We start from the raw sequence: 142,119 nt of genomic DNA, 5'->3' as shown, positions 1-142,119 counted from the left end.
AGCTGAGTTGGTGCCATGTGTACAAAGGATCATTGTAGGCAGGTGCTGCTGTCACCGGAGGGCAGGACAGGGAAGGGGACACGGGAACACGAGCTTTGGTGTGAGCATGGGCACCCATGCAAGGGCACCCATCTACCTGGGGAAAAAATCAGGCAACATGAAACATTTTGGGGTAGTGACAACACTTGTCAATCCAGCACTTTGCAAATGTATCAGAAAATTGTGCATGATGACTCTTTAAAGCCTCAGGTTTGGTGCTACTTTTATCATATCTCTAGCTCACTGAATGCATTTTCTTTAGAATTCATTGGTACCAAATTGCATGTAACATTACTCCACACAATTATAAATTTCAAGAAAAGACAACCTTTAAATTGATAATTGTCTGATTGTCAAAAACATGATGGTTTTTATCATTTTAGTCTCTCAAATTTAAAATTTACATCTTGAGTAATCCATGGGAATTGTTTGCAACTGTTCTAGACTAAGTAATGTTTGCTCAGAGTTAAATGAAGAATCATTTTCATTGACAAATAACCTTGTAGTCATTTCATAAGCATCATCTTTACTGCATTGTCCAAATTATTCGTAAAAATACTGATAATACTCATCCTGAAAGATACTGAACTGTACCAGAGACATCTTTCCTATATAGTAGACACTGATTGGTATCTCGGGGGGTACTCACTAATCATATAGAAGTTTTTTTTTAGATGATTCATACTGATCATATTTCCTTTGCTTATGAGAATTTCTTTAGTGTGTGAAACCTGTTTCGCCCTCCTACACCCCGTCTCCCATTGCTGACAGTGTCACTGAGGAAGTCAAATTACTTCTATTTCAGTCATTCTCAGATTAATCTGTGCAGATTTTACCTACCACTGAGTTGAGTTCTGCGTGCTTGCAAACAGATTCTTTGGTGGGTGATTCCAATGTTTCTTTCAAATACTAAAGCTGGGATTAGGGATCTAGTTTTCCCAACTCCTTCCTTTCCACGTTCTTAAGAGAGGTACCGCGTTTGCTCTTTTCCAGTCTTCTGAGGAAAATTTCTCTGTCCTCAAAAAGTTTTTTGAAGGAATCTCCTGTGGCTTTAGGATTGTTTCAGACAACTCCTAGAAACCAAAAGATAATATAAGAATCTGTGATTTACAGTACTCAAGAGAGTGTGTCTTAGCTGGTCCAGCCTCTGTGTCATCGCTGCTTCATTTGTTTCCAGTTTCTCCTGCTGAGGATTTTCCACTTCCTATTAACTCGTTAAACATTAATTGGGTTTACCCATAGCAGGAGCTTGTGGTTTAGTGAGCAGCAAAGGTGTTCTGACCTAGGAAATGAACAGCAAGGTTTTACAGTAATAGCTCCGCTGTTTTTTTGCAGTTTTTTTGCAGTACAGCAGAATAGTTTCCTCTTTGCAGCTTGGATCTGAGTTCATCTGGCTCTAGTTGGGGTTCACACAAATCTGTATGAGAGCACAGATGAGGGATGTTACATTAAGGGTATTCTTATCCATGAACGCTTCATTAGCAAAAACATGGTTTTTTTATATCTATTTCCTAGAACATTATTCATGGTAGATATAAGTTATTCTCTCGTGGATGTACTTGAAAAGAGTAAGACGGCTTAGTGCAACGATGAGCAGCAGGTCCCACAGCTGCCATATATTTCATCTGTAGCTGGATAATTTCTTACCATTTTTTTCTAAGTATTTTGATTACAACAGAATAGATTTATATTTATCACTAAAGCAGAAATCTTTCTTTCTGCTCTAAGCTAAGCAACACTACATGTTTGATCTTATTGTTTGAGCTTTATAAGTAATAATCATCTAACCAGACTAAAAATAGTGTCTACAATCAATGTTGCTATTAAATTGTCGGAAAAATAGAAGTCAATAACTAAAATAGGAATTACTTTACCTGAGCCCCAGCAAGCAGATCAGCAGCATTGCTTCAGTCCAGGTTGTTCTACAGAGCTTGAGAATGTTGTCTTACAGACCATGCCTTACAAGTGTTGTAAGTGGCATAACCAACCACATCCTTCTTTTCTTCTCTTTTTTTCTCTTTTTTTTTTTCCCTGTCTCAAGATACACTCTGTACTTACTTATATAGGCAAGTGAAGGTGGAAAAAGTGTAAAGATTTGAATCCTCCACTGTTTTCAGTCAGTAGTCAAAATAGGGTGGGGAGCAATTCGTCTCTGAAGTCAGGGGGTTCGGCGTGGCCTTTACCTGCTGTGATGCAGATGAGAGCTTTTGTGAGCTTGTGGTGGCTACCTCCAAATTTCCAATTATTCCTTGATCTGGGGAGCAGCTGGAAAGTGGGAAGTTGTAGGAAAGATTGTAATAAAAATAGGATTTCTTCCCCCAGTTTCTGCTCCATTTGCATACTGGAGATCAGTAGTCAAGTGCTCAGTGGCTTTTGAGAGATACAGCTACTTACACACACGCAGCTGTTAAACTATTTAAGGGGTATGTGCCAGTTTTAGCCAGTTCAGGTGTATGATTCATATCTTCAAGTTGGCAAACAAATGTTTATCTCTGGGAGGACTGAGGTGTATCAAGAAGCAACCTAGTGCCTTACATGTAAATTACACAGTAACCAAAATACACTTTTCTTGAGATGAGCTTCCAAGGCTTTCTGGAACCTCTCTGGCTGAAGTGTGAAACTCACTTGCTAGTGCTGACAGCCCCTCTCCTTACGTGTGGACACACTGCAACCCTTTTGTAGAAAAATACAGGAAAAAATACAGCTCTAAGTGACAGTTTTCAAGCTGCAACCTGGCTTTGGAGGTAATTTTGTCTTTCTATAGAAAAAGTAGCATCAGCTTCGTACCACAGGACTAGGAGAAGAAAAAAATCTGCAATTTTCTTCCTGTCTCATCTAAAAATGGGGTTTGGAAAAAAAAAAAAAAAGCAGAACCCTAAACAAAGTTTAGGTAAACCTCCTCAGAAAATGGTGAGGCAGAGGAAATGAAAGCAATATGATTCATAGCATTTGGGAAACACGTTCTGGAATTGGGAGGTTTCAAGGGCTTTTCAACTTCTGTCTTTTCAGAACTGTGGTCTAGCTCCAGCTCAGCAACAGACTGAAATAAATCTGGAGTCAGAGAAAGAAACCTAAGAGTGCAACTACATATTAGCAGAAAAGAAACACCCTACAATTCCGAGTGACTTTTGAACAAGTTATTCTGTGTCATGTTGCACCTGAAATGGTTGAAATGGGTTTGCTTCTTTAATCTTCTTGCCACAGGCATGCTCCAGACTTAGCTTAAAAATGAATTTTAATACTTTGTGCTGCCTTCACTCCCAGCACTAGATTCATTCCTTGTGACTCTATGAATTTCCCACTCAGTATCACTTGATGCATCAGACCTAGACAAAAAAATCAGCATTTCTGCACACATCAACCGCATGTTTGCTAAGCTGGCAATTTTTTTGTGATACATGTGGGTTCATTGCTCGTAGGTGAGCATGTAATTTGTTGGTGTGCACATAAATCTTCCTTTTTCAGGTTGGTCTTTTTGGCCTAAATGAGGACAACTTCCATCTAGAGGATATTTAATGAGAGCAAGTTGTGAATGACTCAGTCCCAGGCTGGCAGATACATTATTGGCTGAGAAATTTGGGCTTGTTTCTCCCCGTTCTTGGTGATTGCTTTTGAAGTTTCTCAGGTGCTATACATGAATATGCTCAGCAGGAATTACTTCAGTGAATCCTTTGTGCTTCAGTGCCTTATCACCCAGCACTGCTGCTTGATAAATGCTGTATTTTGGGCATTCAGGTGGCTGCATGGCTCTGAAGTTTTCAATGGGAAGGAGAAGGCCTTCAGGTTTTTAAGTAACCACTAAAATGTTCTGAGTGTATCTTTTTTGTGCTACCTAGAGACAAGAATCTTAACAACTTTATCTGTTTCCCAGTATTGTGTTCATTTAGCAAATAAATAGTGGCTGGAGGAGCCATAATCCAACCGAAAGGAAGTGTATGACCAAAAAATTCATAATGTTTATGGCAAAGATGAGTAGGGTTTTCTGGTTGGTTGATCGGTTGGTTGGTTGATTGGTTGGTTGGTTGATTTTTTAATGTTTGCTGAACTTTCTCTACTTTTTATCCTCTTGGTGCCATAAGTGCTGCTCTTGCTAAGTCAGGCACCAGCATTTGCTGTTTTCAAGGAATCAAAATCTCTTTCAGAGGAAACATGTTCATACAGTGCAAAACCACATTCATTTGCATTATACCAGCATGAATTCTTCTGCTCTTTTTAAGTGGAAAATATATCATAGCAGCTTTGAGGTCCAACTTTCACAAATGTCTAAATTACGTGTTTGCTTGTACTCAATGGCCAGAATGGAATGAGTTGGGCCTCAGACCTAGAATTAGGATGCTCAAATGTAAATTAATCAAAATTCAAAGGAAGGGTTCAGTGTATTTCCGGGCCATTCTGAATGAATGTGTTATTTGTTCTCCCAGACAGCTCTAAAATATCATCTCAGATAACAAGACTTAATCATCCAGAGTAAAATGAGTCAGGAAAAGACACTGCTCAACAGACAACTAGGAGATGAATAACAAACTGTCCTTGTGAAGAGTGCTGGGCGCAGTGGGGAATTAGAAAGCTGATGAACTTAGGGGGAATTAGAAACCTGAGTCTAAGTCTTTTATGCTGTGCTGTGAATGGTTTCTGATATTTTGGTGTGTTTTTCAAGGTTTCAAAGACTGCATGGCCATAGTGAGTTAAGCTAACAAGTCTTGTTCTAAGCAGGCTACCACAGCTTGCTACCCCAAAAGGAATTTGCTGCCTTCTTTTAAGAGGGGAGATCCTGGAGACTTTATCTAACTCCAGCGGAGCAGCAGAAAAGCCCTGGAAAGGAGAACTATGCCAAGAGCTCATGATGTTCTCACCTACCTGAAGATGTACTATGATGCTCTTTCTGTCTAAAGAACAAGTAAATAAAAGAACAAGCTTAGTTTTCATTGGTGGCTTAAAAATAGTTGTTTGTACTTGGGTTGGAGTACAGTGTTTCGTTTATCTGGAAACCTTCCACTTCAGACTAGTGCTCTTTGGGTTGCTCAGTACCTCTTCCTCATCTTCATAAGCAGTCAAAGCCTGACAAACAGTGAGCTATCTTAACTGTGCAGCTGGGAGCTTTGAATAGCTAAGGTGTTGTGTTTATTCTCATGAAGCCAGTTTTTTGAGTTCAGGAGACTGCAAAACTTAAAACCAGAAAACCTGGGAACTGCTGTATTTTATCGGGAACAGCTGCACTCAGCGTCCTCAAGGTGAGGCAAAGACTTAAAGGCAGCCCAGATGGAGCAAATATAGTATAGTATAGTTTTTTTGGAGCTGGCCAGCTATGAGGGTAGACTTATTTTTACAATTGAGAAACCTTACAAAGGCTTGTCAGGGTTGTGTGATGAGAGGAAAGGAACTGGGCTGTCTGGTGAACAGCCAGTCTCACTCTTATGTAGCTGAGTGAGCAAAATCAGGGGAGTAACACTTTGAAGTGCAGAATATCTTCAGCTGTGTCTGACTCAGAAGTTCACCATCTGAACACCAAGCATGCAGGATGCCATCTCCTTAGTGACTTCAGATACCCACAGTCTACAGCTGATGTTCTAATTTTCCACAGTTCAGTTTGGTCTTCCACAGCCAAAAAGGCCAGTTAGACATGGACAGTGCCAGTGAGGACATGTTCTTCATGGCCAGTCCATTCCTCCTCTAGGCAGGGTCAGAATAGCTTGTGTGTGGCCAAAAGCAGTTCTGGTTGTGGGCTTAGCAATAGGCTATAAATTTTTCTTGGGTTTTTGTAGGAAGGAGCAGCCAGTCAAGCTGCAAGTTCAGCTTTAGTGAAACTGTGTAAGAATAGACACAGAGCTTCCTGCACCCATGAGCTTTGCAGTCTGCCCTCCAAGGTTCACAGCACACCGATCTGTGCCAGCTGGCAGATCAGGGGGCTCTGTGGTTGTTCAGCAGAGCTGGGCTGGTGCTGGTGAAGATACCATGTTCACTGAGCCGTGGCACTGCCAGGGGAAATGGTAGGTGTGCACAAAGCCAAGGCTTCAAATGAAACCACCGGTTAATTTCACAATCAACCAGTAGAAGGAACTAATGGTTAGGAGTGGTGTGGATATAAACCCAGCACCTGTGCAGAAGACCACACAGCTCCTAGCAGGCCTCCTGAGCACTCAGGCTTCTGCGGGAGCAGTTAAACAGGCTATTTATCTGCTCTGCCTCACCACTCCAGTGCCAGTGTGTGGTTATTGCACACTATTCTTTTTCCTGACACAGGCAGTGATCAGATCAGTCATGTAATGCTCACCCATCTTCACCATATAAACTCTGATAAGTGATGTTATCTAGATTTTCTCCCATAGAAAACATTTTCTTCTCAGCCTTTACAGTGCAGTAGGTAATGAAACACAAAACAAAAATTATTTCCTTTGCATTTTCATTCCACCATGTATTACCTGAGCACTGTAGACTGGACCATCAGTACAAGTTACCAGCCATCACTGCAGGCTGGCACAGAGGGATGCCAGTGAAGGAAAGGAGCAGCAGCTGCAGGGCACTCTTGCGCCTTGCACAGTCATTCCTATACTTCCCACAGACAGCCCGGCACCAGGGGTAGGAGCTGCCTCCTCTGCAGGGTTTATGCTCTCTTGATGCTACTACTCTGAAAGACTCAGTTCTGTTGAATGACTTGGTCTGAAAAGGAGCTGACTTGTGTGTAATGAAACGACATTTTTTTTCCTTTTCCTTTAGCTTGTCCTCATCCACCCCTCCTCAGTGTAGGGACTGGCTTTTCTGAAAAGAAAGCCCTACTCACTCAAGCCTATGACTGCAATGGATAAGCGTCAAATGAAGATCACGGATTGGCTTAAAAGGAACATTTTCCAGACCTGAGATGTGCCCTGTTTCATTAATGCATGTCATCTTTGCACTCGGAGCCTTTCCAATTTTAGCTCATGTGCTGCCAAGCACATTTAGTTGTTTTAGGAGTAGTGCACCAATAAGGCGCATCTCAGAGCATGTCTCAAGGATTGCAGAGAAGTTCTGGCCCCTCGCAGCATAACCAAAATGGTTTCTGTCCCAGGGATAAGGCTGTTGGAGCTGCCAGCTGAGGATCGTTTCTCACACTGATTTTGTCTCACCTGGGCGATGGCAGTTACCGCACCCATGGCTCTCCTGTTTGCCTGGCTTGCTTTTCCCTGTGGTTTCTGCAGACAATGGCATTCCTCCACCACAGCCCAAGTGTACTGCTAGGGTGTGCATGTCGATGTCTCCAGCCTGTGTCCCCTAACACTGAGATGTGAGGGTGTGAGAACTGCTGTCAACATCGCTGCTGTCATAAGTGTCCAGACAGGTCCCACCAAAGTCCCAATTTGAACCACAGAGTGACTTATCATGGAGATGCAGTGAGTGTGGCTGAGAAATAGGGAAAAATGGTTCAAGAAAATGCTGGGAGGGATCCCCGCATCTACTTCAGCGTCACAGTTTTGAGTGGTGCTGGCGGAGGAACTGCTGCTCGACAGTGCCATCTTTGGGTAGTTCATGCCTATGTTGGGCAGGAGGCATCAGTGTGGAACTGGACTTTTCCTTTGTGGGGTGCTCTCTCCCCCGTGTGTATATCTGAAAAAACGTGCGTGTATGCATTTGCGTGCACATCACTATCACAATGACTTATTAACAGTTGTTACATTGCACATGTGGGTTACAGCATGAGCTTCATTTTCTTCTCATCTCTCCTAATCTGTCCTGGCTGAACACTTTTTATTTCAGTAAGATAGCCAGCCTTTGAGACCTTTGAGAGAGAGAACTTTGTTTTGTGCTGCTGAAGAAAATGTCCTTTTGTGAAGACGTGACTTTGTCTGTTCTCCTTTGGAAAGGGCAACTGAGCAAATTTCCTTATTTTTTCCACTGCAGAAGTGGTCTTTGCATTGAAGAGAATTGGCCATCCTTAAATCTGGCATCTGAAAAGAACAGTGATGGGGGTAAGTTCAATCAGTTATAGCTTGTTTCTCCTATGCATGTAGGCTATCTGCCCTTGCTATCAGCATATGATTAATATTTAAAATATAACCAATTTGTCTTGGTCTCAGGGTCTTGGATGCTGCAGAAGGTGGGGATGCTGCAATGTGCTGCCAGCCCAGCTTACTCCCCAGGGAGAAAAGCACTCTGGCTTGTTTCTCTGAGAGTGGAACTCATCCTCCTTTGTGCGCAGAGAGGTTGTGGTGTTTGAGCCTAATGGTGGTGAGATACTTAATTCCTTCTGATGTGTAATGTTAGTCTAGCTGAGTCAATATGGCTGGCTTTGTTCTGGCAGCCTGGCATGACCCAGTGTCTTCACACACAAGTTTGACTGAGTGACTTTGGAAATAAAAACTGCACTTCATTTGCATATAATCATACCACTTACACTGATAATCTTCTAGCTTTGCACTTCAAGTGTGAGTGCTAGACATTTATTTGAAATGCTGGAAAGTTCTCTTCCCTTTAGCAAAGGTGTATTCCTATAAATAGCTTGTAGAGAAAAGCCACATAACATAAACAGGCTCAAAAAAGCAATTTCCAGGAAAGTGAAAAACCTCAAAGAGATGAAAACCTTTCAAACGAACTACAGCTAGAGTGGTGGAAACTATCACATAATCAGTGCAAACTATTTTTGGTTTGGGTTTTTTTTTTTTTAAACAAAGAGAAAAGCTAAGATTTTAAAAAAAGCCTTAAGGGACAGAAGTTTTGCTTACTGAAATATCAGCCTGAGATGACAACTTCTGAATTTCAATGGACACTGTCTCCAAAAGATCCAGCAATTATTTGAAGCTCAGAGTGGTCCAGCCTGCCTGCAGACATAGGTAATGTGTGTGTGTGTGTGTGTGTGTGTGTGTCTGTCTGTGGCAGCCAGGATGCTCTGCACTTTAAAAATGCACTTTTATCACTTGGCATCCAGCTGGGGGTGTGCTGATCTGTGCCAGGGGAGGAAGCTGGACACCAGCATGGCTGTCCTCCAGGACGACTCTTGGCATATGTCACGTAGGGGTCTGTTGTGCTGGAGTGTCATGGGCATGGGGGCCTTGGAGGAGCCAGATAGAGGCCCTGAATGTGTGCTGGCTAGCCAGCTCTCTCCAGGATGCATTGCCTTCATTTCTTGTGCTAAAAATCAGGATTGTCCTAAGAGACTGAATGCCTCCCCTGTTTGGGGTAGGATGAAGGTGTGTGAGCAGCCTCTGCTAAAAAACCCATTGTGCTGTTATATTAGGCTGCTCTGAATAAACCCCATTTCTGCCTGTGTTGGGTGGGAAGAGTGATTGCTGAGACCAGGGTGGTTGTATAGGGATTGTATCGAGGTGGCCAAGAAATTTGTGAAGGTAGGTTATCGTGTGGGAATTAAATGGTAGGATTGCCTTGAAGTCTTGTGCTTTTGGACTCCTGCCTGACCCCAGGAAACACCTTACACACATGCACAAGTGTGACCCGTTTTGTTCCTGCAAACAGGGGCTTTGGCTGAGATGCTGGCCTTAGATTTCCTGGGCCAGAGGAAAATCATTTCACTGAGCATAAACGTCCACTCAGAGAGCATACAGGTAAACAATGACAACTGGCCAGATGAGAATTGGATATTTCTCCAATTCCACCCTAAATCTGCAGTATTCCTCAATCAGCAAGCCTTTACCACCCCAGATCACAGAGAGAGGGTCATCTCCCAGCGTGAAAGAGCCAGGGTTCCCTGCAGGTGTGTAGTGGGTTGATGCTGGCTGGATGCCAGGCCCCCAGCAAAGCCTCTCCCTCACTCCCCTCTGCAGCTGGACAGGGGAGAGAAAAAACAACAAAGGGTTGATGGGTTGAGGTGAGGACTGGGAGAGAGAGATCACTCACCAGATACCCTCAGGGGCAAAACAGGCTCAAATTAGTGATATTAACTGACTTTATTACTAACAAAACAGAGCGGGATAATGAGAAGTAAAATTAAACCTTAAAACCACCATTGCTCCACCCCTCCCTCCTTCCCAGATCTAATTCCTGCCCCCAGTGGTGCAAGGAGACAGGGAATGGGGGTTATGGTCAGTTCATCACCTGTGGCTTCTCCCACTGCTCAGGGAGAGGAGTCCCTCTCCTGCTGCACCATGGGGTCCCTCCCACTGGAGACAGCTCTCCATGAACTTCTCCAACGTGAGTCCATCTCATGAGCAACAGTTCCCTAGAAACTGCTGCAACATGAGTCCATCCCATGGGCAACAGTCCTCCCAAAACTGCTGCAGTGTGGGTCACTCTTCCACAGGCTCAGCCCTCCAAGGACAGGCTGCTCCAGCCTGGGAGCCGGGCCCCTCTTGCCACAGGCCTCCCACGGGGTCACAGCCTCCTCCAGGCATCCCCTGCTCCAGCGTGGGCTCCTACATAGGCTGCAGGTGGATCTCTGCATCCCTGAGGATCCCCATGGGCTGCAGGTGGATCTCTGCATCCCTGAGGATCCCCATGGGCTGCGGGTGGATCTCTGCATCACCGTGGATCTCTGCATCCCTGAGGATCCCCATGGGCTGCAGGTGGATCTCTGCATCCCTGAGGATCTCCATGGGCTGCGGGTGGATCTCTGCATCACCATGGAGCTCTGCATCCCTGAGGATCCCCATGGGCTGTGGGTGGATGTAGGGACTCAGGTGGGTTCGGACGGACGGTGACGAGAGATCTCTATAGTCTGATCTTGGAACATGCGGTTTATTGCAAAGGGCGTGGGTATAGGGGCACTGCTCAGAGCTGCAGCTGGCAGCTCTGAGCAGGCCCAAGAGAGCAAGAGAGTAAGCAGGTAAGAGAGAGAGAGAGCGAGAGCAAAGAGAGTGAAGAAGAAGTAGTAAGAGTGTGCGAAGAGTAAGAGAGGAGTGGAATGGAATGGAATACAATGCTGAAGTCCTGGTTACAATACAATAAATCATCTTCTGTACTGAATATTCTAATTGTCACTAACCAATCTAATACAAGATACAAATCCTATAGCATTTACATACAGCCTATAAGAGTTCTTATATTACCATAGAGTGTTACATCTTAACTTCTAAAAACTACTCTTTGGACCCCTTCTGCTGAGCTGGTAGGGTCTGCTCTGACCCTTGGACCTGCCTGCAAGCAGAGGGTATTGTTCAATCAAGAGGGGATTACCTTCAGTCGGCCATACCATTGTTTTCCAGTTGTTCAGTAACTAAGACTTGGTATTTCAAAAGTGGCTTTCATTTCGATGTTGCCTGTAGTTTTCATATTCCCAAAATCTTTTGTCAGGCAATCATATTTATAAGGCTTTCCTGTTTCATCTTCCCCAACAGGTGGATCTCTGCATCCCTGAGGATCCCCATGGGCTGCGGGTGAATCTCTGGATCCCTGAGGATCTCCATGGGCTATGGGTGGATCTCTGCATCCCCATGGACCTCCATGGGCTATGGGTGGATCTCTGCATCCCCGTGGACCTCCATGGGCTGTGGGTGGATCTCTGCATCCCCGTGGACCTCCATGGGCTGCAGGGGCACAGCTGCCTCACCATGGGCTGCACTTCGGGCTGCAGAGGAAACCCAGCTCTGGTGCTTGGAGCACCTCCTGCCCCCTTCTCCCCTGTCCTTGGTGTCTGCAGAGCTGTTCCTCTCACGTGTTCTCACCCCACTCTTCTCTGGCCACAATTACAACTGTACAATAACTTTTTTCTTTCTTCTCAAATCTGCTATCCCAGAGGTGTTACCACCATTTCTAACTGACCCGGTCTTGGCCAGAGGCACGTCTGTCTTTGGAGCTGCCAGGGATTGGCTCTGCCGAACATGGAGGAAACTTCCAGCAGCTGCCCACAGAGGCCACCCCTGTAGCCCCCACCCTGCCACCAAAGCTTGGCCATGCAAACCCAATACTTCAGCTGGTGAGAGACTCATAACCTGCCAGAGTCCAGTCCCAGCTCAGGCCTTTGCCTCTCCTCCAGAATGGGTGTGGGAGTGTTCCCAGGGCAGTCCCACTGCTCCCACAGGATGCAGCTGCGGTCTGCAGACTGCTGGGATGGAGCTCCAGAGCCCTGCTCAGGGCATTGCTGGAGAGGGCTCAGGGCCTCCTCTGGTGCTAGACAGCAGAGGGCAGCTGTAGCCTGGGGAATGCGTTCATCAGTCCCGTGTTAAACATAAAGGCACGATGTGGTCGCTTCAGCCCTGACAGAGCTATCCTGTTCTGCATGAGGTGTCGTGTCCCTCTCACCTCGCGCGGGGGTGGGTCAAAGCATCAGCTTTTGCAGCCAGCGGGAGGGGGCTCTGCCTTCATGCTGCCTCTTGTAGATCTCTAACAATGTACAGTCAAGAAATTGGTGGGAAAATAAAAGAGCTTTTGCATAGAAAGCTGTAGTATTTCCAGATAGTTGTGTAGGCTGTCCACTAACAGGGGCTAGAGGAATTCATTATGGTATAAAGAAAATGGCTGTAGTTTATGACTGTATGAACAGACTCTTTTAGAATTATATTTCCCTATATTATTATTAATGTAATGAAAAGTGCTCCTCTGTGTGTGGCCACCTAACTTAAGACTTACCTCTACATACAGTATGATTAGTTATTTCATGAATGAGAGAGACTACAAGATAGTGGAAGCAAAATGAATATTTCAAATGGTGTTGACAAGTTGTGTAAATGATTTGGAAAAAAAGGAATTCAAAAAGGCAGAAAGACATGCAAAATTTTACACATATTTAGAAATAGTTGTGAGCACAAATGTGAGATATGGGTGAGCTTGATATGCTGCAGATCTGAAAAAGGGGATCTGCAGCTTAGAATAGATTGTATATGGAGCGTGACTGGAAATGAAATAGAAGATTATGCTGTTGTAGGAAAAATGTCAATGTGATTGTGGGATATCAATTGTTTGAGCTTGTAGAAGAAATATATTCCGTCTTGGGTGCCTCTCAAGAAAGAAAGAAAGAAAGAGGAAGAAAGAAAGAAAGACCCAGCTCAATCCAAGAGAGAGCCAAGGAAATGGGTAAGCAGAGCAAGTTACATCTGAAGCACAGAAGTAGCTGAGGGTATTTAGAGCACAGATATTGGGGTGGGGAGGGCACAAATAGGTCTTCAAATACATAAATGGCAGCTATGAAGGGGAAGGCAATAAATAGTCTGCTATATCCACTGCAGACGGAAAAAGAAATAATGGCTTTACACTCCACTTGGAAATACTCTGCCTGGAACTTCAAATAAACCCTTCTAATGCTGAAGATAGATGAAACTAGAAATACCCCTTCCTGTGAGTTGTTATGCAAAGCAGGTTAGACAAAATTCTGCCAGCTATAACATGGGAATGTTGAGCTAGCCTTTAGTTAGATGGTCTCTTCCAGCCTTTTCCACAAGTCTGTGCTCTCTGTCAGTCTGTGCAGAAGACTGAAGTGATTATAAACCATCTTGGATAATGTGACAGCTCCGTGTGTTACTGCTGAGGGGGGCAGAGAAGTGTGCTTGCACACTTGGAGTACAGATCAATGTAATCCCAGAGTGGTACAAACTCCTCCCTTGGCATGAGTCCTCCTCATTCTCTACAAGTGGACCGTTGCCCTTTACCAAGTGGTAGAACCCTAAATTGCTTTATTCCACACCCACTTTAGCACAGGCTTGTTCCCTGATCTCACGAGTGGCTACAGGTGACTGAAGTCAAGAACTTCCCCATACATCACTGCACTCTATAAAAAGAAATCCAGCAAGAGAGAGCAACAAAAAATGGGGAAAAGAAAAAAGAGATGTGAAAAGAATTAATGTCATTTTCTTCAGATACTTCTTTGCCAAATATCATCTGGAGGCCAGAGTAAGCTGTGCTGAAGCAGTCCTTTCTGGGTTATTGGCTTATCACCAGGGGTGAAAAAATGTCTATGAGAATTGTTCTTTTTTTAGATTAGCCCTCTGAAGCAGAATGGAAATTCAACATTTCTTGGTTATGGTTAGACCCTGCTTCCCATCCCTTCTCCCATGATAGTGAGCAGAGTGAGAGCATGAGCACAAAGGCATTTCAGAGGAGCTGAATACATTTCAAATGCATCAAAACTGACGCTACTGCAGTTTGCTTCACACTCATGTTTCCTTCCCACCTCCGTTTCATTTATTCCCAACTTGGGTTTCCCTCTTCCCCCAAATCCCTTTTGGCTTTGAGGTGAGCTGAAGTCTCCCAGGCTACCTGCACAAACAACTGTGGGAGGAAAGAAAGTAGCTAAAGGAGGATAAGGAAAAACATTTAGGAAATAAGTTTTTAGGTTATTTTTCTCTTCCAAATGTGTTAGACATACTGTAAATGAGTAATTTTAAATGTCTTTGTAGACATCCAAGCAAAGGTGTAAGTTCCCAGGGACTCCTTTGGGTAGACCAGCAGAAATCTGCCTCAAATACCTTTTCCTTCTAAGGTGCCCTTCTTCCCTTCCTCTCCCAGGCATGCTGGAGTTAGTTTCAGACAGAGGTGAGGTTCCCCTTTAGTGGTTTGACACTTTGTTCAACCCGGCAGTGTAACAGCACAACTTGGGCCTTTTGGAGAGCAATCTTCAGCTTTGGCAGCTCTGGCTGTGTGCAGATGTTTTCCATTCAGAGCAGTAGGCAGCTCAGGATTTACCTGGTGGGCACTGGCTGCACTTTGGCCCCTTTTGCTCTGCCTGGTGTGATGCTGCACCAAGCTCTAGCAGGTGCAGGGACGTGCTGACTATGCTGCAGAAGCCAGATGTGGATAGAGTGGTTCATTTAACGTGTTTCTGTGTGCTCATGGAAAGCAGAAATGTCCCTGGTGGGCCATTTTACATAAAGAAACATTCTCTGGTTTGGGAGGTTCCTGAACTACAGGCTGCAGTAGCCTGGGAAAGTATCCAGTGGTTTTCCAGCCTGGCACAGGAAGGATGGTGTTCCAGCTTTGCAGTGTAGGTCCAGGGCCCTGCAAACCCAGAGTTGCCTGGGCTCAGGTGCTGTAGACAGCCAGCACTGCAGCAGGGGGACAGGGACAGCATGGGCTCTGCTGGATTTCTGCTTCCTATCAGCCTGAGCACAACTGGAAAAAACCCTTGTGGGGAGGTGACCTGTAGGGTGAGAGGCTGATTTCTATGCAAGGCTCTTCCTCATGAGAAGGCAGTGAGTTCATGCACTTGCAGTCTTTCTCTGGCTGCCCACAACCAGGAGCTCTATGCTGAGAGGGGGGCCCAGGAGCTCACAGAAGTTGCTAATATGGTGTGGCAGAGTTGAATCTGAACCAAAGGAAGAAGTTCTGGCTACCAGTGAGAGAAGATGATTGAGTTCAAAAGACCCAGAGTGAAATTTCTTCAGACACTTGAAAAGGCAGCTTAGCACAGAGATTAATCACTATATTAAAAAAAAAAAAAAAAAAAAAAAAAAAGCCTACTTTTAGTCTGAAAGTCCCATGTGGAGAATATTAGTAAATCTTCAAGTTCATGCAGAACATCTTAGAATTGGGAGTTCAAGAAAAAGCAGTTTATTTAAAAAAAAAAATCTATAGTCAACTACCCATGCTCTCTGCTCAGAAATATTAGTCATGGGGAATTCCTAATTTCTCTGGTTTTACAAGCTTAATGCATCGGGAAATAATTGTGTTTTATTTTCCCTGACTGCATGCTGCAGACACTGCCATGTCTGCTGTGTTTCTCCTAGATGTGTGCATGCTTTCTGTTCCTCTTATGTCACACCATACTTTTTGTCACCAGCAAGGGGGAAAAGGCAGAAAAAGGAGTTATTTTCTCTTTATTCTGACTGATGCATTATTTAATTTTCCACTGGAGACTGAGGTTTGTGTCCACAATATTTCTCTTCAAACCAGGATTTTAGAAGTTATAAAGGATCACTCATGGAGACTTGTTCTTTAACCATTGCCTTAAAATGAAACCTCAGATATTTTTTCTTTTTTTTGTGACAACTTTCTGGTTGATTGAACTTCCCTAAGTTGCTGAAATCTATGGTTTTTTGCTCTTATATGGGTCATTTATTGAGCCAGATGTGCTGGAAACAAACCATTTAGTGGCTTAGTCTTTGCTGATCAGAGGCAGGCTAGAGAAGCAAAAGGTCAGAGGAAGAAGGTTGAAAGGTGGTTCCTCCTGCATTTTGCAGGTTGGTGGTTGGTAATTCGTCAGTGGAAGTTGGTGATAAAATAGGTTAGTGAGGGATGCTGTGCAGAAGCAGGGACTTTGCCCTGCTGGGTGTTTCACTCCCCCATAGACTGGTTGGAGGGACAGACCTTGAATAATCACTGCTCCATGTGAGGAAGAGGATTGCTGGTTGGGGTCTATTAGCCACTTGCCTTCCTCTCTCGGCTGCTTTTTTTCTCTTCGGCTGAGGGCTGTTTTGTCAAGCTGTGACAGTGAAGGGACTTTGCTGAGCCCCAGAACACTCTGAATTGCCAGCGCCCGCTTGAGCAGAGGGTGATTAATGGTCTTGTGAAACCACACTGACCCTGCACTGAGAGAGGTTAGACTGGTCTGTGTTGTCACTGGGAAGGTGGGTGAGGTTGCACCAGAATAAGCTGTAAATGCTTTAGAGAAAACCAGTGGATCGTCATCAAACCAAGGCCCCAACCACCTATATCAGCATTGCTTAGAAACATCTTTAATAACACAAGGGTGAACACAGGCCTGAGGAAGAGCTCTGGCACTTCCTGCCCTTACTTGTTAATTCACCCTGTAGAGAAGAGAAAGCATATTTTTACCTTGCATGCCAAAATGCTGCTGTTTGCCAGGCCTGCTGCTTATCCTTCACGATGTCCCTGCCTCGCAGCAGTGCCACAATCTGCAGCATCAGGAGAGCATCTGGTGGATGGGCAGCAAAACCTGCTGCAGGAAGAAAGGGGCTTGCACAGCTCAAGTTCACTGGTGAAAAGAAATGTCCTCGTGTTGTGGTTTCAACTTCTGCCTTGGCAGGTTCAGGCTGTCAGCATGCTCACACCTCCATGATGACAGCTGGGGCTGTAGGTGCACAGAGCAGCCTGGAAAGATCCTGACTTTGGTGGTCCTGTTTGTAATAAATATATTCTGACCATTTCATCTTGGCCTTAGGTTAGGAATGGTTATTCTTAAAAAAGGAAAGGGAGCGTGAGACAGTGCCAAAGAGACAGATAAAAGTTGTGTGCTTCTTGCAGAAAAGTATTTTTTAAGCTTTTGTTTGTTTGCTTGCTTTTAGTGGTTTTTTGGCTTTCTATCAGATAAATTTTGCTGTAGTTGATAACACACCAAAAATGCCTTGGGCAGGGATGACTGATCCATGCTGGGGCAGGATGCTTAGCACTGGTCAGGATAACTCAGTAGCAGCAACCAGTTGTGACCACCAAAATCTGCCTCTGAGTGCTGCAAAAGCTGAGCTGCTTCTGGGATACTTAAAGAGGATGATGATGACAATAAAAGGGGAAAAAAATCCCCCAGACCTGGAAAGGGTGAGTCCAAATGGTTGATGGAAATAGCCATAGTTTTCTAAGGAACCTCTTGTTTCCCTGTTTAGTGGCTCTATCTCTGCATACCCAAGAATTTGTCATGAGTCACCTTTTCCATAGCCAGTAGGTAGATTAGTTTTCTTACTGTTGAGATTTTTTTGGTTTTGTTTTGTGTTGTTTTGGGTTTTGTTTGTTAGGTGAGCTTTTTGGGTTTTTTTTCTTTTCTTTCTCTTTCTTTCTCTTGCATTTATGGAAATTCTTGTGGTGCACATGCTTCCTCACTGGGAACTGCAGGCTGGGTTGGAAATATCACAGGGCTACGGAATTAAACTGGCCCTGCAGATGTGGGAACTTCCCTTCCTCCTCCACGGTAGCCTGTCCTCTTTCATTGCCTCATCCTGCTCATGTCCAGCTTTTCCCAGGGGAGGGGGAAGCCACTGTGTCTGCAGCTGGTGGCAGAGGAGGAAGGGTGGTTTTGCTGAGCAACCGGATCCTGTGTGATGGTTTGTTGGTAAGTCCAGCTTCTGGCATGTTGTGGTGACATTGGGTGACCCTGGCAAGCACCGGATTTTGATGAAACAGAACAACCTGAGGAAGGAAAGCCTCTGAAAGATAAAACTGCTGCACAGTTCACTCTCTAGAACGTGTCATTACTGAAACAGCAATTTCTAACACTTGGTTTTCCTCTGGACCATGTTCCCCATTTCTCTCCTCTGAGAGCAATATAAGGCAAAAAGACAGTTTCCAGTTGCAGCAGGATCCTGAGACTGGCTGGGCGTGAAAAGTGGCACTGGGTTGGGTGATCCCCATGACAGAGTCTGGAGGAGGAATGGGAGGTAAATGCACACCTGGAGCCAAGGGAGAGCATTTATTGCATCATGGATGGGTCTGAAAGAATACCAGAGCTTTCCTATGCATCCTTCCAGGGAGAAGAGGTTTGTGGGATGGGTCCAGTGCAGATTCAGGAATGAACCATGCAGGGGGAGAGGCCAGGCCAGTGCCTGTGCTGGGGCCAGGCCGTGCAGACCAGTACCATTAGAGCCAAAAGCAAGGAGCAAAGTGTGTGTGCTGCACGGGGGAGCTGCGTGTCTCCTGTGACCCCAGCGGAAACCTTTGCACTGTCAGGGCCTTTGCCAGCACTGGGGGGAAAGTCTGAATGGCACAAAAATCAGCTTTTGTGATTTCTTTCTTCTGTCTATGCCATTTGATGTGCTGTGCCTTTGTGCAGCTGGAAACTGAAGAACCTTCGCCAAACCCAGACGTGACTCACACTCTTTAACCTCTGCCTAACACAGCCCCATGCGAAAGCAGAAGGTCCCTCCTTGCATCACTTTTACCAGGAAAATAAAACTCTTAAAATGTTAAACAGGGAAATGTTTCAAGGGAAGCTAAAGTGAGAAGTGAGCATATGTGTTTATGAGGAAGAGGAAAGTGTTGAAATACACTAGTGAAAATAAGTCAGCCTGGCATTCACTGGCAAAAAAAAGCCCATGTGAATTGATTAAAAAAAAACCCCAAAGCAACCAGAAATGGGTTGGATTTCATAACTGGCTCCGGTATTTTCACTTGAAATCTGCTTCACAACGATCATGTAGATAAATTGTCATCAGAAGCACAGTCCAAACCTGGGCTGAGTCTTTAAATGCAAACTCTGGGAAACCTTTACCTTTTCGAAACGGAGTGCTTTTTCTGCTGTGCCTGCATCTTTGTGGGAGGCCTTTTCTCTCTCTCTCTCTCTCTTTTTTTTTTAATCTTTATTTTTTTTGAAAACCAGCAGGGAATGCTGACAGGTTAGGATCCCTGTCCCAGGCAAGCAGGTGGTGGGATCCACTTCCTTTTCACTGGGGGAGGGCAGTGGGTGTCCAGGTGGTTTTTCCCTGGGCAGCCCAGCAGGAGCTGAGCATCTGAAAGCAGGGGAGCTCATTGCAGGGCTTCCATTTCCTACATTGTGCTTTGCCTAGCAAGGGAGTTGGTAAAGCCTGTGCCTCTACTGAAACCTTCCTGCTGCGAGTGAAATAGATCTGAGGCCCCTGATGTGAGAACATAAGAATCTTAAAAAACAAACAAAAATCCCCACCAAAACCCAAATGTGTGTATCTGGAGCAGTTTTGTTGTATTTGAGCTGGGACCACTGCAGACCATCCATCCCCCAGGAGTCAGGAGGTGAGATCATCCCTTGCTGCTCTCAGCCTACTGAAAATATCATCTGCTCTTCCCAAAGGGGCAAAACTCACCATTTGAGTCCAACCAACTGGCAAAAGAAAGAATTCCAGCCATGTTATTAATTCCAGTCACTTACCTTTTATTATTGCCCAGTTTATTTCACCTTTAACGTTTCAAAGTTCTGTTTCTTTAAAAACAAAACAGAAGCCACACCCACTCCCTCTCTAAAATCACTGAAGCGCTGTGAATATAACCATGCGACTGGAGATGAAACCCTGGAACTGCAGTGGCAGAGAGCAAAGATCCAGTGGTGGTAAAGAGCCCTGCCTGGTGGGTGTGCTCCTCCCAGGCACAGAGCCTGCTCTGGCCCCTGGGCCAGGCAGCGGGGACAGGGAGCAGCCCCAAGGGCACTCCAGCCTGGCACGGTTAGTGCCCAGAACGTGACAGGAAGCAGCCTCGGAGCGGTAAAATGAAGGACTTAATTCTCCATGATTGCTTAGTTGTCAGTGGGGGAGGAGAAAGGTATTGGAGTATCAGCTGCATTCTTCCATTCAGCAGAATAATTAGCAAGGAAAGGAAGAGAGCAGCAGTAAAAGATGTTACTGTTAAATTAAAGTTTAAACAAGAATCCCTTCCTTCCTTCCTCAAGATCGCTCCTGGCTTTCTGCCTGCTCTGGCTGCTGAGCAAATGCCCGTTGCTGCCTTTCTGCCACAGAACCAGATCAGATCGGGCAGCTCCTTTCCTTCTGCCACCAAGGGCTCTTCTCAGGAAAAATTGTTAATAACCTTTGTGACAGGCAGAAGTGTAAATGTAAGCAAGTCACTAAATAAGTGATGCAGAGGAGCTGTGTGACCTGTGAGGGGTGTGCATGATGGTGTGGTGGAGACATGGTGTAGAGTCTCTGCTGTGGCGCTGAGAAAAGCTGGTCCTTTGGTCCCCAGTCAGTGCAATGTGACTTTTGGTGCTCCTGGAGCCTGTTTTTATATGGCAACATAGAGCAAGGGTTTAACAAGGGACTGTGGGCTGTGGTACCCACCAAGGGCAAGAGGCTTACAGAATTGCACTTGCAATTTTGAGGCTGATGGAAGTCAGGCTTGAAATATCCGTGCCAAATTTATACTGAACCAAAGCAGACTGGAGAGCCAAGGGCCAGAAAGGTAGAATTAGAGAGTGTTCACCTTGGTAGAAAAATGTTAGCAGGCAGAAATGGAATTCTGAAGTCAGTAAAGCAAAGCTGCTGGCAGACTGCTGCCAGGGTTTCTGATGGACAGGACTGCAGATGCGCAGCCTTTTAGCATGTTAAGGAATGAGGAGTGCATGGTGTCAGCCATGGTTCCCAGCTGGTGCATGCACTGCCACACGGGACAGCTCATCCCCTTAGATGTGGTGATGTCTCTGAGCCTTCATCCAGAAACTGAGAGATTGCTTCTACTTCAAGCTAACGATAATGAGCCACCCCAATTTTCACTTCCCCAGCAGTGTCCTCTTTTTCTGTCTTCGATAAAAATGGTTTTGAAGTATGTCACAGCTTTTTGGTAGCAGCTTTCACACTTTCCCCCCACACTTGACATTCAGTTGAACTCTCATTTTTCAGTCAGCCACCCTGGTTGGCAGCAGGGTTCGTTTAAATTGTGACAACAAAAGAAAATGGAAAACCCCAAGCAAGAAATCTGGTGTAAGATGTTAGCGGTCCTCTGCCAGCAACAACATGAAAGTCAGAGAGAGGTTTAGATGTGTACCTGCACTGTGTGTGTGTCCTGCCTGTGCAGCCACCTCCACTGCTGCAGCTGCTCTACTCGTGCTTCCACCTGGTTTTGTAACATGTCCATTTGGTGTTTTTGACAGGTATGACACTCGCTGCTTCCAGCTTTGTCATCAATTCATAGAATCATAGAATTAATATAATGTAGGAGATGCCCGTGCAAGATGTTTGTGCTGCCTGTGTCCTGCCTCTGCTGGGGGGCAGCATGGCCTGATGAGGGCAGGATGAAATCATGCAGGTTGGGAGATGCCTGCTCAGCCAGTCTGAGAGGTGGAGGTTCCAGCCCTTCTCACACCTGTGCCCTCATCACCTGGCAAGCACAATGCTGGTGTTGTCCAGACTTGGCTCCAGACAAATCTGGGAAATCTGAAAAACAGAGTGCATCTTATACTATGAAGGTTAAATTGCACATACTTGAAAGCTGGAGGATGTGGAGAGAGGTTTTTGCAGCAAGATAAAAGCAAGCCAGGCAAGGCCTGCACCGTCTGGATAGTTATGATCTGCCTTCCAGGCAGTGGTGGAACAATCAGTATCTTGTTGGCAAGTGCTTGGATTCCCCTTGTCTCCCAGAGCTTTCTGAGCCCACCAGAAACATCTCTATATCACTGCTGCCTCCTCATTGCACCCTTACCTCTTCTCTGTACGGGTGGGAGAGCTTGGCCAGGTGGGTCATGAATTTAGAGGACACTCTTTCTACTAAATCAGCCCAAAAGCTCTGGATGGGAAAAGCAAAAGACAATGAATAAACAGAATAGAATAAACCAGTTTTGTAGCTGGGGAGGTTGAGGGGGTTTCTTGGTCCTATTTCAGCAAGCACTCTTGAATCCCGGACTGCCCTGCCTGAGTGGGGGAGAACAGAAATTTCAGTCCTACATCAAAGGGATAGTTTTTCTAAGAGTGAAACATGCTGTGCTACCTCTTTGCCCTCAGTATACCAGCTGCTCCCGGGCAGCCATCAGGAATGGCGGTGTTGGTCCTGCTGGGGATGCTGCAGAGGTTGGCTGTGGCAGTGACACCATCCCTGCACTCCCTGCCCAGCACCATGTTGCATGTGCACAACCCAACTGTCTCCTGCACAGCCCCTCCAAGGCTCCCCCCCTCTAAACCTTGGTAAGCACCTGAGGGCTCACAGATGTGTGAGGTTTCTGTGGGGAGGAAGCTTGGCTGCCTCAGGCCAGGCATTCATGGTGTGTGTCTTTGGGCCAATGGCTGTCAGAGGAAGAGGCGTTACTAGAAGTTAGGTGGGTTAGCAGAATGTGCTCGGAAATGCTTTGTTTATAGGCTGTTTTGTATCTCCCCCACCCTTTTTATTAGCGGTTAGTGGAGTAGAAGTGTTTTTTTCTTGCCCATCTAAAACAACGGTTTTGTTTGTGCAGAGCTTTCACCTCTGAGGAGCACACATCCATGCTGGTGAGACTGGAGGTATGGAAAAAACACGCTGGCAATCAGGTTATCTCTCAAATCACTGTGTTCTCACCATATAAATCCTATACTGGGGAGGTAATCTCAAATATCTGTTGAGCTTTACTGGGGAACAATCCATCAAATCACAAAGGTGCATATGTTACACAGCGATACAGGAGAGCCATCAGCACACAGGGCTGGGGAAGTAGGGTGTGAGCCCTGCTGAGCAGGGCCAGGGCCCTGCCACCCCTTGAGCTGAGCCAGCAGCAGATAATCCATCTCTGCATGCACAGCACCCTTCATTGCTGCATTGATCTTTTCAAAGAAAATGAAAGTGCAGAAAAGGGGAGATAAACCAACCTCCTTAAAAGGTCTTTGCAGCCAGAGCCTCCCCTCCTTTCCCTCCCTCTTGCATAGTAAGCAAAGGAGACATTCTGCTTTCAGATTTTGGTGATTACAGTGCAGATATCCCCATTTCTACCTGAATCTCTGGCAAGTGTGCTGAGAAGCCTGCATCCCCTCAGGAAACTGTCAGGGCTTTGCTTACTATCCTGTCCTGCAAAACAGCCTCTGCCCTGGTGGATGGAGGGCTCTGCTCAACCACGGTCTGCAGCAGGGGCTCTCCTTGAGGGGCTTCCTCCTTTTGGAATTGCCTTGAATAGCAGAAGACACAAAGGCAGGGCTTGGTGTAGGAACTGTAAGGATGTTTTTGTGGCAGCACCGTCGAGCCTAGCACATACAGGTGGATGGCAGCCCAGGCTGGGGTCAGGAGGTGTGAGTGGAGGTGTGAGTGGAGGTGTGAGTGGAGGTCTGTGCGTGGTACATTCCAGCCCAGGGCATGTGGTCTGAGTCTATGTAGTGGTTTTAACTGCTTAGGTGTTTGTGGTAAGTGCATCACAGGGTGGGATGCGCGGCTCTGCCATAGAGAATCCCAGTCTCAGTTAGAGCTCACACCCTCTGCCCCTGGCTTGGACAACAGGGAGCCATCCCTCCTGAACAGACAGAAGAGCAGGTCCTCTGACACCCAACCTCCCACCTTTTCCATTTAACTCATTAAGAAACTGACTTCCATGCTAGTGACACAACTTTATTTATGTTGATTTCTTTGGAACAGCTTTGCTGCCACTTTCTTTAGACAGTGCTTTACATTATAAACTTGAATGAAGTCCTAATACAGAGTCCTTATTCTCACTGCCCTGCACCAACTCTCCTATTTAATTTTAATGCCATTTGACGTAAACATTTTTGATATAAGTTTTTCCCCAGTACAAGCAATTGCAATTTATTCTGACCTTGTATTGTAATGACCATTTTGTAACTGTTACATTGCTGTAAAGTTCTCTAAAGCAAGCTACATATGCCTTTGCTATGGGATTGTGCATTATTAGCAACTAAAAGTCAGTATGTTTGTGACTTATAGAAACACCATCCTTTCTTTTTCTGCATGGTTTCACCCTGATTTTTTTAAAATTTTTGATATTTGAAATAGCCTGTTTCTTTGTGACAACTGCACAAACACTGATCCGAGATGGGGATGAGGGACAAAACCCAATCCTTTACCATTGCCAGGAATTTTTGGCAGGGGAAATCAAACATTTTACACAAATTTGCATAAGGCAGAGAATTGTCAGCAACAATCTCGATCATTAGATTAGGATCTGGAATGCTGTGGTTGTCTGAATCAGAGCTGAATCATGCATCTGAATGTTTCCCATTAGTAGTATGTCCCTTCAACCCACTCTAATAAAAAGCAAGTGTGAAACCCTGCTAGTGAGTCCCAGTTGAACACAGCAAATATAAATTGTGTGCTGTATGTGTTTTGCATCAATGTGTTACATGTGGGAGCTGAATTTCAGCTTCTTCACTGGCTTCAGATTCGGACTTTGCTAGCTTGGAAGATGCTTCCTTAAATTCCTTGTTGACAAAGTAGTAACAAATGGCATCCAGGCAGCAGTTGGTGTTTGCGAGGATGGAGGCGAAGTGAACAAAGTTGCTAATGCTCTGTATTGCCGAGCAGTCGGAGCTGATGGAGTCCATTATGAAGCGGAGGAGATGCCCGAGGTAAAGAGGCAAAAAGCACACAATGAACACAGCCATGTTTGCAGACATGACGTAGACAGCCTTCCTGGTTAGCTTTTCATTGTGACAGTTTTCATTCCTCTTTCTCATGAGTTCTGCAATGGTTCGTACGGAGCAGTAACTTAAGATGACCAGCGGTATGAAAAACCCCGTAATAATGGTACACAGCGTGATCACCGAGGGCGTCACAGAAGATTTCTCAAAGCAAAAGTCATCTTGGCTTCGGTCCTCTAAGCTTTTAATGAGGGAAGTCTCACAGATGATGACTATCCAAAGAAATCCAGAGGCAAAAGCTGCCTTCAGAGGTGACCTCAGTGCCTTGGATCTCAAAGGATACTTGATTGCAAGATACCTATCAGCAGCTATGAAGGTGATGATACCGATGCTCATAAAGCGGTTCATGAAATAGCCACCTTCCAGAACCAGGCACCATGCATCTACCTTCAGGTGCTGGAACTGGGACAAAGTTTTAAATGGCAAAGTGAAGAGCAGCAAGCAGTCAGCCACAGCCAAGTTGACCATGTATACTCTGGTTTCTGTCCATTTGCTGAGTTTGCAACAGAACACCCACAGCACCAACACATTCAGCACAATGCCCAAAACCAAAACTGGGATGTAAACACACAGCTGGACAAGCGGAAATACTTCGTAGGCTGTGATATTGCAGCTGCTGTGGTTCATTTTGGGCGTATCAAAAGGTACAATTCCTGCAAAAGCAAATAAAGCCTTTTTCAAGGGAGGTTCTGGACTGAATCAGTGATTAATACTAATTGAGAGAGTTCAGGGCTTTACCAGCCATGAAAACCTGACAATTGAGATGGCTGTGCATGGCTGGGTGTAGGGTACCTGGTGGGAAGAAGAGGAACAGGGACACAAGCTTGATCAGTTGTGAAGGAGAGAAAAACGTGGATTCTCCCTGGGTCCCGTGCGGGGAAGACTACTCCTGGAGGATGGCAGGGAAAAGAGTTTGGGCCCCTATTTTGGCTCAGAATTGGATCAGGCAGCAGCAGATATCCTGCAGCAAGGAGTTATGTGAGCCATTGCAAACATTTAATAATGGAAAGGGGATGCCTAAACCCAGCTCTCATCCCTTCCCTAATAGCAGGGCTCAGTGCAAGCCAGCCGGAGTCCTCACAGCTTAAAATGTTCCAGGAGATGTGTAGCAGAAGGACAGCTGTCCTCTCCTTCAGTCCTGAGATGTCTCTGCATCACTTCTCATTAGTGATACGAGCAATTATTTGTATACCTCTTATTAGTATATCTCTCACTAGTTTCATCTGCCATCGAATCCTGTACTCAGAGGTCTGCAGTGAGAATCGGAGAACCCTCACTGCCTTTCAAGGATTGTCAAAGCTGGTCTTTATCCCAGAAGTATTACATCAAACTGCCACAATTCCAAGACAAAAGAAACTCACTGATGCCATGGCAGGAATGTGATCAGCAGCCATGTGAAAGAAATAAGCTGTGTTTGGTCTAGTGGGTGGTTTCCTCACCTTGGATCTAAGGGCAATATTGCTGTTTGCCCTCCAGCTTTGGAGGAGTTAGTGCAGAAGCACTTTCCAGGTGCAACAGTTCATGGACAGAAAAGACCCAGGATGACATGTCTTTGGGTTTCCCCTGCAAGGGAAGTGTGGCTCCATGGGTGAAGGTTCCTGGGTCTCAAAAGCATCCCCAGCGAGCAAACCATTAAGGCAGTGCTGCAGCATTTATGTGCATCTGTGGCTCGTGGTTAGCCTTGAAAATCATGCAGCAGAAGAATCACGCCAGGAGACCTCTGAAGAGGTGAGGGAATGTGGTACAGCAGATAGCTGCAGAAGCTCTGTCCTCTGGACATGAGAAATGCATTACGAGCCCATAAGATATAAGGGAAGATCATAACAGGGAGACCTAGCAAAGGCTGAGACAGCCCTTAAGCATCCAAAAACATGTCAGATGTGGTCAGTATCAAAATGATACTTTGAAAATACATTGGCTCCAGCCCTCTCTTTCTCCATCACTGTTCTGGTGTCCCACCATGGCTGGGGAAAGGTGATGCCTTGCAGAATTCAAATAACCTTGTCAGTAAATAGCCAGGAGAATTACCTGTTCTCTTGCTGTCCTTGGAGAGAGCGAGTTCCTCCAGCCCAGGCGTGGAGCGCTGTGCAGGCACGATGAGCAGTGCTCCTTGCACATGACCAGGAAGGTGTCCTGTGATAACCAATTTCTGGTGGCTGTGAGAGCAGCAACAGTGCCTGAGGAAGCACCCGTACCCCTCCTGAACATTTCCCCAGGGTAGAGCTTCCTCTGTCAGCACTGGTGTGGCTTGTACCACCTCCTGTTGACTGAGGAGCCTGCGAAAGTCCTGCAGTGAGGTGAAAGGCTTGTCTGCTGTGCATCCCTGCAACAGTTCCTCCAGTGATGGAATGACTTCAGGTTTTTCCTTTGCTTTACTTTCCATTGCCTGATGTCTCAGTGGGCAATGCCTGTTGACCCTCCTTGCCCAACAGACTGTGCTTGGAGGGGACCCATCGCCCTGGAAAGGTCCTGAGGTCTTCTCTCTGCCTTCCAGAGTGCCAGCCCTGTTGGGATTGGAACAGGAGTGGCTTCTGTTGCCACACTGGCTGAGCCCTGGGACAGAACAGCCCTAACAGGCCCCCAGTCCTGCAGCTGTTGGAGAGGTGAGGGCAGTGGTTTGCAGGCAGTTTTGTGATTGTTAACTAGTGTTTCACTCTGAATCACGGTAGTTCTCTTGTCTTCCATAGTTCTTCTCAGCCAGCAATTCTGAGAAAACGTGGCACCATGACCCTGTGACCTGCTGGCTTTGTGACTGTTCTGTGTCTGCAGGCACCTGCTGCCCAGGGGCTGCTCTTGGGCTCCCCGTGGCAGCATACTTACCAGAAAAGCTGACAAGTTGATCAATGAGCTTAAAGGTCCTGATATTAGTGCCTTGAATTGCTGTCTTAGGCAAATGTATTTCCCCTTTCCACTTTTCGGGTCATCTTAGACAAGCTTCTGGAGTATTTCTGCACTGTCTGTCTGCACATCACAAGCCAGCCCTTGAGAATAATTCCGTGCCAGTGTACAGCAAGTGTAGAGCTTACCTTGCAAACCCCCTTTCTTTGGGGTGGCTTCTTGGTGAATGCTTACAAGTAGTTACTGACATATTAATGTGCCCAGCTCATTGATCCCCAACCAACAACATTCTTATGTCATGGTCCTTGTTGGTACTTTAGTTTTCAAAGTCATCCAGCTTCTGGGTTGTGATAGCTTCATCACTGTATAGAAAACTTTGCATCATCCTCAAGTGTTGTTCACACACTCCTCTTGTCTATGCCCAGGCAATCACTAGTGGTATAAACCATGAGCAGTCAAAATCAAGCTTGGAGGGGCTCAGGTCATAACACCTCTCCAGTGTGATGGTTCCCATCCAGAGCTTGGTGCTGTGGTTGCCAGATGAGGGTCTCATCAGCCCAGCGAGGTCTCAAGAGAGGGACAAGCCATGTCACCAGGCACAAAGCAGCTGGCTGTGAGCAGCAGGTTCATCAGGATGTGTCAAAGCAAACTCAACACCAGCTACCAGTAGGCAAAGCTAGGATGAAGTGCTGTCCGTGGAGAACTTACATGTCTCCTGCTGAGGCTTTTGGGTCTCTGCCTGATTCCTGGCCACCGCTGCATCACGGTCCCCATCATTCTCTCCACCTCGTCTTCCCATCAGCCACCCTCATCTGCAGCTGCTCACGGTCCCCTCCTTCCATGCAGTCACAGGTTTCATCACCCCTGCCATGGACCAATGATGCTCACTTGGTATTTCCCCTGTCTCTGCAGTTTTCAGCCTGTCTCAATGCCTGTGAGTGCTGTCACCGTGTGGCGCAGTGGAGATGACACTTGTGCTGCGTTCTCACTTCCCTGCTGGCAGCTCTTGGGCAGGGTATTGCGGGGCCCAAGAGCACTGCAGAGCACTGGTGCCTGTACAGGCTGCAGCGCTGCCTGCAACAAGCTCCAAAGGACCTTGCGCTGACACCAGAATCCACCCCATTGTGCCTGGAAAAGTGCTTTTCTTAATGAAAGTAGCCAGTGGGGCAAAATATTTCTGTAAGGTAAAGAACCACTGGTACAGCCTGCTGACAGACAGATTGATGGGCTCCTGCCTCCTTTCCCTGCCAGGGAAAATCTCCATGCTCCCTGCATCCCAGAGACTGTGTCCTGTATACCTGCAGCTGCTGGTATATCACAGTGGGGCAGAGCCTCTGGCAAGATGGGAGGGGTACTGGGACCACCTCCACACATGGGAGAGGGACACAGGACTCTGGGCCACCCTGCAGCACCTGGGCTCTGCAGTGCCTCTGCCCCGTGTGTGGTTTGTTTCCTGGTTTTCTCACGGCAAGATGGGATGGCGCAACATCTTGACCAAAAGAGAACTGCGGGGCTCAGAGCAAAACGCCAGTGTTATTTTTAGCATGGATAGCCTGTGAAATGGCAGTGTGAGGCTAAGCACACCAATCTCACACAGTGCCCAGCCCTGCCTGTTGGGGCCGTTTCCCCTTTCCCCTTCCTCAGCACCGCACGGAACTGCCTGTGGCAGAAAACACTGTCAGGGCTCTCTGTGCTGCAGCCCTCCCCACACTCCTGCAGCAGCAGGGACCAGCTGTGTATCTGTGCACACACACTGGGCAGGGCATGGAAAAGCCCGTGCTTCCCAGCTGCCTGACGCTGCTTCAGTGCTTGTGGCGTTCCCTGGAGGCTGCCGGGCAGTGCTACCACTGGAACAGCTGTGCTGCGCCAAGGAAACAAAGCCAGAGATACCTCCAACACCTGAACGCAGCACCCAGCCCACAGCTCCCCAGTATGTGTCCTTCAGTCCCCTGGAGCTCAAACCTCTGGTAAGACCTCAGGTTTCAGGCCTGCCCAAATGCCACCAAAGAGCAAAATACTGTCTTACGCCAGCCCCTGCCTTCCATGCATAGGAGGGCCAAAAATGCTATATCCGATGGCTACTCGCTCACATAAAAGCAAGATTCTGAATTACTTTGTAGCCTTTTCCTTGTGTTTTTGTTTGGTTTTTTTTTCTCTCAAGCCTGAAGTGGAAACCATTATTAGCATTTTTTTCTTTTAAGGGACAGGAAAGTTGTATCTTGCAGAAATGTTGGTAAAATGCAGTGATTCAGCCTTGCTGCTTGGGGCAGCTGATGGACTTTGGCAGCTGTGGCTGGTCCCCACTATCATTTCCCAGACTCTTGCGCTAGGAAATGGAGAAGATTTGGGGATAAGCATGTCGCCATCCTCCTGGACTGCTACTGGATGGTGGCCATTAGTTTGTTGTGGCCCAGCATCTGATAACTCATCTGTTCCATTTACTGGGAGCTCTCAGGGAGCTGAGGATTTGTTCAGACTGAAGAAGGATGCCAGAAACCCATCCTAAACTTGACATATAAACCAGATAATAATTTTTGTTCAAGGTAGAACATACGTCTTCAGATAATCAGAAAGTTCCTTGCCCATCTTTGGGTTTCACTGTTAAGTACCCTGCTGTAAGGCAGATCTTATATCTTGGAAAAAAGTCTTTTTTCCCAATCTCTAGTATAGGTTTCGCATTAGTAGAGGACTTTGATGTATAACGGTAATAAATGAATATTTATTTATAGATATATTACTCTGACGCACCTTTATTTTCACTTGCAAATGTATGGATTTTTTTGTTTTCATACATTCAGTGAAAACAGCAGAAAATATTATGTAATGATGACAGGGATTGAGAAGTCAACTAATTTCCCCTTTACAATGAGAAAAAGGAACAATTACACTAAACCACGAGACCTTTATGTGAGGCCACATGTATAAAAGCATTGCTGTTCTGTATTTCAGAGTGGATGACCTATTTGGAGCCCCTTGGAAATTGAACAAGTTCTCCTTGTCAACTGGGAGAAAACATGAGCATTACTGGATCTGCCAAAAAAAGCACATTGTTTGCTTTCTAGATTAACAGTAGGTTAACAGCTTGATATGAATCTTCATCTCTTTTTTCAAAATAATAAAAAATTTCATAGTAATCTTTTTGGAACATGCATTCATTATAAGCAACGAGATGCAAGGTCCCAGAAGGGAATCCCAGATCCAAAAATGTTTTTGAACGCCTTTGGGCTGTTTCTGAAGTGGAAGTCCTTTTCCTTGCTGAACACCACTTGCCTGGATAGTAAGTGGTGTCTGTCAAGAAGCCTCTTGCTCTCTGGGGGTAGTTAATTGCAACACATTTGTTGATGGCTACAAGGATGACAAGACTCACACATCTCCCTAAGGAATAGATGGTTGTTAAGATCAGGCACTATTTGTCTCCCATATCTTTTCCTGTCTTTGAAAAGAGAATTTAGAAGGCAGAACAAGGGCTAAACAGTGTGCAATGATTAAATTGGTCACATACACAGGCCACTTGCTCTGTTTGCAGTGAAATACCAGTAATGCCAGAGCATTAAAAAATACACCAGTAAAGAAAATTGGGACATAAATTATCAGCTGAATGACCTAAGTAGTTTCATCTGGTTTTACGGCACAGTGGCTCACTGCAGCTTCCACCGCATTGTCTGCCAAAGAACTGACATAAAGCAGGTGGATCTAATGCTTGGATACGGGATACTTTCTGTGCTGGGAATAGTCCTTTGTGTGTTTATTTGACCAAAGTCTAGTCAGTGGTTTCAGACTGTGATCTGAACAAGTGTCACTACATGGTGACAGACTTGTAGGGGAACTTTATGTCAGTTGTCACCAAGGAAGTTAATTGCCTCTAAGTTTAAATGAGCTGAATATGAGCTTGCAGTCCCAGGAGGAAATTTTTTAGAGGTTTGCAAGTCAGAAGACTCTGAAAGTGAAGGACCATGAAGCCAACCAAGACAAGCTGTCACCAGGAGGCGCCTGGAGCTGCGATGCAACGATACAAGACAGTAGTCAGAGCTGGAGTCAAGTCACTGAGGACAGCAGGACAAAATTCAAGTTAACATCAGACCCTTTGGAGGGTCTGCACATATGCCTATTCCTACAATAATTGCAAATACTGTAGGTGGTTCCTATTCCCTGTGCCTGAAAACTTCATGGCACTTAACACCTGCCGTGCACTACACTTTGTTTATGCCATCACTTGATCCGTGGGTGGCTGTGACTCTTCGCTTTGGTTCATCTTGGACCTCATAAATATACACTTGGGGAACATACAAGAAAACTCTGGAAATTCCTTGGCTGCAAAATAATAGCAAAATGCATCCAAACAGCAGTTACAATTTGCTAAGCATGCAGAGATCTTAATATAGGTTGTAACTCCCGAGAGCAGAGAAGAAGCTCCAGCAACTTGCAATGCAAACCTCAAGAGCAGTGTGATGTAGAGAGGTGAGAAACAGGCAGTGAACACACACAAATTCACAGAAACAATGTGCACAGCCTTCTGGAGTAATTTTGTTTCATGAGGGTTCATGGCCATCTTCTTTTTTAGACATCTGATGACTTGTACTGAGCAAAAAATCACAATCCCTAAAGGAATAAAATACCCACAGATACTGGAGAATAATGAGAAATACATAGGTTGACTAGATTTTCTACGAAAGCAGCAACCTTCCCGGTCACTGTGAAGTTGTGGATACAAATTGGAAACAATTATCAGTGTTATCCAAAGAAAGCCACAGATAGAAGCTGATTTCAGTGGGGATCGAAGAATCTTTGCTTTTAGAGGGAACTTGATTGCAATGTATCGATCAATCGCAATCAGGGTGATGATAAGGATGCTCATAGGCATGTTTGTAAAATAGATGTTTTGTATGGCAAAACACAGCCGGTCTACGGGATGTTTGTACTTGGTAAAATACAGCAGGAAAGGCAGCGTGAAGAGCAGGAAACTGTCTGCGATGATGAGGTTGATCATGTACACCTTGGTCTCGCTCCACCTCTTGAGTTTGCAGCAGAAGACCCAGAAGGCAATTGTGTTCAGTGGGATCCCCAAAGTGAGCACTGGGATGTAGACAACCAACTGAAATAGCACAATGCCACGCTCCACTTCAGTGCAGTTGCTCATGTTGGGCCGTCTCTGCAAGGAGAGAGTGCAGGCATGAGACTGAGCTTGGCGACTGGGCTGGGTCCTGAGGCAGGGCCCCCCTCTCATGGCCCTGCAGCTCCTCGTGTCCCTGCATTGCTTATGTAGGCAGCCTCTGGAGGGGTTCAGTGGCTCATCAGCACCATCAGTCCCTCAGCCATCCAAGTCACACTGTCACTCACTGCCAGCTAAGACAAAAACACAGAGACAGCCCTCTCTTGTAGCTGTTGTAGGGTTAAGCCTGCCTCACCCTCCCTCCAGTCCTGGTAGGAACAGTTTGGGTCACAGCAAGGCAGAATGGTAATTTTTGTGGTCCCTTACCTTCACCTCCACTGTGGTTGTCAGAGCCGCTGGCTTTAGGGCAGCCCACACCAGAGCTGGGCAGTGTTCCTCATTTGCCCTCTACAGCCCTTGCTTTGCTGCTGAAGCCACCCCATGGGTTTGCTCTGGGTCTTGCCAGGCCTGAGAACATCCTCAGGGCTTGAGCCCTTCCACCTGTGGGGTAGCTCAGGTGGCTTTGCTCCCAGGGGCAGTGGGAATGCTGCTGCAGGCTGCCCCCGAGCACAAATCCACTCCTCTGCTGGGGAGGAACAGCTCAGCAGGGGTACCACTGGCCCTAGCAGTGAAAGAAGGGAAAGTGAGCACATGTGTCTGATCTCAGCCTTCAAAGGTAGGAAGACAAAATTTTGCCATGTCAGGAAACATGAATCTGAGAACTTAGACTATCTCCTGCTCTTCCGTTAAATATTTCAGGGCATTCGCCACCAGCAAGGAGAATGAATCAGACTGTCTCTGCAGCTCAAAAAGGAAGTGTTTACAATGAGCCAGGCATGGAAAATGCCCAGATTCCTACAATCTGTCACAAATACATTGCCTTATAAGTCAGCAGCTTCTAAACATGTATATGTAATTTGTAGAGAAAATACATGATTGCATGAAGTAAGTGAACTGTTTTTAGTGTCCAAGATTGGGAGACAGATCTGGCAATCCCAGAGGGAAGCACAACACCTGCCCTAACACCAGAACTGGTACAGGAACACTGAACCACAGGTGTACAGTCATTTTTAGGGTGGAATTTATGGAGAAACTAACATACAGCTGGTGCCCTAGTGCTCTTGGGCTTTCAGCCTCATAGGTTTTGGCCACTCTGTGGTTTCAGCCTACCCTGAAGCTGTTCCCCGGCAGCCTGCTGTGGTCACCTTGCAGTGAAAAAGCCACTCTGCCTGCATACTCCTGGCCTGAGGAACAGCTAAGCCCATTGGGCCAGACATCCCAACCCCACTGAGTCCTCCATTTAAGGACAGAGCTGCTGGCACCTCCCAAGGCTGCATGCTTGGGGCCAGGTGTCCCCACACTTGAGGAGACAGCATGGTAAGAAGCACTAATGGGAAACCGCAGCAAGGGGCAAGGACTCCCCTGAATGGAATGTAGCTGCAGAACAGTGAGGCAGAACAGCTGTGAAAGCAGGAGGAAACCAAGGCACCCGCTGCTGACTGACCCACCCTTATGTTGGCTAGCAGGAGCCTTGGCAGGAGGTGAGAAAGCACACCCTGAAGTGCCGAGCTGAGCACACTGCCACGTACCGGTGTGGGGCAATTAAAAGCCTTTACCTGCTCCCTGTGAGGCCGACAGGTGGGTTGGGTCCTCAGAAAGGCTACAGGGTACACGCAGTGTCTCGGCAGGGAAGGAGATCCGTGGCGGCCGCAGGTGTCAGTGCGGGGCGCAGCTGTCCCGGGGCCGGCTGCCACAGCCCGGCAGCGCTGCAACCCAGCAATGAACTCGTGCGCTCCACAAGCGCTTCATTTATCATCTGCTTTTCTGGCAGATTCAGAGTCTCTGGTGCCCTCTGTTGTCCCGCTTCCAGCAGCTCAATGCTTCACCGCCAGTTTTTCCACCCAGAGTGCACTCCCCCTCCTCGCCTCACACAAGCCGGCAATTAAAACTTAATATTTTCAGTCGTGGGAAAACAATTTCTGAAATAAAACCCATAATGGTTGCAAATTGCCCTTCTGGCAGCAGAAGGTTCCCCAGGGAGCCCGGCAGGCTGTGCAGCCTCTGGTGCGGTTGCAGAGGGTGCCCCGGGCGGGGACAGTGACCTTTCCGAGGGGGCAATCGGTGCTTGTGCACCCCGTGACAGTGAGCCCAGAGATCCAGCTTGCTGCTCTTCGGTGTCTTTACAAGCAAGGTGACAGATATTTTGGGCTGGCTCCCCCTCTGCACAGCAGCCAGGAGCGTAACACTGCTCATCAGCATCGCTGGGAAGCCAGGGCTGGTAATGACCGTCACTGCCCACCAGGCATGGGCAAGACACACTAGTGTGGCAGTGAGGTGCTGGGACCTTTAGGAACACGGTTAGGAGCATGCCCCAGTGGTATTTCACAGACAGTTTGATGGTTTCGTGCTGTCCACTGGCTACAGCAGTTGCAGTCCCATCTCTGTGAGCCAGCTGACAGGAGCCAAGCTGACTCCCTCAGGATTTGTCCCATTAGTTCTTGTCTTTGGAGCTGTTGTGGTTTGACACTGGCCAAATGCCAGGCACCTACGACAGCTGCTCACTCGCCCTCCCCTGCCACAGCTGGGCAGAGGAGAGGAAAATTTAACGAAAGGTTCCTGAGCCTGAGATAAGGACCAGGAAAAAACACTGCAAGGGCAAAACAGGCTCATCTTACAGATACAAAGTGAGTTTATTACTAACAAAATCAGAGGAGGATAATAAGAAGTAAAATAAGCCCTTAAAAACACCTTTTCTTCCCTCAACACCTCCCTTCTTCCCACCAACAGTGCAGGGGAGAGGGCATGGGTGTTTTGGTCAGTTTGTCACCTGAGGTTTTCTTCCAGTGCTCAGGGAGAGGAGTCCTTCCCTGTGAGCCCGTGGGGTCCCTCCCACGGCAGACAGTTCTCCCTGAACTTCTCCAGCGTGGCTCCAATCTCAGGAGCAGCAGTCCTCCCAAAACTGCTGTGGTGTGGGTCACACTTCCACGGAGTGCAGTGCTCCAAGGACAGGCTGCTCCAGCCTGGGAGCAGGGTCCCCTCTCTCCACCGGGTCTCCTACTGGATCACAGCCTCCTCCAGGCATCCACCCCCTCCAGCACGGGCACCTCCCCCAGGCTCTGATCTCTGCATCCCTGAAGATCTCCATGTGCTGCAGGTGGATCTCTGTATCCCCCCTGGATCCCCATGGGCTGCGGGTGGATCTCTGCATCCCTGAGGATCTCCATGGGCTGCAGGGGCACAGCTGCTCCACCATGGTCTCACCAGAGCCTGCAGAGGAATCTCAGCTCCGGCACCTGGAGCACCTTCTCCCTCTCCTTCCCCACTGACCTTGGTGTCTCCCTGTTGTTTCCCTCACATGCTCTCACCTCCTCCTCTTCTCTGGCTAGAAAAACACTGTGTCCCACTTTGCTTTGATTTTCCTCTTAGATATGCTATCACAGAGGTGCTACCATCACCTCTCATTTGCCCAGCCTTGGCCAGCAGCATGTCCATCTTCAGAGCCATCAGGAATTGGCTCTGCCGGACATGGTGGAAGCTTCTAGCAGCCTCTCACAGAAGCCACCTCTGTGGCCCCCTGCTACCAAAAACCAGGCCCTGCAAAACCAACACAGGAGCTCATGGTCTCAGAGATGACAACAGCAGATTGAGTACTAGCTGTGGGCTCACAGAGTACTAGCTGAGGGCAGAGGTAGGTCACAGGGGAAAATGTGTTTGTGGGCAGGAAGGACTCTCCCACACTGTCTGGTGGCATGCTCTCAGAATTGCTTGGGCAGAGCTCAGTGCCATTTTTGAGATTTTTCAGTATTCAGAAAGAAAAAAAGCCCAGTTCTAGGGAGTATTTATCCACTTCCACTCTCCTCTGACTTTTTTAGGTTGCTGGCTCATGGAAAAATACACTTCCCTAAAGGAAATGATAGGGGTGTCAGTATGGGCAGGCTTTGGAAACCCAGCCCCAGCTGGGTTCAGCTGGGGGATGATATTCTGAGCCTGGGCTGTGGTGAACCTGGGGGCTGGCCTGATGCCACAACACAAAACCAGGGAAGAGCAGTGCAAGGGTGGCAAATGCCGAGGCAGCAGTAAAAGAGCCTTCCTGTGGGTGGGAGGGACAGGGACGGCTGCCCTGAGGAGGTGTCTCTGTGCCAGGGCTCAGCAGTGCAGCTGGAGGGGAGCTGGCAGGAGGACCCAGCTCTGAAATCTGGACTTTGTGCCTTTATGGCATTGGACAAGTGTTGCTTTCATCCCAAAAGTGTTCCTTCACACCTATCTGACCTGTTGAGTTGAAGGGCAAGGAGGTCAGGACAGCATAGGCTGTTTTGTAGGGACGTGTACTTAGTACTATGCCAGAACCACCTGAACACCCACCCAACCCAGCCTGCCAAAGGAATAGGATAAATATAAACCAAAGTATTTTAATAATGCAAACAGCCTGAAATACTTAATGAGGTAAAATATGGTATATGCATTTTTACATGTTGACGAGAAGGATCAATAGATTTTAGCTGCAGAATGAACTAAAACAAGAGGCTCACCTGTCTTCCTGTAAGAGTAACAAGTAGGTGCTGGAGGGTGGAATGGAGGCATGTTAACAGCTAGTGATCACTTTTACACATCTCTGTGACCTATTTGTTTAACAGAAACATAGAGTAGAAATTGTAGTTAGTAATGCTAAACCTAACAAAGAGCTTGCTAGAGAAAAAGAGCAATAGTTATCCCAGCAGCCCTGAAGCTGAAGTATTTCCTCTTGCAGATGTGGGGAGGTGTGGGTTAGGGGGATTTTGTTCCCCTTTTTCCTTTAGCAAGTCTGTATCTGCAAGGGGTGGGTTGAATCTGTTTTTTGAGTGCTGGGTTTGGGCAGTAGAAAGGCTTCATGGAACTCCCTGGTGACAAAGTAGTAGCAGACACTGTCGAGGCAGCAGTTGGACGTGGCAACGCACCTCATCACGGAGGAGAAGTTGTTCACGACACGGAGCAGGAAACAGGTAGCTCCAGCGCTCTCCATGATGAACCTGGCAAGTACCCCAAGGTAGGCTGGCAGGAAACATATTAGAAATACAATCAGATTTGCATAAATAATGTGTACGGCTTTCTGGATTGATTTCTCCTCCGGTGAATTCTTGTTCAGATGTTTCTTGAGGTTCCTGATGACTTCTGTGGAGCAAAAGGTCAAGATTGCTAATGGGAGAGTAAAAATGAAGAAAATGGCCAGGAGGCTGAGAGCAGCAGGCATGGGGGTGTGGGTCTGGAAGCAGAGAGCTGCATGTCTCTGCCAGAGCTGGACGGTGGCACTGATTATCACCAAGACCCACAGAAGCCCACAGAGGAGGGCAGCCTTTGATGGGGACCTGAAGGTCCTGGCTTTCAAGGGGTGCTTTATGGCAATGTATCGATCAATGGAGATAAATGAAATGATGTAGATGCTCACTAACATGTTGATAAAATACATCGTCTCTACAAACCGGCAGAGCTCCCCTCGGGCTGACTTACTCCAGAGCAGATAAATCATGGAAGGCAAGGTGCAGATGACAGAGAAATCTGCAATGACTAAATTGATTACATACACCCTGGTTTCTGTCCACTTCTTCATCTTGCAGAAAAACACCCAGAAGGCAAGGATATTAAATAGTGCTCCAAAAAAGAAAATGAGGCTATAAAGAGCAAATTCAGTGAGGCGAACATGGTGATGCAGTTCTAGATTTGTGGTGCTGCAGTTGTTGGACACGTTCATTGTCCTGAGTTACAGATGTTGTAAGATGTTCTGAGACCTGAAATGGGAAAAGACATGGTAAGACCTCTTAGTAGCTGTAAGAAAAGCACATCTAAGTACATATGTCCTTTGTTAAAAATGTGAATTTGAGCTTTACAGAGCTGTCTTTCTCAGTCAGCCTGTGCCATCCTTTGGCATCCTTTGTCAAGCTCTGTTCATGTTCACTCAGTTTATGAGTATCTCAGGGTACACTTCCAATAGGACATGGCAGACAGTCTTTATTAAACAGGGAAATCTTGAAGTGTGTGAGGGCAGGAGGCAACATGGCACTTAAAAGAGCCCCCATAGGTAGTGTGCACATCCTGTGACAATGGGAACACTAATTCCTTAAGCCAGGCTGTGCAGATGAAGTAAAATTACCCTTAGCTTGGTGTTAAGCTTGGCAGGGATTGCACCAACCAAAACTAAAGCCCAGCACAACCTATGAGCAAAAGCTCTTCTGTCAGTTCTGCTGGCTTTGGATTCAGATTGGGGGTGAAGGGCTGGGAGTGCACAGCAGATGTCAATTGATAGGCATCCTCATGCTCTGGCTCTAATTGGGAAGGTTTCTGAGCCTTTGGACCACCTTGTGAACCTGGAGCTCCTTCTCCAAGCTGAGGAAAACAGCTGAATCTGTGTTCCTGCTTTCCCAAAAGCATGCTAGGAATCGTGAGGGAGAGTGAGGTATGCTGCTCTCCACCTCACCAAGAGGGGAATGGGAGATGGAAGGATTAACTTGATTTTAAGCCCATTTGTTCCAGGAGAGAGTATGAGTCTGCAGATGCAAAGCAGAAAGACACATGTAAAAGAGGGAACACCACTGCAGAACAAGGAGCTCGCTGTTAAGGGCTGTGTTGGATGGCTCCTGCTTCAGGCAGGCATCCAGCCACCCTCAGAAATCCATGGTATAGGTAGTAGCTATTGAGCCTCTGTCACACTGGCTGCAAGATGTTTTGCAAGAGTATTAGTTGTGTGAAGAGTGTGAGCTCATGGGCTGATAAAAATCATCTTTTGTCAGACCCCATCCTGTGCAAAGTGGCTTCATGTGACATGCCCATGGAACAATTCTCTGAACTGGTGATTCTGAGTATCTGTCACTGGATTTCTGCTTGCATCTAGACACACGTCGGAAAAAAAAAAACAACCTTTCAATGTAAAATAAGTTTTTTACCACTCTAACAGGAGAGTGAAGTGGGAAGGGACACCATGTCTGCCTGGTTAAGCAGTTACTTGCCTCCACCAGCAATGCAGACCTTGTGGCCAGTTGGTGAGGGCACTGCCTGCAAATCAGAATTCAGTTCTGAAGTGACTGAAAAATACACAAATAACTCACTTGGTGGGGGGATATGTAAGTGGCTTGGGCAATAGCAGACACTAAGGTGACTGCTGCACAGATCTCTCTCCCAGTTCTTGTATGCTGAGGTCTGGGTTTCCCAGCAGAGGCTTGCTGCTCACTGCCTGTACCCTGGGAGGAAGGCGACACTCTTCCCCTGTGGAAAACCTCTCTGAACTATGGTAAGTAGCAGCAGGGAACTGCCACTGGTTATGGTCACGAACTGCACGAGGCAGAAGTCTGACAGCTGCACTGGTGCCCAGGTTTCTTTCAGCTGCTCTGGGATGCAATGCCAGCAGCAATGCTGGTCTGCAATGCCAGCAGCAGCCTCTGCAGAGGAACAACACAGGCAAACCACACTGCTGGGCTCTGCAGCATGAGAGGGCTCTGGCCAGTGCTGCCTTTGGAGCTGCAGACCTGGCAACCTGGCCCAATGCAGCTCCCAGCAGCAGGGCTCACAAGTGCTCCAGGCCACAAGGCAGTCCAGAGGCTGGGAGAAGGATGGAGGAAACAAGCAGAGGGTTTAAAGCAGGCCAAAAGCACTGATAGGGGATATTCAACAACAAAAAATCTTTAAAGAGATGCAGCTTGACAAGCTAGCATATCCTGTGGCTGCTGGAAATGCTTAACTGGGGTAGATGAAATGCCTGCAGCATCAGAGGGGCTAGGCAGCAACTTACAGCTGTGACAAAAGGGTGGAGACAGCTGTGAAACTTGCTGCTGGAAGACCAGGAATAGACTGGGGCTCAACGGACAAGGTCACCAGTACTGTGCAGGGTGTCCTGCTTGCCCCACCATAGGCTGGGGAGATCTGGTCAGCAGCTGTCCCCCAGCATAGAAGCTGGTGACCATGTGGGGAGGAAGGCCAGGGCTGGTTTCCTCCAGCAGCTCAAGAAGCAGGAGGCTTCTGCCAGTTTCCAAACAGAGAGGCTGGAGGAAGAGATGGAAGGCAGAGGCTGAAGGTGCAGTGGATGTTGCAGCAGCACTGTGGTGGTTGCGTCCCGTGCTTTTCCAGTGGGAAAGCAGCTGTGCTGAAGAGAGAGTCTTACACATAAAATCCTCTTCTTTCCTTCTGGGGGGAGCTCAAAACTGAGCAGGCACCAAGGGCTGAAGGGTGAACATGGTGGGTGAAATGGCTAAGGACAGCATGGGAGCCATGGTGGGCGAGGGAAGGAACCTGGAACTGAGCAGAGGGAGAGCAAGAAGGAAAATGGGGGTGAAGTTGGGTACAGCACAACACCTTCTGCATCAACTGCCCTCAGACCTGCCACCTCCATGGCAACAGCCCTGATTGTCACCAACATTCCTATAAATGGAATGGGCAGCTCTCAGCAAATATTTAATGAAGATGCAGCACAGGTATGAGAATAGACCTGGACAGGGCAGTACTTCCCAGAGGTGTTAATGTACCCACAGCACTGCTGGCAGGCCCTGGGCAGGTGCATGGCCAGAAAGAATGAGCAGGCAAACTGCCCCCGTGGCAGAGGAGACCCAGGGGAGGGCCCTGCCATGGTACTGAAGTGAGGAGCTTTTCCTCTCTGTTTCCAAATAGCATAAAGAAATCTGCAAACTGCCTGCCCCAACTTTGCTGCTGTTGTTCACACCTCTCTCAAATGCAGGGATCTAAGGCACAGCACTTTTTTCTCTTCTTTTTTGAAACTTGTGTTCTTTCAGGTTCATCTATCACTGCCTCCCTTGAAAACTTTAATGTGGTCACCTTAACCATGATCTGCTTTGATAGATGCTGGAAGGGGATCTCTTAGGCAAAAAAAAATCTCTTAGAATCATTAATTTCCCATGTTGGGATGAATTAACTTCCAGTTCTCAGCTGTTGTGATATTCCAGATAAAGTACCCAGCGAATACCTTGGCTTAAGAACAGAAACTGAAAGGGTCAGAGATCACAACCCACCCCATGGACTCCTGCATCGCAGGGACCTCACTGCCCTGCAGAAATCACACTCAAAGCCTCCTCTGCCTCCCCCCAAGCACAGCAGGACCCTGATTAGCAGTTCACAGCCAGCAAGAGAGGAGGGAACAAAGTGATCTTACCTGCAGATTTAATGTGACAAAGTCAGCAGCAGGTGCCACCCAAGGCAGGGCACGCAGGGTCTGTGCAGCCACACAGCCTGGGCAAGATGAGCGGGGCCGGTCGGTGGGGCTGGAGGACGGGCACAGGCTGCCTGTGCAAGGCAGGTGCCTGGCACCAACAACTCCCTGGTACTTGAGGGTTTCCATAGCACCTCCTCCTCCTGCGTAAGAGCAGATTTCACATCAGTTAGGCTTTGAATGCCAATCTCCTGGCCAAATCAACGGTGGCAATACTTCATGTGAGCTCTAGCGCCTCGGCACTTTCTAAAAGGATGTGTTCCACGGCTAACTGTGATGCTCAGCAACGGGGGATTTGAAATGCTGTGCTGAAGTCTAAGCTAAGTAAAGCCAGGAAGGTGCAATATCTGGTCTGGATCACCCCATGCAGCTAGAGGTATTCCTGAGTGTTGAGTTGTGCTTGCACAGCTCTGGGCATGGAGGTGGGCACATGGAGCAGCTTGGCAAGTCGTGTAGGCTCTCTCTAGGCTGCAGAAAGCCTCCCCAACCCTCCTCAAGTGCTGCACTCAAATGGTCCCTTGGGTTGAGTTTGGTGCCTGGGGCATGGATGGAGCAGGAGAGGGTCATGCTGGGGCCAGCATTAGGACTCTGGCCTGGACTCCTCTTTGAGCACAGGTACAGCCAAACCATCGGAGAGCTTCAGCTGGCAACTAAACCAAGGCCTTGGCATCTCACACGGGTGGCAAAGAGCTTCACTTGTTAAAGTCTGCATTGGCAGAAGTGGAGGGGGCAGACAGAGCTGTAAGCCCCAGAGGGCTCAGTGATGGGCTGTTTAATTGGTGTCAGTAATCAGCGTGCTCTAAAGCTAGTGGGGACTGCCTCGCTGCACACTCAGCCTCCGTACCTGGGCAGCTGTTGCACTGCTTTGTTGCAGTGATGCACATGGTGGTTGGCTGCTCTTCAATTAGCACGATGGGTGCTCTCCTGGCTATGGGAGCTGTGAGAGAAGAGAAGCTGGCTCGAGCTCAGGCTCTCAGGCACTGGTGTGGTGAGTGAAGGATGGCAGGATGCCAGCATGGCCTGCGTGTCCCAGGCTCAGGAGGCACCAGGTGGCACCAAGCAAAGGAAGCACTGCAGCACAGCTGTCAAACGAGGCTGTGCAGGGGAGAGGACCAGGAACAGGATCCTGGAGATAAGACCCACTCGCTCTGCTCCACCACAAGGCTTATGCAGCTTGCAGCCATCCTGTACCCACAGAGATGTGCGTGCTGATCACAGCCCTCAGGAGGCAAACAGGCATCCAAAGTCCTGGGTGTGCCTGTCACGGGAGGAAAAATCAGTGTGTAAGGCAGGAGCCACGTCAAATATCTCTGAACCACATGCTGATAAGACCCTCAGATAGCATCTGGCATTTGTAAGGTGCTGTGGAGGAAGAAGGCAGGGAAGCATGGTGACACGAAATGCTGCAGTGGCTCTTCGGGTCACAGTGTCAAAGAGGGACAGGAGAGTCACTGCAGGTGTTCAGGGGCAGGAAAGACCTGTGTGAAGAGAGCCACAAAGCAAAGGTGGTCAGAGCTGTTTGCCTGTGATGGCTGCAGCTGCATTTGCCAGAGAGGCTGTGAGTTATTTTTGAGTTAGAGCCCACGGTGATGGCCTTGTTCACGATCACTGAGGCTTGAAGGAACCTCTTGAGGTTTCCACCAACCCTTTGCTCAGAGCCATTGTCTGAGGCCATGTCCAGTTTGTTTTTGAATAGTTTGAAGGATATCTCCACACATTCCCTGGGCAACCTGTTCTAGTGCTTGATCATTCTGAGACTGAACTTTTTTTATGTCTAAACAGACTTACCTGTATTTCAGTTTGTGCCTTTTGCCTCTTGCCCTCTCAGCAGTGTCAGGGAGAAGGCAGGAGGCAAAAGGAACAAGCTGAAATATAGGAAAGTCTGTTTAAACATAAAAAAAAGTTTACTCTCTGCCATTAGGTGTTTATACACATGGATCAGATCCTTGAGAGACTTCTCTTCTCCAGGCTGAATAGTCTCAGCTCTTTCATTTTCTCCTCATACAGGAGATATTCCAGTCCCTTACTCATCTTTGTGGCTCTTCCCTAGACCTGCCCCAATAAGTCCATGTCTTTCTTGTACTGGGGGCCAGCACTGGACCCAGTGAAAGTGATAGACTGAGATAGTCTCACCAGGGCTAGGCAGAGAGGCAGAGTACACCTCCCTTGAGCTGCTGGCGGTGCTCATTCTCAAGCAGCCCCAGATGCCTCTGCTTCCATGGCACACTGCTGGCTCACAATCAGTTTCATTTCCTCCTGGAGCCCAGGTTCTTCTCTGCCAAGCTGCTTTTGCAGCTGGTCAGCCCCAGGCTGTACAGATGTATGGAGTCATTCCTCCTCAGCTGCAGGAATCGTAGGGACTGACTGTCTTGCAGTTCTCTGGATGCTCTTTCCTGCCTTTCCTGAAGGGTGGGTGACATTTGAGGAAGACAGCAGTGCCGAAGGGAAGAGCACACCATGAGTGTCAGCTCACATGCAGACCTGGCTGTAAAAGGTGAGGAGATGAGCAGCAGTGGAAAATTGCTTTGTGCCACCATGATCTGCAGGGGCTGCAGTTGGTGGTGGGGACTAAAAAGTGCCAGTGCCAGAAGATGGAACTCAACCTGTGGAGGAGAGAGGAGGGAAGGAACAGTGCTCCATGGCAGGGAGGGGGAGGGGCAGGTTAGAACAGCTGATTTGGAGGTGGTGACCTAGGAAAGAGCCCCAAAGAGGGGTGTGAACCAGGAGATTGAGGTGGCTGGGGGAGAAGACCATGGATGTGGGACAGGGATGGATACAGGCTGGCCGTACTGTCCAGACTGATGAGCTCCACCACTGGAAGGGGCCAGGGGACACAAAGACATGGCAGTAGAGGACCTCTCTGGGATGGTGGCAGTCAAGCAGCACTGGGGGAAGGTCAGTCTGTGACAGTGGCACCAGCCTGCAGCAGTGTGTAGCCTGGACAGAAGGATTCATTCCCCCATGGAAGACAGGAGCAGGCTGCTCGTGCTGGGTCTTCCTGAGCACCTGGCATTTTTCACCTGTCTTCTACCAAATCTCAGTGCTGGAAGATGCTAAACTGATCCAGATTATATCTGTTTGTGTTTTGCTAAAATACGGTACACTAAGTAGGACTAAACAAAGTGGGTTTGGTTGCGGTGTGAAACAGGGGCAACGCCTTCATGGGATGCTGCAAACCTTTACAAGCCAGCCTGGGCAACCTTTGAAGGTACCACCTTTTCCATGACAGCAAGGCAAAAGCACTCTTAAGCTTGGTTTGGGTTTTTATTCCCCTTCCCCTCCCTCAATCATGAACATCTCCTTCCTACATAATCAGTTTGAAAGGTCACTTTGTTATGCAATCCTCTGGGTTTGGAAGGACTTCGCCTTCATTAATATTCCAGATTCAAAGCTTAATTTATTTACAGTTTACGTTCATATGTCCAAGAAGGAGGAAAACAGAGATGGGCTAAGGATGGCAGTGTTTGTAGAGCCAGCCATGCTTTATTCAGGGTGGGCTACAGCAGTACCCCACTCGTACAATGCTGTACAAATACATCCCACAGGTGCCCCTGCTTGGAGTGAATTTTATGTATGACCAGCACATACTGGACCAAATCCTTGGTGCTCTTCAGGCTGCCCTCCAGCCTATCCAGCCTCGTTACATTGATGCTATAGACTCACATCACTGATTTCCTGAGATGAAAAACTCCTTTTGCTCTCTCTCTCTCCCTCTCTAAGAATCATTTTGTTTCTGGGTGCCCTGTGCTTGAGTGGAGGTAACTAAAGTTTCAAGAGCTCCATGAGATTTTTTTTCATCACTTTCCCTCAACCACAAGACACTCAAAAAAAAAAAAAAAAAAAAAAAGGGTTTGCTAATGGGAAGCAACAGAGGAGAGTGGAAGTAGGTCTGGTAATTGTAACCCATGCTCTGACCTTGTCTAATCTCAGGAAAGCAAATCAATTTATCCTTGGCTTTCACCAGAAGTCTGTAATTTGCCTGTAGTTATCCTCCCCATTTCTGCATTTGGTCAGAGGCACTTTCAGCCTGGGAGGAGCATCACTCCTGCAGTGTAGTACGTACGAGTGTTAGAGGCTTTTGCTTATACCTTTGGGCTTTGCCTCTAGGACTGCTTTGTTCTTAGTCTTCTAAGCATTACTAGCATAGATTAGGCTGAAATGTGTATATACTGGTTTCCTGAAATAAAAGTGTTCCTAAAACTCACTGGACTCATCACCCTTCTTCCTCCTGCTCATTTTTCCACTTGTCTTCTAAACCCCATTGCATTTTGTTTTTCGTAAGTGTGGATGAGAACGAGCAGCTTAGCTCAGAGGTTTTTCCCCTTCAGAAGTGTCTCCATTGCCCCATGTGGGGGCATTTTCTACAGGACACACCCCCAGCCCTTGCCTCTGCATCCAGCCCTGCAAAGGGGGGCCTGGCACCACTGCTGCTGTCCCCTTGTCCCCAGAGCAGGGGGTGGCTGCCAGCACACCCCCAGCCTTCCTGGGTGCTGAGGTGGCTGGTGGCTCCAGCACAGCACTGCTCACGGGGTGAGCAGACCTGGAGCACCACAGGCACACACCATGGCATAGGGAAAGAGCCCAGAGCTAATGATGCAGGGCCATTTTCTCATCTTCAGCCACCCCTCAGGGTCCCACGGCCTCAAGTGTTCCTGCCTTTATGAACATACCCTGCCACCCAGACCAAATACATTATTAAAGTGGGAAAACTTCCGCTGCAGGAGGCAGGAAAATCATCAGAGGGTCTGCAGAGGTACGAGGAGGAAGAGTGCTCCATAAACATCCACTTTTCAGAAAGAAAACTATCCCATCATTTAAGAACTAGAAATAACCTGGCAAAGGAGAGGTGATAAATTAGATTCAAATGTGTCTCACTTCATTTGGAAAGGTGATGATGAATCTGTACCAAAAAGATGTTGTTACACCAGACTTACTTCCATTTCCTGAAACTGAAAGCAAATTTAGAAATACATTTTAATAATAACTTCAAAAAATAGAAATTTAGGAATAGCTCGTTCACCCTTTGATTCAGTATTTCCAGAAGGCAAATGAGCTAACTGACTAGAAAGGGAGGTTTTGCAGAGAATAATCATGCCAAGGAATTACATTTTGATTTCTTCTTCATTACTGCAACCCACCCTTTTACTGAAACCCACCCTTTTTTTTCTGCTGGAGAGATGGGCCACACAAAGAAAGGCCACAGAGCAGCACGAACAAGCAAAATTCAGTGTGGCAGGCTGGTGAGAGATACGGTGATGATGGCTGATAAAGCATCTGTGTCACAGCATAGCACGTGGCACTGCTTGCACACAGCCACTGCTGCCTGGCAGGGCTTGGGCTGGGCTCCTCAGCAGCCAAGGGGAGGTGGAAACCTGGAACAGAGTGTTTAGTGGAGGGTCCCTGAAGGACTTGGGCACAAGCTTTACCTCTCCTGCATGAACACTACACCACATGAGCACTGCAAGCACCTGTCCCAGTTCCGGTGAAGATCGATGTCTCACCAAGGATTAAGTGGCTGAATACTTGTTCCCTACCAGAGATACACGAGATCTGTCAATAGCTCCAAAGCACTGGGGACAGAGGCCAATCAGCTAATGATGACAAATGGGTTTTGCTTTCCTGTGCTTGCTACTGAGCATCAACATCATGACATTGTGCTATCGGAATAGCAGCACTTAAAGCAAATGACCCCACCTTGATCCTGCTGGATCTGGTCTGTGCAGTTATTGAAAATGTAATATGTCAGTGATGGGATTGCTTGGTAACCATTGCAGGGCTGCCTTGTAGAGTAAAACAGTAAGTTGGTCATGTTTGCTTTGCTTTTCAGGCCAGGGAAGCATATAAGCATATCTATAAATGTTAACCTTTCCCCTTTGCAGGGCTGTGCTGACACACTGTGCTCAGAGTATAAAACACAAGAGCAAGGAACGTGAACTTGGCTGAAAAACACATCTGTGAGATGTGCATTTTTCTCACTTGCACAGACACGAAGCAGGGAATATGTGGTTTGGTAAGGTCAGCTCCAGCCTCAGACACTGGAATTTAATTTTGAGCTTGGACATCTTGGCTTTCAGCATCTCACAGTTAAAATACATGTAAAGCTGTGCACCCACAGAGAGCCACTGATTTACACGGAGGCATTTTCATTCCTCCTTAATCAGTCTGTTATCCAACCACTCATCAGTGGTAAGAAATTGACATAGCACAACACTTACAACCCCCTGGCCTCGTGCCATAGACAGCCTTTTGCCCAGAGCCTTGACAACATTGACAGCTCTGCCAGCAAACACAGGCTTTCCATGGGCCTCCCACTTCCAGACCTCCCTGTTGTCTAGGAAAATAAAAACCAAAACTGGGTGGGAAAATTGGCCAAAAAAGACCCCATGTGGTGGCGGTGGCTGCTCCCCTTCCCAGCACTGAGCAAGCAGGGGCTGTGCAGGACAGTGAGCTCAGGGCATCAGAGAGCACATGAGGAGGGAAAAACAAGAACCCCATAAAGTTGTGCTGGACCCCATTTAACTGCAAAGTTCATTTGGTGGCTGGGTCTGTGTCTGCTTTGCTCCATTACTTTTCTCCTGTTTGACAGCCTTTCATCACAGCTTCTGACTCAGAAAAGCAGCAAATTTTCCCCCAGCTCCTTTGCACAAATATCTGACCGCAGTGCATATTCCAGATGTCACTGATACGGCCCTGAGCCTGCACATAAACAACCGTGCACCTCTTCGTGCCTGTTTAGGGCAGGGCTTCCCTTGGTGCTAGACAGTGACATCTAGACCTGCCCAAGTTTTGTGGCTGCAATAGTGACAGTAGCCCATTTACCCTTATTTGGGTCCCTGCCCTTTACCTCTCCCTAGCTTTAATGGCTGAAATACTTTCAATGCTTTAAAATACTCATTTATTGCAGTAGTGGTTCTTCTGGAGAAGAGAAGACCTCCTGTGGGAGGTTGGTCCTTAAGAAGCAACACAGGTATCTCCTGACCTGCTTATCTAGCAGAACACTGAAGCACAGTGACATGATCAACTTGTCCAGTTGCTTCCAGAGCCCTGAGGTGGGTTGAAGGGCTGTGCCCTTGTCCCAGCACACCAGTGCTACCCATCTGAGAGAGGACATTTTGGGGTTACTTGCTGGGAGTCTCCATCTGCTGACCCTGTCACTGCTGCTGCACACAGAGCAGGCCCTGAGAAATCCCCACCTGAAACACGAGGCTTCTGAGCAAATCTGCTGCTGGTGCTGCCTGAAATGCACTGTCCAAACTCACCCTCTAATGCAATACCTTACAGAGAGCAGGCTGTGACCCCTTGGGTCACGCTGAGCAGGAACTTCTGGGGACACGTATGCTGCTCTAAGTTGCTGATGCAACTTCAGGCTATTGCTTCATCCCAACAGCCCCTAAAATATGCATTATTTCTTCCACTGCATCAGTATCTTTTTGGCATTTCGATTGAGATGTCAGTCACTCTACTCACCACGGCCTTGAGCACAGTATGGTGTGTCCCACTCTCATCTGGTAGTTCTCCTTTCCTCCCTGAAGTAAAGATCAAGGAAAAATCAGCCTCTTCCGCTGGTATTACCAGAAGGTATAAGACACAAATGAGATGTGATGTTTATTTTTTGCCTCCTAGACGCCTCGGTTTAAAAACTTGCAGGCACAGGAAGTAACCCTCTGTGACTTACTTTCTTTAAATTTTAAAGCAATTTCCCAGTTTGCTACAAGGTGACAGTCTCTCGGTTTATTGAAGTTCTGGGGTGCCTAAACACAGTTCCTATTAATGTGCCCATAATCCTTCATCCCACAGGAAGGAGGACATTGGTCCTGGATGGCTGTGAGCACACACCTGCCCACCTCAGCCTGGTGAACCTGTGTGTGTTCAGGGAGATCACCACCAGCCACACAGAGGGAATTTCCTTCCTGGCCCCTGTGTTGAGGGGCTGGAGCAGTGCATAAACTGGGGTGAGGATAAAGGGGGGCTCTGGGCACAGCAGGATGGGGAGCTGGGCCAGGCACCTCCAGCACCCACCCTGCCCCAAAGCCTTCCTCATACCCACACCTCTGTGAGCTGCTGCCCCACAGCTGCATTCTGGTCCCTCTCACACTAACATAAACCCAGAGCGACAATTTATCAGCCAGACAGACATAGATCCTCAAATAGAAATACCCAGGACCAGTAAATCCAAGCAAAACCATGTCCTCTCAGGGAAAGAAGCAGGGAGCAAGGAAGAAATTATTTGCTCATCTTGCTTATGTGTTTAATGAAACCAATCATGGTTCCTCCTTTCTCTTCCATTAAGTTACACTAATTTCACTGTAAACCTTTTGTCACAGGAAATGTCTGCTTGATTTGCTTTCCTGATTGCAGATCACTGTGTTACTTTTCCTCTAAACAGTGATCAATCTCTATTTTGCTTGCAGCCAATTTGCAGTAGCTCTGACAGGACTTAATACTATTTTTCTTATCACCCTGCTGGATGCTGTTAACACCTGAGGTAAGCAGAAGGTTATCGTCAGGGGAAAATGGTGTCTGAACTAGGTGTCTAAAGGTCATTTTTTAACTTTGTATCATCATTTCCAGATAAGACAGTCTGTAAGTGCAAGAACTTGTACCCACTCAAAAATTCAGATTAGCCCCACATTGTGTGGGCAGATCCTCATGACAGTGATATTTCCTTTTGACATTTGAGCACTTGCAGCTCTCACGACCTCAAGCCCCTCTCTAGGGAAAGATTCCTCCCATCCCTGGAAGGTACACAGGACCCTGTTCCAGGGCAGGAGCACCTGAAGTCCTAAACCTGATCCAGGCTGCTTTTAGGTGCTACACCTACATAGTAAAAGTAATTCCTGCCTGAAACAACTTGGGGTTTAAAATTGCCAGTTCTGAAGACACTGGCATCGCCATGGTAAGCCAAAACACAGCGCAAGCAGCCCTCCCTGTGAGCAGTGCTGGAATATCTGCTGGGCAGTGTTCCTGCTGAAGCTCAGCTCTGGTACCTTCAGTTAAAGTGCCTGCTGACACCAGTGTTAAATTTGGCTGGGGAAACTGATGCTCAAATTATTTTTAACACAGCCAAAGAGAGGAAACAGGCTCATTTGTGGTGTTAAGGTCTGTCTGGCAGACAGCCCCTCAATACCACAAGAATCAGGTATGGATAACACCAAGCTGTAGTGTAATTCAGGCTTCTATTTCAACCATTTGAGCTGGTTATTTCTGAGAGCAGCAAGTGTGACATCTCAAATTCAGGCTGCTCTGGTGGCATCAGGACCCACAGTGCAGCAGGGACCTGGGATGTCATTTACACAGACCTGCTGGAGGACGTTTTAAATACTTGCAGCTGGACAAAACAAAGTTAAACAGCAGGTCCAGAATTATTCTTGGGGTGTGGCTGTGCATAGCTGAGTGCCCCAGGACACCCTGGTTGTTCATCACCTACCCCATAACCTTTGCTGTGGCACTTGTGCACCCTTCAAAGGGGACAGGGGCAGCTGACACCAGGTTCACCCAGGTTTTGCAGCCAGGAGAGCAAAGAGGTGAGTGGGTAGTCTGGGAACCTACTAAATGGCCTTGTGTAACTGGCAGCAGGGAGGTATTTTAGGGAGTCACTCCACAGACAGTGCCTCCCGAGCTCCAAGCACTGTCCTACCAGGAGCCAGCGCTGTGCTGCTCTCAGGGCACCAGGGCACCCATGGCTGTGGCAGCAGGGCACATGAATGTGCACCAGCAGCATCTGATGGCTCAGAGATTCCCCCTGTATTTGTCCTTGCCCAGTTCTGGAAAAAAAAATAATTCTGGAAATGTCTGTAACATGCAGAGCACAGGGACCTCTCTGCTATTAGCACATCCCAGGAGCTTTAATAGGCCTTGAAAAAAGAGATTGAGGAGAAGTCATTAAGCTTTTTCTTTGTTTCCACAGCTTATTATCTACCTTCTTCTTTGACAGCCTCTTTTGTGGTTCAGCATAGGGCAAACAGTGCAACAAACTGCTGTAAATGCCAGAACCTCCCTGCACTTTGCTGCTGGGGCTGCCTCAAATGCAGGCTTGCTGCACGGGCTGGGGGCTGCCAGCTTCTGAGAGGGGAGCAGTGACACCTCCTGCATCCCAAAGCACATCCAGCTGGCACTGCCGAGAGGGAGCGGTGGCTAAACAGCAACTGGAGTCCTGCTGGGGCACTGGGGGAGGGGACAGAGAGGGGGATGTTCGACGGCCTCGTGCGAGGAAGGCTGGCGGTACAGCAGAAATTGTTTTGGAACTGAACCATGATTTTTCCACTCCTGTACTGAACAACCAGGCACATAAGAAGAAAAACAAGAAAAAAAACCCAACAAAAACCCCAGGAGAAAATAAGATTTAACTGTTTTAACCCTTGAGACAACAACATTTCTGAACAGATGTGTCAGTGACCAATTTCCTAGGATACATTCCTCACAGCAGGGCATCCTAAGGATCCCTTTCATATCACAGCTCTTCTGTAGCCTTTGAACTCTGCTTCAGGAGCTTTACCTGCCATGCTCCCACCTGCCTGAGCCACAGGGAGTGGGAAGAGGCCAGTGACTCCAACTAGCCAAAGCCCTTCCCTTATTGCCCTGGAGATTTTTGCACAGGGAACACCCTGTTTCTGTACCAGGTTGTCTTTCAGACAGACATTACTGACTTTAACATCTCAAGCAACAAATTTATTTTGCTTTTTCTTTGTCTTTTTGGTGTCTATTTGCCCCCAGTGCTAAATTAAATTCTCTTTTAAGGTTTGATGTCCATCATGTTTAATTTCCAGGTTCCCTGAGACACACATTCCTCCCCAGACTCCTTCCCTGGCATGGAGGAGCACTCAGATCTCCTGGCTCAATAAGGACCACAGTGCTGTGTTCACCTGTTCCACCACACCCCATCTTTTGGGGAAGCTGAAAGGCTGGAGAGGAGCACAGACTACAGGTCTGCACTAATAAACAGCACAAGAACAACATTTTGCAGAGAGATCTGAAACCCTGTGTCAGCAGAGTGATCCAGGCTGGTAGAGCCAGTACATCTCTGAGACACTTAGGGGCTTACAGCCCTACAACCACGTGATGATTTATAAAGATCTTTTTTAATAAAAGAATCTTTAAGAAATAAAAAATACAGCCCCAAAACTTAAAACAAGCATAAGAAGGACTATGTAGAAAATCCTGTTCCAAGCCTGCCATTTATAGCAAAGAGTAGCAATTGCTCCCATGGGATTTAATCACACAATCATTAAGAAACTCATTAGCTGATAGATTTTATTTTGGCAACTAAAGATAAGATATCAGCAGAGACTACAACAGAAAAAAAAAAAGATAATATCAAACCACCCTTCACACATCTCAAATGTTCAATTACAAGCAGTTAGAAGAGTGGCTTTTGGAGGACTTAGGCTGATCTGCCAGCACAATCATATCTTCATTACCCTCTCTGGCCAACCCCAAAGAGCAGAGGGCAAGAAATCCTGTGCAGTAATTGGCATTATGGAGTCCAGGAATCCAGGACAAGGTAAATTACTGGTAAGGAGGCTTTATTGTGCATGTTCCTGGCAGACAGGCATGTGCAGCTCTGGCAGTGGTCATCCTGGTAGGTGTTACCAATCCTGACCCAGCACAGCGGGGCTGAGCACTGCAGGTGGTGGCCAGAACCTGCACCTGCTTGGTTGGCCCCTACCAGGGTTTTGCAAGTAAGGATGGACAAGGCCAGAGAGCACCCCAACCTTCCCAACACACATCCCAAAGAACCAGGGAGCTGCCTCCAAATCCACACAGATCATGCAGTGCAATGCCAGGGAAACACCCAGAAAGCAGTCGGAGTTCTGAGCCTTTGGGGAAATTACACTGATTTCTGAGAGCAGCAAGAGGAGCTGGCAGTGGGAAGCAGAGCTGTCACATCCTTTGTGACAGATAACCCAAGTTTAAGTCAAAACCAACCAGAGTTTTGCTTCTACAGAATTTTCCAGTCCTTTTCCTGCAACAGTCAATCCTCTGTGATTAATTACACCCTGATTTACTGAGATCAGAACAGATGGGACCAGAGAGAGCCATGTACAGAATAATAATCATTATTCACATAAGCCTCTTTCTTCATGTAAACTGTAACTTTTCAAATGCTGGCAAAGGGAGTTCTTTGCATTAACACAATTTCTCTGGCTGTAATTAGTCCTGTAGGAGGATTATTACTTCTCTTATCATTAGTAAGAGAGAAAAGATAATTTGCTACAACGCTCTTGACTTCAGTGCCATTGGTGGCTGTGGCTGCTGTTCAGGGCCATTGGGAATCACTGCAAGGGTCTCACTCGCCCCTTCAAGCCAACACCACAAGCCACGAGATCCTCCCTGCAGGACTTGCTGTGTGGTGTTGTGTTAAATAGCTAAAACAGCAGTGCAGGAGGTTACTCTGGGTTTGTTCCAGCCAGCCCCTCCACCCCCCCATGCTGCACACACCCCAGCACAAAGCCCCGTGCAGCCACCTACACCCCACCAGTGCATCCCCCTGACAGCTCTCCACACGCTGGGTGAAATTTATTAAACGTCTCCACAGTCTATTAAACGACACAAAAATTCCAGCCAGCGCCCCACGCAGCACAGGCTGGATTTCCACATCAGGACAAGGGATTTACAGGACAGCACAGCCCAGAGAGTGGTGCAAACCAGGAGGAATTATCTGCGTCTCTGTCCTGCCCCTTTCCAGCCATTATCAAAATATTTGTGTAGGAGATGTGTTTGGATACTGGATAGCTGGACGCTGATACTCGATAACCAGCAGAGAGGCACAGCAGCAAAGCTGCCGGCACCGAGTCCAGCTGCGGATGCCGCATTTTAGCGCTGCAGTGCCGCCACTCCTGCGGCCACCGACAGAAACGCCACCTCCGTGGGTGGCCGGCATCGTGCCCTCGGACCCGCCACAAAGCCCCGGGGCTTGCCCGTTCTGCTGGCACGCCAAGCCCTGCCCTTGGCTCCCCGGGCTGTGGCCACACGCCAGGACAGCTGGCGCTGGGCAGCGCACGGCCCCGGCACGTGGGTGCTGCCCACACCACGGCAAACACGGGCAACACCCAGCCTGGCAAGGAATTCACCCAGCCCCATGGGTGAGCTGGGGCGCCAAAAGAGAGCCCTTGAACAAGACAGTTATCTGGCACAGCCCGGCACAGGGCTGCTCTGGGAAAGCCAAGGCGACACGAGGGACAGGCCACCCTCTGCCCGGCTGGTCCCAGACACGGCCTGAGGCCACGTCTCATGGGCATCGTGTGCCCGGGGCTTGTTTTCAGGCTCTCAGCCAATCCTTTTCCCCAGTGGCGCAATTCCCACCTTACTCCGGGGGGCCCTGTGCCATCTTGTGGCCGGTGCTAAAACTGAGGGAAACGTAACCAAATCTCTTCAGATTTCACATTTGGTTTTAGGTAAATCCTATCCTTTTTTCAGAGGGTAAACCAGTTTCACCAGCAGCTGTGAAATTCCAGCCAAGTTCCCACATGATCAAGCAGACAGAGGTGCTGCAGTGTAGCACCTTTCCCCCAAACGAGGTGCCAAGTCCCTTTACCACAACAAATAATAAGTGGTGTGATTTTCCAGGTGACATGAAACATCAGAGCAATTTTACATTACCAAAACGGCTATTTGACACATTTTCAGAAAATGGTCTGAAACATCCCACAGCATTCTCCTGGAAAAACTGGCAGCCCACAGCTTGGACAGGCACACTCTTCACTGCATTAGGAGTTGCCTAGATGGATGCACCTCAAATCCTGTGTCCAGTTCGGGGCCCCTCACTCCATGAAAGACATTGAGGGGCATGTCCAAAGGAGGGCAACAAAGTTGGTGAAGGGTCTGCTTTCCGTCCTTATTTTGTATCTAAATGCACAGGCCCAGGTGACTGACCTCTTGTGCTACCTGCCCAGTTACATTCTTGGTCTTCAGAAATGCTGATAAATAGTATCATCAGCTGGACCCTGTCCATCCCTAACCCACCATACAATTAGCAATCCAGAAGAAAGGCAAAAAGCAGCCAGGCTTCCCAAAGTGCAGGGGTTTGGTTTTAAAAAAATTAACTTGGTCATTACAAGCAGAAATACTCTGAACTGCCTCCTCCCCATCATAAACAACTGATAAAAAGAGAAAAAAAAGAGAGGAGGATATCAGACTTCACGTCCTCCTTTTCAGTACTAATTGCTCATAGCAACCAAGCTTCAGGAAATTAGACAAATTCACTTTTTATCTGCAAATATAGAGAAAAATTCCCTTGTGAATAGAACAGTGGGGGTGGTTTTTGCTTCTAGGACAGCGCATCAAAACAATAAAATGCCTGACAGTGCTCTCCTTACTGAGGGATGGGATATGACCAGAACTTGGCTGGGTTGCAGAAGTGCCCAATAGATTTTAAGGAACTTTAACTGATAAGAAACGCTTTACTCTCTAGCTGGTTGGCAGCTCAAGCTTCACCTTTCTTGCACACTAGGAAAGTCTGGGTCAGCCCGTGCTCTTCACAGCGTAACTCTGAAAGCTCTACCGGCCGACCTGAGACTCACACATCACTCAGTGCTTTAGTTCGTGTGTCCAGGCGGTGCCTGCACCCAGCCAACGCTGTGGCTCTGGCCTGGATTTACCGATACGCTCAGCTTTGCCGCTGTGCCCCCTTGCCCCACAGCGAGCCCTGGGGTCTCCAGGGGCGCCGCAGGACGCTGTGTCCCGCACACCGGGCTCGGGGTGCCGGGCTCGGGGTGCCGCTCACCTGTGCTCAGCTCAGCCGGAGCCAGCCCCGGGCGGGGGGAGCGGAGCAGCGGCGGGGGCCGGGGGCGGAGCGCGGCAGGCGCGGACCCTTGCGCCTCTTTCCCCGCGGTGTCGGCGCGGAGGCAGCGCGGGGATGCCGGCGCCCGGCGCCGCTGCCGCCTGCGGGGACGGCCGGGACGAGGCGGGCCGGTGCCTGAGCCCCGCGGGGCGGCTGGCGGCCGCCGTGTGCCTGGGCGCCGTGGGCAGCCTGGGCTTCTGCAGCAACCTGCTGGTGCTGCTGCTCTTCTGGCGCTTCCGGGCGCTGCGCTCCCCCATCAACCTGCTGCTGCTCAACATCGCGCTCAGCGACCTGCTGGGCTGCGCCCTAGGCACCCCGCTCGGGCTGACCGCGGGGGCCGCCGCCGCACCGGGGGCCGCCTGCGCCTGGCACGGCTTCGCCACCGCCCTCTGCGGTGAGTGGGACCCGACCGGGCCGGGGGGCGGCCGGGAACCGGGGGGGGCTGCGGGGGCTGCACCCGCGGAGCGGAGGGCACGGCTGTGCCCGCCGGGAGGGGACGGGCCAGCCCCGGCAGCTCCGGGGAGGACAGGGGAGGAGACGGGCCAGCCCCTGCAGCGGGGGCAGAGCCCCGCACCACGGGCAGGTGCGGTGGGTGCGGGCCCGGGTGCGCGCAGGCGGGAGAGCGGCGGGTGCGGTGAAGCTCGGGCTGTGCGTGGGGAGCGGGACACCCGGCACGCCAGGAGCACAGGGCTGGGGTTAAACTTTCCCAGCTTCAGTGGTTGTTTTTCTGGGAAAAGCCCATAAGCCCCCAGGCAGCGTTAAGTGTGAGTCCTCATTCAGGCTCCAAAGTGTGTTTCCAGCAGCTACGGAAGAGCTGTACAAACTTTAAAGGATGAAAACGGAGCGTAGAATCATAGCCTCGTTCAGGTTAGAAAAGACCTTTAAACGCATCGAGTTCAATTACTAACCTAGCACTGTCAGGCCCACCACTAAACCCTGTCCCTGAGTGCCACATCTCAGCGTGGGCAGCTCTGAGTCTCCACAGCTGCGATTTCTTGGAAAGCTGGTGGCTTCCAGCCCTGATCCCAGATCCCGCTGCAGGAGTGGGAAGCACTGGGCTGGACAGACCAGCAGAAAAGAGCAGCCCTGTGTGCCTCTACCTTTACCCAGCCCCATCTTCACCTGCCAGCCAGGCACAGAGGGAGAGCCCCGGTGCAGTGGTGGTGGTGAGGGGGCTGTGGGTACAGCAGGTGCAATATAAATCATGTTATACATAACAATATCTCATGGTTTAAAGCTTCCCAGTGCTGACAATCTCTCCCAGCCTGCTGTACCACTGCAGACACTGGCACACATCAGAGGGGTTCTCCCCCAGCCAGCACTCATATGGAGCAGAGGCTTTACCAGCAGAGCATCCCTCTGCCCATCAAGACAGACCTGAACAACGCAAGGACCACAGCTCAGCCTGGCATCCAGAGCCACTTTAGGAGGCACTCACACTGCTTATGCATACTCTAAAGATGTATTTGCAGCAGCTGCAGTTCAGATGTTTGCTGCCATCTCTTTCCCTCCTGAAGTTATACAGGGTAACAAGCCAGCTGTGTGCATGTAAAACCTTTACTTGGCAAGGAAAGTTTACCAGGAGTATGTCAGCATCCAGCAACATTCCCTTGTACAGGCCAGCATCGCCTGTATATCGGGAGGTGTGTGTGGAGGGAAATTGCAAACTCTTTTATCAGCTTTAGAAATTAACGCCCCTCCAGCATTTCTGCATGCAAAAGAAGCCTTTGATTTGCTGCTGGTGGTTTTATTGCCCCATTTGTGTCTGCTGGGAGTACCCCAATTGCAGGAGACCAGTAACTGGCTCTGCAAAGGCTCATGAGCTGCTTGCCCCCCTGAGGGGGGCACACCAGGGCACTTGCTGGCACAGGGGGCTTCAGGACAGGGGTTTAATCTACAGCTCTTCATTATGCAGAGCATGAAATCCTTATGAAAACCCTGTGGGACTGCACTTCCCCAAGAAGGGTTCAGAAAGCTGCACTTTGGAGCTGGCAGAGGAGCACCAGATCAGCTCCACACTTAGGGCAAATCTAGATAATTTTCTCTAATTTTACATGTGCAGCAAGAACAAAATCTGATGGAGAAGCCAGGATTTTGCTGCAGGTCACACACACACACGTATCAATTCAGACAGATGTGCTTAATTATTGATCAGCATTTATAACTGACTGGCTTTGGCTGGACACATGTTTAAACACCCCCAGCTTTTGGTGAGTGGGGTCAGGCACCTCCAGTCCCAGTCCCAGTCCCAGTCCCAGTCCCAGTCCCACCGAGTTTCCAAAGCCAATGCCATCAGGCTCATCCAGAGCTTGAAATATTTTGGGAGAACATACAGCAAAGCCTTCATTCATTCACTTTTGCTGATACATGTGTCTGGTTTGATACAGGCATCATCTCGCTCGTCTCCCTGGCTGTGCTTTCGTACGAGCGTTACTGCACTATGACGAGAACAACAGAGGCTGACACCACAAACTACAGGAAAACATGGGCAGGCATCATCCTGTCCTGGACATACTCCTTGCTCTGGACTGTTCCCCCACGTTTTGGCTGGAGCAGCTATGGGCCAGAAGGACCAGGAATAACCTGCTCTGTGAACTGGCATTCCAAGGATGCCAACAACGCATCCTACATCGTCTGTCTTTTCGTCTTTTGCCTCGTAATCCCTTTTGCCATCATTGTCTATTCATATGGGAAGCTGCTCTGTGCTGTGAGACAGGTAAGTTGATTCCTCAGCTGCCTTTTGTCTGTGGCCCCAAACCAGGCAGAAGCCAGTGATCACCATTTTCCACCTTTAGAACTCCTCTGCTGTCACATGTGCTGCTAGCCCTGGAAACTGCCTCTCCTGTGACTGTCCTGGTGACAGGCTCCAGTCTACCAGGGCTTTACAAGTCACACCCAGGTGTGTACAGCTGGAGGTCCCTATGACAGCATCACAGACAAGGGAAGTTTGCTAGATACTTCAAATTATCCCTAATTAAAACTAGGAAAGATTGATGAGATTGGTCCTAGGATTTAAATCTGCAGGAATGCTATGGAGAGGTGAGCATTATCAGCAGGTCCAGCAGCTGCATGGTCAGTGGAGGGTGTGGGAGCTGTGATTTCTGAAGATCAGCGGAACATTTGGTACCAAACACTGTCAGGGCAGCACCGTCAGGCAGCTGGAAATGCCAATGCAGAGGTTTGTCCTCCTTTGTGCAGAACATCTGCCTTTAGCCACGAATCCCGGGGTGTGATGGACCAGCACTGCCTGCTCATGGCACAGTGATGCTGGGAGAGACCCATGAGCATGGCAGCCCCTCTTTGGGGACCAGTCTGTGGACAGGCTAGGACTTTCTCTCAGCACAAAAGGGTCATTCACCCCCTAAACACCTCCACATTGGGTCCCTGCACCCTAGGAGCCCACCCCAGGCTGAGCCTCAGCTCCATCAGTGTTACCAGACCTCACTTGGGCTCACCTCATGCAGTGAGCACCTGAAAGATAAGAGAGAATTAGATAAAGGTCACTCTATGAGCCACATTTGCAGATGTAAACATTTAATTTAAGCTTGTTACCATCAGGGACTTTAGGCAGAAGTAAATTAAATCAGTGGAGATGTTTAAATTAATCCTCATACCCCCCAGCCCATTGTCTTGTTACAAATACCTTTTGTTCCCCCTGAAAGCCAGCTCAGTCCTCTCTGGTCACCCTTTGCTGGGAACAGCTGCTTCTCCTGCACCACCATGGACCAGTCTCCTGAGTGCAGGCAAGGGCTGGCTTTCATAGGACTTCAATGTTTTTCCATCTTTAAGAGCTAAAAATACTGTTTTAGAGGTGCTGCTCGTTGCAAGGTATTCACAGCAGCTGGGACTGGAGCAGGTCCTGCCTGCAAGAGAGGCTGTTCCTCTCCAAAGCTCTTCTAGGGGCAAGAAACAAGAAAACCTGCTTTCCTGTCAAAGGCTGTGCTGTCTGGTGTGTCAGAGTGATCCCCACAGCTTGGACAAGCTCTCCTGGCTCTGCCCTCCCCAGTGCCAGCAGAGCCTTTATTTCTGCTGGAGCTGCACCTGTGCAGGAGCACTGGAGGGTGTAAGTTTTTACATTAAATACTCTTCCCACTTATGCAGCCATCACATAAAAAGTTACATTTGGGCTCAGGAGAGCTGTCTGTCTTCAGGACAGCTGTGGCCACTAAGCAGGGTGAGTTACACCAGCAGTTCAGGCAGCAGCAGAGCTCAGCAGCTTTAGCAGAGCCCTCTGTGAATGCAGCGAGCAATGGGATCCCTTCAGTGATGTGAGCTGCTCCACCAGGGACCAGAGTGGCATGGAAAAGGGACAGGGTGGTGGCAGGGGCTGTTACCCTCCCTGTCAGATGGGTGACAACTCTAAAGGTCAGGAGCTGCCTTTCCTGGGCTCTCTGGTCCTGCAGGAATCCCAAGACATGAGAAAATAATAGAAAATTATTCTTTTGTCTGGATCTGGACTATCCTTTCAAGAAGGGGGATTTTCCATGAAGAGGGAAAGTCAAAACTGGATGGTACTGTGGATGCACCTGGGCTCATTTGGGAGGACAAGAGGGAGGGGAGGTGCAGGGGCAGAAGCCCCAGAGCCTCTCTCCTGCCTCCTGCCCTGGCCCAGGCAGCGTCCCCATTCCCATCCCCAGTGCCATGCCCATTCCTGACCCAGGCTGCTCCCAGATGGTTGTGCTGCTGCCCAGGATCTCCCAGGGCAGCAAATTCCCTGTGTGTGTAAGAGAGAGAGAAAAAAAAAAGGAACAAAATAAGCTTCACATGCCAGCTGAATATTTAAAGAATTGAACAACAGACATTTGTGGTTTTAGTGGACCCCAAATTATAGGCAACACTCTGTAAGCCTTTAATAGTGCTTTCAGCTCCTGCCATGAAAAGTTGCCTTTAACTGAGATTATCTGCACCACTTACGGGAGTAAAACTGTACTGGGAGATCAGGGCGTTTGGTTTCAGCCAGGCATGAAAAATTGTATCCTTTCGCTTGACATTTGTATTTTCATGCTCTGATTTCTGACCTGATTGTCATCACAGGAGATATGCAGGGATGCTCAAACTCTGGGAAATTGGTCTCGGCTCCCATTCCCACTGTATTGCTTCAAGGTCACAGTTTCAATAAACTTGAAGACAATTGTCACCACTACAAGCGGGTCTGTTTTTCCTCCCATGTCTTGTTTTAGGCAGGGGATGGTCAGAAGGAAGGGTTTGCTCTGAGCCATTTAAAATGAATACCACAGGAGCTGGGATGTATTACAGTACACTGTCGACAATAAATCGGAATTCTGAAAACAACCATTAGAAAATGAGGGCTATCAAGGTTCCCAAACACATTGAGCTTTAGTCTTAATTATCTCATTTCTGAGGAGTCTTTCTGCTTTGATACAGGTCTCATACCTCCCCTGTGAAGGACTGCAGAGGGCCCAGGCAGAAGCAAAGGCTGCTGCTTTCCTGGGGAAGCGAGAGCACAATGCAGTTGTGCACTGGCAGCCAGCTGGGTGAGGGGGTTCATCTCTTCTTCCTGGGGTTCCTGCACAAGGGCTTCACCACAGTGCCCCAGGGGATGGCAGGAGGTGGCTGTGACCCCCATGTCCAGTCCCATTCTTGAAAGGGACCTGCTAGCAGAAATCTGCCAGCTGGGGTTTGCTGCAGAGAGCAGGGATGCTTTAGGATGGCCTTGGTTTTGTTAGCAGAGCCTCAAGACTGTTACTGCTCCTACAGCTGAGTATGCAGCTCCAGAGGAGTACACAGGATCTCATCCATGCTCCATGCCACAGCAGAGAAGCTGTAATCCCTCAGCTCAGATCACCTTGGGAGAATGACAGAATTTATGAAGGTTTAGAAATGACAGAAGTGAAGCAGAGCCCGCAAGGCAGCCAGCAACCAGGCTGAGCAAGCTGTGAGAAGCAGAAAAGCATATCTGCCTCTTCCTCTGCAGAGCCTGGTGCCCTCAGAGGGCCTGGCAGCCAGGGTCAGAGGTTGTTGGGGTAACCTGTTCAGTGCTCAGGGGGAAGCACACAGTGCTGCTTGCAGCAGGGCAAACCCTGTGGGACGTGAAGCTGGGCAGTGCAGGGAGGCTGGATTCATCCTCATCCAAAGCCCCCTGGCTGGTTTGAAAAGCTTGGTCGTGTCTATAACTTCTGCAAAAGCACTCCAGCCAGCAGAAACAGTGCACGTGGACTCTCAAAGACAACTTTGGCAATGCAAAGTTAAGGGGCTACCAAGAAACAGTAGTTCAGAATTTCTTCTAGTACAAGTACTTGGTAGCCAGCATTGGGTTCACCCCGAGCTCGTGGATGTCCTGAAGAATGAAGGGCTCTCCCTGGCCATTCCTGTGTTTCAGCAGTTTGCACAGCCCCAGGTGTGGTGTGTACAGATGCCCAGTATGGACCTGCCTGGGTAAACCACCTGGTCAAACATGAGTTGCATCCCAGATTCCAGCTGGAAATAGCCAGCTCACTGAAAGCACCACACAAGCAAAATCCATGAATCCTGCAGGAGACAACCATTCTGCTACCAGGTTTTGGAACAGCTGTAGTCAGCACATTCAACCTTAAAAATGCTCGCTGGAAACAGATAAATCATTTTGTGAGCACAGGGATTAGAAGGTCATTAATTAGAGTCATTGACAAGCTTGGCTGAGTCCTCTCCCATGACTTGTCAAAACGCAAATATAATCGATTCCAGCTTTTGTGTCACTACATTACAGTGTGGTTGGGGTTTTTTCCCTTTAATTCTCAGACAAGCTACTCTTCTATTATCTCTTTGACAAATGAATCCGAGGGCCTGCCTTCAAATTATTGACCAGTGTTCATCCTAATAGATCAGGGCAAGGCTCAATATTCTGCTTTTCTGCACAGACTCCTGCCCTGGGTTGAGTCACATCAGGGTAAATCTACCTCAAGCAGTAATCACAGGCAAGGCAGGAAAAGCCAACACCTTGGCATGGTTTCCACCAGCCCTCTGCCCCCTTGGTCCCCCAAGTGTTGTGGAAAAGAAAAAAGTGCAGCAAGTAGGCATTTGGTGTGTTGCATGTTAATTTCATTATGTCAATTAGCAAGTCCAACAGTTTCTAATGCTGGGGTAATAGCTTCATACAGCATGGGCAGGAGAAACTGGGGGAGAACAGCACTTTTCCAGCAATTCCCTTCCAGCGGCAGGAAGGGGAAAGGGTGATTACACTGCTCCTTCAGCATTAATCTGGCCAGTATGAATAGCAACAATAAACTGGGACTGAACTGGGCATGTGAGACAGACACATTCCCAAAGGCAGGAACCATGACAGGTTAAGCACTGGAACATCTCAGACACCAGGGAAGAGAAAATCAGTCTTGAGACAGCTGAGCCCAGAAGAGCTGCAGAAACCATGCAGGTCAGTGATCAAAGAGGGCAATCACCTTTAGAAACGGGATCGATCCACCCACGCGCAGAATAACCAAAGAATTGGCTTTCTTTGCTTCAATTGACTTCAGTCCCAGTGAAAATGCGGCGGGGGGTGTTTCTGTATTTCCCCACTCGGACGGTAGCAGGAGCTCTGCCCATTCGAGATGCTCGGATTCGCGTTCAGTTGGTCTCTGCCGCAGGTTCCCCTTCTCAGAGCTGCGGGAAGGGCTCTTTCGTCCCTCGGCAGCAGCAGCAGCTGTGGGCAGTGGAGGATCTGATACCTACGTGAATACAAAGCACGTGTGAGAGGAAGGCCAGAGCCTAGGTGCTGGCTCTGGAGCCACGGACAACATTTTCCCCTTTGGGATACTGTGATTCCCTGGAGGATTTGCTTAAAGAGGGGCACTGCCTGTTCTCAGCTTCTACAGAGAGCTGGAGGGGAGATACCTCGTGCTGTGCCACGGCATGATTTGTCCAACAGCAGTCGTGACCTGGTGAATACATTAAGGATTTTTCTAATTTTTTGAAAACAAAGCAGCTGTAACATTTTTTTTTTCTCCTGAAGCGCAAATATTTTTCCACAGGAGCTTCCAAACCTCAGATGTGTCCAAGCCCGTGCAGTGAGGGAAGCAGAGCCTTGCAGAGCACTCTCCCTTAGGACAGCAGGGAGCAGCCGTGCCCCGCGGGCTGAGTTCCCCTGCCCTCCTGCCCAGAGAACGCATTCCCTCCTCCACTGGCTCCTCCTGGTACTCCGCTGTGTATCACAGGTAACACTTGAGAAGACCTCCACTCTCAGTAAGAAGAACATACTCTCACCACAGTCATTACTGATTAAAGAATCAATGCAAGATGCAGAAGGAGGGGAACCAAAGCTGTGTGAACATCAGTGGTGCTGAGATGTTTTAATAACCATTCTCACTGACAGATGGGCTGTGCAGATTCCTAGCTCTGAAGGACATCCCTGCACAGTAAGCCCCCAAGCCTGGAAGCACCCTGGCTGTGTTACAGGGAACTCAGTGACTGAGAAGGATGAGGCCACACTTCCAACCCAGCAACCTCCCAGCCTGCACTTGGTACTCCAACCTCTGCAAACAACAACCAGGATGAATTATTTTAATATTCTGGTATTTGAGATTAAAAATTTACCCCCTTTAGTGATTAAAATACCTCTCCTTACAGCTCTCTATGTTTATAACAGCAAGAGAGGAACTGAATTTAGATATAAATCTTGATCTTAAATCATGTGGTTCACCCTTGAGAGGACAGAGGTGGATGTGAGAGGATGCTGCGAGCACTTCAAAGGATGTCTAAGCCATAGAGCTCCTCCCTTGCACACCACAAGGCCCTCACTGTGACTCCTTTAGCACCTTCCAAGCCCTCTCAGAAATGAGGTACTACAGCAGAGGTGAAAGACATCAGCACAGCAGCTGGAATTGGATTTCTTCTCTCTCTCCTCTCACATCCCTATAAGCTTTGGCAGAGGTCTGTGTTAATACTGGAAACAGCAGCTTCCAGAGAGCCATCAGTAGTGGATGGTCCCTGCATGGGCTGTGTGATCCCCTGCCAGCAGGACACAGCCTGAGACCACCTTCCTTTGCTTACAGCCAGCTTTAAGTGATTTTGGCCAAATTTCCACAGGACCATTCTTGTTAACCCACCACAGGAGATTTTCCACAGCCTTCACTTATGGGAAGAGATGATTTGCAAAGGCAAATCTTCACCCAACTCTTAGTGCTGGGCAGCACCAGGAGCACAGCCTGAGGGTCAGAATTTTGTTTGGACCCACCAAACTAGTGGGTGTCCTCTTTGTATGAACAGGCAAACTTGGGATATTTTGGTGCAAACCCAGCTCATTAAGGTACATGAACATACCCTGTATTTAGGGTTGAAGCTGAGGCAGAAGCATTAGTGGGATTAAGAGCACAAGACATTTTGTACATCATGAATGGTCACATTTGTCATCCAGTTCCCTTCCCTGTGACACAGCCAAGTGAGGTGGAAGTCTCTACAGCATTCCAAAAGCAAGGAGAGGCTCAGGGCAACCCAAACTGTGTGTCAATTACTGAGGGAGAAAAAGGTAAAATATCACAGGAAAAAAGCAGGGGAAAAGGAAACGTTTGATTAGAAGAATCGATAATTTATGTGGACTGTTGTCAAGCTTGAGTGATACAAATGTATTCATGTGGCTGAGGATTTCTCTGCCTTTTCACAGGCCCTCAGAAGAGAGGGGGCCATCTCTCAGCTGTGCAGGTCACAGACATCGCTCTTGAATCTCTGCTTGGGCAAGAAGTGGGCATGGGGCAGTGCAGGGGAGCCCAGAAACCTTGAGCAGGGAAAGCAGAGCACCTCATAAGTGAAGCCAAACTTGAGGCTCAGCTCACAGCCTAACACCTCTTCTGCAAAAGAAGGATGGAATTCTGGTTGAAATTATTTAGCAGTTGGAGGCAAAAGCAATTTCTTACAGATGTTTTATTCCTTCCTGTGCATAAGGTGTTCCATTATCCATAAAAATACACTTAGTCCCAGGCAAGAAACCAAGAATCAAGAATGCTGTGGTTATGGAAGAAAGGTGCAACTGCTACTGCAAGGCTCTCCACAGCCCACAGACAGGCTTTCTTCTGCCCTGGAAATCCTGAGGTAGGATTTCCAGCCTTGAGAATAATTGTGGGGGGTTGCCCTAGAAAATAATTCCCACTGTTTTAAATCAGTTTCCATTTCCACTCTCCACTGCCAGCTCAGCTTTGCTGGGTGTGCAGCTGGGGCTGGCAGAGCCCCCTGGTTTCAGCCACGGCACAGCAGGAAGCTCTGCTGCCCTTGCAGAAAAGGGCGCTGCATTTTCTGTGACTTTCAGAGGACTGATAAACCCTTTTCATTTCACATCTTCTGCAAAACATCACCCCCACCTCACACTCCCCCATCCCCCCCAAAGCATGCAGAAATACACATCTATATGTCTATGTAAATCAGAGGGGCTTCTAATTGTCCTCTTCCATATAGGAAGGACCTGGGCCCCAGCCAGTAGGGACAGGGCTTAGCTGGTGTTGCACAAAGGGCACTGCATAAGGTTTGTCTTTCACTCAGACAAAGGAATTTAGGTTTTTGTCATCAATGACAAAGCTAAGGCTCACAATATGTCAATTTACCAGATCTAGTGCAGGTAATCGGCACACTGGGAAGCCAGGAGGCAGAGGTTTCCAAGTGACAAATGAGCAATGAAGCTGCTTTTTGCCTCACGTCATTTTGAGTCTCCAGCTTTGCTCTTCCCCATCTCCCCCTGTGCTGTCCTGCAGACTGATCTGCTGGGCTCAAGGCCTCACTGTTTGGTGGGGTAAAAGCCCCAGGTCTGTCAGAAGCAGAGCTCTCCTCTCACAAGACAAGCATTAAAACAGACATGGAATAGAGCTGGCAACTTGCTCTCCTCACTCTCATTTTCATGGCAAGGCACTGAATGGATGGGACTTTTAAGAAAGCCAATGCTTCACTGTGAATGCAGGTAATGAATTTCTAGCTTCTATGATTGCACTTAAAGGCTTTTAAACATAATTCAAAGGTTTGAATGCTAGGAGGGATAGAAAAAAGTTCCTTCAAAATAAAATCTAACTTGTTCTTGCAACATTTCTGTATGGGACCGTCAGCTGCTTATCTCCTCTCCAAGCAAAACTTTTTAAATTAATATTTGGACAGATCATGAAATACTGTTAAACCAGCACTGAATGACTGCCCACTGTTTTAGAACTTCAAGGAAATTCTCATATAATCATAGAATGGGTTGTGTTGGGTTTGAAGGGACCTTAAAGATCATCTAATCCCAACCCCAAAGGGTTGAGGGTTTCCCCTGAAGCATCCAACTTAGCTACCTACATTTATCAATTCTTAGAAGCAGTGCATATGCTGATGTGCAGGGACCACCAGGAATTCTCACATCCTCTTCAGAAGAAATCAGACTGACCTTCAGTGCACAGGCTATGCAATTTAATTGCATCTCCATTAGGTTATAGTTTGATTCCTCAGTGCATATTCAAACAGCCATAGCCATGAATTCTCCAGGGCAGAGCATAACTGAGTATATCTGATTTCACAGCTCTTGGGCTCTTTCTAATGAACAGGCAGTGATGCCTGAAGGTGTTCAGCTGCTGCCACAGCCCAGGAGTGCCTGTGCTGCCCCTTTTGTCTCTGCTTTGCTCACATAAGACAGGGGCTCAGCTGGAGTGCTCAGGCCAGCACATACACAGTTTGGTTGAGGTTTTTTTCCCTTTATCTCCCTTATTCTGACATTTCTCAAGGACCATCCTCTTACTCCCATGAGTGTTGCTGCCAGTTCTCAAAGCTCTAAATAGTATGGTGGTTTCACAAGACAAGAGAAGACATAGTCAGTCACTCAGCTGAGATTCTCACATAACCCTGAAGATTCAGGAGCTCTTCACAGTGGGAGCTTCATGGCTGAACCTCCCAGCTGGCCATGGGTACACTCAGCTGTGCTCTCCAGGCCTGGATGTCACTGAGCAATTTCCATATCCAGTGCTGAAAACACATATTTTACTTTCCTAGTAAGGTGATGACTCTTATTTCTGCACAGTGTCAGCAATATCAACCAGGAATTTGCTGTGTCCACAGTGACCTCTGTTTAAACCTGTCCTTATTGTTTGTTGCATTAGTCACTCATCCATGTCCTTGTATCTGTGACATCCAATGCCACACTGCACAAACACTATTTGTGAGCATTTTTGCTCCTATACTGGGAGGATGGTTGTGTAAGTTCCCAGTTATGGTCAGTGAAATTTTAAAAAAGGCAAATTAATCACTTCTGCAGGCTGAATCACCACCTTGAGGTGCTTCTCTGCAGTAGAAAACACAAAGTAACTTAGCCAGTACATGACAGATCTCAGCACAGGGACTGTCCTTCTCCTGTGTTCATGGTCACCTCCACCATGGGACCTGTCTGACAGCAGAGGATAATACATAGCACAGGCACATCATGGTTCAGCCTGTCCCTGGCAGAGGCAAACAGGGAGCACAACAAACTCCTGCTGCATCCAGCAAGCCCCAAAGTCATGGGTTGCATTGAGAGAGTGCATATTCCATGGAAATGCCTCTATAATGTAGGGGATTAACTACTGCACTGGCCACAGCATTTGGCATCTTTGTGACCAAGCTTCAGTGGAGTTTTACTGGAAAGGGCACAGCAGAGTGAGCTCTGGGATGAAAAGGACAGCTTACGTGCAGAGTGAGCGCACAGTAACATTTCCACTGCGTTAACCTTCCTCCTGCTCACATCAGTGGTCGTGGAAAGTGACTCCAGCCCACGGGGAACCATCTCTTCACCACCCACAGCAGTTCCCAGCGTCAGCCTTTACTGCATGCCCATGGCAGGGACTGGGTGCTGAGCAGAGCCCAGGAGAAACGGGGTCAGCACCTTACATGGGTGTGCTGGGTGGGTGTGGATATGCCCAGCTCTTCCTGACCCTTTCGTTGGCTTCCCATGGGAAAATCAACACCCATGGGAAGCAAAAGTAAAGGACATTGTAAGAGCAAGATGGGGCCAGGGCTTCCAACTCCCCAGTCTCGCTAACTCAGTACACTGGGCCACACATTCAACACATAGAAGGCATGATACAGAGGCAAAACAAATTTTAGGAAACCGAAAAGATCATTTTGGAAGAAACAGAGACTCAAATTCCGGTGAAGAAAATACAAAGGCTATAAAAGCACATTTTTTCATGGCTCTTTTCTATACCAAAACCTACAGAAATAGAGAGATTTTAAAAACAAATTTCTTGCACATGACATCGAGGTTTAGATTTTTGACCAAACCAGAAGCAAAGGACAGTATAGAGCAGATCAGTGCACTGCCAGGGTACCCCTGTGCTAAACTCCTGCAGTGGCATTGCTGCTGGTAACCCAAAGCCAGGAGCAGCCTGAGCTGACTTTCCAATCTCCATGGGCCAGCAACTAAAGGCAAGCATGGGCCAGACTTGTGCTCTTACCTTTCCTGGAAGTTATCAAGACAAAATTAAACTAAAAACCCACAGCACCACTCACCAGCATAATTTTTACATAGCTCTTTGCTTTGTCCAGATACAGAGGGTGATCTGATGCCAAGTCTAGGCACAGCCCACAGTTATATGGTACAGCCAAGTCACCATCTGCTGATGGGGTGCAGCAACATTTCAAGGTTGCTGGGTTTGTTTAGTTTTGCAAAAGTTTTCTGCGTGTGTGCCAAATATGAATATCTCAGGTTTCCTTGACTGACCAGGAGAGCCTTGTAGTTGAAAGCAAAAATGCTTCAAGAAGAGTTACAGCAGTGGGAGCATGCTCAAACTTTCTGGCCTCATAGGATGAAAATAATAATTTCCTGCTGCTGGCAAGGAAATGGAAACCTTTCCTTGCTTACCCATGAAGCCATTCCCTGACATCAGCAGTCTGAAAACTGCAAGCTTTTCTCTTTTTTTTAGGAAAGCATAAAATACTTCAGAAGTCAAGAGAGCAATACCTAGCAGAGTTTACCTGAGAAGGGAGCACTGCCCAGGCAGAACATGCAGCAGCAGAAGTCCCCTGCTGGCTTTAAGTTCAAGCCAGTGGCCAGAAGCAGCTGTTCCTCCCTGTGCAGCTCCGTGCCACACCGCAGCAGGATGTGCAGGAGGAGATGTGGAGAGCAAGCATTACACAGCTCCCTGTGACCTTAGCCCTGCTCAAGGTTATTAAATGAGAAATCCCTCCAGAGTCCTCCTCCCATGCCCAGCCTCAGACCAGCCTGATTTTGATCTAGAAAACATCAGTTAAACATTTGTCCTCTCTGGCCTTATCTGAAGGAAGAGGTTGGGTTTCCTTTTCTAAAATTTATAGAAATCAACAGAACAAAAAGGAGCTCTTGGTTTTCCTCGAGGTGCTCCACATGCAAGGCATCACCCACCACCTGCCCCAGGTGTCTCCTGGCACAGGGGGTGGACAGGAGGATCTCAGGAAGGCACAAAGAAACTGGGATTTGTGTGGGGATACAGAACCCTGGCAGCTGGTGCCAATGCCTTTCAGTGCTTCTTGTCAGGAGCCTTAAATACCAAGCGCACATGATGCAAAATGCAACCCCTCTCGTCTCCATCCTTGTTTCCACCCCAATCCAGCTGTTTGGACTTCATCACACAGCCTGAGTGTAGTTTTGTACCGAGGTGTGGCAAACTCTCAGAAAATCCACACACAGGGAATGTGTCATACAAAATTCTTACCAACACCATGAGATACAACATAAAAAGATAAATGTGAGCTTTCTGTCTGAGATGTCTGTGAATAAATCTGAGCTACTGATGCCTGTGGGTGGCTCTGAGAGAAATATTCACTTCTCACTAATGGAAATATTTTGATTAACAACTTTATTTGCCTAGTGGCAAATACCACTTTTTTTCCTTTTAAATCACAGACAAGTGTCATAAAAGATTTCATTTGCACGTTAACAAGATATTTATAAAATACTTGGTATTTGAGTTCCCTCAGCAGGCAATTACAGATATGTTCTATTTTTTGAACAGTTTTGGTTAGGTTTTTTAATTAGTCTCAAGGTGACTTCCAGCACTCAAATACATCCCGACGGATTCCCCATAAAACTGCTCATAATAATTAGTTCCTGGTGCTTACTGCAGCACTTCTCAGTGCAGGCTTTACACAGCCATCACTGAAAGGTCAGGTTTTCAAAACACACTGAAAACTAGGAAACAAGGGCGAGGCATAGGCCAGCAGTGTTTATATGCAATGTGATTTACTTTCAAGTATGTGTGAACCCAAAGTCCAGAGGAGGAGCCTGTTGTAAATCACTTTAATTCAAGTGCTGCCTTTTCCCATGGATTCAGGGAAGGAAGTTCTCTCAACCCCCATTCTTCATGTTCTCGCCTGCCCCAGTGCCCTGTGGGTACAGGGCATTTCATCCTTGCTGGGGGATCACTCCTGGCAGGACTCGGGCAAGCCGTGATTCTGGGAGCACTGGGAGCAGCTGTGCTCTGGTCAGACCAGGGCACATTCCTTCTCCTTGCCTCCAGCCCAGGATACTCCCGTTAAAAGCTGGGATTTAAAGTAAGCTGGAGAAGGCTGCTGTAGATGAAGAGCACTTCTGCTGGTCCTGTTCCAGCTGTCAGGGACACACTCTGAGTACACAACACACCCACCCTGCCCATGGCCAGACAGCTCCTCTCCAGCCAGAACGGTTCAGGTGACGCTGCCAGCCCTGCCCTTAGTGCAGCTGCTCCAGCAGCTCCCATGCACCATCACCTGTGCCCAGTACAAGCAGTGCTAATGCCTTACTTGTGCCTCTGTCCCACCCAGGGGAGCAGCATCAACAAGGGGCTGGGCCGGAGCCGGGAGCAGCGCATCCTGGTCATGGTGGTGGTGATGGTGGTTTGCTTCCTCCTCTGCTGGCTGCCCTATGCAGCTGTGGCACTCATAGCTACCTTTGGGAAGCCTGGGCTCATCACCCCTGCAGCCAGCATCATCCCAGCCATCCTTGCCAAGAGCAGCACCGTCTACAACCCCATCATCTACGTATTTCTGAACAAACAGGTCAGTGAGATGCTCTCCTTCGTTGACTCGGGTTCAGTGTATGCAAGGAGTGAGGAAATAGCGAGGGGAGGTAACAAGAGTATCAGTGACATCACTCAAATCCATGGGAGGGAAGCTCTAAAAAAGGGCTCCAAGGACCAAAATTATTCAACAAATCTGCACTTTTGGAAGATGAATAACCAACTTCCCACACGTGCATATAGCAAAAGATAGGTCCTTCCTTTCCATTGCACAATTTGACAAAAAGAGAAGAAATTTGTGTTCTGGCAAGAGAGAAAGCACCAGAAATTGTCTGAGGTGACTCAGATACGTGAAGTCTTGTAAGGATGTGAGCTCTTGCTGCCCCGCGCCAAGCCCCAGCACAGCACATTGCCCACAGTAACTCCTCTTCTTCACAACATCAGCTCTCCCCTCCCTGATTTACTCTTTTAACCCCCCTCAAATACTTCAGTTGCTCTTTTGTCCTGCTCTCCCCCGCTAAGAGCTGGTGGGAGCCATGACCAGCAAGGATTTGTCTGAAAGCACTGCCAGAGGAGCTGGCCCTGGAGCAGGGGACAGCACACAGCAGGCAGGAGCTGGGGTACCCTCAGCCAGGTCCAGCTCCATCAGCCCACTCACTCAGGAACATTTCACTGATTTTTGCATTGCTGGGATTATAGCAGGTGGATCATTTGTTTCTCCGAGTCCAGCAAATCCTCCACTTGACATGAGTTTTGGAAGCTGTTAGGAAGCACAGGCAGTAAATTGTTCACTCTCTCTTGAAAACAAATGGAGATAGTAAAAGATTGATTTAAGTCTGGCTTAAATTAGCTGTGGGTGTTTTTTCTGGGACATGAGAAATTCCCAGGGAGGGAAAGTTTCCATGATACCATCCATCACCTCCACACCATCCATCAGCTCCACTCACTGTCACAAACAGCTCAGGGGGGTGCAGTCCCTTTTCTGGTCATGCTCAGCCACCTGCAGAATTCCCTGACATCTTCCCTGCAATAGGAGCACTTCTTTCCCTTCTCCTTTATTATTTAGCTTTTAAATAAACTCTCTCATGAAACTGCCTGGAATGTTGGAGAGCTGTTGCCATCCCTTACCAGGGGAAAAGCCCCAAGCACACCAACACATGAAGGGTGACTCTGACTCACTTCAAACACGTCCAACCCTGCTTAAATCCAGAGAGGCAGTTCAAAAATCACAGACTGATCTTAACGTGTGCATGGGCTGGAAAGAGCACTCCAAAACAACACAGACTGTGCAGAGGAGTTTTCTACAGCAACTCTTAATTAATCTTTTTACTAAATAGCTTGCTGAGAGGCAGCAGCTAGACACAAATTAAAGTGGGTTTATCCATGTCAGACTCCTTAAGTTCACCATAACTTTTACTACTAGTGCTCCATACACACTTCATTTTGTTTGTGGAGGGGCTTTTTTATGGTTTTGGTTTGGGATTTTTTTAAAATTCCACTTGGTTTCCATTGCTCAGTTAGTATTTTAGCAGCAATCAGTGCTCAGGTTTCTTCTCTACTCAGTGCAGAATAAGAAGTCAATAGTCTGGGTTTCTCTACACTCAGGAGAGAAGGCAGTAGAAGCACCTCAGACCAGAAGATGCTGCAGCCACCCAGAAGTGCCAGGCAGGTGAAAGCAGGACGTGTTGGTCGTCCAGAAAACCATGTTCAACACTGACACCATTCCTGAGGCTATGGAAATCTATAGGAGATGCCTTGACAGCTCACATAGCTGACATTTCCCTCTAGTTCTGTGCTATTTCTAAAACAATTCTATGTCCAGGCTCCCCCCCTACTTTGGTAAATGCTCACAAATCTCTAATCAGGATGGATAAAATCCAAGAACAGGCCAGATAAAATAATATTCACATGGAGGAAATGCATCCAGGCAAGGACTAGGTGAAGGTTAAACAGATTGAAGAGGCTCTCAAGCTGTAACAGAAATTTACTGGGGATTAAACAGCTACAGAAAGGTACCTGGGAAGAGCCACGTGAGCTTGACCATGAGGGGAGGGGGCAAAGCAAAAACTAGAAAATAGACACTACTCCCCACAAGTTTTGAAGGTGCTTAATGTTTCAATGCTCAGTGGTGAGAGGCTGGTGAAAAATTTATGATTATTACAAAGCAAGTTTTTAATCCTGAGAAAATGCAGTTTTTCATTAAAAAAAAGCAACCTCAGCTGACACAAAAATTGTGTAAAATTTTTAAAAAGCCCTTTTCCCCAGCACGTAAGGCTGCTGATGAAAAGGCGGCCTGATTTTTCACTTGGCTGTTGATAACAAGAGTGGTCAGAGCTTGTTGCTAGCAGCTGCCTTGTACAAAGAATTACCAGTAACGTTGTTTTGGACTCTTGAGTGTAGAGAGATTGGTTATCAGTGTTTGACCCTGCAGATGTAGGGAGGCCATGCACACAATGCATACCACCTAAAATGCCTATTTTTCCAGCTACCGGCAGTTTCCTTACCTTCATGCTTAGCACATTCCCTCTGCCCTCAGATACACAGAATGTTTTGCCATGCAACTGAAAAAATCTCTCCAGTTATGGATATTGAACAAACCCCTTCTGAGAGCTTAAAGTTTTCATCTTTTCCCTGGTCAAACACAAATCAAACCAGCCAGCATCAATTTCATTGATTAGCCTCAATTAGCTCAATCCATACCACACTTTTAGCAGTGGGATATATCCATAACCTGACTGCAGGCCAGCATGAGTGATTGTCAGCTCCCCAAAATCTCCATGCCACAGCAGTGTTTGCATCAGCTCAGTCAGCTGACAGGATCCTACAAACCTGAAAGCAGCCTGGAGAGCATTTAGTCCCTTCTATTCTCTGCATTGCCACAAAGTCAGTAATATTTGTAATCAATTAAAACACAGGACAACTGTTGCAGGCCTGTAACCTGTCCAAGAATTTTGTTTGTGGCTCTCTCCCCTCTGTACTACTTGTGCTGAGGTCAAGGTCTCTTGGCACAATGACTTTTTTCCCCCCACAAAACATTTCAACCTCTAATACAAAATATTATTACATCCATGTTGTTTCAGAGCTATCCCAGGAACTTAATTAATATAAAGACCATGAGATAAAGCCTGTCTTATAAAACCTGAGATGAATTAAATTCCTGCTAACTTGCTGTTCTCTTCGTGTGACAGTTTTACAGGTGCTTTGTGGCGCTTCTGAGATGCAACAAATCCACCGAGAGTTCCACCAGGGCCTTGCCCAGGCCCTGCCGTGCCCTGCAGCGGGGACAGGGTGGTGTTGGCCCTGCAGGGACTGCCCTGGCTGGGCAACCCCTGGCTGGGCAACCCTTGGCCAAGAGCCAGTGCCCAGCACCGGGGGACACCGTGGCAGCTGCAGGAGCCGTGCCCAAGGCTCGCTGTGGCACCTGAGCGGGGCTGCCAGGCCAGCAGCCCTGCCGGCCACTGCCTTTGGGACCTCCCGGCCTCACAGCAGAGTTCTGTCAGATAACTTCAGTTTGCAGCTGCATTGCTAATGGAGAATTGCCCCTCTGCTCTTTCAGAGGCTGGTTTCACCAATAAACCATTGATCTGCTTAGCAAAGGCTCTTTCTCAATCAAATAACAGGAGTTTTATGGGAGTTTTGGAAGGAAACAAAAACCCACAGATGCCTGTAGGAAAAAGGTTAAAAAAGCAACAACAAAACCCAGGTTCTAAAGCCCTTCTGCCAAAGCCCAACCAAACCCAACCACCACAAAACAGAGATCCAGAGCATGGTGCTGTATGACAGCCATAAGAAACAACCTGCATTTGAAGAGAGGAGGCAAACAGGCTCTCCAGGAGGGAATGATCAACTTACAGATGGTCCCTCTCTCCCTGGTTTGGATTATGCTCCTCCATAAATTCTCACATTGCTTTTCAATACAGACCTGAATAGATTATGAAGAACTGTGCAGTTACAAAGTAAAGCTCTAATAAAATTTAAAGTGCATATATTGATTATGTTCCAAAGTCTAGAAATTGCAGTTGAAGCTAAAGAAAGTAAGTTTTTTAGGGACTTTTCTTTTTAATTATCAGCTTACAAAGTTACTGCAGCAAAAAATAACTTCATCCCAACAGTGAAGAAGCAACTCTGAATACACAGCACTCAGCTGGGTAAAGCCCTTGTCTCTGGAAATCTGCCAGTTTGTGAGCATTAGGGAAAAACAAGAGTGTGTCCAGCCCTTTCTGGAAGTGTGGGTATGAGGGCATTTGTGGAGCCAAAAGGGCCAGGCCAGTCAGCTAAGGCTGTGAGCAGTGAAGTACATCAGTGAAACCCTGCAGCACCGAGCAGGAGTGGGAACAGAGTGGTTTTACCCAGAACAGTCCATCAGGAAAGTTGGTTGGGGACCTTCTACAGGATCTTCCTCCTGGACCATGTTTGGGAAGGAAGGTGACAGATGGTGTCTCCTACAAACAGAAAAGCATTGGAAAGCCGCAGAAGTGCAGCTGGAGGAAGAATTATAAACAGACAAACAAACAGGGAATGACCTTCTCCCTCATTAACTCTGAACACAATTTCAATATTTTGACAATATTTTCATCCCAAATTGGAAGGAAAATAGCATGAAATAGCACCATTCTGTGGAGAATTACTTTTCAAATCCCAAACTACATGAAAATGCCTTCTTTCAGAGGAGTTTCACACAGAAGCAAATCCACAGCCCTGTCAACACAGCTGTCAAAAACTTGTACCACAGTGCTTTAATTACCATATATTAGCCAACACAGGGGTCTGGGTGAGTGAATGCTCTGTGCATAGCACTACCAGGAACTACCTATTCCAAAAGGATATTTTTGATTTTTCAGATCATCACAGCTGTCTTTTTCTTCCAGGGATGTGGGTGTTGGTTTTTGTTTTTTTTTTTTTTTTTTGCAATATTAACAAAAGCTTCCTCATAGTCACAGCATTATTTCACAACCTATTTCTTTGTTTATCCCTAAATCACAATTGTACTATTAACCTAAATAATACCAAATGTTTTAAAATACAAAAGCAGAACCATGAATTGAGGCTTTTACTGAGGTTGTATTAGTGGATGAAATCAAAGCAGTGGATGCACTCACTGCTAAGCAATATTAATCAATTATTTATTCCCAAGTATTTTTAAAGGGTAGTTTGTTATTTTCAGATTAGAAAGCATGCCAGGAATTTTTCAGTTTGTATTTTCCCTTGATATTGTCTCTAGGTGGATTGTTAAATCCCAGTATGAATTTTTACATTAATAATAATATTGCAGCTCTGTGACTGGTGGGTTTTGTGTACGCAAAGATCTGTTGTCTTAGAGTATACAAATCTGGTGTTGGAAGGTGCGTTTGAGGTGTTAAATAGTTCACAGTTTGTGATACAAATGTATGTTTCCAACGTGAATTGTTAGTTTCTGTTCTGTAACCCTGTAACCTGCTGCAAACACCACCTGCAACTCAGCTCCAGAGAGCAGCTTGGAACTGCCCTGCTCGGAAACATGCAGGATGTTGTAGCTATAAATAAAAACATTCTCCTATGGTACCTCACCAGCCTTATCTGCTGAACAACTCACTACCACAGCCCTCACACAATTCTCAGAACATGGCACCAGAGAGACAGCAACTACACTTGACTTCATTTGGGATACTCTGGCCAATTTGCTGGATAATACGATCTAGGTGATACCAATTTAATAAAAAACATACAGAAAAGGCCACCCACACACACCAGCACAAGCAAAACAACACAAAACCAAACACATAAATCCCCAGATTCTAATTTACACTTCTAAAGTGAGAGAAAATTCTCCTTGAAAAGGAGGTACAGCTCCCATTTTTTCAATGAGTGTACAGCTCTATACTTTCTGAGATTTATGAGCAGCTCGTAATTTCATTTCAGCAGATGGATTTTCTGTCTGCGATGGCTGTCATTAAAGGGAATGATAATTTCATAACCATTTACCTGAATTTTTTTTTGAACAAAGCACAGTAGCTATGTAACCAGCAGTATCATGGGGTGTTCAGCCACGAGTCAAGCCTTCCCTTACCTGTTTTTCAGCACCTCCAATATATGAAAAATTAGCTAAATGACCAAAATTAGCACTCCTTTGCATCCTTTTTTTTTGTGATAAGGAAAAGCTATTTGGCTTTGAATGTAGGCATTTCACTGCATGCAGACTCAATCCCTAGCAAACCCCTAGGATATCCCAAGAGAGACTTTGCAGAGTTTTCAGATGCAAATCCAAGAACTGGGTTTAGAGTCAAGCAAAACTGATACCAGAAAGGAAATGAATATTAAATAGTTCCAAGCAGCCCCGTCTCCTTTAGAGCTCCCCCTTCCTAGCATCAGGCAGGAGTAACAAAGGATGATTACAGCACAACCACCACACATGCACATGAGGGGGCCTTGCAGTGTCCCTTGGGACACATCAGATGTCACCTCCCAGAGGCACAGACCCCCTTGTACTGATTAGAGAAAAAGCCTTCAAAGACTCTTTCCTTTTTTATCTGGATTGTGTTGGCCCCGCTTCAGGAAGAAACACAAGGAAGCAGCACTGAGGAAAAGTCCCTTCAGGCTATGGGAGTTTTCTCACCACTATAAGGGAGCTTCAGGCCCACAGTCTGAAACTTAATTTTAAGCAAATCAGTTCTCAGACACCCTCTGCCTCACCTTGAATTGAACATAAATACCAGCTTAGCTTTAAAAGACCCAGGTCCCAGATTAGAAGCAGAACAGGCACAAGTCCTATAGGAGAAGGAGGAACACCTGCTGGAGCTGCAGGGAGCTAACTCCCAAGGAAACTTGGGGTTACTGGCCCCATGCAAGAGGGGACAACCAGCACTCATTCTGGAGTTACCCTGCAGAGTTTCTGTCAATAAGCAGGCCAGGTTTCTGACCAGGACAGCACCCAGAAAGGTAGGAAGCTGACATGTTATTTTTACATAGCACAGTACCAGGGGAGAACTAAACTTAGTGTGATTAACACTCACTGCAGTTGCTATAGTGACTGATTTCATTTGACTTCTACATGGGCTAGATGGCTTTTTTCTCCCCTAAGCCTTAGAGAATATTGCCCAAAAAAATGGTGCTCTTGAGTCACACTGTTGACAACTGAAATAACATCCAGCCCCCAGAAAATGTTTTTATGTTTATTGGGTTTTTCCATCAAACTATAAACCAGTTCAATAACAGATGAACAAATTACAGCAGAATGACACCAGTACTTTAAGCAGCCCATAAAGGATTGTGCAACATTTTCATGATGTTTTGGCAATCCAAGTAGAGAGAATATACCAGGCAGCCCCTTTTCTTTTCCTGATTCCTTGATTTTCTTGTTTTCACTGTCCTGCTGGTAGGGCCAGTTGAACTTGCAGTCTGTGAACAACTTTTGCAGAGCACCTTTCACTTCCCCCCATCGGTTTTCTTGCAGAAGGCCTTTCAGCACCTTTTCTTAGCAGGAGAGAGAAGGCAGCATCAAATTCTCTAGCTCTAGGTCATCATACATGCGCTTGCATGTAATTTTACTTTAGAGTATGTTACTAGTTTTACTTTGCCAGAAGGCTGGAAGGCAACACTCAGCTAAGTGTGAAGCCTATCTCTTACATGAAGTGTAAGTTATCAGTTGTGATTTAAATGTAAAAGGACCATTTTAGCAGCAGTGTTGGGACTGCCAGTGAAATTTGTCACTGGGATGATAGAGACTGAGAGCTTTTCCAGGTCCTTCCACAAGATTTTCCAATTAGAAGTGGAGCAGAGAGTGTCTTGTAGGCAGCTCTTTAATTACAATGCTGGCATTAATTGTAACATTACGATATTTGCTCCTCAGCAGAAAGAGAGGCTGTTTCCAATGAGGGAAAAAGTAAAGGTGAGGCAATTTTAGGCCATCAAATTCCTTTACTTAAAAGCTGGTTCTGCTTTGGAGAGAGGAACCACTCTGGAGGGCATTGGGGCTCTAGACCTGCCTGCACAGGGACACAGAGGGAAATTGATTTAACTTAGGGGTGTGGATTTAAAGTGAATGGGTTGATCTGCATTAAGTTGCTTTGATTCTGAGTTAGTGGTCCTTACTCTACTTTCAGATATAATTAGTCTGAAGTACCTGATAGTAAAGCAACACTATTTGAAGTCCAAGTCCACAGGAGGGTTTAACCAATTCAAATGATATCCATCACGGAGCCCTGCTCCTGCCAGCCTTTTCCCATGCTTCCCGTGAGGTGAAGACCACTGTAGTGATTTGGTTTAGTTACTCAGCAGAGGCAAGGCTGCACCAGCAAGGGTCTGGAAGCAGGATTGCTGTGAGCAGAGAGCTCCTTCCCACAGCTCTACCCTGTGGGCACAGCACATCCCACCCCAACACCATCACGGGGTGGGAAGGAACCTCCTGCCACAGGGCTGGCCTGCCCCAGCCACTGGAGATACCCCAGCCCACAAGGCACCACCACTAATTTGCTGATGGCCACAAGACAGCGTGATCCAGCTGCACACCTGCAGCTCTCTAAGCCACAGCTATAATCAAAGATGAAAACGAAGCCAAAGATTTTAACAAGCTCACAGAAGGCCTATTGCTACATCCCAATGACAGCACATTTGCCATGCCACATTTGGTGCTGCTAACAGACCACATTTCTCATTGCTTGCAGTCCCACAGCAGCCAGCCTCACACACAACAGACATGTTTTCATCAAATAAATCAGAGCCTGCTGCTCACACCTAATGAATCCTTGCAAAGTACCTCCTACAGGTGAGATTTAAAAGCCTGGAGTGCTTTTGAAGGTGAAGATGCTGAAAAAAGCTCCACTACGAGGGTTCATAAAAGTGTGACCCTTGTGATCTAAATGTAGTAAAAATGCACTAAGTGCCAGCCACAAATATTTCCAGCAGAAGTTGCTGTGATCCAAGAAGAAAAAGTCCTTTCAAAGGAGACATGGGAGGAATGAATAGAGAGGATCCTATTCCACTTGCTCTAAATTATCAACTGACACAGTTATACAGCCCAAACTGATGAACAATGGGGAAGGAATTTCAGCATCTATTTAAAGAAAGATGGAAAATAAAAGAAGATTATTAAAGTCAAAGTGCACACAACCCTGTTCCGTCACAAGAACTGGAAACAGATTTATACAGACATTATATGACCAATTACCTGCCTTTGCTTTGCTGAACTGCCTGGGTTTAACAATTCATTCACATCAAATTGGAATTTGAGGAAACACAGGGAAAAGATCCTATCTTGTCCATCTACATAACCCAAATACAGTCAAAAATTTGAGGTGTTGTTGCACAGTGCCTTCTATAACGACCTCAGAGAGGACTGTTTGTTTCTTTGTCTTTATGTCTGCCCATTGATGCTTAATCCTCATGACAGAGGGGTTTGCTTTCAGAAAGAAACCTCTGCATGTGCACTACCAAGCACAAGAGGGATTTAACTCTCCCCTTAAGCTCCAAAACAAGGAATCCAGTCTGGCTGCAAGTCTTCCAGCATAACAGAAACCAGGTTGGAAACTTCTGCATACTGAGTCAGTCAGGTGTGAAAACTGACTTCTCCAAAATAAGTTGTCCTTGGTGAGGATGTATGTGGTCTTCTAACTTTTTAGGAGCATGGCAGCTAGAGAAAATCTTCACTCAGCAGCCTAGTTTTCAAAAGGTACAGATTTTGGGGTACGGGAGTCTCTTTGACCCCAGTCCCACATGCATCCATACACATACAAGCCTTTATTTGAAGTCTTTTAAGCAGTTCCCTCAGCATCAATGTGGTCAGTCCAAGCTGAGAAGCTGCCTTAAGTCTGCAGGATTCACCCTCTTCAGTGAGCTGCACATCTGAGTATACTTAATGAAAGACTTGGGTTCCTGGCGAGCCTCCCTGAGTGAAGTTCTCAGGCTTGCTCTACAGAAAAAGTCCCTCTGGGCCTTTGAAGAGCCAACCAGTCTATAAACAGTCCATGAGAAACATCTTACAAGTTTAAAATTAGCATGAACAACACTGAGATCTCAAGTATCTCGGCAGAAATAAAAAAAGCTCCTTCTGTGGAAGCCCGACACTGACCTCTCTACGTGCACTCCACGGAGAGCCCTTCCCTCAGCAGGGCTCTGCTCCCCCAGCAGACCCTGCCAGAGCACCAGAGACACCAGCACACAATGCCCAACTCAGCTGGGGACAGGACGTGCCAAGGACCGAGTGACCCCTCAGATCCAGGGAACAGTGGGCACTCTCCAGTCACATCAGGGTTTTCCATTGCTAAACCCCAACATCAGTTATGGCTTTCATCTTGAAGGGCCTATCTTACAACTGAGATACAAATGAGGGAGAGGAAAACAAAAGAAAAAACCAAGATAACTGACTTATAAATACGGTAAATAACAAAAATGTTCCCTCCAATACAAAATTATGATGAGAGAATAAAAATATGTTTATGGAATAAAGGAAGATTGATTAGCAACAGAAAGCTTAATTCAATCTTAATTCTACGTGTTGGGGTTTTTAATATAATTTGCCTAAAAAGCCCCAGCACTTTGCATTAAAAAACAGACAACGACATAGTGGTAAATCAATGAGAATAAGATTAATCAGACAGGCTTTCCAATGCTAAAACATCGTCAGCTGAGTCTGAAACTGTTAATGGAACCAGGAGCCCTGACTCCTGATTTGGTGTCAGGAACCAGCTCAGTGACATCAACAATTCCCTGCTCCTGGAGAGGGGCACTTGCTGCACACAGCTTCCCCATGCAGGCAGCACTCTCAGGGCTGCTCACCACCGTGCACATTTCCAAGGCCCACTCAGCAGGAAGTGCCTCCACCTCCTGAATTTTCCATCTGACACCGAAGTAGAGGAGAGGTTTACCCCCACGCTGCATTAGAAAGTCACTCAATTAACCTGGGAGGTCATAGGCACGTCTAACTATCAGGGATCAGCATTTCCAAGAAATGAGAGGGCATGTTTATTTTAGTTGTACTTCTCTGAATTCACTTTCAGATAAGAACAAAATAATTAAGACAAGGGGGACAGAGGAAATCCATCTAGACCTGCTGGAACTGACCAGGCAAGTGAGGGGGTTACAGAAATGAATGTGCTTGGCCACGCTGTGCTGCTCTTGAGTGGGTGCAACCTGAGGCAGGAACCCCAAACCCCCAACTCGGAGTTCTGACCTGACCCATCTGTCAAGGCAGAGGTTTATTTACAGAATAACTGTCAGATCCAGGCAAGAGACACTGCAGCTCCCAACCAGCTGGCTTTTAATGAGCAGCTCCCCAGGTCAGGTGTCAGTTCTGCCTTTGGGTGATGTGCAGCCATGCAGTAGGAGCTCCCTCGATGCAGTTCAGGTGACCCCAAAGGGATTTTAGCTTATGCCTTTTCAGTGATGACCCAAATGCGCAGCAGGTTCTCATGCGGATGCCCTCCAGATATTGACTTACTGATCATGGCAGTTCTGTGTCTTGGCAGACAACCCCAAGGCAAATGCCATTTCCCACATTTCAGGCATATGATTTCCCTGCAGGCTTCCTCAGGACAACTGGCTCTGTTACTCTAACAGGGATTCTCACCATGCAGTCCAAAGTTTGGGCTACAGACACTGCAGATTTCATTGTGGTGGAAACAGCTAAAAGCTTTTTAGTAATTTTTCCACCACCTGTATCTTTTAAGAGTACTTTTAACAGCTTTTTCTATTTTGAATAACAAATAGCCAAGTATCTGTATTTTTTCCAAAACCAGTGAAGAGTGATCTTAAGCTACCCAGTTAAACAAACACTTCTTTTGCAAGCTGCTGTTGGTCTGCAAATTGGAGCACTAAGATGCCTTCAGCAATCCACATTCTCTCCTGAACAGGGTAGCAGGGAGAAAGCCAAGGTTGATTTAAAAGCTGGTGCCCCAAGAGTCAGGGAGGGAAGGTGAGGGGGAGAAGCCCCGGGGAGCTCTCCTGCATTGGGGGTTTGTCCCACTTGCACACTGTAAAACTCCTTGGAGTAAATCAGTCATCACACTTCCCCTATTGCCTTCCCAAACATTCAGCCTGTTTCAACACACCTCTCATGAAGCTGAGCCCCAGAGATACACCACAGACATGTTACTTCTTCCCTTCGGCAAATTTCAGTCTGAGACTGGTGCATTGCTCATTGCTGCTCATTGCAGCAAAGAGCAATACTGGATAAATTAATTTGTAATTGGAAGAGTGATTCAGAGCTGAGCAGAGGCATTCAGTCCTGGAAAGATAAATGTTAATAACTTTGGCTTCCAGGAAGTATGTCAGAAAATTATAATTAGAAAAAAACATGCAAGAGGGGAAAAGCCACACACATACATAAATGGTTGAAATAGAAAGGTATAAATTTGTTCCCAATTTATTGAAAATAGACAGGGACATGAGTCTCCTGACCCTGTACAACAGAGTATCCCCCATGGAAGAGGGAGCTCTCCTGCCCTGGGAACCTCCTGGCAGCTGGAACCACTGCCTCTGCTACCCCAGCAGCTGCCCTGTCCCCCTGCCCAGAGGCAGCAGAGAAGGGGCTGGGGGGCCAGGAGGCAGCACATTCCCAGCTGCACTCCCTTCTCCTGTGCAAGTCCCCAGGAGAACATGGAAGAATCCATCATGTGTTATCTTTCCCCACCATCCATGGTCCAGCTCACCCACCAGTGCAATCCCACCCCTTAGCTGACTCCACATCTTTCAAGGTGACAGAAACACTTCAGAATTTGAACAGAAACTAATGAACTGGGGATAGGAAACTCCCCAAACAAGGACAAATGCTTTTCTGAGGTGATGCTAAATTGCTTCACGTGAGAAAACTATCAGGCTCCAGGTATTTTTCCTCAAACAATTCAAGTTTAAATACTCATTTAAATATTCAATTCCTTAGCTTTGTAATGAGACAGTTGCAATTGTGCAAGTTTTTATAACACGTACCAAAAATTGTTTTAAGTGCTTCACTGTGGAAAGTATCTACTGCAGTTGGAGGGAGGAGGCTGTGATTTTATCCCATTTGATATATTCAGGCTGGGTTTTTTTCTGAGTTCTTTTCTTGCAGCCAGATACCTAAAAGAATCATATTATGAATCTTGAGAGAGAAACTGAGGAATTGCTGTGGCAGCAGACATGAGAAAGCTGATTTTAGACTACACTAGTGGCTTTAATTACCTCAAATACTGCAAAACCAAACAGCCAAAGGGTGGCAGCCTGAATGGACTGGAAGCACTGACCTTGAGAACTCAATTAAGGCGGGCAAAATTCATTAAACAGCAGTTGCATGAAAGAAATTCATTTTCATTTATACGTGGCTTTTAGCTGAAGTGTGAAGATACCCACTGGTTAGACCTGCTCACATTTTGAAGCATGAGCACATGTTTCCACTACCCAAATTCCAACCTGTGCCCCATCCTCCCAATGGATATTGCTGTACTGTTAGGAATCCTGAATACTGGATTCAGTAGAAAAGCCAGGAATGCCCCTCGCTGCCATTCTTGCTCAAAACACCATTGCTTCACTCTGCAGTTTCTTGCTTCTTCCCCTTATGCCTGTACACACACACATCTCATATGGCAATAAAAGCCAGCAGAGTCCCAAGTGTACACAAACAACTTAAATCACATGGAATAGCACAACTCTGGCAAAGTGAGAAAGACCCCAGCACTCCAGCACAAAACCCCTCCCTGCAGTCTCCACACGGAGTACTGGCTCCTGGCATCCATCACCCAAGGGGAGATGCTCCGGTTTCTGCACCAGGCAAGGACTTGTTCACGTTTGCAAATGGAAAGTTGCTGTAGCACTACAGGACTTCTTAGGGATGCCTGTGAATTTGCTTCAGTAAAGGAGCGTTAAACATTAATACTGCGGCAAAATCACATCGACTCAGGGCACTCCTGAGTGCCAAGTGTGAAGGTGCATGTGAAATACTTTGCCCATTAGATATGCTGCTGATAAGATCGGTTTGGGGCTTTTGTTTTGTTTGTTATAAAGAATTTCCTGAAACTGATTGCACAAGCTCTTCCCATTCTCACCCAACATGCCATTTCCTGGTTAGTTTCCCTGATGATGACTAAGTTTTTGTTATTGATTGACCATGAAGAAGTGCCAAGTGCTGCTCTTGGTAGAATAATCGCCTTCTGATTTCAAAGAAGAGCTGTTTTTAAGAGCTGTGTTCTTGGAAATACTGTACTTGGTTCTGCCAGGTCACTATCTCTATGAATCAGAGCAAAAGGTACATCAGCAAATAAACAGAGTGCAAATTTTTAACTTGACCAGGTCAGACAGACGTCACTGACTCTACCTGTTTTCATAAGCACTGCAATTCTCAGACCTGTACTGAGCAGTCACTGGAGGCTCAGCCCTGCTTGAAAGGAAAATGTAAAGTGTTTCTGGCATTTGCTGATCCATAAAAGAGCTTTGAAGTGCAACTTCATCACAAATGAAAACCTCAAGCAAGATACTCAGGTGTTCCTAAGGGCTTTGGGGAGTTTGGAGGGATTAAGCTAAGCTTTGCAGTGCAGGGATTTTGTAACAATATGCTTGGCACAAACAGCTGTATCCATCTCCATATGGTTTGTATCAGTGATGCAAAAAATCTGCCCTTCTAGTGTCCTTATGCTGAAAGCAACGTGGGGCACAGCTCCCACATACACTTGCTGTACAATCCTGGTATCTCCTCCTTAGTACCATAAAATTCCTTTAGAGTTGCATCCCTCACCTTTAATGAGCTTCTTGCTGCATTACAACCTCAGCTTCATCTGCTTCAGCAAACTACAAGGCTGAACTTTTCTGTATTTATTGTTTTTTCTCTAAGCAACTTCCCTGTGACACCCCCCAGCCACAGTTACAGCGGGGCACAGTGGGGAATTTAAGAGGTGTGTGCTGACAAATTACACTTTGCAAAAAAACAAAGCATGACTTCAGGTGATGGGATGGCTCAGCTGCTTTTAATCTGTGTATCAGCTTTTCCAAAGATGCTTTACTGCTCACACTGGAAGATTAGTGAATAAAAGCATCCATGTAATGCTGAGGCTATGGAAATACCAAACACAGCTCTACAGAAACCATCTGCTCCCAAGAATGGATGGATAGAGAACAGTGAGGGGATTAGACCACAGGCACACACACAGCTTTCATAAAGGAGAAACCCACAGGTTTCATGAAGGAGAAATCCACAACCATCACTGTCCCTTTCCAGCCCCTTGGAGACTTTCTGGGACAGGGGAAGGTGCAGTGGGGAGACACAGCTCCTCCATGGAGCGGGAATCCCCGGGTGCCAGCGTGGCCATTGATGTGCTTGGGGTGACAGGGTTGGACAGAAGGGGGGGAAGCAGGGGGCACAGGGGGCAGCACAAGCTTTGTTTTAATATGAATAGTTATTCAAGAGAACTGAAAATTAATTGAGCCTAAAACTATTTCCTGTACTGTTAATTTTATGGCAAACAGTGATAAAAATAGCAGATTTCTTGACATACCATTTCCTTGTTCATACATACCACCAGGGCTACTCATTAGCTATTTTTTCCATTCTCTGCCACATATGATAATGCTGCATTATAGCACCATCACTATATTTCTTTATTAACTAAATGTGTAAAGTGTAAATGTATAAACCAGAGTAAATCAGAATTCCTTCAGGGCACAGGTTTGGGTGTCTACAGGCAGGAAGGCATAAGAAAGCCAGGGACAGGCATTGCAGAGCTGGATGAAACTTTCACCATGAAACCTGGAGCAGCACAGCCTCACCAAAGCCCAGCTTCCAGCCCCAGGTGTCCCTACATACCCCAGACCCACTCACACTCACTTATTCTGCCCTCGTTTGCTGTACACATATCAAGAACTGAGATCTGGAGAGACCTCCTTCCTTCCTTGCAGGACACAGCCAGGGAGGAGATGGTTTTATTGCTGTGTCACCCAGGGAAAGTTTTTGAGTTCCATACTAGTGAGAAACACCAAGGTTGGCATCGCTGCAATACAGGTTTGCCCAGAGCACCCCCCAGCCCCCCCACCTCGCCCCAGTGTCCCAGCAGGGCCTGGGTAATGCCAGTGAAAAGTCAACCCAACAGTGACTGCGTGGGCTCAGTTTATGAAAACATACCCATTTTATGGCTCTTCTTTTGCATCCCAGTATGGGCAGTCAGATGGTGGAATGCAAAACAGCCAGTTCCAGCTACAGCTGTGTCACCTCCAGCTGGTGGAAGAATGACCCAGAGCAGGGGGCAGTGTCTACCCTGGGGCGCAGGGACATCTCAGACCTCCACAGGAGCTCAACAGAGAAGCTCAGAGGCAACAGCTCAGCTGTGAGGTGAGCTCAAAGACAGCTCAAGCTCTCTCAGAGAGCTCAACCTTCAAAGCCGATTGAGCAAGACTACAATGGTTTTGAAATGATGGGGCAGAAACAGCACTCCACACACCTGGCACCTCTGGAGACCAGCTGGACACAAGGAGCTCAGACTGCTGCCAGGATACACAGCTTACCCACACAATTACCTCACGCCATTCAAAGCCAAATCTCCATCTCATTGTCCCAGTCGCTCACCGATCTCCCTATACAAACAAGCTCTAGAATTGGAAGCAGGAAAGAAAAACAAGTAAGAGACTGCATATCTTATTTATGTAAATTAGAACTCTTACTTATTAAAAATAAGAAAAGAGTTTATCTAACCTATGGGTCACAATTAGCCTGGTCAGACTCAAATAATCTGCCATGACAGCCGTACTTCAACAAGATTAAGTTGCTTCTCGTCAAAACTGCTTTGAGCATCTCAGTTCTAACAAAACAATTTTTCACTGTTGTTTCCCTTAAACTATTCGGCTTCAGTCCCTGTTCACACATCCTGTACAAACTGCCTTAAACTAGCACCTGGGACAGGACAGCACCTTCCAAATTCCCTATAAAACTCTGTTCCCCAGCAAGAAACTGTTCTGCATTTTGTCCCAAGCACTGGAGGTTCAGCCTTAACTGTTTGCTCAGCCTTCTTCCTAAATTCCAATGCAAATGCCCCCTCACACATATTTACTTAAGAAATTTGTGCCTTTGAGTTATCTTTGGTAAACCAAGAAAGAATCAAGTAGGATAATGTCTGTGAAGATACACAAGGAAAAAACAGGCAACTAAGAGGGAAAACAGATTCTTGGTTCATGAAAATGATTTATAGCTTCCTTGAAGGTAGGATACTTCAGTGGCTTATCCCAGTTAAAGTCCAGCTTCTGTTTTCTGGAATTGTTTTAAGTGGCAATGCAACTGTTCAGCATTTCTGAATGGGTGTGGAACACTCAGCTGAGCAGGACAAAATGAAGAAAGTTCCCCCTCCATACACTGGTTAAAATTAGTGTTTATGTAATACTTCAGGCACCATAAATAACAGTAATTTTGTAATATATAAACTACACACCGAGCATGCAAGTCAGTTTTCCTATTTTTATGCTGCTGGCTATACCTGAAACTGGCTTTTAATGAAATACAGCCTACTTTCACACATTAGTGATTTTTATTTTCTTTTGGTAAATGAAATGAGTGCTACAAATGCTGGTACCACTTCCACCATCCAGGGCCCTGCATTTCATTTGCCTTTAACTATCAGAGAAAGACTCTTATTCCCCATTTCGAGAAGTTATGTTTATAGACCTGAAATGGCCCAGGGCATTTCAGCATCACCAGAGTGGTACGAGGTAAGCACCCAGGGAGGGCTCTGTGTGAATTACTAGGGGTTGGAACAGGTGATAACCCACACCAGAGCTGTCCTGGAGCAGGATTAGCAAATGTTTGGCTGATTTAATCCCCTTGTTAGAAGGATCCTTTTGTTTGTCACAGGTTAGAACCAGTGTTGGCCCATGGAAGCACCTCACTGTTGTTTTTGTAAAGGATGCCAGGGCCAGGCAGGAAAAACATTGCAAGGTATTTGCAGGAATGGAAATAAAGACATTCCAAGTTGGTTTTGTTCCCATAAGCACAGCTTTCCATGCACACTGATATCCAAAACCAGCAGCACACTCAGACCTGGATGGAAACAGCAAGTCAAGATGACTGGGTTTGGGAAGTATCTGTTTCTACTCCAAACCACTTTCTGTCCACTCCCTCTGCTCCTGCCCTTCTCTGGCTTTCAGAGAATTGTTTGGAACAAACTGCACTAAACAAATGCTTTTTCAAACCATCTCTCATGCCTGATTTTCCCTGCTCACCTTCCATTCTGCTTTTGCAAACATCCATTTATCTTCCTAAAACATATCTTGAACTGAAGAAATTTTTATTTTTTTCAAATACTCATTGCTTAAATTTTCTCCCCAAATTAGTCTTCTTCATTGTACACTGAACACAAGTTAGTGGCAGAGCACTCAGCTTCAAGTCCACCTGGCTGTCAAAAGGTGCAATTAAAGTTAACTTCTCCCTTTACCACACATGAAGTTGCAAGCTAAGTGTAAGCAATGAACACACAAACTCTTGCAAAACTTGGAGACACAAACATCCTCATGCATCCCTTCTGCAGAGGTGACATCCTGGAGGATAAGGAGCAGCAGGAGCCACCTACAGAGGGAAGTATTTCATAGGACTTGGGTGAAAGATGAGACGTGCCAAGGCTGGCCCCTACAAGGGCTCCTTCCTCTCTCAGTGGGGATGGTGTGAGGGTGCCGTGTTTGCAACCCTCTGGAACAATCCCCTGGAAGATGCCTTGCACACGCACCGCCAAACAGCAGGTAAGTTGTGCATGACATGATCTGAGCAGTATCAATCCCAAGAGACACCAGATCCCCCTCCAGTGTGTTACCTGGATGACCAGTCACAGTCCTGTGTATTGAAGCCATTTTCCATACCTTTCACAAGACAAGGCTGTTAAGCAGCTCACTGAGTTTCAGTCAAAAAGAGAAGCAACTGTTTGCTTAAAGCTGCGAGACACAATTTTACTTTCATCTGCACTTCCAAAACTAAGCCAGAAATAAGCACATCCTCTTCCTTGCAAGTTCTGTCTCCAAAAAGGAGTCCTGATCTGTAGCTCCTTCTGGAGTGAGGCACAAAGCCAGCTGGGTCCCAGCTTGCTCCCAGCACTTCCAAGGGAACTCATGAGCCACAGGTGATGCCTTGCTGAACACAGTGACACCAGGTAACCCCACAAACTCCAACTTTCACCTCTCTTATCAATGGACAAGGACAGGAACTGAGGCATGTATAGCCATGCACACCAATTATCTGCTCCAAAATGAAGCCTGATGCTCCCATACTGTGCCTTGTATCATCACCTGATGAAAGTGCTGGAGTTTCCCTGCCAGGCTGATACAATTCACAAGTGAAATCAAACACCCACAGCTCTGGGCAAGAGCATCAGACCTCACAGAGCAGAGGAGGATGAGCCATCCTGCCTGTACCCTCACCTTCAGCTGCATGCATTGTGTTTCTCTTCAGGGAGTGCCAGCATGTATCTTTTTAACCATCACTGTTTACATACTGGTGTGTTGTCAGATCTAGTTCCCACTCACCCACTCCATTCTTCTTAGGGCAGCTAGGATGGGCATGTTGACTCAGGTGCATACAGTTTGAATTTCTGTGACTTTTTTCACCATTTTCTTTAGTGAAAGCAAACCATAAAACCCACAAGCAGCTTTGGTAGCCCAGACAATGAAAAATCTTTAAAGACAACAAAGTCCAGTGTTCCCCAGCCAGCAGCATATTGTCATTCCTGTTACATCACCCAAATACTTCCTTGTCCAACCATGAACTCCTGACAGTGGCATTTACCTCCTCTGGCTTCTGGTCCAACCATATAACCTTTTCCCACCCATGTCCCTGGCTCTCTAAAGCTGCAAAGCCAAAGAGGGGTAGAAACTGCTTCCAGCTGGAAATATTTTCCAGCTTTCCCATATAATTACAGAGCATCCTTCCCAGCACTTAGTCCTTCAGTGGCTAACTGGAAAGGGCAGTGTTGTCCCTTTTTCCCTTCCTACAGGGGCAGAAAGCTGTTCACTCTGGAAATGGCAGAGACTGCAGGAGGGATGAGGCTTTGTTACAATCTAGCTATTACTGCCCACTAACTTACACCTGGCTCTTCTAAATACCCCATTTGTCATCACTTGCAATGTATATTAGATTTGGATCTAGACAGAGAAAAAACGAAAAAAAAAGAGGGTTACCACTGACCTATTTTAAGCTCTGTCATAATTCCTGTAAAACTCTGTTTAGACTGTAAGTGAATCACATGCTGCATGTAGCTACAGCTGTTAGCATAACATTTGTAATTCCATGCCCAGTGCAAGACTATCGCCCCTAAGTAACTGAGGGTTCTGAGAGATCTGGGGAATCTGACATTTTGTCTTCTTGCAGGAGCCCTGCAGGGGGGCAGGTGGGTTTGGAACCCCAGGTGAGCATCAGGCAGACTGTGCTGGCTTCCCAGAAGCCACATACCATCCATCCATTACACAGCCTGAGCCAAGGAGGGTGGCCACTCTCCACAGAGGGGGCGTTGATGGAAAATAATGCTGTGAGAAGTTAACAGATGAAACAGCCTAGGAAAAAAGTCAGAAGCTATTTGAATCTCAACTAAACACATAGTAAGAAGGCAAATTACTGTGGCAGATACCTCCTGGATCCAAGAAACAAGGGTAAGACTGTCAAAACCCAAGACTGCAGATGGGGAGAGGATTACTGTGGCCCTCCCAAGCAACCCCTGATGGCTTTTCCTCTGTAAGGTCTCTCCGCCCCGGCAGTGAAAAGGAATGCTTTCCAAGACACAGCTGCCTTCATTGCATTCCTGTTCTCATGGAAGGTGGTGCTCCTGAGCAGTAGTGCAAGGACCTGGATCTTTTTACCTGTATAATATTTGTAAACACTGACAGATCCAGTCCATCCCAAGAAATGGGCATGCAGAAAGGCACGCTCCGAGCTGGAGGAGCAGCAGGGCAAGCGCTGAGGGCTCCCTGCAACAAGCAGGGAGCAGCTGCGCCTGCAGTGGTGCAAGGCTGGTACAAATCCCCCAAGCCATGGAGACAAGACATTTATGGTTCACCAAGGCAAAAACAGGCCAATGACTTCATAGGATTTATTCAAAACAGGAGAAGAAAAAGCTTTCTTTACAGCCCTGATGAAACACACCAGTACGGAAGACAGGGAAGGTGTTCTCACCAACACACAGAGTTTACAGAGCTACCACTTCCACCATGCTGCCACAGGAGTCCCTGGAGCAGGAAGAAGCTGCCCTTCTCAGTTCTGCCTGTGTTTTAGCATGAGAAGCAGAGCACACTCTCCCTCCCCACAACTCAAGAAGCACGGAAGTGGCAAACCTGCTCCCCACGTCTGCAGAAAAGCACACAGCAGTCAAGAGATCCCCTCTGTCAGCTTGCAGAGGGCTGGAACTCATCTAGCAGCAGCTCTGTGGCGTTTGTGTTACTGGATATAGCAAGTAGTTCACCGACAATTGCAAAGGTAGAGCAGCAGAGAGCTGGAAAAAGGCACCAACTTCCAGTGAGTTCTCCCATCTGTGCCTTGGAACATATTCCCAAAACCTTTCTGATGTAAGGGTTCTTCTGTACCAAGCCCAGCACTGTACTGGAAATGATCACTAAAATTTATTTTAAATTATTAAAAAGAAAGTAAAAAGATTAAAAAGTCTTGCAAGATTCACTGAATTATGAATTGTTTCCCTCTTCCTTTGCCAAAAATGTCACCTGAGCAGTTTCAGAAGTCTTACAATTTGGAAGGAAGTTCACAGACTGTTTATAAAATCAAATATTTTGGACTAGAAGTTTAGCTTATCATTACACAGCTTGACAGCATTTCCGTAAATCAGGCCTACTTTGAAGAGCTTCTGACTATGGGAACAAATTTTAAATGATTTTTCATGTTTCCCAATGGACCAGGGTTTTGGCTCTCACAACCCCTTTGAAGTAAACCAAATTATGTTTATCATATGATCCTGACTTGTGCAATCTCTGCTTAGAAAGCCTCTCCTGTGCCTCCCCTACACCGTCATCAGCTGAGATGAAGCCAGAGGTATCCACATGCTGCATGAGCCTGGCTCCACTGGGAGTCCATTTACTGCAGTGACTCATGCAAGTATGGCCTGGCTGTACCACAGTGAGCCTTACAGCTCAGAGAGTTGGTCAACAAAGTCCTAAGAGCAAGCCTTGCTACATGGAAGAGCTGTCAAAACACACCAGTGCTTAGACCTAACAAATCTGACAACCCTGATTTAAAAAGTGCTTTGAAAGTCAAGGAAAACTAAACACAGTAAAACCAATCCGTTAGCAATGCACTTTTCGGAAGCCAGGCAGGGTAACTTTCCCGTGAGTGTAGATGTCCTCATCTGTGCCCTGGTTCATGTGCTTCACCAAGTTCTTCTCAAACAGGAGTGGGTGGTAAGCTCCCATGGTGCAGGCATGGTCGTGAAACTTCTGGTAGTAGTGGCAAATGTCCGTCTGCCGCTTGGAAGGGAGAAACTCGTACACATCCACTTCGTCACAGAGCGTCATCATGATCACTATGCCTGGGGAGGGACAGAGAGCAGACACCCCCATGTCACACCAGAGACAGGATTAAACATTCCAGAGGGTCAGGCAGCCAGCAAGGAGCCGGCAGCTCCAAGGGGAAGGGTTTCCTTTATTAACATTCAGAGCAGAGGGGGAGAAAAGTCTGGCCAGACGGGGCTCTTTTCTGAAGCCCTCCCTTGCAAACTGTATGATCAACGTGATTTCAGCAGATTGTTTACAGAGACAGCCATGCCAAAAGGACAATTTTTAAGAGTGCTACCATTATCTGTGACCTTCATGGAAACTTGGGTGTCTGCCAAGCGTGCACTGCATTAGCTGATTGAGCAGCCCATTTCAAACCTGCTTGGATAAGCAGAGATGAGACCTTTGCATTTGTCCCACCTGCCTCTTGTGAGTGCAGGGAATATGAAAGGGACTGTGCTGGGAGATGCTTAGGGAGACAGAGCAGCCTTTGCTCTTCAGGGTCCCCGGAGCAGAGCAGTGCTGCCCTCCTGTGTCTTCTGACAGGCACAGGAAGCACCCGAGGACATCACACCAGTCAGTAAGGGCACAGCCTGCCAGCATTCTGGCCAGATCAGATGGAAGCCATAGTTACTGGCTGCTTTTCTTCTAAGTGCAAGAAATAGCAAAAATATACCAGAGAAACAGAATCAATGTGTAACATTCCAGAAAATTCATGCAGTATCTGAGACATCAGGGACCATGCACAATCTGAGGAACTGCAAGACATTAGAAGAACCTAAAGTATATTTTAAACATGTTTTCATCCACCTTTTCAAATGAAAATTTTCAATCCCAGTCAGGCCTTCCAGGGAACACGGAGCTGGAAACTGGAACTCATCTATGCCCTTGAATTTGGCAAGGTGACTTGTTTTACAAAGCAAAAAGTGAGGTAACTAGGCCCAAAGTTAAGCCCTGGAGGAACTGCTGTCTGAGTGTGTCTTTGGGTCCGTAACTCCAGTTAACAATTCTGCTGCTGAAGTCATTGATTATGCTGTTACACAGCTGCTCTACACATATCCAAGCAATGATTTAATGGGTGCTGGGCCTGGCAAAAACATGAAGCAACTCTGTTTACACAGAGATAGAAAGTGCCTCTGCCCCAGCAGTGATGGAACAGAGGTGGGAGCAGACAAAGGGCGGAAGCACAGCAGTCGGACATTCCATGGCAAACAAGACTATACATCTATGCCGTGATTTCAGATACATGGCAGCGTCCCCACAGGTTCACTCCTTTTTATTCAGCTGGTCATGAGATCTGCTCTCCACTAAGTAGGAAAACTTTTGCAACAGCAGAATGGAAAAATGAGTTTCTTTGCTGAGAGGCTGAATTTAGCCTGCTGACAAGCAAGATGTTGGCATGCTTAGTAAGGGGGCATATCACTGACCTTTTCAGAGCAACTATTCAGTCTGACCCTCCACAGACCCCCAGTAAGTCTACACACACACATATTTATATATAAATAATATATGGAAAAGAAACAGGCACGCCCTTAGAATTCATTTACAGTAATCAGATTTATTCGCCTGACCAGATCTGAGCCTGCAGGAGACACATCCTTCCCCTCGCACCCTGTGGGAACTGCTCTGGCACTAGAAGCTACAAATCCTAGAGACCGTCCCAGTGTTGCAGTCTGCTCTCCTGTTTCCACCTGGAACTGGGCCATGTTTCTAACTGCTGTTTCACAGACATGCTGCAAACCACTTACTTTAATACAACTGAGCTGCTACTCTGAAGACAGGAAGCTTAAATTTTGGCACAAGACAAACACTGTAAAAACAACTCTGATAAGCACCATAAATTTGTAGCTGTCTTTGAAAAAAGGCATCTTGGAGAGTTCCTGCCTGCAAACTGAACCCGAAGTTTAGAGGGCACTTATCTTACCAAGCATTCCTGATGATGGTGGATTAGGCTGAATATGCTCCAGGGAATTCTCCTGCAGAATATCCCAGAGTTGCCACTGCATTTTGGGATTCAGGATATAGAAGGGCTGCTCTGGATGTGTACTACGATATGCCTTATAGCTTTCAAAAAAGTTGTAATCTGGTTTTCTGTACCACTGCAAAACAGAAACAAGAGGTGAGATCCTTTATTTCTAACCCACTTTACTGTAACCACCAAGAAAAGAGGATGAGTGAACCTGCTGCTGCTGGGGAAAAAGATCCTGCTACACACTCTCACTCACTGTCACACTCACCTAAACATCCTCACTCACTGTCCCCTTGGGTCACTGTGGTGAGCTGACTCAGAACACAGAGCAGGGAAACCCCAAATCTCAGTTAAGGGCCATTAAATCAGATCAGCATATTTTGTAATTTCATTCTGCACTCTCCAACAGCAGACAATGTTGAGAACTCTGCCTTAAATGTTACAGACCCAGATCCTTCTCCACATTGCAATACAAAGCATCCTATTCTGCAGGCAAGTGTTCTCAGCTTAGGCTCCTGAACCAGGCTGAGCTGATTTTCATCCTTAAATTTCCTCTTTCAGTAAAAACTTGGGAATGGTTTATGTTTTCTTAAAGTCATTTTGAGATTTTTTTCCCCCCTATGCTATAAATATCCCATCCTGGTTTTACTGACTCTTAAACATAGCCCCTTGTGCCTCCTGGAGCCATGGGACCAGGCACAGAAATAAACATCAGTGAGAAAATAGGAAATGGAGGCCAAAGAAAGGAATGCAAAGACCTCTCAGTTACAACCAGAGCTTAAAATAAAAGTCAAGAATGGACTACTCACTCCTACCTGCTTCCACCATGAACCTCCAAAGCTCATCACATATCAAACAACACTCTTTTGTACTCAAAATCAAAGCAAATGCTAGAAGGATTGCACATCCACACGTGAAAGCTGACAGAGATCTTCAGAGGGTTTCCCAACCCGCTCATAATGCATCAAGTATATCCCATGGCTGACTGGTGATTGAAACATCCAAGCATCAACCATCAGCAAATCTTAGATTAACTGTCAGAGAGAGGAAATCATCCTCTAATGAGACAACTGCTGCGGCCAGCAGTGACCTCCTCCCTGTGCCATCAGCCCACGGGAAAGTAAAGGTGGTGACCCATTATACTTGGCCTGAGGCCCTTCACAGGGATCAGGAATAGGCAAGTGTTTTCTTAGGAGCACTCATGCATGGGATACTCCTAGAAGTACACATGGATATATCCATAATAACAAAAAAGTAAACAAGAATGGCCTTAAAATGAGTGATTGCCCACATTACGAGGAAGTGGTTTAACAGAAGCACTTCAAAGCATGTGAATCTGAATTTATTTACAAAAACCTCAGCCTTACCTCATGAATTTCTGCATGATATGGTGCTGGATCCCAGACAATTAAGATTCCAGTGTTATATAGTGGTTCCCTCAGGAACTGCTGCTCTTCAACAGTCACAAGCTTGAATAGCAACAACAAATACAATGTTATGCAGTACGCTGTCAGAATTAGCAGGCAGCCAAACAACAAAACACACCTGAAAACAGCCAGAGCCACCCCACTGCTGGTTACTGAGCACGGCCCACTGTGTGTGGCAAGGACACAGCCCCAGCAATGCCCTTCCAATGCCCAAGCCAGTCCTATCTAGCAGCAAAGGACTTCGTGGAGAGTCACAATAAAAACTGCCTTTATGCTTTACAGGGCTTTCTATCCATCTCCAGTAACACACCAAGGACAGGACCCGCAGAGTGACCCAGCCTGGCTGGGGGATCCCATCACTACAACTACCAGAAGCAGGAGGGAACACCAGTTGCTGCCAGCAGTCACCAGGACAGTCCAGGCAGAGCCTAATGAAAACACACTGTTGGCTTTATCAAGAACCTTCATTTAAGCCAAAATAAAAAGGCCTGCATGTGGGTGGCTTCTCCTCAGCAACAGGAACCCTGGCAGCCAGTGCTCAGCCTCCTGTGAGACCATCACTGCAAGAGATGAGAGACTACAGCACCCCCAGCCAATCCTGCCTCATGCCAAGCCCCCCATCGCCTCTATTGAGTGGGGAGGAAGCAGCTCAGGCAGGTTCAGGGTTGAGTCTCCTGAGAGCAGCAGTGAGAAGGAAAGCTTCAAGCAGAGTTGTTCTCTCTATACTCTGGACACAACCACCACTGCTTGGGACACCCAAGGGTAACTCAGGTCTGCAGCAGAAAGAAAACAATCAGAATCAATTAATCTCCTGTCCTCCCCACCCAAAGCCACAACCTGTACAGGCACAGCTTGTAAACACTAATCATAAATCATAATCATAAAAATCAGCTTCCATTTGTCCTGATTTTCTCCCCAGATCTAATTATGAGCTAGCCAATTAGTCCTTGAGCATCCTGGCTGCCTCAGAAGCCGGCTGCCTGCATGGCTGTCCCCATAACCAGAGCACAAGGATGCTGCAGCCAGCCCAGATGGGAATTATTCCAAAGGCAAAAAGAGTTTCCTCACATCTGTTCTTAACTCTATGGGATTAGGCCTTGGCCTTGACCACGGGTACTGCCTGGTTTCATTTCCTTACAGCAGCTAAAATATCTAGGCCACTGTTAGCTGGAGTGTGCAATGCTGCAGGTGTGAATATCTGCCTGCAGCCTGTGGACACCAGAGGCAAAGAGGGGCACAGCAGCTGGCACCAGCCATCCCTTCAGCTGGGTACGAGTGGGATGGAGCACTGCAAAGGGACAGGGATATGGCAAGGAACACGCACACTTTATTTTCATTTCATTGTTTCTAAAGCCATGTGAGTTGGCAGAATCACACAAACCCCGAGAGAGCTGTGACAGGCACAAAAGCAAAGGGATAAGAAACCAGGAGAGGAGCACCTCCACAGCCACAAGCTGTTTGCTGTGTCCTCCCACACACTGGGGCTGGCTCTTGGTACTACCTGCTAGCTACTAGTCAACCTGTTTGCTGAAGGAATCTGGCCCCCCATTTACCTTTAGTGTCCATTTGTTGTTTAATAGTGACCGATTCTTTCTAAGTAATAAAATTCATTCAAATTGCTACATGACTTACTTGTCTTGCCCAGATTTTTGATCCTAATTAGTTAACTGATCTATTGGTTTCCTGATTTCTTCTTTAGCCAGTTCACTAGGTAGCAAGTATCTTTTTAATACAGCCCCTACCCTGGTAGTACATTTATTGCCCATATCACAATGATTTCCTCCTTTCTGGCTACCAGCAGTCAATGTCCTGTAATCTAAACATGCTCTCCTTTCCCACCACAGCCTTCCTCCATTCCATTGATGTGCTATCTCCTTTCTCTTCCTCCCTGCAGACTGTTAGTGCCAATAACAGCAAAGGCAGCCAAAGCAGAGTACTCTCTGTGACAGCAAGAAGCCAGCCCAGGAGAACAGGAAACAAGGGCTGGGAGGAACAAGGTACTCTAGTCCTTGGTCAGCTCTGCAGAAAGGAGCTGTGTCCTCCAGAATGACGTTGGCACTCCCCTCACATGTACTTCAGCCCTTATTTTTGCAAGACATAACTGCCTTCCCAGGGCCAATCAATGCCTTGTGTCAGACTGCAGGAAAACATGCCATTAAAGGCAGCAATACTGATGAACCAGTCAAGGCCTGAGAAAATAAATGAGGCAACATTAAATAAATTCTTTATTTAGAACAACTACCAAGTTTGTGGACCTAAAAGCATAGCCTCAGATCTGGAGATCCCAAATTTCTTGCCTTCCTGTCAGTACCAATCCATTAATCTTTCTCTATGCACAAAGATGTGCAAGATACTCCACTCTACCGTTAAAACCATCCACCCCCACGTATGTCCTAGAGACTGGCCAGCAAATTACAGAAAAATATCTTAAAATAATTATTAAGAAACTTAGGGCCACTGGCCATGCGTGCCAAAGGAATATTACTCAATACAGACTAGCTTTGACAGATCAGATTCAGGAGATCCCAGTCCCTTCACTTTGGCAATAGACTGACAATTGATCAGAAGTAAGAGCCAGAATAAAAGCAGCCAAGCCCCAAACCCATTCGTTTTCCCAGTTAAAACATAAGAAAAGCCAGCCCAGAACAAGAAAAAATTACAGCTTGTCCAGCCGGTACCTGATGCCTGTAAGAGCTCTGGGCAAGGCAAGATAAAGCACAGCTCCTGCAGCGCGCTAAAACCAGAATGTGATCAGGCCACACGACTAACAAGAAGGTTTAAATGATATCACCAAGCCTAGAACAGCACTGAACCATTCAAAGTGCAAACAAAAACATGTAAGAAAACCAGGCTTCCAATCCAGTGGTCACTGAAGTTAACAGGGACTGCAGTCAGAGCTGTTCAGTTTAGAAACCTCAGATGAGAGACTCCTGCACTACTCACATGGAAAGCATCTTTTTCCCTGGTCAGCAGCCAGATCAACGCTGCCTTTTGAGTTAACTTTAGCCTCTAAAAACTGCAACAATATTGTTCTCCCTGTAACTGAAGTTTTCTAAGCTGGTGTCTCCATTCAGAGGGAACATCGCCCATGACTGCAGGCTGATCTGCATGGAGAACAGAAGCACTGTAATGATGTGGCTGTAACTACACTTGGTCCAAAGTATGAGAATCCACATGGAGAGTTATATTACAGCTGTACAACCACACACTTACCCTCCCTCCCTGTGCAGATAATACTGATAGCACATAGGTCATGGACATATTTTCTCTTCATATCACTGTAAGCTTGGCAATGAGCACATCCTCCAGAGAAAATTTGCTTAAGTGATAACACCTATCTGACATCACAAAAATACACAGAGACGGGAAAGATAAAACAAAACCCGCAAGATGTCAAACAGGGCACAGAAGTCAGCAGCCAAATCTGTCTGCTCAAACCAGACTGGTTCAGAAAGGACAAACTGTCCCCCTTCTGACTGGGGGTTTAATGCAGAGGAATCGAGATGCAGCAAGCAACAGTAAAGAGCATGGCAGCAAGTGAAGAGAGACCCAAGAGCAGAAAGAGGTAACAACAGCATTCACACAAGAAGCAAGAAAATCCTTTAAAAGACACACAAAATGAACTAAGGAAACTGGTTACATATTAGCCCATTGTCTCTTGCCTTTGAAGAGGATGGTCAAGCTCCTGTTGCTGTTTTGAGAAACTTCACACCTCGTTACACAGAAGCATCCATGCACTCCTCACACAAGGGCAGGTGAGAAAACTCCAGGCCTACAAATCTTAGCTTTGGGGTAAGGAAAAGAAACTGCCTTTTTGGTTGGGGATGACAAAAGATACACTTCAGCCACTCATCTCTCCCTCACTCAATTCCTCAGCCTTCATGCGCCTACAACCTCCTCCTCCTCTTGTGGGGTGAGGAGATGCTTGTACTCAGTACTGCAATGCTGCACCAGGTCTTTTAACCAAATGACTCCTGGCCTGTTTGATATTTTACTGTCCTCCTCCATTCCCTCACCAGCACATACTACTAGGATTTCTTCTTTTCTCTGCATGTCTATACTTGAAGATTTCTCTCCTCAAAATAGGCAAACATGAAGGGTAACAGCTCTAAGGAGGAAAGGTGCAAACACTCTGAGATGTACCTACAAGAGCAAGAGTCTCACTCTGCTGCTGGCCAAGTGGCAGACTAACTCTGCTAATGCACTGTTACACATAGCCCTAACTCTGGAGGGTCTGCTTCACAGCCTACTGATGGCCAAAGAGAATCAGCAAAGGGACACCTTGATACCTATGAAGAGCTCTCAGAGGCAGGGGATATTTAACTCTGTAAGCAAGGCCTTGCATTAAAGGCACTTTTTGCCATGCTCTGCAATAAGGTCCTGGACCCACCAGAGCACATCCCTCTCCTGGCTGTGCACAGGCTACAGCTTTAAAGGTGGATCTTTTGCGAGTGTCTTCAGCCATTTAGCAGCCCTGGTTCATGTGTTATCTAGAGTCTGTACCACTGCTGGGCAGTCAAGAAACATTGTTCTTTCTTAAAAGCCAAATAAACTTTTTCATTCTTCACACCCATCTCTGGGGCAGGCACAGCTCATCTCTTGGTGCACTCCTCCTTGCTGACCTGCATTAGCTGACCTGCGGTGTTGTTCCTGCCTCTCACTCCAAAGGCACAGCAACAGCATGAAGCTGGCCTTCCTGTGCCTCCATAGAGCCTTTGAGCAAAGACAAAACACAAATTACCCTGTGCCTGCTGTAAATCACAAGCAGGCTACTTCAAGTTTGCAAGCACATGCCAGTGTCACTCCAGTCACCTCAAATTTACCAACGGTTCCCCATTCCAAGGGGAGACATCCCCATCCTACAGCTATGTGGTAGGGACAGGAGAAATCAGATGGACAGCCCTGTTCTTCTCAGCTCCCAGACAGTGCAGCTACACAGCTCTGCCATGCTTGACCTATTCAGCACAGGTTCCTCAGACTTACCTGGGAATTCACAAGACGAATTGTTGTCTTTTGCCCCACATCATCTTGAAAGCCCCTGACAGGAGCCCCATTGAATCGCAAGACGGCATCGTGGCTGTCTGAAAGCCAAACAGAGGGAAAACCTGTGAGCCAGCACCTGGATTTGAGTGATACCAAAGACAAGTAACATTATTCACCTGCACTTCTAATGCAACCTGGCTAATGCCTGGGTTTCAACCTAACATCTAGAAGTAGCAAGTCAGACTCTTTGGAGGAAGTTGTGGCTCAAACTTCATGATCAATACAATTTTTAAAATCTACTCTTTAAACCTACAACCCACTGTCAGGTTGGAGAGCACAACCCTAGCATTTTCTCTCCTTCCTTTTTTCAAACACTTTAGCAGGAGATAGATCAATACTCAAATAATTTACCACATGGCTGGCTGCAAACTAAAAAACTAGGAAGTAGTAGAAAGCCAGTGTCCTCTCTTCCAGCCTGGAGGTTGACCAGCCCCAGAAATGTACACCAACCACAGTGGAAAGCAAAGCTGACCTTAGCCTGCCAGCATGCCTCCCACAGAAATAAAACCACTGCTGTGCCTTCAACAGACACAGCTTCTTACATGCCTTGGAATTCACTGCATTTTCCTCTGCTGGCATCACCTCTTAAGATAGCACAGCATTCCTCCAGCACCCTCCTCTGCCTTGGCACAGCCAGCCAGGCCACCCTAACGCCCTGGAGTCAGGCTGCTGCTGTGACATGCAGGGCATTTGTGCTTGTCACCCTGACATCCTGGCTTCTCCCTGCCTTGTGGCTGGATTTGGATAAGAAACCTTCCATGTGATCAGAGGGGCTGAGTTAGAGAAGCAGGGACATCTTTCCTGAATTTGCACTGAGGCCACATGATTGCAACTCACAGCTGCAGACAGGGTCTGTGAGAATTGCCAAGTTCCAGGGCAGAAGGACCTGCCTGGTGCAGAACTGGGTCTTTTTGAGATCATTTTCTTGAAAACAGGGGTGTTCTCACAAGCAGTGCTGAAGGATCAGTAATCACTGGCAGCAAAGACTGATTTCTCAGCTATTTTATTCTCCTGGAGAAGTGGGTCTTCTTAAGAGCCCTTCCAAAGCACCATCCAAAACCAAGAAAGGTGATGTTTCTGGAAAAAAGTGTCTCCATGCTGAGAAGTGGCTCTGCAGTTACCACTACAGACCCTTAGCTCCACATCCTACCTTGCACCAATGCAATACAGGGTTATGATTTCCTCATATATAACTTCAGCCAGACACCAAGCATTAATATGCCCCAAGTTTGCACATTAAAAGGGTGTTTAGTGACTGCTCAGGCAGAGTAGCTGGCTTTGTCTCCAGGTGGTTGTGCTACACTTGGTATCTCTCACATCAGATTTTTCAGTGGCAATTTATAACCTTCAGTAATACCAAGAGCCCAGTAAAAGGTTGTTTACAACCCTGTGCTGCTTTGCCAGCCTCCCTTAGTTTCACTAATTGCCCATCTGATATCTTAACATGATTACACAGAACAAGTAGTTCAGCGAGTAATAACTCAGCAATCCATTGTGCTCATCTACACAAATACTTCATTTTAAGCTTGTAAGATTTAGTTCCTTTTCAACAACTTCCTCCAACAAAACCATGACATTTCCTACATGAAAATACATCAGGCCAAAAGTGGGACAAAATTTACAGAAATACACTGAATGCTCTTGAATCCTTTAATATTCACCCTGCCCAGCTCAAGGCTGCAAGTGTCCAAATTCTACAGAAGCATCAGCAGAGTTAACTGCTTGAACAGAAAGGTGAAAGTTTGTGACCCAGGCATGAGGAACACAGGGTAGGGACACCAGCAGCCTCGGGCACACTACACAGTGACCTCACCAGCATCCACCCCTTGTGATCTGGACCAAACCAGTGCTTCAGTGCGGGGACGGGCTCAGAGAGCGGCTGTGGGAGCAATGAAAGGGCTTTGCCTGTCCGACGTACGTTCAGCTGTGCCGGAGCCAAAGCACAGCCCATTACACTTGGCTGCTCCCATACCCAATCCAGCGCTGCATGGACTGCATTCCAATGCTCCAGAACATCACCTCCCACTCTTGTGAGGGTCTCCTTCCAGAGGAACAAGCACTGCTGTCAGTAATGCTGGAGCCTAACACAGACAGAGCACAAGCCAGCTGTGCTGGGGAGGCTGTTCAACAGAAGGTCACTTCTGTGCAAACCTTTAGCTCTGAACTTCAAGAGGCACCCAAACAAGCTGAGATAGGTACTTGAAGGAAAAGTCAGAACTGGCTTCCCAAGTCTTGACCTATCTCTCCTCAAACACTCCTAAGAAGCAGAAACAATTACATCAACCAACTCCCACCTGCAATTTGTACCAGTAGGGAATGCTGTTCTTCATTGCATATTTCATAGCACTTTAACACACTTGCAACTGCTCAACCTCACTCTAGCTCCTGCTCGCCTGCTGTGTGGACACAGAGGAGTTTGGGGGAGAACTTCTGAGCAAGTACCACACCTAAACACTGTCTCCCACAAGGGACTATGATTCTGAAGGTTTTGCAGAAGTTTTCCATGAATGATGCATTGAAATCCATCCATCTACCTGTTTCAGAAGATGAAGGCTACCTGCAGCTTAGTGCAGGCCAAAGGGACCTGATCCAACAGACAACTTATGAACACACCAAAGCTTGTGAACAATTTCCACGTGAGAGAAAACTCCCAGACTTTAAAACTTCTTCAGTGAAGCTACAGTTCAGCAAAGCATGAACCTTAACTGAGGTCCAAACACCAAATAATGAAGCAAGCTGAAGGAGCTGCAGGCTCTGGAGAATTTTCTGCCTGAGCTGAAGACTGAAGAGCTGGTTTCCCCAGCATGCTCTTTTTGTAAAGACACAAAACGCTCTGGCATCAAAATATGCTTCTTTATAATCCACAGTAAAAGACCAAAGCTTTGGCATTTATTAATTAATGCATTAACCTCCAGTAAATATGGTCAGAGGAGACTGCAAAGCATCATCAAACTTTGTCCAAAAAGATAAAGCTCTGTAAAGTTTTTTGATGGTCTTCTGGGCCACTCAAATTTGGCCAACTGCCTTATGGCTCAGAATGAAGCAGTGCTACTTTTGGAAAGCCTTGAGCAAGAATTACAGAATCACTGAGGCTGGAAGGGACCTCTGAAGACTGTCTGTGTCCAGCCTTCTCTCAACACACACTGCTCAGGGCTATGTCCAGGGAGTTTTTTTCCCCTTTAGCATTTTCTTTTATTTCTGCTCTGAGAAAGTCTTCCTGTATGAAAATTTTTTGACTATGCAATGAGCACTACACAACCCACGCCAAACCCTCCCAACAAACAAACACTTGAGGAACCAAGATTGCTCTCTGGTATCGAGTATTTGTGCGACCCTCTAGTAATGCCAATAGGATCATGAAAATCGAAAGGACTAGCTAGAATAGAGCTACCTATTATTCCCATGTCCAGCTAGACTGAAGTATTTACTGACTTTAGAAGTTTAAGGATAACATTTTAACTAATTTTAAACACCTTTTGACCACAAGAGACTTATAAGTAAGAGCATGACAGCAGGTTACTTCTATTCAGCCCAAGTTATAAAACAATGATATTTGACCTCATGCTAACAGAAAGATACCAACCTATCTCTTGTCCCAAGCGAGATGATTTCAGAGACCCTGCTGAGGACACGACAGCACAGCGACCCAGGTGTCCCACTGTTTCACTGAGGCTTTTCCCTGGCAGGTATTGATGCCATTCAGAGGTACCAAAAGGACCATCTGACCTCTGTATCATGGTCACATTGACCCTGTCACGCAGCTGGCAGAGCAACTTCTCTGGGCTGAGCTTAGCACTCCTTTTCCCGTTGTAAGTTACATTGTACTTGTTCAGGGCCAGGTAGTTTTTCCTGACCTTCTGCAGCCTGGGTATGAGATTTCTGGATGAGCTGTCCTTATCCCATACCTTCACAAAGGCTGCTTTCTTGGACTTTTCAGCTGTTACAGCAGTGCTGTCTTTTACTTTGTTGGGGGCACCAAGCCACATTCTGGATATCTGCCCCAGTTCACTGGCTGCTTCATGGAAAAGGCCTTGTGATTTAACTGGGTTCCATTTCTCTGAACTCCTGTGCCCCTGCAAATCATCATTCCTGGTCTTCAAAGGATCATAGTAGCTTCTTCTTGTTTCTCTCCACAGGCAAACTGTCAGTGCTACCAGTATCACCACAAGAACATACATTAACTTTTTCAACACGTTGATGTGAACCATAGTGTACGGTGCATCCAGATGGGACACTGGAAGCTGGCCCTGGGAAAAGGAAACAGCTCAGTCAGGGCTGCAGGCACAGGCGTGTGCACAGGTAAAGTCATGGAGATCTGTGTGTGGGCAGCAGGAGGGGAGAGAGATGACAAAGGGGCAATTGTAAAATTTCAGGCTGTTTAAAGATCTCATTTCAAAGTCCACCACCTCAAACACCGAACAGGAAGACCTGAGCTGGCTATCAGCCATCACATGCTATGTAATGGTGATCTGAGGCCACTGCCACTCAAACCTTTTTTCTATTCCCTTGCACAAGTGACAGCCGAATTTAATACTGCCAGTATCATACCAGCAAGCAGGGTAAGTCTCCACTTCCCTTCATCTCCCATCCTTGACAGTAAATACCCAAATCCCAACAAATGCACTTCCAGAAATGTGTTTTTACTTGACCATAGGCTTTAACACTAATGAAGCACATAGTCAAGCACAGAACTGGAAAGGAAAAAAAAAAAAAAAAGCTCTGAGTTCACGAGCACCAGGAACTTCACCATCCTGGTAGTTTGGTGACTCTTCAGGGAACTGCTGCAAGTCTGCAGTGGGCTGAGTGCACTCCCAACAGCAAACCTCACTGAACAGCTACTGGAAGCCAATTAAGCCCCAGTAAGGTCTGAGGCATGTTTGGGCTCATAAATGCACTTGGATGAACATTACCCCAGGCAAGTTACCCCTAGAGAAAGCAAAGCCAGACCCTGTTGTACAAGCACTGCCTTTCCTCATTTGCACTGCCTCACACTAGCAGATACCTCCAGCTCCCATCATGTCATAAAAGGGGGAATCCAATAGGAGGACTGCTCAAAAAGCAGCTCAAACTAGGCTTATTTGGGGGGGCTGGTGCACAAAACATACACTGATGCATAAACACCTCACAAGCAGCACACAGGATTGCAGAAGACAGGACAGCATTTGCTCACTTCCCTACATGGCTGCTCCAGATGTGTCCAAAAGCATGGGAACAATATGGAGACTCCAGGTGTCCTCAGGATACAAACACATGCAGATCACTGCCATTCCCACAGAGGTACAAGCTGCAACTTCCTCACTGAGGAACCTGCTGAAAGCATATAGTGCTATGCTGGGCTGCCGAGAGATTACTGAGCTACCAACACACTACCTGTGGATAAAGCAGCAGCTCTCCAACTCAAGTCATTCTTGGCTGTTGGCAGATTTCTTCAGAGGGCTTAAGCAGGATATTCCAAAACACAACAGTTCTGTGATGTGCTGAAGAGCTCAAGAAACACCTGCAAAAAAAAGGAGGAAAAAAAGAAATCCTATTAAGGAAAAACCTCAGAGTTCTAGGGATGAGCAAGTGTTGCCTCAGATAAACCCTGTGGTCCCAAAAAAGATGTTACCAAGGCCTGAAAGGACAGCAGCAAACACATGAACACCACATGAGCATTTTAAACACTTAAATTCCCATTCGAAATAGGCATCTTCCTTCTTTGTCTGAGATCTGCTCTCAGCTAGAGCAGGAACCAACTCACAGGCTGCCCGCTCTATGGTCCCACTGGAGTGACCAGATCCACTCAAGCACTGGATATACCCATAACACACTGAAGGAAATAATCTGATGCTGCTGCTTAACACAATGAACAGAGGAAAAGAAAGAAAAAGCTAACTTTTCCTAGGGAAATATCTTACTGCCCATTCTTGAGTAATTCATGCACTCTTGCAGAGAAGACTCCCTGCTTTTTTGGAACAAGACCCATGGAAAGTTGCTTTATAAAACATATCTTAATCCATAAGTCTTCACAAAATAGATAAATGTGTTTTAGACTTTACAGTTTCACTCTACCAAGGAAATGCAGCAAGAGAAAGGGAGATTTGACAGTATAATCTGAGAAATCAAGAAAGTAGCTTGCTTTTACAGGAAGTCTGAGTCAATATAATGCCACATGAGCTAAATTACAAATGCTATCCTTTACAGGACTAAATACTAAATTATTAAAGCATCCTAACGCTGAAAACTTATATTTTAACTTTATTAAGGAACAATATTATTTTTTCACTCCACGATGAAAAAGCCAACATTGCTCTACCTCCAGTTCTTAAACAACAACAACAAAAAGATCCAAGAAACACAAGTGATTCCAGCTTTTATTGGAATTACTTCCCCTGTCCTGACAGACAGTATAGCTTTTCATTTCCTTAAGTACAAATGTGCTAGAAGGGCACACTGAAGTCTTTTTGAACCAGGACAGGTACAGCAGTCTGGAGAGGGGGGGCACCAGGAGGGGATGCAGGACGCCCCTGTGCTCTGTCCTGTGAGGAGTAAGCCCAAGGTTCTCCACGCTGTTTATGGTTCCTCTCCTGCTGCGGTCTCTGCCAGACTCTCACTGCTGCCTCCTGCCATCCCCTCCGCAGCTGGGGACCCCGTAGGGACAACTCACTCGGGGCCTGCCTGGTGCTGTGGAGAACAGAAAGCACCACGTGAAAGCAGCTGACTGCAAAGCCATTTGCTGATGGGGAAAGCACCGCTGAGTCAGCCTCCGTGCTGTCAGGGCTCTGCTGAGCCACACACAGACAGCAATGCTTTCCAAATCGAGAGCAACACCAAAACAGAGCTGTCCAGTGTCAGCTTAGTACAAAACTCTGAGACATGCTTCGTGCAGCCCCCAGCCTGACCTTATTCACACTGTATCCCTTTGTAAGGGGCAAAGATCTGGCTTCCAGAAAACTCAACTAAGACCTTCCGTGCAGGGAGGACAGAGCCTCAAGTCTGTCTGGAGGTGCTCAGCAGCCTACCACCCTGCAGAGCAGAGCTCTTTGCTCCAGGCCCTGCACAACTCTGCTCTGCTTTTGACTTCAAAAAAGTCTTCTGAGGGGTTCCCAGGTGGAGGTGATGGCAGGCACATCTCACTAACCATCAGCTTTTGCTTCTCACACTTGAATCATATAGAAAGGTGGCAGGTTCATTACAGTGAAACAACTTTACAGCTCTCTGCAAGTTCCTGCTGGGACACTCCTCCTGGTGCTGCACAGCACAGGATGCCTAGCAAGTCACAACACCTCCTCTCCTTTCCAGGCCACTCAAAGGCACCTGGAAAACTTGCCTTCTGCACAAATTATCCCCAACTTTGACTGTACATGCCACTGCAGTGTGAACAGTTATTTTGCTTTGATTTGTGAGCTGGCAAAGTAGACTCTGCAAGCATGTTTTAGCAGAGCCACAACACTTCAAGAAACCTTCTGTTCCCCATGGATTCTTTGCAATTCAGCTTAATTATTACTACTACTTCACATGATAGGATTTTATTTTCTCTGCACAAGCAGTGCCTAAGATGGGGTCCCTCTCAAGCATTCTGCCACCAAACCTCTTTTGTGGCAAAGGAAAGCATCTGCTCTTCCTGGCAAAGTATCATAGCCTACAAGTGGCCGCTTGCGTGTACTTCTGTCTGGCAGTGGTCAGTACAAATGTACTTTTCCAAAGATGATGGAAGCTTGCCACCTACACAAAACACAAGGTACCAGCTAGGAGTATGAAGAAAGAAAAGACAAAAAAAAAAAAAATCCCCCAAACCTAGAAAAATACTTAAAACAAACAGCTGTCTCCTTGAAACCCAGAACCTGACACAGCTGTAGGGTCGAGCACTGGCTGGCAGGCTAAGCCCACACAGCAAGTCCTCTGAGGGTAAATTAATCCTGTGCAGAGAACAAGTGAGGGATGTGATATCTTCAAGGCAGTCAGGGAACTACATTCTGTCCACACACCCTTATACTTAACCTTTATTGTCCAATTCTCTTGCTGGTCTCAGGTCTAACCAGCAAAGTACACAACAGTGTGAAAAGTCCTGCTGCGTCTGGCATTCCACAGGCTGCTGTCTGTCCAGGGAGCTGCAGCCAGCAACGCCACGACACAGAACACCCAGCAATCCCAATTTCCACATCCCACAGCAGATTAACCCTAAAAATGCTACCAAGTGTCCTCATCTCAAACAGCCCTTACCTGTCTCCTATAGTGTCTGACAGCCGGTACACAGACAAACCACACGAGTATGGACAAAGGTATGAACGGTTCTTCCAGGAAATGCAACCAGCTTTGCAAAAGTTGTGTCATCAGCTGTACCAATGCCAATCCTCTGCCCATGTTTAATTGGTTCTTGAAACCACTCACATTACCCTAACAGCCCAAGGCAATGAACTCTACAATTGCACACAGTGCACAGACAACCCGTCCTCTCTGTGCTTTTTCAGGCTCTGTCCCACTTGTTCCAACTCCTCCTTGCACAGCAGCTTTTCCATACTTCAGATGCTCTCGGTCAACTTCCCCAGCACCGTCAGCAGGGCGTGACATCCCTCAAGGCAGGCACAGCGGCCACCCCCGCTGAACACGCTCACGCCACATGGTCCAGCAGCAACACAATAGTGGGGCTGATTTGTACTCCTTATGAAACTTCCTCCCTTTATTTCCCTTCCTGACCACTTCTGAGCCCTGATCTCTACACAGTCTGCAATGACTTCAGGTTATTTTGCAAGCAGCACTGACTCACCGAGAGCTGACCCTAGTGCAGGGCAGGAATAAATACATCTGAAAGAGCTGTATCTTACCTCTGCTAGCAGAGGATTCCTTTGTCCCTGTGCTGCCCAGCCACCCAGAATCACCAGAACCCTCTGCAGCTGCTCGGTGTTTCCCCTGGTCCCAGCAGCCACTCTGGAGATAAAGCCAGCCAAGCTCAGAACTCAGCCCTTCTCTCCTCTGCAGATCCGTTACCACTATTCAAGAGTGGGGATCCCAGAAAATCCCTGAGGGACTTCTGTGATGTTGTGAAACCTGACCGCTTGCTTTTCAACCTGCTAGGCAGCCACCAATCCACAACAGGAACAGTCTCATCCCATGACATCTTATAGTGGCTTTTTCTGAGGCTACTGGTGAGCAATCTCACCAAAACCTTGAAAATTCAAAGTCTCCCTCTCTCCATGTTCACAAACTTCTGAAAGTGAGAGAAGAGGAAATACGCAGAGAGATTTGAAATGTGACCCTTCTTCATTAGTTCTTACATATTCTACAGGTGTTAGTTACTTTTATTATGTTTACTGGTCTGAAGAAATGGACCCTACTAGAGTCCCTCTGAAACATAACCATGCCAAACAACACCTCAAATTAAACTTAAATGATGATTTGAGAAATACAACCCCTGGGGAGGGGCATATGCAGGAATCACATCCACCTGGTCTACCACGCCTCTCCTTGGTACTGCCATTCATACATTAGCATCATTCAGCTGCAGTTTTCTTCTCTCTGATGGATGCACAAAAGCTTTTTACTTTAGCAAGTTGTTCCTCAATCTTTTTTTTTTTAGATAATGTGATAACTATTTCATATTTAAACTCAGAGCATTTACATTTCTTTCCAGATTTCCTTCATTTATGCATTTCCATCTGCACCCACAATTATGCCATGCCTGCCCACAAAGTAGGAAAGCTTTGTTCCCAGCTTTGCTGGTGTATTTTTGAATGTTTTTATGCTGCCCTATATGAACATTTTATACTTAACTACACCTTTCTGTTCTTTTTTTTTGTACATTCTCAATGTACAAAACCCTTTCCTCCACCCAGCACCCTCTGCAAACCATCTCTGAAAAGAGCAGTGGTAGGTACCAGATGCTGAATGAGTTCCGATATAAGTGTGTGGAAAAGAGGAAAGACATGGAAGTGTAGGGCAGGAATTTTTCTGTTCAAAATAACATACTCAAGGAAACCTAAGAAGAGAAAAAATTTGGATTCAAAAAAGTAACCTCAAAACCATATCTGCTCTTAAAATTCCCTATTCCTGTCCTGAGGAAAAAAATAGATATCAAGACCCTTAACAGTATTAAACAAACTATGCTCATGCCATTTTGCAAATGAAGAAGCTCCACTTTCCACATGCTTGATACACCAAATGAAAGGTGATAAAACGTTTTCCAAGCTAAAGGTCTGTCCATCTGGAGCCAAGTTTCAGATCTCTCTGATACCTTATTTAGCCCAGCCTGTTACTTCAACTGTGTGTATCATGATTTTGTAAATATATAAGCAGGGAAGGCTTGCTTCTAGCAATTCTTGGTTTCATTCCAAAATATCACTGTGTGTGAAAATAAAACATCTGTTGAGCCATACATTTAGGCATTTCCAATGCCACCAAACAGAACATAACAGAAAGGGGAGAATGAGGAAACTTTACATAGAGATTTGAGGGGAAAAAAAGCATTTTACATGAGAAACATGGTTAAATTTCAGGTGACACATTAGGGAACTACACAGATCCCTTGCAATGAAATAGATCATTCCATTAGTCCTGCCTCCATTAAAAATCTCTGCATGTGCCTGTGAAAATATGCTGCTGTCACAGCTGAAAAAAAATCTTCCCAGGAGAACAGGAGAGGCAGATTCTGAGGGGAGGCACAGGGGAAAGCTTAAGCATGTGTTTCATTTTGGTTTTACATGTCAACAAACACTGGGATTTAATATAAGTCAGAAGCCTTCATTTCTGGCTGTGGCAGGCCTTTATTCCTGCTCTTTTCTACGTGCCATACTGGTTTTGGAGGGTGGCTCTGCCTAGCAGCACTCTGCCTCCCCCTCTGCCCTCATTAAAAGGCAGCAGCTTTGCTTTCACTCCCCACACAGGCTTTGCCAGGCACCTGCAGAACCACAGTCACCACCAGCCACTGAGAACCAAGGCGAGAGGTGACCTGCACTGCTGTGGCTTCCCACCCCTAGCTGCTGCCATCCCAGCAGGATGCCACCACAGCTCTGGCCCTGGACCAGCCCACATCAGGCACAGTCTTAAGTGAAGTGAATGTTTGGAGCTGCTGGAGCTCAGCTCTAATAAAGCACCTGACATTAACAAGTATGACATATGGGATGACAAACCCACTCCACTTGTGCTATGATCAGATGACAGTAATCTTGATGTTTATGGGGGAATCCACTGAAACCATTCTTAATACATACTGCTGTGCTCTAAATAAGTATTTAAACCCTTCTTTTAATAATTCCTAATGGGTATTTTGTACGGACCTAGTACCTTAACCATGGTGTACATGTATTTGAGTTTTACCATGTAAGTATTCTAAATAACAATAATATTACTATTTATAAGTTAAAACTGCTTTCTGAGTCACAGGATATCAGATTTATCAGTGCTTCATCTAACTAGAAGTTTACATTTTAGTCTTGCTAAAGAGGGTGCTTTTAGTGTCTCATAACATGGACTCCAGTTATGAAATACACTGAGCTAATTAATGAGTGAATGCAGTGGACCATGCTTAGCATCCTGTTTGGTGGGTTACTTGCCCAGAGGGTTAGCATGTTTATGAACTCCAGAACAGGATCAAGCCCTCAGCTGGTGGGAGCAGCACTTCTCCCTTACTAAATGCCACCTCCTACCCCACAGACAGACACCTGCTGAATATTCCTTGTAAACAGCACTGGACAGGGAAGAGACCCCATCTGCATGGGGTGTCTGCGTGCCCCAGGCCAGCCCTGTGCTCTTGCTGCACACTCCCACTTGGATGCAGTCAGCCAGATAGCCACCATGGCAGCTCCCAGTGCAGCTCAACACAGAAGCCATTTCCCAATGGGCACATGTCCATGGGAGTCTTGCTCAGCAAGATACCTGGAGACCCCTCTTGGTAAAAAACCTTTTCCATTTCTAAAACTGCCAGTTTCACATTCAGTTGGAGAAAGATGTACATGCATGAACAGTAGCAATTCCCGAAAATGCTGCTGCTTCTCCTGTATCCACAGCCCCAGTGTCAGGGCTTTACAAGTGAGGCTTTCATCATCAGTCAGCTTTATCACAGCCATTCCCACATGGAAGCCAGCAGTAAAAATCCCCCAACCCTGCCCTACTTTAAAGACCAGGATGCAATCGCTCACTTATGACTACTTTACATGGAACATTACACCTTTAAATCATTCCTCCCCAAGCATATGTTTCTCTACAATGTTCATCCTTCAAAATGAAAGGGGGAAGCTTCTTTATTTTAAATTAACAGCATGTGGCAGGTCAACGCTTTAACGCCTCTGCAAATATCACTGCACACCGGGACATGTAATTGATGTTCCATGGCCCCAGGACAATAAAACTCCCTGTGTGCCAGCTGCAGAGACACTACCCTTCAGGATACTATGCCTGACACCAGCCCTTTGCAGGTGAGGACAACGTTCTTGTGTCTCAAGGACAATGCAGTAACTCCTCACAACTTGCGCAAAGAAGAATCTAATTCAATTTAACCTAAGACCTCATCTTTCACTAAGTGAAATAAACTTGCACTAGTCTGGATCTACCATTGCTGGTTTTCAGTCCAATAGCACTACCAAGATTTATTTTTCTCTACATATCCAGAGTTCATCCCTGTTGAGGATGGCAGGGCTGGCACTCAACAGCAGTGTTCTACCACACCAGCTTCACTGGAAGAAAGGAGTAAAGTGTCAGTTCTGGCCATTGACTTCAGAAAGCCCTACTCAAACTACTCTATGTTAAGCAAAACACATCCTGCATTACATTTAAAATAAATTGGTTTTCACTAAGAAGTTCATATTTTATAATGCAAAGACATATACAGCTGTGAAGACTGTTTATCAAAAAGCATCAGGTGCTGAAAAAAAAGGCAGGTCCTGTTGGCAATTAAGAGAGCACTAGAAAGGACACCCACTAGAACCCAAAGCAAATAATTAACATGTAACAAGCAGTTCAATTATTTATCCAGTATAAATCAAAGTAGTTCCTTCCTATGCAAGGAATTTTAGGCATGGAGTACAAATGGAAACTTCAAAATTAGCATTAACTATTTTGTCTCTGATAGAAAAAGAGGCAGAGAAAAAAAGAAGTGTTATGACAATCAGATGTTTTTCCACTATTCAAAACCACTTGGTTTTGGTCTCCATAGCCACAGCAACAGGAAAGCTTAATTGATACCACTTCTGCCATGCATCACCATTTCTACTGGTTAAACTGAGAGTGAAACGACCAGAGGAAAGCCAGGGATAACTCAACACAAGCTGGTGAGAAAGGCCAGGTCCAAGCTCAGTGTCAGGCTGCAGCAGAGCAGCCAAGGCAGCAGATACACAGGAATCAATATACCCCAAGGTCCTGGATATTGCTCACTGTTGAAGCAGTGGCCAGGTTCTCAAAAGTCAGAATATCTGCAGTAGCAGATGCCAAGTATGTTTTGCCAAGGGGTGTCAGCAATTCACATCCTCACACAGTGAGCTCTTGAGGTGCCTGAACTTCAGTAATAATAGCAAATGATGCCCTGTTTTTCAAACACATTCATCTGGGAACACTATCCCCTTGTATTGGCATTTCAAATACATCTACTGTCAATAAGCCCACAAAAATAGTTTTAGGGAAGCGACCTTGCCTAAATACAACTCAGTTTTATAAATCATAGGCAATATAAATGTAATGCACAAATCCAGGTGCCTAGACATATTCAAAGACATTTAAAGAGCTTAAGACACACCTCCACCCTCAAAGTTTTGCACACGTATTTAGAACAGAAAACATTAATGCAACTTTCCTGAGAAAGTCTGCATTTGAAACCTCCTTGCTATTTTCTTCCCTCAGCATCCATCCAAATGTTTTGGAAAGGGAAGCAGGTTCAGCAGTACCTCCTACCCAAACCCAAGATTATGTCCTCTGTTTAAGGATCCGGCATGGAGAACACTTTGCTGGAACAAACAGGTGCCTCTCTGATGTGCAATGCTCACTCTTTGGTGGGATGGAGGACTGGCAAAGCCTAGCACCCCCTCCAGCTGTAAGCTCCCAAACAGAGCATGCCACCTATCTGGCAGCTCCATGGTGCCACATACAACACAGCCAAAGAAGTCCCTTTTTCTTCCCTACTTACACACCCTGACAGCATCCCAGCGATGAATCAGTGTTGCTGTGGGTATGGCATGAATTAACCTGAAACACAACAAGCCTACACAGTTGCTGGAGGGAGGAAAACACCATGCTTGAAACACATGTAAAGGTTACTGGGGTTCTGAGAGGTCAAGAAGGCAATAAAGGCCATGTTAATGTCTTTTATCACCTCCTCCCAGTGTTTTTAGCCTGCTTTCTTCCCCATCAGAAAATCAGGCATAAAGCCTGGAAAGCACTACCCAGCTCCTGCTCCCAAACACATCATTCACTTCCTACAGTCAGCACTTCAGAACCAAGTCTGGCAGCAGAGCTTGCAGATGACAAGTGGATGGATCTGTTATGGATCTGAACCACATCCCCACTCCTTGAAGCAGGCAGCTTTCTGCCCTCTGGTATTTAAGACATTTCATGTACATGGGACTTTGTGCCTTCCCTATGAAGGATGCCAACCCATTGTGCCATCCCTGTGGATGAGCAGACAGGAGTAACTTGGTCACTACCCACAGCAGCAGCAGTTCTTGAAATCTGCAGGATTATTGCTTTCCCAGGGTGGCACGAATGGCGGCCATTCTTCCCCAGGTATGCACAGTGCCAGGGAGAAGCACAGCCACAGTCAGTCCCCTGCTGTTCTCCTGGGCCCCACACACCCACAAGAGGCTCTGAAGTGCTGTGGACACACAAGTGCAGCCAGCACGGCCTGAGCCTGAGCCTGGCACCAGCACCATGGCCAGGCAGCTGAGTGTGCAGGGGGTACAGAACACAGGGCAGGAAGCCTGAGAAAGCAGGGGAAAAGGGAAAAAAGGGAGACTAACAACGAGCCTCAGCACAAATGCATTTTTCATCAAAGCCAGGTAACAACTTGCAGCATGGAGGGAGAGATCTAGACAGATAATTCCAACAAAAGCATAAGTTACTCCCTAAAGCAGTAAAGGAGGCACCAGACGTTTTTGTATCTCCTCCATTCAATATTGGCTCTCATACTGCCAATGTACAACATGTTTCTCAGTCTTAGAAAGCGGTTGTAAGACTTAAAAAAGCTCTCTGAGCCTCCCAGAGCAATGAAAGGTCCTCATCTACTCGCACAACCAGCCAGCCTTTTGCTGCAAGGATGGATGAGATATGAGAGGAAGGATGATACATGGAGGAATGGCAGGAGGATGTTATTGCCAAGGGCTGCTCCTGCTCACAAGCACACACAGCTCCTTCTTGCCACCCAGTGCCACCTGGCCACATAGACACCAGACTTCCTCCTTCACAAAGGGAACTCTCCCAGACACAGAAGTCAGGCATCTGTCATGCCTAGAATGGATGCACCCCTGTGCAGACAAGGAGCCTGCAGAAATCCAGCAGAGATGTTCCACAGGCTGGTGGTGGCTGCCAGCTGTGGGGGGTGACTCACAGGACACCAATGCCTAACTGCTTTAGAGCAAGAGCTGGGTGCTTCCAACAGCAGTGATCTCACTCAGTGCCACAACATCCACAGTGTTCCAGACTGGGAGAGGATCCGATGTCACCTCTAGCACAAGGCCATTTCTTCTTGCTGCTCAACAACCAATCCAAGCCCAAAGTGGAAAAGCACCAAGCTTAAAGTTCACTCAACATTAAACAAGGCTGACTTTTGATCCAGCTCAGACCAAGTTTTAGGTTAAAAGTTACTCATTCATTTTATTTAAACAAATCTGCCTATCTTTACTCCAGTACATTTCTAAGGGACAAATTTTTAAGCACTTCAGATGGGAATGCCACCACAGTCTCATGGGAGCTGATCTTAGGTGACCCTTCATCTTCCCTTTCCTTCCTTTCCTGCCAAAAGAATCCTTAACAGCAATGAACCCTGCTCTCCTCTCCACAAACTCCCCTCCAGGTTAACAGGATGGGAGGTTGGCTGCTACCATACTGTGTTTTAAGCTTGCACAAGCATCTGAAGATACAAAGTCCTGGATATCTCCTGACAACAGGCACACAATTTCCCCCCCATTCTGTCATACCAGTATCCCCTGAGGCTAAACTGGCAGAGAACCCTCAAGCCCTGGGTATGCTGGTTAGAATAACATGTAGGAAGAGCCACAGCACTTTAATATTAAAGCAAAGAAAAACAGCAGAGCAGCCCAGCAAAGTTGTCTTAAACTATTTTAGTATTTTTAATTTGCATTTCACTGGTCTTTTTGTTTGTGGTTTTTGGTTTGGGGTTTTTTTTCTAATTATTTTTAAGAATCAGGCCAGTTCAGCTAAGGTGGTTCTGTTCCACTGAAACACGTATTCTCTCTCGGATTTATAACAAATACATGTACTTATATATTTACGTACATATCCTCATCTATTTTTGAGTTAAGTAATAATGCATTCATAATACAGTGATATTTCAGAAATAAAAGCTTTTTCATAAGCTGTCCAACATGCACGTAGGCCAGAGTTGTACGTTGTCAAGGGAAATTACTTTTACATGGCGTTAGCTCTGAATTTTTCTTCCTCACTCTAAAGTAACAAATATAGAAATCACTAGTTAAAATGCATCAGCCTGATGAATATTTTCTGAAGTCTGCCAGAACAGCAATTTGAGGGGTTTTTTCCCCAAAGTACAAGGCTAAAAATTATAAGCCTACCCCAGTTCACAGGTTCTTTATCTTGTCTGGATCTCTGCACGGCATTACCTGTAGGCATTTCAAGGAGGGGAAGCACCAGTACTTCAGAAACTTGCAGCAAACCTCCTATGCCATTTTCGGGAGGTCTTTAAAAGCTGACTGAACATCAGAGCTCTTCCAGAGGTCTCGGAAGATTATGGCCCAAAGAGGTGAAAAATCATTTGTGTGAGAGCAGGGGAGCAGAGCAGAAATTCCCCACACACTCGTCTGGAGGTGCTGGCTCCCTCCCCCATAGCCTTTGACGTGGCCAAGGCGCTGCTGCTGCTGCCAGGGCAGATAAAAGCCCCGTGCTCTGCTCTGCCTGATCCCACAGAGCAGCAGCGCTGGTGCTGAGCGCCTGTCACCAACCGCAGTGGTTCGTGCAAGAGCTGTGCTCAGAGCCCAGGGATGCACAGCGCTGCGTGGAGCAGGGGAGGGAGGCTGGAGGTGGGTATGTGTGCTACCCATGAGGAACTGGGTGCTTTCCTACTGTGTCTGCACCTCCAGGACTCTCCTCTTCCTCCTGGGAAATCTGCCCTAAGGCCCCTCGCACCCCTTCCAGCATCCACACAGCACAAGGAGATGCCCTAATTTCTCTGGCCTTTTCCCACAGTGCAGCAGCAGGAAGCTGCCTTCCTGCCTTGGTGAGATCCCACTGCCAGGTCTCCTCCCACCCTCCACTAACCTTTCTTCTTGGAAGTCCTTTCCTTATTTTCAGTTTTGGTCAGCTTTTCCCCTCCATCTCTCCCAGATCCACTGCATGCAGTGCTTGTCCTGGGCTCATATCCTCTGCTCACCCAGGTATTTCAGAGCTCATGTACAAGTCCCACAAAATGTTTCAAGTGCAAAGCAGTGTCTGAGATGAGTATCACTTGCCACAGGACCTCACAGAGAGGAGAAGCCACAAGTACACAGAAACAGGCTGCTGCCACCAGAGCAGCTGCAGAGTCACATACACCAAAACCCAGCTCCTGACAGAGCTGCCCCAGACTGAGCACTGGTGGGACTCTCTCTAAAGTATACATGAAACCGCAGCCAAAACTAGCACATGGGCTCACGCTGCACTTCAGCAAAAGCAGAATTAGTTGCTCTGTTCATCTTACACAACACCATTACATGTGCATCATCCCATTATCCTGAAGGGAAACTATTCTAGTACATGGTCGAAGGCTTTGCTTCTGGTGTCCACTTACCTGGACACCCAACTTGGAGAACCACTCCTAAACCTGAACACAACACACCAAAGTGCATCCCTATCCTCTCCTCTGCCTCTGAACATCTATGCCCAACACACAACAAACCCTCTTCTCCAACAGGCAGGCTCTACCCCTTTCTAAAGCAGGAAGGGGTGAGAGGCTACCATACAGCCACAGGGAGCACTGAGGCATGTAGGGCAGTGTGTGCCTGTTTTTGGTTTTACTTCCCTATTTCACATGTGCCCAAAGGAAGAAAGGGAAGTCCCTTTTCCACTTCAGATATTAACATGTAAAACAGTGTAACTGGCAAGAGGGTGGCCAGAGATACAGATATTACAGACCAAATACATCACTTTGCTGGTTTTCAAATATCCATCTCTTCCAGCAGCCTTGCCATCTTGCAAGCCAGGCCTAACCAGGCTGCCTAGTCTGAAACCAGACTTAGTCACAGAGCGCTGGGTTTGACTGTTCAGCAGGAAGACTTTTGAGCGTTTCAAAAGGGGATCAAGATTTTGTTCTGGCACAAAAGGAAGGTGACTCTTCAGTGCTACCAGTGCTCATTAAGAGAAGGAATATCACCACACAAAAGGTCTATCTGAGCTTGAAAGATGAGTTTGGCCTTGGGTTTCAGCTGTCCCAAAGGCAGGCACCCAGTCAAGGCCAACAGTCCCAGTCCCTGCTGCCTATCTGTGCCTTGCATATGCACGTGGATTTGCCCTGTGCTGCCAAAGCCTCAGAGAGGAAGGCTCCCATGTCCACATGGGATCCAGCTATTTCACCAGCTCTCCTGGCATCACATCCCAAGTCACATCTTTTTCCAGCGAGGAGAGGATTTCCACAGAGGAACAAGGAAGAAAAACAGAACTAAAAACCCCTTGTTTCTGTGCAACAACCAAAACCAAGAAGTTTTGCAGCAGAAGAGCTCCATGGCTGACCTGCTTCTTTAATCCTTTATTCTCCACCCAATCCCACCTAACCAGAAATCAAGCTGTCTCCAGTGTAGTTTTCTTCCTTCCCCATGAAAAGAGCAGCTGCCAGAGATGTCCAAGGCAATGGGCCATGCTTTTTCTTTTCCACTCACCTACCTCCTGCCAATGCTCCCCAGGCTCCATACAGCTGTCTTGACCTCTGTGCAGATTTTGGCTGCTCTCTGCCCTCTTTGGGACTGGAAGTTCAGCAGACCCCAGGCAGGCAAGCTGCTGGAACTCCACCACCCATGCCCAAGCATTACAGTTTGCAATGCTAAAGGTAACACAACTCTGAGAGAGAGAAGTGTTGCTCAGCCAGAAAGTAAGAAAGGGTGGCGCATTTTCCATATTAAAGATCAGGTTTTAAGTGGAGGAGAGGACATTAGCATGTTTCCAGCAGAAGAGGAAGTAAAGAGCAACAGCTGGCACTCTTGATGCCAGCAAGTTAAACATTTACAGAAGCAGCTGTACAATGAGGTCCTCCCAAACCTTCTTCATGTGTGAAAACAGCCATAAACTCAATACTTACATTTGCAGTTGCCTCTAAAAATGCTTTCTACCAAGTTAGCTTTCCCATGCATGAGAGAAAAATGGAGGCTCCAGCACCAGCAATAGTCACTGCAATGGCTCACATGATACTCATCATCCTGGAGGGCAACAGCCAAAGGACTGCAGTGCTGTGATAAGGGGCAGGATGCCAGTGGGGAAGAGTGGTAGGGAAAGTAGTGGCACCACCAACAAAAGCACTTCAGGCATGATCAGCAGAGGTCAGCTGTGTAAGTAGGCAGCTAATTACTCTAACCTAGAGCCAAAGGCAATGTCCCCAAAGGGTTTCACAGAAAGCCCTTACCAAAATGAGCCCCAGTACACATCTCATATTTATTTTATGCAAGTCATAATAAACACTGGATATCAGACTCTTATCTCTGGTGCACAACCAATACGCATCAGCTTCTACAAGGGCTCCCACAAGAAGCAGAATATATGTTTTATTTCACTTTAAAGAGAAATACAGGATAGTTGCTAAGGGAGTATCAGGGAACCCTCCCTGTTTTCTTTACCATCCTCCCAACTCTGCATGTAACATGTGTTGCTGCCTGTTCTGAGCTTCCCCTCCCCCCTCCCAAAGACATGTGCTCATAGCTCCTTTGTTCCAAGTGCGGGCAAAGCCAAATGTAACTCAGACTCTTCAGCAGTGTCTCATTGGCCGCTCACCCCGGGTTTCTATTGATACCTTCTCTGGTGCTATGTATGCCTCTGCACATGCAGGTGAAAAGGCTAAGGATGTTGAAAAACATCTTGTCCAAGCTTTTGCTGTGCTTGGTATACCTGAGGAGATAAAAACTGATAATGGACCTGCCTACACCTCCCAGGAGTTTAAAAACTTTCGTCAGCAGTGGGGATTTCGACATGTTACAGGTATTCCTCACTCCCCAACTGGACAAGGCATTGTTGAACGTGCCCATCAAACCCTCAAGCGAATGCTGCTACAACAATCAGGGACCACCAAACTCAACTCACCTGTCCTCAGACTCAGCAAAGCACTGTTTACCATAAACTTCCTGAATGGCACCTTTGAGGATCCAAACCCTCCCATCTATCGTCATTTCCAGAACACCAGGAGACAGAAACTGCAGGAAAATCCAGAAGTCCTGATCCGGGACCCAGAGACTCAAAAAATCCAAGGACCATACAAACTTGTAACTTGGGGACGTGGGTATGCCAGTGTATCTACCCCTCAAGGACTGAGATGGATCCCAGGCAAGTGGGTAAAACCTTATGTCACTTCCTCAAAAGTTAAGGAGGTTAAAACTGCCTCCTGGAAGAGACGCCGTAAAAAGAATCCTGATTTTGCACCTTCATGTAAACCCCCTACTGCAGATCTTTATGTTAATCTCTTAAGTTAAGTTGCACTGTTTTGCACTCAGGTTTTTGCACTGTATTTTGTAAATCTTTGTCCTGATACTCCATACCATAGATGTCCTGACTAAACCCCTGAGTTTTGACTGGGGAACTAGTTTAAAGGCATCCTAGGTACTGTTGAGTTGTAGGGACGATAGATTACAATTATATTTTGCACTGTTGTTTTGTTACTGTTCTATGCACTTTTAAGTTACTAAGAGTTACAACCCAGCTTTAAAGAAAAAAAAATAGGGAATTGTTGCTGCCTGTTCTGAGCTTCCCCTCCCCCCTCCCAAAGACATGTGCTCATAGCTCCTTTGTTCCAAGCGCGGGCAAAGCCAAATGTAACTCAGACTCTTCAGCAGTGTCTCATTGGCCGCTCACCCCGGGTCCGCCCCCAGTCCGCCCCTTTGCCCTTCTCCTAATAAAAGATGGTCGAGGGGAGGCAAAGGCTCTCTCTCAGCTCAGCTACTTTCCTGTAAACATCTCTGGTCGTCTGTCTCATTTGAAGGCTTCTAACTGCAGGGAATTGAGCGAGCAGGGAGCTATATTTCTCCCTCTTTGCTTCTGCTGATGGTATTTGCTCTGCAGCTGATTCAGGTACCGATTTTAGAGCTACTGAAGTGCTAGATTGCCCGTGCTACCTCTCAAGGCTGCTCGAGGCTTTCTAAGGCATTGAAATACAAGCGCTAGCCGGTATAAAGCTGAAAACATGAGACAGCCTCAGTGCAAACAGCAGTGCCTCAATGTCTGTGGCCCTGTCACATTGACAGCAGCCTTGCTCTTGCTGCAGACATGTGTAAACGAAAAAGGGGGCAGGGAAAAAAAAATAGGAAGATCCATGATCATCACCTTCATCTCCAGGTTCCTTTGCTGTCCACAGAGGTTCCTGTCAATCCCTTCCAGGCAGCAGCAGATTGCCACGTAAGATCTGTAGGAGATGCCACTGCAGGCAGCACATCAGTGCTCTCCATGCAATTCTTCACGCTCCCATGTCCCCCTCTAGCCTAGGAAAGAAATTAAGGTGAAGACGTTAGACAGCCACATCAGACTGGTCAGAAACACTGGACAGGAGACTACAGCCACCAGCTGGGACCACACAGCAAATCAGCAGTGGCACAGAAACACGCAGAGCATGCGGAGAGTGCTGTGTCCACACCGTGTGTCCTGGATAAGGCCAACAATCAAGCTGGTGACATCTTGAAACATTACTTGAGTAAAACAGCACATAGAGCCTTGTTTTGAAGACAAAATCTGCTGGTGAACACCTGCTGGCTGCAGAACTCGCCAGAGTCTAATGGCAGGAGCCAGGGTGAGTTGGTAATGCTGACATCAGGGCAGAAGAACTCACCCTTTGTGTTGGAGGATGGTTCTAAGGAGATCTTAAGAATGCAGCCTGTACAAAAATATGTGCAAAGCCCTTCAAGGATCCTTCTCCCACTGAACTATCCATAGCAAAACCTACTGCCTACTCTGACACGATGGAGTAGCGATGCACTGCAATTACCTGATGACCTTTGCTGGAAACACAAAAGAGCCTTTACAGAGCTTCTATTTCTAACCTCTCCCCTACTTCTAAAAGAAACTCAGTGTAACTGCAGCACATGTCCTAAAATCCTCTTAAATAAGATATTAATCACAAGACTGTTTAGCAAGCAAGAGCACACGGTCCGCTTGAGGAAACACTGGCTCCCCTAATTATCCTGCCCTGGGCAAGTTTCCAGTGTATGTGCATGGCCTGGCATATGTTCCACCCCGAGTCCAGCAGCTCAGCTTTCTGCTCTCAGTAGGGAGCCCAAGCACTTAACAGTTTAGTAAGAGGTCTCAAGATGTCCATATCCCAAATTACTGCCAGCTTGAACCATCCAAGGACCCTAACCCATAGCAGCACACCACAGCAAGGGAGGGAAAGCAGTGGGGAAAAAGTAAGCTTAGGTTTTATACATTTTGTGTGATGAAGAAAAGGAGGAAGATGGGGAAAAAGAGAGTAAAAAGCAAGAAAGGAGGAAGATATTAAAACGAGGGGTGCTGCTGCTCATGCAAAGAGACATTAGCACACAATGCCCTATCACGAGCACTGAGGTCCCACCAGCACAGGCTGGTGAAGTTTCCTGCCGGGTGAGACTGAGTGAAACTAGAATGATACTTGAGGGTTAGGTCAAACGAGAAAAAAAAGAAACAACTATCTGCTAGACTGAAAAATAACATTCTTTGTGTTTGCCAGCCTGCAGCAGTACCTCAGCATAGGTGCATCTTTGAGAAGCACCTCACTGAGCAAGGGGTCAGCCATCACAGCAAGTGAGGAAATCTAGACAGGCAGACCCCAGGAGAGCTGTAAGGCAGTCCAGGAAGGCTGAATGAGTCATGGTGAGCCAGAGCCCCAGCACATTTACATGCCAGGCTAGGAAGTCCCTGGCCTGCAAGCTCAGCAGGATCCCCTTGCTGCAGGCTGTGTTCCCACCAGACTTTGTGGCCTGCAGAAAGAGTGCATTTAAGTGAGAAAAAAGATGCAAACAGGAGATAAAAGGGATGCAGAGAAGCACAGACAATTGAAGAAGCCTGGCACACTGGTTGCCCAGTCAGGCAGCACTTCTTCAGGGACAGCAGTTTTAAAAACATACAACAATCCACCCCTGGCTACCTGCTCCCTGCTGAAGTCTGCCTTGATACATGACTGGAAAGTGAGCCCCGAGGTGCCACCAGAGGCAATGCAACCTCTGCCGTGGCAGAACCTGGGCAGGCACAGAGCCGTAAGAGGAAGCACAGCAGCCAAGTTGGGGCCAAGGGAGCTTCCCAGCCATCCACCCACTCCTTCCTGCTAACAGGGCAAAATGCTCAAAAATATTCACCAGCATCTCTGGGAGGCAAAAGGATCAAGGATGTGCCCCTCACCAAAGCAGGACAGCAAGAGTGCCTGCTTAGGAACACCTCTGACAGCCCAGCACCCTCCAGATTGTGCACAGAGCCTATGCTGGGTGCTGAGAGCCACCAGCTGCAGGGTGGGCAGGGTCCCTTGGCAGAGCTTGAAAGCCATGAGCACAAGAGTGATCAGGTCTCCTTGCCTTCAGGTCAAACCAGAGTTTGAGAAATTCATCAGCACAACATTTCTACACTGCAAGTTTCCCCATCAGGAATACAAGCAGATAATTACTAAAAGAGACAATATCTTGAAAGATGACAAGGTTAAGTAGGGGCCCATAATTACCAACTATTTCAGAAATGTAAAAGTTTTCATTAATTTATCATTAATTCTTCTCCCCTCCTGAAACAGAGGATCTATTTGGAAAGATCCTGAAAATTAAGTACCAATCCAGGTGAGTTTGTCTGCCTGAAGGGATTTAATACACTCTAGTAACATCCAGGCTCCAGTGTGACAGGTCTCTGCACTAATGGCCAGTAATCACCAGCCTGTGGGACCAGGAGGAGGAGGCAACTGCCTCCTCTGTCATTCAGCATCCCTCCCACTGGCAGTCAATGGAGACTTATGACTTATCTTCTTTCTACAGTGAGGAACTATTTCTCCTTCCCACCTTACCAGCTACAGCATAACCAATAGCCTGATGGATGCTTTGGCAGAGGAAAACATCCTGCTGTCTGTCGTCTTGTAAAAGAAATGGTGTTTGTTTATTGCTTAATTGTTAATGCTGATTCATCCCAAAGTTAGAAATCTTGCCACCACAACTCTTCCAGAATGCAATAATCAAAGCTCTGCCTGTCAGGTTAATCACAATTAAGTGGAAAATCATTAAAGCCTTTGCAGAGCACCAGCCAGGAATGCCCCCAGGCCTCACAACACAGAGGCTCAGATGAGGGCAAGCATGGCTGGGAAGGCACAGACACTGGCTGGGGAGCAGGGACACGAACAATGCCACCACTGGCAGGGACAGCTGCACCCTCTGGTCACATCAGTAAGATGAGAAGACGTGAGGAATAAAGAAGCCAGGATGGGGCAGGTCTACCAGACACAGGGGAGTGGGATGTGAAACCCAGACAACATCTCAGACAAGAAATGGAATGAGACACCAAAGAGCTTCAGACCAGGACTCATCCATGAAGACAACTAAGGCAAGGACTGGAAGGTAGGCTGAGAACAAGCTTGAGGAGGAGCAATGACTGGAGCAAATACTTGCTCTTGGGCCACTGGCAGAGCCCATGGCTCCCCTGGCTACTGGTGCCAACCAGCCAACAAATCGTGTCTGCACAGCCTATCCTCCCCACCGAGGGTCCATAGGGAGGACAATGTTTCATTAGCACTGTCTGTTGATCATTCAAGCAGGATGAGCCTATGTGGTGGACTTAGGAGCCCAGCCCTCTCCTCTATCCATAAAACACAAAAGAAGGACATTATAATCCTGCCCCTCCTTTTGTCACAGCATACTCCTTTCACACAGCAGAAGCATTCACTGAATGACAGCACTGAAATAACATTCTACATGGGTGAGGTTTTTTTCAATAATTTTTTTTTTTTAAGGTGTAGTAAGTAAGGCACAAAAGCCAGATAAAGTCTTGGGAGAGGCAAACTAATGCTGACAAGGAAGTGATTCCTGCTTTGGTTCCTTTACAGTTGCTGTGAAATCAAACAAACCTTAAAATAAACTTCTCGCATCCCTTGTTGCCTGACCCTTGCACAAGGACAGACTCATGATCAGGTCTGCACATGGGCTAAGCTCTCAGCCACAGAACTCCATTTCATGGACATCAGAAATTAAGAGGAGAGAATTCCTGGCAGCTTCCCAGAAGAGCACCCAAAACTGGCTGAGTACCCTGTGCATGCCTCAGCTCCCCATTTACAGAGCTGCTTTCCCACAAACACACCATGAACTGCAGCAGCTCGGACATTTATGAGCAGCACCACAGAGGAGCATATTGGAAAACTTGTGTTTCTGTCCTTGAGGCAGGGCTTAAGTACACAAGTAAAGCACAACCTCAGAGCTGCAAAAAGGAGAATAAAACCCCCCCCAAACAACCACAAATACAGATCAGTTATGCACAATGAGCAAGGCAGCATCAAGCCAAGCAGCAGCTGTGGAATCATGCAATCAGAACCTGCAGCACACACACAAGTCAGATTTGAGCTGTATAACTTAAAAGCTGTCCTGCCTTCTGAGAGCCTGGCTCTGCAACCTCTTCTGTATTTCCAGGGAAAATACAGAAGTCCTTCCACTTTCATTAAAGATCCATTCCCTTTTATTAAAGCAAATTCTAGGACAAGTCAAGGGCTACTGCAGACCACTGGCAATTAATTCTGTAAGTTGGCAGCTTGTGCTTAAGCAGAAGAATGATCGTCATCTCAGAGGAATGGGCTCTGTGCAAATACTGTGCCTTCAGCAGCACCACAGAAGACAAAGAAACCCAAAAACATACCTTCTGCAGAAAAGAAGCTCGGGAACCAAGGACACAGAGAGCAGCAAAGGCACTTCAGCAGTGCCTTAGTCATCTGAGATTGATGTGATCACTGCTGCCAGACCTTAACCTCTGCTACCCAGAACAGGGTACAGCCTCAAGGGCAGGAATTGAAAATCCAGTTAGTGATTGCTAGGTTGGCCACAGGCCTGGGGAGAGACACACTCAGTTACCAGGACATTATCAGGATACCCTAGAGGGGAAATCCCGTGCTATTGCGCTTTGTTCCCAGGAACAGAGAAACTCACCTGTTGCAAGGCAAGCTGAAGCAGGACTTGGTCTCCCACACATCACCAGGATACAATGCAGCAACAGGGGCACAGCCAACCTCCCCAGCCACAGCTCAAGCAGGAGCTATTCCATGGCCATGGAGAGAGATGACCTGTGCAGGTTATGGCTGATCCAGTCTCTCACCTAGCCACAGTCTTGTCCCAGCAATGCCCCAGCAGGACCCTTCTTCCACACCTACCAACTCAGAAGTTTCTCATTGTTTACCCTGGGTATTGCAAAGACCAACATTTCCAGTTCAAACCCATTTTACTCAAGATGAACTGAACTTACCTGATCCTCCTCCCCGAACCAGAGCTAAAGATTCTCTTTCTCCAGTGAGCAACACCAAATTAACTTCTCCACAGGCCTTTTATAAGGGGGTAGTTTTTGCAGCTCATCTGCTCTGAACCATTATACCTACTTATTGACACAAACACACAGCTAATAGTCTCCTGGTAACTGGCTATAAAAAAATTCATTAGAACTACTGATAACACCAACAGCTAAATTCAGTTTTGTGAAAAATAATAAGTGCAACTACAGAGAAAAGAGGCAGAATGTATTTGGACATTTGGAGAGTGGGTAGGGGTTCTTGTGGTGGTATTTTTGGTTTGGGATTTTTTTTCCCAGGAGTTTGTTTTCATGAAACTGAAGGGAAAGAAGGCCAAGGATGAGGAAGGGCTAAAAGATGCTCGAGGACCAGAGAGACCCAAAGCTGTCTAAGACATGGCTGCTTAGGAATCTGGCAGGAGCAGAAAGGGGCTAGAAGGAGCAATACTGGAAGGATGAGAAAGCTAGCCAGGAATGTGGACAAAGGAAATGCCCTAAAACAACTTCAAGATTGTAAGACACAGCATTAAAACATGCCTGTGGGCCAATCTCAGATGAGGAGAAGCAGGATATGATCACCTTCTCACCCAGCCTGAGCTTTTCACTTCAGAAAAACAGCCAGTGATGGAAAAAGCAAGCCAAAAACCCCTTCCCACCAGCATAACCTGTGGTTAGTGAAACCCTGGCAGGTGGGCTTAGGGCAGCCATCATAGCCCACGCTCTCCAAAAGTCATCATCACCATCCCACAGTCTACAGCATCAGCTGGCCAAGAACAGCACGAGCTGGGGCTGCACACCCAGGGGAATGTGGGGGGCTGGCAACACGCTCACAGCTGTTCCCCCCACTTACTCGGAGCCCTGTGCAGCGTTTAACCACACCCCGCGTTTGTTTTCTTCCAGATCAGGGAGTTACAGCAACCAGGGGAAATCCACGTGGGCAGAACGTGGGAAGGAAAAGCAGGGATCTTCTGACAGCAGCGACTGGTTCTCTCAGCTCAGCCCAGCCCCCGATCGGCTCCCGGCCGAGGTGCTGAGCAGGCTGAGCGCTGCTGAGACGGGCTCTGGCACACGGGCGGTCCAGGGCTCGGCTGCGCGGAGCTGAGCCACGAGAAGAGCCAGAGCCGCCCCTTTCCTGCCCCGCAGCCTCGGAGGCAGCCACCCCACCGAGGGGCTGCGGTGCACGTGTGGCAGGACGTGACCTTCGCGCCTGAGAACACCGCACAGATGCGAAGCGCTGGCAGCAGTAAGACAATGTTTAGGTGCACGATTAAGCATTTGAAACATCACCGGCAGGGCTCGACTAGCTGTCCTCGCCCAGCGTAAAATCTCAGCGCAGAGATCGCAAAGGAATAGCGGGGAGAAAAAAGGCATTTCTGCAATACCTCAAATAAGTGAGGCTTCCAGAGTGTTGTCTGTGTGAAGACAGATGGGAAAAATCAAGCCAAATTAATGCCAGAAATTAATTTTAAAAGTATGAGTTAATATGCATTAATTACCTTGGTACACTCCCACATCTGTAGCTATGGTAAGCTTAAATTTCCTTAATTTCCATTCACTTCCAGCATGAACTAAACAAATTTTAATTAAGATGGTCCATGCTGAAACTTAACACCATTTCTGACATCAAATTTTTTAACCATACCTTAATTAACCTTTCTGAATTTTTCTCCTTAGATTGCATATGATCATCTAATTAAACAATCCATCCATGAATATCTAATAAAATAGTTACCCAACTGTACTCCCCTAGTAACTAAGCAAACTTCTTAACCTTAGAACATGTAGTTCATCTGAAAGAGATGGGTGTTTTGCAAAGTCATTTACAAAGTGGTAAAAAGTTTCCAAAACTGAAACTGGAAAGGGAGAGGGGATCTATATCACACTTGAAAATTAATTTGACTGTTACCCCAGGTGCAGACTTTAAGGAGTTCACCTCAATTTTTAAAAACACACTTCTAACCACATTTGAAATTGCTGAGCCACATCCACAGAACCTAAAATAATTGCCACTCCACACCCATGCTATGTTATAAAAGAATAAAACAGAAGAGACAAGTAGCAATTGCTCTGAAAATCAGCAGATAAATCTACAGAAAATTACATCCCATCCATGCAGTTCCCCCACCTCTCTGCACTGTTCTGACCTCTCTGTTAAAGCAGGCAGCCTGGCAGTGGTCCATGCACACAGGACATGGAACCACTGCCCAACACCAAGGCTCCATCACTTTTTCAGACTCCTCAATCCACAGGTAGCTGCTCAGTCTGCAGGATTCAACACAGCTGTTCTTTAAACACACATTAAATTAAATTTGAAGAGCCTAAAAATGCCAGTGATCCCTCACTTTGTCCCATTAGCAGAAACCCATCACACAAGGCATTCCAGCCGTTGCTCTTCCTTCCTCTCCAACTGGGGACTCCCACATCTCCAAAAATACCCTTTCATGTCACAGGCACAAGCAACACTTATTTCTATCAATTCCATTTTTGCCTTTGGAAATCCCCCTGCCCCCAATACTAAAATGTATCCTTGGGACTGTTTCATCTCTGTTCTCAATTCCTTCACCCCGAATGCCATCCCTGTCCAACTGAAACCTGCCCCTGCAGTATTTGTTGGAGGCAAGTCCTAACACATCACTTACTTCCCCACCACAATGGGTTCTGTTCAGAAAGGTGCAAGGCAGCTCCCCATGCAGCTACAGACTTCACAAAATATACATTATCAAGCTATGAAAGAAATTTGTTAAGACACAATCAGTCACTCTATTATGATCTTCCCAAGAAAGCAACACTCTCATGGACATAAGCATTTGTGGAAAATGCTTATGTGGAAAACTGCAAGAACACCTGTTAATGGAAAACAAGCTTCATATTCACAGATACCATCATGTGGATGAGAGCAAAATCCATCCAGCACCTTCCAGACTCTTATAAAACATGTAAAGTATTAGTCAGACTTGCCTGTGAAATACCAGCCCAGAGAAGCCAGAGCACAACTTTTCCATTTTTGCTACATTTCTGCTAATGGACTTCACTTACAAAGTGCCCAACTCCCTGACAATTATTTACACTGAACCTCTGCTGGAGAAATAAGAGCTGAAGAAGTACAAATATAAATTTATATAAAAATGTAAGCAACCCAAAAAATAGAAAGTATCATAGAATCATCATAGAAGGTTTTGGGTTGGAAGAGACTTTAAAGATCATCTCGTTCCAACCCCCTGCCACAGGCAGGGATACCTTGCACTATCCCAGGTTGCTCCAAGCCCATCCAACCTGGCCTTAACACCTCCAGGGATGGGGCATCCACAACTTCGCTGGGCAATCTGTTCCAGTGCCTCACCACCCTCACAGGGAAGAATTTTTTCTCTGTCAGTTTGAAGCCATTTCTCTTTGACCTGTCCCTCCAGGCTCTTGTAAATAGTCCCTCTCCATCTTTCCTGAGGGCTCCCTTCAAGCACTGGAAGGTCCCAGTTACGTTACCCTCAGCCCCTCCTTTTTTCAGGCTGAACAAACCCAATTCTCTCAGCCTTTCCTCACAGGAGAGGTGCTCCATCCCTCTAAGAATCCTGGTGGCCTCTTCTGGACTCGCTCCAAGAGGCCAAAGTCCTTCTGTGCTGGGGACCCCAGACCTGGTGGATGCAGCCCTCCAGGTGGGGTCTCACAAGACCAACAAGGAGATTTTTATCCCATCAATTACAATCTTGTACACCTAAATTTTTAATTTCCTTAAGACCCCTTGCAAGCACAAAGAATAGCAGGACCACAGTCAGGTCACAGGGATAACCAAGAATAAACACAGTGATCATCCATCCCTGTACCAAAGTAAAATCTTGAATTTAGGAAGAACCAAACTGTGATGGAAGGAGATAAAAACTAAAATCAACTAAATAAATAAACATTAACCCAACTTAGTTAACAAAGGATCACACTCAAATTTTCAGTCTTGTTAGGCAATGCGACTCACAGCATGAAGGCATCTTCTCTGAGAAGTTTCTTTAATAATTTATTCATTTAAGATACAAACTAATTGCTTCTGGGATGCTCTGTGCCTTCAGAAGAGAGCAGCTCAGGCAACAGAGCTCTGCTTGCAGCCTTTCCTAAGGATTCTGTCTTGCAAAGAAATTTAGAACAAAAAAGTCATTATTCTGATGTTGTGCATTAAATGTTATTTCAAGGTAAAAGCAAGTCCTTAAGATTAGCAGGGGGAAACCAGGACCACAGATGTCTTTTAGTCCCCAGGAGATCCATTTTAGAAAGCTGTCATTGCTGCACAACTGCTGTGGCATTTTCTATTGTCATTCCATCCCAGTGAGGGTCATCACATTCTCCCCACACACTTGGGACTCTGCTGGCACACACAGGGTACTTGTAGAAAATCCACTGAACACAATCAGGTTGATTGGAACCCCTTTGATTTCCTAATCAGCAAACACTGTACCACAAAGACACAAATGCATATTAAAAAATTAATCACTGCTGTAAACAACTTTTATTTTTCTGCAAAATTTTACAGCTGAAAATCCAAACTGCTGCAGCCACTGTAAGCAGAATGGATGCAACATTTATGAAGGGAGCATTAGCTTGTTCCCAGTTTCCATCAGCTCTGGGAGTCCCAGGCACAAGCTCTGTGACAAACACCCACCAGTGACCAGGGATCAGTATGGGATGTACAGCCAGACAGATTGGCATCCTGTGCTGGGTGCATTCAGGTTCTCCACTTCCTCAGCAGCACTGAGGTACCAGGAGCAGCTTTGCTTAGCTCATTTTCAGTAGCTGCCTGTTCCCAGAGCTAACACACATCAGGAGCACAGAGAAACGTTAGCAGAGTCTGGCACAGAGCTCTCTTCTGCCTGTACAGACACACTGTTCCCAGGCAAAGGGGTCTGGGGCACAGGAGGCAAGGTAGAAAAGCAGAGGCCTCCTGCACTTCAGCATCCTGTTGTTAGAAGGAGGGATATTATGTGCAAACAGACCTTTTTATTTCAGCTATTTATAGAAAAAGAAACAGCAAGATGCTGTGTTGCAGCTTTCTACATCAACCTCTGAGAGCAGAGGTTGCGAGAACTTGTGAGCAACAGACCACAACTAAACATTCAAGACCATTGGATGACTTTGTGGCAGAGCTCTTAATTTCAGACATCCCAAGCCAAGCACCCCAGGCAGTTTCCAAATTCTGCAGAGGGACCAGCAAACCCAAGCTAGGCAAAGGCTTGGAGCCTGGCTTGGAGCCTGCTGAGACAAAAAGCTACAGGAATGACCTCCTCTGCTCTGATTTCACAGACAGAGCTCCTGGACACTCATAGAAACAAATTATGTCCCATACCCAAGATCTGCACATGAACATGCTGCTGTACACACACTCCACCTGGAAGGACCTTTACCATGGCCCATGCTACTGGTACATGCTGGGAAGCACACGCACACCAGTACACACACTTCTCCTTGCTTCCCAGAGTCCTTCAAAGCAAAGAATCTATCCTGCAGAGCTGAAATCATAATGACAGGTAGAAATGGGCTTAAGTGCTGCTTTAAATCAGCCAAGTCACTGCTTTGCAGACACGGTTCTGGACTCTCCTTTTAATTATCATTCACTTCGTCATTCGGGGAATCAGCAGGAAAACTCACCTGCAAGTGGAAAAAGCAGATGTGCATTCACATTCAGTGCCATCAGTGACCCACAGGGAGAGATTTTACAGAAGCTTCAGGTTCACATCTCACTAAAGGCTGAGCTGCAGCACACATTCAGAAAGGCAATAAACCTTCATTTTTACCTAATAGCAAGTGGCTCAATCATATAAGATTTCCCAAGGTTTTTAATCACACAAGTGATTCGAGGATCTGATAACGATGATCCCTGCTGGCTCAACATCTAAGAGCACTTTATACAGAAAGCATCTCATTTCATCTCCTAGTTTTTTCAGCAGCACAATTGCAATTAAAAGAACATTCAAAGGAACCACTTGTATTTCACACTTCACTGACAAGCTACCCAGTCAAGCAGCACAGACTTCAAGCACATCTGAAGCCACCAGGAATGCTCTTCAAACACAAACATGTCCAGCAGCTGGGCCACCTTACCCTAGGAAGCAAAGTCTGTCCTTGGTGAAGCAGTTATAGTGAAAGCTCTAAAATGTAGGTCAGCATTCTAAGAAGGGCTATATGGTTAAGACAAAGCATCAGATTGATTCATAATGCTCTCTGATTGCTAATCCTGTGCAGAATTGTGATTTACATCACTCTTCCAAAATCTGAGGGCTATGGAAAAGGTCTGGATACTTTGTAAATGATCATCAAAACAATTCTGTCAGACCTTTTACACTGATCTTTATGAATGTTGAGTAGAGAACAGGAAAACAACATTTTCACCAGCAGCTGTGCACGCCACTGAACCTCTCCTGTGGAAAGGGACGAGGACCGTGACTCTGCAGCACCATTTCTGTCCTTCCAAAAACTGTCAATGCAACAGAGCAAGGGCGTGAGGAGAAGCACTGGCAGTCAAAGAACTTGAGTTCAAACATCTCCTCCACATCAGTCAGCTTGAGAGCAAAGGGAAACACAACCTGATCCATTACTATCCCCTGATTCCTCCAGCCCGGAGCAGGACAGGAGCTGGGTGAGACTGTGCTGCCCAAGTGCTCTGGTTAAGGTGTCTGTGTGGGCAGTGTTGGGGACACACCCCCTCGGCGCAGAGCTGCCCTTCAGTGCCTGCCTGTCCTCCGACAGAGGCCACAGGAACATAAGCCTCTGAATACACAGTAATCTGCTCCTGCAGCAGTTTCCCTTGCACCGCTGTCTCAAGGACAGTTAAGATTCAGAACATTACTGGCTGCATCTGCTCTGCCCTTCATTAGACCACCCCTGCCCATCTCATACTGGCACCTCTAATTCCTCTCGTGTATTCCCAGCTCCTGCAGGAAATGACTCTGCCAGCAGTCACTGCAAAACAAGGTTTAAGTAACTCACCTATTTTGTCCCTAGAAAACTAGGTCTCCGTGAACAATGATACACCTACATTTCCACTCTTTGGTTTTAACCAAGTTAAAGGGCACAAAACCAGCAGCCACCAGAGCAGGCAGCCTGCTCAAAGCCACATCAACAAATATTTTTGTGTCCAGGAATTAAGTTGATATGATCACATATTCCTCTTTCCTGAAACCTAACCTCACATTTGCTGTCAGCAGGAGACACATACACGCCAAACTGAGCACTGCAGCTCCAGTGATAATGTGGCAACTCACTAATGTGCTGATCTCAATTTTCAGGCCACGCACCACTTTTGCCAGAGGCACACGTTTCAGCAGAGGACCCCCCAATGTTCCCACAAACCCACAAAACACAACTCCTTCCACCGTACTTAGCTTACCTAAGAGAAGCAACCATTAAATGAGAAAAGAAAAGCAGCACATAGATTTATCTGGAGCCAAGCTGCAGCTTTGCATGGCTGTCCTGTCCCCAACACTGACAGAGCACACACCTTGGCACTACAGAGCTGCTCATCCCTGCAGCACCATCATCCAAACAATTTATCTGCTAAACCAGAAGAAAACAGATGATTTGTCTCGACTCAGCAGCTGCATCACCTCCAGAGCAGTCGCTTATGCCCAGGTGAGGCAGTCAGCTGCCCAGAGCAGAGCAGACCTGGAGATGGGCTGCCTGCCCGCTGAGATTCCCACATCAGCTGACTCCAAGCCCCCAAGCCTTCACCCTCCCACATCAAGAACTGCAGCTAACAGGAAAAGTCTGCCTCATTAGACACTCTTGGCCTCCATCCCAGGGGCCTTTTGGGGAAGATTTTTCCTGGTAATATTCTTCCTCTTGGGGAAGATTTAGCATCACTTTTATCTATATGAGCTCAGGTATTTAAAGCTCCACTTCAGCCTTCCCTGACACAGTGACCCAGGGCACTGTGATGAAACACAAGGGATGAGTGTTTGTTACCTTATTTTGTCCTGAACACCAGGAGATGAGGACAACTTTCCAGGATGCACAACCAAGGTCAGTACAATACTCAGTTTTTGCAGCAAAAGCTGAGGACAGAAAGCTGTCCCCTTCCCCCTCGGTAACACACCTTATGTACACTTCCCCCGTCCTGCTGGGGTCTCCTTCCACTGACTCCCCTCTGAGAGCAGGAGGATGATGCAGCCTTGCATCACAGCACTCCCATCTATTTAAAGTTATCCCAGCTCAGAAAAATTATTCCAGGTTAGCTACCAGTCTTTAGGCAAGTGCAGTCCTGTGAGTGTGCCACTAAAGAAGGAGTCACAGAGAGAGAGTTAGACTCATTCCTCACACATTAGTAGGCAGCTCTGGTTTCTCACTCCCTCACAGCCAAGAAAATCTCCTGCTACATCCAGCTGCTATCCCATGGCACCTTTCTCCTTGCAGATTATTTCTGTTTTGACACTGTCAGTGATTAGATCCAGTTGTGGCAAGCAGATATGGAAACAGCATAAAGCAGCAGCAGTTCCCACTCCTTCACCCCCTGGTCCCCATCCACTGCCCTGATTTACCGGGGGCTCATAAATGCAGGAACATAGACTTGCCCTGAAAGACTAGTACGCAGCAGCACAAAAAACACGCTACACATTATTTATTCTCTCTGCAGCCTGACCTGCTGTGTGCTATTAGAGACGAATATAGATACTTCTAAAATTACTCACATAGTAAATCCCTTGCTACGACTCGCGGGTCCCTGCGGGCTGACCCAGGCCAGCAGGGATCTGTCAAATTCAGGCGAGGGTGAGCACAAACCGGAGGAAGGCAGGAGCCGGGGTCTGCCTCATCCCCCGCCCATCCTCTCTCCCGCGGTGCCGCCACCGGGCGGGCTCCGCAGCCACCATGTGCTGCCAAAGCCCCGGCGGGGAGAGGAGTAGGAGCAGGGGTGGCAGGCAGCCCGGGCAGCCGCGGCCATACACATCTGCCGCTCTTAGAAGTTTATACTGATGGGGTTATAAACATAAATAATAAGAATTAACAGAAGTTACGCCGCAGCGGAGCTGGCGCTCGTCCGCCCCACGCTGCCCACCGGAGCCCACTCGCACCCGGCGGCCGCCTAACGCCGGAGCCGAGACCCCGAGGGCGGCGGGACCGGGCCGGGCGGGGCACGGCCCTTCCCGCCCTCCCGCGGCACCTGCGACCCCGCTGCCCCTCAGTCCTGGCTCACCGCCGACGCTCGGTCGCTCATTCACCGCCAGCCCGGCCCCGCTGCCCCTCGTTCACCGCCGGCCCTCCGTCGCTCACCGCCAGCCCGGCCCCGCTGCCCCTCACTCACCACCGACCCTCGGTCACTCACCGCCAGCCCCGCCTCGCCGACCCGCACTCGGCCCTCACTCACAGCCGCCGCCCGCCTTTGTTGCCGCCGCGGCCGAGGCATTTAAAGCGCTGAGGCGGGGGGAGGCGGGGGCCGCCGCGCGGGGGAGGTGCCGCCGCCAGCCCGGCTGCCTCGGCGGGCACGGGGCATCCTCCTCACCCTCCTCATCCTCCCGCCGCTCACGGCACAGCTGCGGAGAGGAGGAGCGGCTGCCCGGGAGCAGCAGCCCCCGAGCCGCCCCCCAGCACAGCCCGGGTGCTCCATCCGGGCTGCGGAGCGCAGCCCCAGCCGAAGGGGCTCGCTCGGTGCCGCACGCGGCTGGGGCAAAGTGCCCCACACCCTGCAGCACCCTCGGTGGCAGCCCCAGCGCCGGCCCTGTGCGCCCGGCTCGGGAGCTCTGTGTGGAAAAGCGCAAAAAAGCGATCGTACCCCGTTACAGACAGGGGCAGAGCCCCGCGCTGGCAGAGCTGCCATCTAACTCCATCACTATGGGCTCATTTCGAATATACACTGCAGATACATCAATACTTCATTAACGAGCCGCAGGCAGCTTCCCCCAGCACCTATTTCAGTGCTGCCCAGGGAGAGCCCTCCGGGCCATGGCTCCCTCAGGGCCCACCCTGCACCCCCAGGGATGCCCACACCGTGGAAAATGGGGTGCATGGCTAATGTCTGGCTGCAGCTGGCTTCAGCCTTTAACTCCTTTTGGCCTCTTCTCTGTCAAACAAAGTCACAAGCAGGGATCAGTGCATGCAATACGTTTTGCCAAGCTATGTACTAATCAGGCTCCAGGCAAAGTAACCTGATTATTGTGATCATAAAAGTTCAAACTCTGAGCTCTTGCCGTGCAAGCCAAAACAAAGGTCCTGCTTAAATCAGCGCCGGTCCCCACTGGGGCTGCAGAACACAGTACCACTGTACCTATCCTGGCTGCTGTGCTTCCAATGCTTAACTGGAAAGAGCAAGCAAAATGTATCTGGGGTTCATCCATGTTTTTCAAACTTGAAAGGAGTTGGCTTCTGGCGTGGGGTTATATCCTACAAGTTTGTGTCCAAAATCAGCATCTCACTACGCATTACTCCCACCTTGGCTGCAGATGATGTTCCCTCGCACAGTGCACCTCTCTGCTCCCTCTGGATGGAGCAAGGTCTTCACAAGGGCTTTCCAGCATCAGAGAACATGTAACACCTGCAGAGATACATAAAGTATTACAAAATAAACCCTCAGAAAATAAATATCCCACAGTGCTGTTGCAGCATTCAGGTTCCATTGCAACCCCGTGCACTCCCCGGGTACTCCCGTTATGGCTGGTACCAGTCTGAGCCAGGTGCTGGGGGGAGAGCTGACAGGGGAGAATTGTGGCTTTCATGTGCAATGCAGCCGTTTCCTGGTGCCTCTCCCTGGCTGCAGAGGGGCTGGATGGGATGTTCCCTGCAAGCAGTTTGATGCACTGCCCAGGAGAATCAGGGAGGCAGAGCCTGCTTGCCTGGACAAGGTGCAGGACTCGGGTTCTGGGTGGGTTTACACACCCTGTGCCCTTCAGAACCCTTAGCTGAGAGCGCTGCTCTTGGAGCATGAGCACTGGAGCTGGGGGTTCACAGCAGGCAGACACTTTCCTGGACAGGCAAAGTGGTTTAAGGCACTTTCTGGCCTTTAAAAGCTGGTTAAACCGTACATATGTGCTGAACCCGAAGGCAGATGAGTTCCTGTGGCTCTTTTGAGTAGGGACATAAGTGAGATGGGCAGCTGGCCAGCCCACACTTACCACTAATTGGGGTATGTTTATGTGGATATTTGCTCAGAAAGGTCTTAGCCTGGGCTGAGATCCTTCACTCAGCATCTTCTCAGTTCTTTTGCACTTAGACCGTGTGGAGGTAGGTACCTGCTGTCAGTGCAAGGAGCTGCACAAAAGCCTCCTGCCCTCCCCTTCAAGGCTCCAGGTCAGGAACACACGGGCTTGCTTTCTGCCTCTTCTCTCTACTCACTCCCTTCTCGCTGGTCCTTGGCTCAATTGCAGATTCCCCTTGTGCTGTGCTGCTTGCAGAAAGGAGCATAATTTAACAATTTTACCTGCCTGGATAGTACAAAAATCCTCAAACCACTGTAACACTCCCCCAACACACACACACACACACACACACATGAACTGCTCATCCCTCCCTTCTTGCTGTAATGAGGTTTCAGACCATAAGGGTACCTGAACAGGGACCACCCATAGTAGAGAAAACCTTTCCCCTAACTTTGGAAACTCTTACAAAATCTGCAGATAACCAAAAGCAGTGTGCTGGAGCCCAGGAGCCTCTGGGGGGTGAACCTCACCCACTCACCTTGCCATGCCCCCAGGCAAGCAGCACAGGAGACCACAGGGAGAGTGAGGGAGAGCATCCAAATTCCAGAGGGCTGTGCTGAGCTGTGCTGGCTTTCTCAGGCTCATGACTCCTACCTTCCAGCAGAGCTTCTTTCTGGAGAACAAAGCTGGCATCAGCATCTTCATCCAAGTAAT

The 142,119-nt window shown here is 47.1% G+C and overlaps 6 protein-coding genes and 1 long non-coding RNA gene across 13 annotated transcripts in view; 1 reads left to right on the top strand and 6 right to left on the bottom strand.

The window, feature by feature from the left end:
* The window catches only part of GPR55 (G protein-coupled receptor 55), a 7,455-nt gene extending 5,105 nt beyond the window's left edge, over window positions 1-2,350 (bottom strand). Inside the window, exons 1-2 of the mRNA XM_032120216.1 lie at window positions 1,914-2,350; window positions 880-1,112 (exon numbers count right to left, since the gene is read on the bottom strand). The gene's annotated coding sequence lies outside the window, so the exon portion shown is untranslated. The remainder of the gene's footprint in view (window positions 1-879; window positions 1,113-1,913) is intronic.
* A 22,131-nt stretch (window positions 2,351-24,481) lies between these two features.
* Window positions 24,482-28,693, bottom strand: LOC116449071 (G-protein coupled receptor 35-like). The gene is given in 3 exon segments (XM_032120229.1): window positions 24,482-25,501; window positions 26,877-26,991; window positions 26,993-28,693. Coding segments are annotated over 3 exon segments (1,254 nt in total). The 5' UTR covers window positions 27,170-28,693; the 3' UTR covers window positions 24,482-24,539.
* A 1,690-nt stretch (window positions 28,694-30,383) lies between these two features.
* LOC116449051 (G-protein coupled receptor 35-like) lies at window positions 30,384-34,977 on the bottom strand. Of its 2 annotated transcripts, XM_032120213.1 has the most exons (3): window positions 34,452-34,977; window positions 33,163-33,457; window positions 30,384-32,835 (listed from the first exon to the last, which is right to left on the bottom strand). In XM_032120213.1, exon 3 carries the CDS (start codon window positions 32,821-32,823, stop codon window positions 31,888-31,890), a length of 936 nt encoding a protein of 311 aa, XP_031976104.1. In that variant the 5' UTR covers window positions 32,824-32,835; window positions 33,163-33,457; window positions 34,452-34,977; the 3' UTR covers window positions 30,384-31,887. The 2 variants fall into 2 exon arrangements, with proteins under 2 accessions (XP_031976104.1, XP_031976103.1); XM_032120212.1 differs by lacking the exon at window positions 33,163-33,457 and having other exon boundaries at window positions 34,452-34,975.
* A 2,297-nt stretch (window positions 34,978-37,274) lies between these two features.
* Window positions 37,275-43,790, bottom strand: LOC116449076 (G-protein coupled receptor 35-like). The gene is made up of 3 exons (XM_032120231.1): window positions 42,864-43,790; window positions 41,963-42,162; window positions 37,275-38,597 (listed from the first exon to the last, which is right to left on the bottom strand). Exon 3 carries the CDS (start codon window positions 38,558-38,560, stop codon window positions 37,628-37,630), a length of 933 nt encoding a protein of 310 aa, XP_031976122.1. The 5' UTR covers window positions 38,561-38,597; window positions 41,963-42,162; window positions 42,864-43,790; the 3' UTR covers window positions 37,275-37,627.
* A 13,083-nt stretch (window positions 43,791-56,873) lies between these two features.
* Window positions 56,874-78,225, top strand: LOC116448889 (pinopsin-like). The gene is made up of 4 exons (XM_032119910.1): window positions 56,874-57,192; window positions 59,186-59,514; window positions 72,486-72,719; window positions 75,868-78,225. Exons 1-4 carry the CDS (start codon window positions 56,874-56,876, stop codon window positions 76,102-76,104), a joined length of 1,119 nt encoding a protein of 372 aa, XP_031975801.1. The 3' UTR covers window positions 76,105-78,225.
* On the bottom strand, window positions 63,820-70,855 carry LOC116448632. The gene is made up of 2 exons (XR_004242066.1): window positions 70,683-70,855; window positions 63,820-64,459 (listed from the first exon to the last, which is right to left on the bottom strand). It is a non-coding gene; the product is annotated as an uncharacterized LOC116448632 (long non-coding RNA).
* A 15,403-nt stretch (window positions 78,226-93,628) lies between the features above and the next one.
* Window positions 93,629-139,709, bottom strand: ST6GAL1 (ST6 beta-galactoside alpha-2,6-sialyltransferase 1). Of its 6 annotated transcripts, none has more exons than XM_032119319.1 (8): window positions 139,599-139,709; window positions 125,156-125,310; window positions 108,881-109,007; window positions 107,094-107,757; window positions 103,451-103,548; window positions 98,408-98,509; window positions 96,996-97,170; window positions 93,629-95,106 (listed from the first exon to the last, which is right to left on the bottom strand). In XM_032119319.1, the coding sequence occupies exons 4-8, from the start codon at window positions 107,716-107,718 to the stop codon at window positions 94,865-94,867; spliced, it is 1,242 nt and encodes a 413-aa protein (XP_031975210.1). In that variant the 5' UTR covers window positions 107,719-107,757; window positions 108,881-109,007; window positions 125,156-125,310; window positions 139,599-139,709; the 3' UTR covers window positions 93,629-94,864. The 6 variants fall into 6 exon arrangements, with proteins under 6 accessions (XP_031975210.1, XP_031975211.1, XP_031975213.1 ...); XM_032119320.1 differs by lacking the exon at window positions 139,599-139,709 and adding an exon at window positions 138,967-139,057; XM_032119322.1 differs by lacking the exon at window positions 125,156-125,310.
* Between the last annotated feature and the right edge of the window lie 2,410 nt (window positions 139,710-142,119).

This window comes from Corvus moneduloides, chromosome 10 (genome assembly GCF_009650955.1).
Source record: "Corvus moneduloides isolate bCorMon1 chromosome 10, bCorMon1.pri, whole genome shotgun sequence".
NCBI classification, from domain to species: Eukaryota; Metazoa; Chordata; class Aves; order Passeriformes; family Corvidae; genus Corvus; species Corvus moneduloides.
This window is presented reverse-complemented; position numbering and strand designations above follow the sequence as displayed.

Coding starts and splice junctions, on each gene's coding strand:
- ST6GAL1 (XM_032119319.1), bottom strand. CDS start 107,718: ATGGTTCACATCAACGTGTTGAAAAAGTTAATGTATGTTCTTGTGGTG. Junction 103,549..107,093: donor TCGCTTGGGACAAGAGATAG/GTTGGTATCTTT, acceptor TTTGGCTTTCAG/ACAGCCACGATGCCGTCTTG. Junction 98,510..103,450: donor TTCGTCTTGTGAATTCCCAG/GTAAGTCTGAGG, acceptor TTGCTATTCAAG/CTTGTGACTGTTGAAGAGCA.
- LOC116449051 (XM_032120213.1), bottom strand. CDS start 32,823: ATGAGCAACTGCACTGAAGTGGAGCGTGGCATTGTGCTATTTCAGTTG.
- LOC116448889 (XM_032119910.1), top strand. CDS start 56,874: ATGCCGGCGCCCGGCGCCGCTGCCGCCTGCGGGGACGGCCGGGACGAG. Junction 57,193..59,185: donor CTTCGCCACCGCCCTCTGCG/GTGAGTGGGACC, acceptor GGTTTGATACAG/GCATCATCTCGCTCGTCTCC. Junction 59,515..72,485: donor TGCTCTGTGCTGTGAGACAG/GTAAGTTGATTC, acceptor TGTCCCACCCAG/GGGAGCAGCATCAACAAGGG.
- LOC116449076 (XM_032120231.1), bottom strand. CDS start 38,560: ATGAACGTGTCCAACAACTGCAGCACCACAAATCTAGAACTGCATCAC.